Raw genomic sequence first — 144,179 nt, 5'->3', positions numbered from 1 at the left:
CAATTTCAATGAACTCATATCGCTGACGTAAATCACAGTTTTCAGATAAATTGTCTATCTTAAAGCGTCTATTCGGCATTTTAAGCAACAAAAGTCTCAAAACAACGATATGCAAAGCGAGGAGGGAAAGAAGTCTGAAATGAAATAGAAAATGCTTACGTTAAACTTTTTTACACAGTAATTGAATTTAAACGAATAAAAATAAGAAGTAAAAGTTCTCGCATATATTTTTGCCTTAAATTTTTACATTCACATCGCATTCACGTCTGATTTTTCAAATCAGGCTTTCTGGAAAACGAAACAATGATCACCAAAGAGAACAGGCCGGTTGATGATTCAAATTCCAGAACAATGTCGGCTCATCTCTAGATTGAAACTGAATCAGGCACAAAATCATAGTCATTCTGGCCCAAGACCGGATTTTTGATTGATTCACCGATTTGTAATATTCAGGGTAATAATAATTTCTGCTACAGAACAGGAGAGTTGACAGGACTTCATTCTACTGCATTACGGACTCCAGTGGTGGGACTTCTACAAAAGGGTGATTATCGAGCTATTTGCTGAACTCTTAACCTCAAAAATATGCCAAATAAAGTTTACTTATCCACAAAACTTTATAAACTACGATGTGAATATATCCGCGTCGGCTTTCTTACCTATAAATTAGTACATTTCGCTTGCGCTCTACATTATGCAAATTTTTTAAAGCGCTTGTTGTGCTAGAATTCTTTTTCATATTTTTCTAAGCAAAGTTTTCTTTTTTCACCCCTTCTTTGCTTCTTAGATAGCTCACGTGTAGATTTTTATATGCTTTTACTTTTCTTGCTATTTTTTTATAATGACAAAAATAAATAGAATGTGCTGTACGAGAAAGGATTGTTGCATGGGATGGTTAATTGAAAGTGATTAGAAAATGCTTTCAAAAAATTCTTGTGAAAACCATGAGATGATTTTCTTTATAAAGCACTTGGTATGCTGTTCATTTGGTTATTTTCAAAAGTCAGCGAAATTTACGAGTACCAAGATAGAAACTTAATCAAGAGGGTGTTAATTGAAGATAATGCATTTGGTAAGACGAAAAATACATTAATGCTTAATGCAAAAATCATTGGTATTAATTCTTGGTAATTTTGGTTTAAAACATTAGCTCAGTTCTATCGAGTTACTGGCTTATCGCTTGGTTTACTAAATGCTAAATGCTTATTGCATAAGTCTCTCTTACAACAACAATATTCTGGACATTTAAAGTTTTCAATTAAGTATGAATTTAAAGATGAGATAATAAAAAATATAATCTAGAAATTGCTATAAAATATGGATATAAAATCTATTTTTGATGCAATTTTATAGAAAATAATTCGTTTAGCAACAAACACCCACACCTTGCTTTTCGTAATAAAAATAAAGCTCAAACACCTTCGCACGAGAAAACACCATTCCTGCATTCTAATATTTATCATTTTGTGTGTACATACATATTAAAAATACAGAAAAATGAAAAAAAGCCTTAGAATATTATTTTACATAAGCAGCGAACCTACCTTTGTCTAAAAATATGCTCATGTACATGCATATGGCATCTTTATTTCATAAAAACCACTTATAGCTGTATAAAGAGACAAAAAAAAACTAAGAAAATTAAAATAATGAACTAGTGTATCGGGTAGAAACCCAATGCGGATATATTCACACCGTCCATAAAAAGTCTCGCGGGTAGGCCAAGCTTCGCTTGGCAAATAATTGAGGAATCAGGCTCCAGCAGGTAGGCCAAGCTTCGCTTGGCAAATGTTTGAGGAATCAGACTCCAGCGGGTAGGCCAAGCTTCGCTTGGCAAATGTTTGTGGGATCAGGCTCCAGCGGGTAGGCCAAGCTTCGCTTGGCAAATGTTTGAGGAATCAGGCTCCAGTGGGTAGGCCAAGCTTCGCTTGGCAAATGTTTGTGGGATCAGGCTCCAGCGGGTAGGCCAAGCTTCGCTTGGCAAATGTTTGTGGGATCAGGCTCCAGCGGGTAGGCCAAGCTTCGCTTGGCAAATGTTTGAGGAATCAGGCTCCAGCGGGTAGGCCAAGCTTCGCTTGGCAAATGTTTGAGGGATCAGGCTCCAGCGGGTAGGCCAAGCTTCGCTTGGCAAATGTTTGAGGAATCAGGCTCCAGCGGGTAGGCCAAGCTTCGCTTGGCAAATGTTTGAGGAATCAGGCTCCAGCGGGTAGGCCAAGCTTCGCTTGGCAAATGTTTGTGGGATCAGGCTCCAGCGGGTAGGCCAAGCTTCGCTTGGCAAATGTTTGTGGAATCAGGCTCCAGCGGGTAGGCCAAGCTTCGCTTGGCAAATGTTTGAGGAATCAGGCTCCAGCGGGTAGGCCAAGCTTCGCTTGGCAAATGTTTGAGGGATCAGGCTCCAGCGGGTAGGCCAAGCTTCGCTTGGCAAATGTTTGAGGAATCAGGCTCCAGCGGGTAGGCCAAGCTTCGCTTGGCAAATGTTTGAGGAATCAGGCTCCAGCAGGTAGGCCAAGCTTCGCTTGGCAAATGTTTGTGGGATCAGGCTCCAGCGGGTAGGCCAAGCTTCGCTTGGCAAATGTTTGTGGAATCAGGCTCCAGCGGGTAGGCCAAGCTTCGCTTGGCAAATGTTTGTGGAATCAGGCTCCAGCGGGTAGGCCAAGCTTCGCTTGGCAAATGTTTGAGGAATCAGGCTCCAGCGGGTAGGCCAAGCTTCGCTTGGCAAATGTTTGTGGAATCAGGCTCCAGCGGGTAGGCCAAGCTTCGCTTGGCAAATGTTTGTGGGATCAGGCTCCAGCGGGTAGGCCAAGCTTCGCTTGGCAAATGTTTGTGGAATCAGGCTCCAGCGGGTAGGCCAAGCTTCGCTTGGCAAATGTTTGTGGGATCAGGCTCCAGCGGGTAGGCCAAGCTTCGCTTGGCAAATGTTTGAGGAATCAGGCTCCAGTGGGTAGGCCAAGCTTCGCTTGGCAAATGTTTGTGGGATCAGGCTCCAGCGGGTAGGCCAAGCTTCGCTTGGCAAATGTTTGTGGGATCAGGCTCCAGCGGGTAGGCCAAGCTTCGCTTGGCAAATGTTTGAGGAATCAGGCTCCAGCGGGTAGGCCAAGCTTCGCTTGGCAAATGTTTGAGGGATCAGGCTCCAGCGGGTAGGCCAAGCTTCGCTTGGCAAATGTTTGAGGAATCAGGCACCAGCGGGTAGGCCAAGCTTCGCTTGGCAAATGTTTGAGGAATCAGGCTCCAGTGGGTAGGCCAAGCTTCGCTTGGCAAATGTTTGTGGGATCAGGCTCCAGCGGGTAGGCCAAGCTTCGCTTGGCAAATGTTTGTGGAATCAGGCTCCAGTGGGTAGGCCAAGCTTCGCTTGGCAAATGTTTGAGGGATCAGGCTCCAGCGGGTAGGCCAAGCTTCGCTTGGCAAATGTTTGAGGAATCAGGCTCCAGTGGGTAGGCCAAGCTTCGCTTGGCAAATATTTGAGGAATCAGGCTCCAGCGGGTAGGCCAAGCTTCGCTTGGCAAATGTTTGAGGGATCAGGCTCCAGCGAGAAGGCCAAAGTTCGCTTGGCAAATGTTTGATAATTTTCATACAACGTTCAAGGATTCAAAAAATCATAGAAAACATTGATTTTGAAATTTTGTATGAAAACGAAAGTTTTTTGCTATTTTAGAAGCAACGGCTGTTCCTGGCATGCCCAAAATCTAATCAGCTCTTCTATAGATCAGCATGGATCGATAGCAAAAAACTAGAAGTCTCTACGATGTCTCGTTATTGAGATTTCTTGCTGATTAACTTGTTTGCTTGTTTGCTTGTTTGCTTGTTTGCTTGTTTGCTTGTTTGCTTGCTTACAGAAAGCGAATTTTTCGATTTTCTCAGCAATGCCTCAACCAATTTCAAATCTGTTTTTTGATTATGATGTGAAATTCCAGGCACAAACTTTTTGCGATATACCAAAACTTGCAATTGTGCTTAGTTTTGCTGAAAAATCCAAAAAACTGATTTTTCAATCTGAACAAATTCAATACATTCACACGTGAAAACGGTGTGAATATAAAAAAGTTGTAACTGAGCGACTGTATGAGGTGTCATGAAAAGTTGTTGAATTTTAACAATGGCGTTATAGGGTGTGAAGCATATGGGAGGGAGAGGGTGGTTTTGATTTTTTTTTCGCATGGATCTCCAAAATTTAGTGAGAGTTTTGGGATATTTCTCCATTAAACAAATTGAAATTTTTTTTAAATAGGGGATTAACGGGGTTTGACCCGGGAGATCAAATCATCTTTTAATCCGCACATGCCCTTAGGTAGATACACATATTAATGTTATTAATTTTAGTGCGTCAAATTAGGTGTTTTCTTGAATAAATCCATTTCGATCATCAAATAGAGCACCAAATGACGTTGGTTTTCTTAAAATTATGCTAAATATTTGAATAAAGTTCCAAGAGGGGGGTTTTATATTTCTATATATCCTTAAATCTACCCTTCTTCCTTCCATTTCACTTTTCCATTTTTAATTTTCTGCCTTCGTCTATTCATTTTATGGAGCAATTAAATTGTGGCAAAACAAACACAGAATAAACTTTGAGTTTGAAGCTTAAAACAATGTTTTTATTTTCTCTCTTTTTTTCGTTCTTTTTATTTTAATTCTGATTTTTTTCTTTCTCTTATTTTTGTTTAAACTCCCCATATGCTTCACACCCTGAAAGATGTTTCAAGTGATTAAATACAATATAAATTTTTTAATGTACTTAAACATGTTTGTGGATGACTGTTTGTGTATCTTTTTTGCTGTTGTTGTTTGGTATGAAAAAAGTTTTCAGCTTCAACTTTTCTGTTAAAATGAAATCTTCTGGTTTTTTTTTTGAGGATGTGTCAAATTTAGTTTTTTTATGAAAATGTTAAAATGATTCAAAATTGACATTTTTCAAAAATTTCAATGAATGCTTAGATATAAAATATATTTCTAAAACTCAAATATTTTTGAAAAATATCAAAAAACAATATTTAAAATCCACATGTTATCGATAGAGAGACTTCAGCGCATTTTAGCTCAGCAATCATTATTTGGGTTGCAAAAAGGATCCAATCAGTAGAATCCATAACAAATATTATAAAAAATAACTGTCAATTTTTTTGAAAATTAAAGGTAAGAAAATTCAATTTGTTAAGGGGGAAGTTTGAAAGGGGTTTTGAAAATAAAGCAGAAAAATCTTTAACTTATTCCAAGCGCAGCTAAAATCCAAGCGATAAGCCAGTAACTCGATAGTAATGAGCTAATGCTTCAAGTCCAAGTTTTCAATGGTGTCTGGTTGATAAGATCTCACGCCTTACCCAGCTAGCTCGTCAGTTAGTCAATCAAAGTGAAATTATATCATTTTTTCAAAAGTGCGCTAAAAATATCACATGTAAAATGATCTGACATTTCATGAGAAAAAAACCTGCCAGAATCTTCTCAAGAGCTTTGCATATACGGCATATTACAAACACAAATGTGACAAAAGTCGTTTAAATCTTTCAATCAAGTGTCAGAAAAATTTGTTTTTTATTTTCTGGCTTTTTTTCGCGTAAATACAAAAAAATTACAAAAGTCCTCGTGTTATTGATCGAGGGACTTAAGCGCATTTTTGTCCCAGCGATCAGTAATTGATTAATAAGTCACTTCCAGACCTCAAAAACAAGATCCAGTAGGATCCAGGTCACTTCCAGAAGTAAAACACAAGATCCAGTAAGATCCAGGTCACTTCCAGAACTAAAACACAAGATCCAGTAAAATCCAGGTCACTTCCAGACCTAAACACCAAGATCCAGTAAGATCCAGGTCACTTCCAGGCCTAAAACCAAGATCCAGTAAGATCCAAGTCACTTCCAGATCTTAAAAACAAGATTTATATAAAACTTCCAAAAATTTAAGAACTTCATCATTTAACGGATTTTCATAATTCAAACCTCATAACGGTCAAAAAAATTCAAACATTGTTCAGTAAACACTGTAAAAACATCAACAAACATTGAAAAACACTGTAAAACAATGAAAAAACGTGTTGTTGTTTTTGTTGTTGTTGTAAATGAAAATGAAAAACTGTTAATTATAGTATTTATGCGTTGATTTGAAACTTCTAAATGACCGATAACCCAATAACTTGATAGAACGAAGCTATTAAAACAAACCAGAGCTCTCTACGATGTCTAGTTTTTGAGATCTCGCGTTCCAGCCGACCGAACGACCGAACAAAGTGTCTTATTAAGCTACCTTTTTGAAAAAAATTTCAAAAATGCGCTAAAAAGGAACATAACGAGCTTAAATTTATATGATGTTCATTGTGAGTATCTTGAAATTTTCCGTGTCAAATAGATTGAAAAGAACATGAATATGTTCATGTCAATTTTAAATTATGCATGTTTGTTTTGAATAAGAGGATGAAAACTTCAGGGAGATATTAATTATTGTGGGAATTTTGCAGGTGGAAGTAAGTTTATGTTGCAAAACTGTTAGTAAAAAGCTCATTTTAAGTTTTTAAACGTCCTCAATCATTTTCCTATCACTTATCATAGGTCTGGACTATTCCAGGATAACTTTTCAAAAATGTAAAAATTCTACTTACTTACTTACTGAAAACATTCTCGTATGTGATACTAAGGGTACAACAAAATGCATTCTATCTGTTGCTAGCTCTGTCACCTAGTTTGAACCAATTCTCTATACGCACGTTAAACTGATACTTTTTCATCACTGTTCTGCGCCATGTAGCTTTTGGGGTTGTAGGATGTCTTTTTTCTTTTGGATTCCAGCTAAGGCGCTGTAAAAAACGTGTGCTTCTGTCCCAACAATCGCATTCTCTTTAGCATTCTTTTTGCGAAATGTACGTCCAATCCAGTCATCCTTCCTCAATTGAATCTCCTTATCGATTTTTTGTTGTTCTGCTAATTATAAAAGCTTCTCGTTTGAAGATCAATCTTTTAGATTCCTCGTCCACGAGATTCTGAGAATTCGTCTAAAGCAGCTATTAACGTAAACCTAGAAATTCTGAACATTCTCCAATTAAATAATTAGAAATGAAACAAAGAAATCAGCTTGAAAAGATCCAATCAATTAACAACACAAAATATTTAATTTAATTGCTAGCAATTTAAAGACATGAAAAACTTCAAGTTTTTGACAAGAAATTAACTAAAGTTCATTTTATTACTCATACTCAATTGTGTGGTAAATAAATTTAAAACTCATTCAATCATGTATCAAGCATCATAAAACACTCTAAAATAAATGAAATTCATGACATCGGAAGAGAAATTTTTGAACTTTCTTGTCATAAAACTGAATAGAATTTTCTTGTTATTGAAATCTATTCAAACTAAAAGTATTCCTCTCAAGTTAATAAAAAGAATTTGCTGTAGAAACTACAGATTTGATAATTTCCAAAAATTTCAAAATATTTCTCCTAAATCTGATTTAGGCACCATAAATTCATAATTCACCACTTCCTTTACATTTTTAGCGCTTTGAATAGTTGTGTGACTGGCTAGGTGAGTCGTGAGATCTCAGCATCCAGTCATTGTTGAGAAATCAGATTTGAAGCATTTGTTCCTTATTTTAAGGTTCTCTTATCACTTGAGTTGGCTAGCTTTAAACTGTTATTAAGCTAAATACTATAATTAATGATTTTTCTAACAAAAAAAATGATCAACTTTGTAAAACTTATGTAGCCTAGCTTAGTTATCAAGATTGACAGAACACTGATATCTTCCTCTTCTAATAAACATCCTTTTACTCATAAATATATTAACAAAACATCCAGCACAGCACGTAAAAAATTAAACATGATTAAATTTTATGATTAACCCAATACAAAACTGCTTGAGAGTGTATGTAGGTATGTGTATGGGAACAACAATATCCAATATTGAGAGTCGTAAATGTAAATTTGTTTGCGTAATAAACTCATAACAATTTTCAGGATTTGTTTAAATTGCCATTACAAAACATGCCATAGATGCCATATATCCAATACAAATACATTGATTTAGATCTAAATAGCTCAATAACAGTTAAATGCATGAAGCTTAATATTTATTGGAAAATAATAATTCTTATCGTTTAATAAATGTTATAATGTTCTATTCTCAGTCCTCTATTATGTGCTTTTTGCCATCTACATCATGTAGAATTTTAGTCATTAATTTTGACATTATCACATGAGAATGAATCTCTATATCGTGTTCTGTATACGTTTGTCTATAACTTTTCTGCTAGTGTCTCTTTCTCATCTACTCCAGTTTTTCTGATAATTGTACTCATTCTATTGTGTCAGCACCTCATCTCACCAACCACCTCACATGTGTCTATTCACAAAACTGTAATAAACGCTTTTTATTCTCTTTCTCTTATATCTTTTATGTTGTCGACATTTTATCACTTTTATTATCTTTTTTCACTAGATTCTCACTAACTTTAGTCTTTCTTCTTTTGTTCTTCTTGCTTTTTGTGTGTGTGTGTGTGTTTATATGTCTTGTATGTTGTTAAAGTTTTTCTGCCTTTTTCTTCCATTTCAACATATTTTTGTTGTTATTTTCTTAATAATTTTTTTTTTCCTTTTATTTCGAGACAACAAAGTTTTCTTCTGGTAGCATCAGCAATTTTTATTTCATTATATTATCACATATACGTACGTCTTATTGTGGTTAACTGAATTTACTAGGAAACAGTTTAGTGAACATGAGAAGAATTGGGGTTGTTGCTTTATATTTATTTAAATGGAAGTTAACTTATACATGAGTTAATAGTACAAGAGTACTAAACCACACAAGCCGCCGAGCCACTTAGAAGTTTTTTTAAAAATTCTGTCAACGATTTATTTGAGTTTGAAAAAAGAGTTGAGTATTCAGCATGCATTATCCAGTTCTATTTATGTATAGCATTTGTTCCAATGCACTAAATAGTGCTTATCATTCATTTTGAAGCGTATAGTTTTATCAACATATAACCATGAAAGTAGAAACGAGAAAAGAACCACACTATGCATATGTAACTTAGGATATTAATTATATAACTACACCCACACGAGATTAAAAAGCACGACTTCCTAGGATCAACACACAATATAACTGATGCGATATCTACACACATATGAAAAGACGCTTATCTCTCGTTTTTTTCCTTTTATTTTTTTACTGTTAATTAGAGAATGATGGAGGAATGTTTATGGCTTGTTATCAGCAAATAAATGTCAGCAAATGAATATATGCTGAGGGAGTGAGTGAGTTGGAAAGAGAGAAAAATGTGAATTAACATGAATTGTGTTTTATTGTTTAATGCGCGCATATGTGGCAACTAACATATATCCACAGATGCCTATTTAGGAACTTACTATTGTTCATTTATTCCGTTTAGAAAAAAAAATTGGACTGAAAATGACGATGACAATATTACAGATAAGCTGTGTCATGCAGTCAAACATGACTGTATAATACATATTATCTCAGTGTGTGTTTGCTTTTGTTCTTACTTATTTTTCGATCTAGCACAGTGCTTTGGAAAAATTATTGTGATAAAATCTTAATGAGTCTATAAATATATGGCATGTAATATAAACAGAAAAAAATTGCGAACCTTATCCTCAAAATATGTTCATTTTTCTTTCATAAAAGAGCACAAAATTGCTCATGTTTATTAGATGACATAAAATAAATTGCCATTGCTTCTCTACAAGAAAAAATAAAAATTATTTTATCCAAATGCCAATTAAATGCGACAAAAGAAATAAATGAAAAATTCATAAACATTTTTATTTTGCTCTCTGTATGAGCTTGAGCTTGTTGTTGCTTAAAATAAAAATTGAAACTGCAATTTACAACACCAAAAAAGGACATTAATGTATTCATTGAATTCAATTCTCTTCGCTTTTTATTATTTTTGCTGATGTAATGTGACTGGATGGGCTTGATATTTGAAGCTTTAAAACAACAACAAAGCCATGATTCTTCAAATTTTAAAAGTTTAAAGCCGAAAGTGATCAAAATGCAACCTTTAGTGAAATGGAACTACAGAATATACGCGTAGGCTTTAATTGCCCTATTTATAGTTTAATCCCAGGTCATGTCTAATTTTTGAAGTTTGAGTAGTTTCACCGTTCTAGTTACGAAGCTTGGTTCGTGTGGTAGGTGCAGTTTTGAGATCTTTGGCTCATAATGCGGATCCATTGCTAGATATAAAAGGATATACCATCATAAATTGTCTCTTTTTGTCATAATTTTTTTAATTAAGTCTTTGAATGCACCTTTATGTATATGACCATCTAAAACAATTCCCATTGCCCTGCTCTCTACAAACCACTTTTCTTCTCTTTTGAATACCACAAAACCGCAAAAAGATTCCTTTTTTCAAAAAGAATAAATTATTCAATGACAAAAATTTCCCTTACTCATTCACGAAACAGGTAACATTCAATATAGCATATCGTTACATGGATGGCTGTGAAAAGAAATGCGGAAACTATTGAAATTCACGACACGAAAATAAAATGCAACTTTGTTGTTGGATGTTAAGGTAGTAAGTAGCGAAAAAAATGGCAATGGTTAGAGACATATTAAATATTTAAAATTTAAATATTGTATACATTTCGTGTGCCACAGAATAAACATTTCCTTCCTTTCATTAAATTCATTCATTTCTTCTACTTCACTATAATAAACATACATAGGATGGGTATGCACATATGTGCTCACAATGCTTCTTCGGATGCTGTTACCTCATATTATTTGAAATTGAAAATAAGGGCGGAAAAAAGAAGAAAATTCGCTTCAATATATTGAATTATTAATGGATTCTTTCTGTATGAAATTGTAGAAAATCACATACGTTAATCTCAAATATGTCTGGATGTGTTGTTAAAATACTTGAAGCAAACGGGAAGTTTTGCATCTTTTCATGACGATGAATATTTTTTCTGCAGTAATAAAATGATTTTATAAATGGATTATTAGTTTATTCTATTGAAAGATTTTCATTCAGTAAAAGGCGGATGTTGTTTTGTTATATTTTTATTGATATTGATTCATGACTTTTCTTCATTCGGGATCCAACATCCTTAGCAGTGACTCAGTGGCTAAGTGGTTTACTTTTTTGATTACTGATTACTACAACATGGACTCGAGACTCAGTAGGAGAAATTTGTCGCTTGTCCTTTTTTTGAATCATATGTAGACTACCTTAGAAGCTAAAGATAGTCATGTTATCAAACGAGTGGTTCTGATACCTTTTTAATATTAGGCTGACTTCGGACACAGGCGTGGCACCATCCTCAGTTCTGGATCTCAATAATCTAAATACCTAAAGGTTTTTTTAATATGTCAAAAATTACTCACCTGCGTAAATCCTTCGATTAAAATTAATTTTAAAAAATCTCATTTTCATCTCTTTTCGTGACATGCAATCAGTCTATTTGAAAGCACAATACCATCATCCGTTATTTTACTCACATATGTCTGTTCGTGGAAGCCTGAAAATGTCATGTGAATGATTATCGTAAAGGCAACAACAAAAGACTTCTTAACAGGTATTCCATATTATGCGCACATGCCTTTTCATAGAAAGCACAACAAAGCAACAAAAGATTGAAATCAATTTGTGTATATATACAGATGTATTTCTACGGATATTCATATCGATATGAAGAGGATGAAGAAGAAAAGTTGAGAGGAAAAGTGAATAGAAATTGGAAGATTTACATTAAAGGCATATTGAATGCCCTTAGCAGCACAACAAATACCTTTCGAATATTTATGCTTTTTTTGTTAAATGTGAGAAGGAATCTCCCTTTTTTCGTAAATGCATAGAGATGGTTATTTAAGGATTTGTTTTGTCTGTATTTCTAAAGTGTAAATCAAGATGCACGAATAATGTCTCATTGAATTTTAATTGATAGTATGATTTGGCATCTCCATATAAATGTAAATATCCTTACTGGTTAAAACAAGTGGTACGTATTGATCATGTAGTACGTCTGATTTGAAGTCGAATTCCATCAAATCTGATATGAGACCATGGTCACTCTGGTCTTGGATCTGATTTTCGGCCATTTTAAAGAAGTTTGATTATCGGGAGCCTAAACTGTATTTACAATTTACCAAGATGCGTTTTAAATTCCTTTAATTTACTATCCATCACTACCCCAACTCCATTCAAATATTACACATTCTCAATGAAAGGAGAGATGATATTGAAAAGTGCAATGAAATGTCAGAAAAATAAATTTTACGTATGTACAAATACAAGTACAAGAAATGATCATTTATCATCGTCACAAAAAGTAAAAATGTAGAATTTATACCAAAAAAAATATTGATGGTGGAAGTGGAAGAGAAGAAATTAATGGGAAAATTGAATCTTTCATTGACATTGATTCCTTCCTTTTGTATTTTTCTTGTTCCATACTAACACTTTACCCCAACAACAATCGAACGATGTCCATTTGACAATGGATTTATTTTTTTCTTCATCTTGTATTGTTGTTAGTCAAAGAAATCTGTTTTCCTCATTCAATACACATATATACAGTCAAGTACAAAGACAGCAAGAAAAAGAAAATATTGTCCATCATCATTGCTTTGATTCCATTTTTTTATCGTATTTTTTTTTTCTTGTTTGAAACTTCTTACAAGGGAATCTTTCATGTCATGTCTATGGCAGAGAAAATTTATCTTCTATCTTACACTACACATAGCATTAATTTTTACTTACATGTATGTGAAATGAATGGAAAAAAATATCCTCATCTCATAATCTTATGGTCCCCGATGACATGGAGATACCGCAATTTTTTTCACTTTTACTTCATGCTGCAGAAAAGTAGCTTTGTAAATCAGAATTTATAAAAGGAAGAAGAAAAAAAATTATTTTTTTTTTCGTTATTTTGCTTTTATCTCTGATTTTCAGATGATGACGACAAGCGTGGGGTATGTTTATGTGGTTTTTTTGGGGTGTAAAAGCGCATGAAACCTGGCATGAAGTCTTTGAAGTGGTATGAAGATTGTGATTTCCTAATTTTAATCTTTTATATGGTTTTAAAATGTCATTAAATAATTTTAGACTTTAAACGGCAGGAAGGTGGCAACCTGATGAGGGGACTATCCATAAAAGGTGGCAGCCTGCAGAAGGTACAATCGGTGGAAGAAGGCAAAATCCGGAAGATCCCAACGACGGAAGGTGGCATCTTGCGGAAGGGACTTGGTAAGCAGGAAGGAGGTGCTGACATAAACTGAATAGCATCCTTATTCAGCAAGACTAATTTTCATAACACGACTTGATTCTTTTACTTTAATCTCATCATATCAATTTCTCTAAAATGAATTAATCCTGGAATTAATCTTCAATTTAGGGACAAAACATCAACTAATATACTATTCAATTGTTTTACAACGCTAAACAGACAACGAGCTGATTGTATACATGTAACTGATATGCTTTTCCTAAAGATCCATTCTTTCCCCCCATTCGAATATATTCTTTTTATAAGTAAAATATATGTTATAAAAATAATGACGACACAATGATGAAATGATTAGACTAACGACAGTAATTTTGTAAATGATGTTATACTGCACTCCCTTTTCTGTGCCTTACAATAATATATACTCGTTGATATGACATTAGGTATATGAAGACTTCCCCTCTCATCATTATTAGAATATTTTTCCTTGTTCTTTTATATAATATATTACTTAAGTATGATGAAAAGAAACAGATTTTGCTTATTTTAATAAAAATCTTATAAAAATACGAGCATTGGGAATTAGGAAGTACGTTCGTAGGTAGGGGATGCCAAAAAAAATTATTTTGAGGTGTGCGGAATTTTATTTCTTGATTAAAATAATATAACTCTGTATAAATTAATGGATTAATCCATTCATGAGGAAAAATTCTTCTTCAAATTATGTATGAATATACATAAGATTCAGATCTTAATGGAACTGAATTACAATTGAAATCTTAATGTTAGAAGAATTTTGGGAAATATGTTGGAAGTATTAGATGGTAGAGCATTGGCCTTATGTAGCAAAAGTTCTGGGTTCAAAACCAGGCAATTTTGTGTAATTTTCGAAGCTTTTTTCCATTTCACCGTTGAAGTTACGAAGCTCGGCTTGTGAGTTAGATCGACTTTTGGGGTCTTAAACACATATTGTGTCTCCACTGCTAGGTATTCAAGGATATACCAGTATCTTTATGATTTTCTTTGCAAAATCTTATACACACGAATTATAACTGAGCACATTAAAGCGGACATCAGGTCTAATGACAAACTCGTTTTCTTGAAATGTGGAGAACCTGCAAGTGGTTTGGAGGATCTCATTATAAACTGTCTAAAGGATATATTTTAATTTCACATTAACTACGTAAAAATTTCTTCCAAAATTATTCTAAAGGATGCATCATCTTCAGAATTTATTCTCTTTTCTACCCTCCCTTTTTTTGCAAAATCTGTGCTATTAGATAATTCTAAGAAGTAACTACATTAGAATGTAATCTTCTGATTGAAATAATGATAGCGGAAGCGTAATTTTGTTGTACAGAAAAAAGTGAATCATTTAGATTGAAAATGGTTGTATTTGGATATTCGATTAATTTGATTTTTATGAATAGAATCATTTTGGAATAGCAATGAAGATAAAAGTTAGTCGGTTGGTATTTTGTTAGATTGGAGAAATTTGATTAAAAGTTAAATGGTTGTTTGAGATAAACTGCTTTGTTATAAATTGATAAATTGTTGTAGTCTTCAAAGAAATAATTGATTGGACTTAAATTATTGCTTGTTTCTGGTTTAATTTTAAACGTTTTTCAAACGATATTCAGACTTCTGAGATCCATAGCTGCACATTTTAAGGTTTTAGGCTATTGACAGTTAAATGAGTGAGAATTTGTCAGATTTAAACTTGCAATTTAAATGCAAAACGTAATAAATGAATGATCCCTTATGTATTCATTTTCTGTTAATTTTTATTTGATAGTAAACTACTAAGCACTAACTGCAAATTTTCTGGTCCAAAAAATTATTTCGACTAGTTTTCTCCTCCAAGGAAAATTTGATGAAATAATTTTTAGTTTTTCATTCTAAATATAATTTTTTTTAGTTATTTATCAAAGCATATATTTATCCAGATGAGTAAAAATAGTAAAATTTTACTTTATCTTCTTTTCCTTGTTACTAGGAAACGATACTGAGACCTTATAAATTAATTTGAAATTTATTTAGGTAAAAGAAAAAGTTGAAAAAATATTTCCAGTCCCGAATTTTCTGCCTGATTAAACACAATTTGCTCGATTATTTCTATAAGTTGTGGTTAACTCAAGACTCATCCACAATTTATGTACCGAAGTGTTATGAATTCCCCTAAAGCACTTAACCGCAAGAGGCTTAAAATTTTGTTTTGTAGATTGTAGGAATTTTATAGTAAGCATATAAAAATGTCTGTAATTCCTTCATTAAATTTTAAATTTTATGTGTCTATATTTCCCTATTTTGAACTCCCACATGGTGTATACGTTTGTTTATGAAAATTATTAAAAGCAATAAAACAATTTTATTTATTTATTAAAGAGCTTACATCCTTTATCCAAGCTACAGACTGATAACTTTTTTTTTTCTATGTTTTGATTATGTATTAATCACTTTAGGGGAACATAAACAGGGCATTGTCATGGCACACAAAAAAAAGATATAAGCGAAGTTGAAGGTGTCAAGGTTAAAATGCTGTTTTTATGTACGATTGGAGGCAAATTATACATAACAACTGACAGTGGAACTGGTGTGAAAAAGAGCAGAGAGAAATAAAAAGAAGAAAATTTCAATATACATAATAATATGTAACGCAGAGGCACTGTCTGGGAATTCAAAAAGTGCATCATGGAAATCGTCAAAATAATTCCAGTCGCGCATGACAATTGTAGTCCTTTTGTAGACTTTATTCAAAAAATCTCTCCATACACAATGTTCATTCATAAAAAATGTTGTGTGATTCTCAGTTGATATAATAAGCATTCCATCAGACTACATGGACCCAGTCGTTGACGAGATTCGGAACGGTGTAGATGCACACAAAATTTTACTAAAAAAATAATTTTTGTGACACAAAAAAAAGAATAAAAATTGTGCAATAACAAAAGAGGAAAGAAAATCAAGGTACAAAGGACAGAATACCGGACATAAATTCTTCATATGATATTATTCAGGAATGATGCATGAAAAGTGATTGAGAAGTGGAAAATTAAATTGTTATCATACATCAAAAAAAATATGCTCTCAAAACGACAAAAGAATGATGATGGTGATGATGATGATGCCACTTGAAACTACAACTCAATTTATTGATCTTATATAAGAGAAAGAAGATGAAAAAAGTCTTCTAAGTGAAATCAAGACGAGAACTGCTGTGGGAATGCACGGATGAAAATTTATATTTATGACAATGCCGTGTAGAAGAAATAAATAAATAAATAGTGCAGAAAATATAGTGTTGCTAGAAGAAAAATATTGTATAAATTTTCATTATTTTGTTTTGTTTTCCTAGCGGATAAGCAGGAAAATTTGTGTTGAATTTTTACAATCCACTAAATTTGTACCCCGAGAAAACAAAGGAGCATAATAAGATATACGGGGTGAAAAAGAAACAAATAAAAGTGTATAAAATATTTTGGTGTATATATCTTGTGCCGTGTGTTTTTGGAGTGCAGATAAAAGATAAATTTCACATAATTTATGTGCATAATGTGAATAAAGAGAAATAAAATAAAAAAAACCGGGAGGAGCAAAGCAAAGCACAGCACAAAATAAAAATAGTGAAACAATAAAAATTGCATGAACGAAGAAAAATTTGTGATTGCCATGATTTATAGCGGATTAATACTGTCACAATCATCAATTTATCTAAAATTGAATTAAGATATAGACACGACGACGACGCTTTGAAGGAAATCTCTGTTGAAGGTACATACTTTTTCTCATTCCTCATGTCATTTAAAATACACTCAGTTTTAGGGTATATCATTCGCCAGTTAGATCTAAAATTGAATTGATCCAGAGTTGTTATTTTAAAAGTGACTTTTGTGTCACTTTTAATCTCGACTAATTATATTATACTTTATTTGAACCAATAAAATTATTATGACATATTTCAAAATCTTAGTTGGGGGATTTGGTAAACAACATTAATGCTTCATATCAACAATAAAAATTGTATCTATAGTTAAAATATTAAATTAACATATCGATCATTGAAAATTTGAAAATTATTTGCTTGAAGCTTAAAACTAAAATATCACGGAGACAAGAAACTACACATGAATCAATATTATTTTTTACATTTGTCACACAACGACTCCACTGACGATGTCAAAACAAAAAGCTTCGAACTCATTCATAACATAACTACAACTCTGAAAAAGATGAGGAAACGAGCTGAAAACTTTTCACTTTTTTTTTTGACATCATCAATTCAATTTCAAAACAAATAAGAGATGAAAAGATATAGATCTACGACAAACGGTTGGATCAGTCTGTTGAGCAAAACTCATCGTTAGCAAACGATATAAAGATTGAAATCGAAAAAATCTATTTCCAGCTTATAGAGAGAAAGAATTTTTTATGCTTTTACAACGAGCTTTCGAATGAATAAATCGTAAAGATTCTGCTTTATTCTATTTTTCCTCCTATCCTATTTTTACGGTCACTTAACAATTTTAGAGCCTTCTTTTTACACATCCTACACAATATTTATTTATATTAAATAAAGAATGAGAAAACATTAACATTTTAATGCAGTCATGGACAACCTTTTTTCACGATACATCATTTTAGTAACCCTCGACAGAAATCGCCCATGGCATACGGTTTATGTTATTTATATTGATATACCGCGGCACAAAAGTTGCCTACCACTGTTGTGTTTTGAAATCAAGGTTGGACCACTTTTAAATGGAATAAATTTAGAAAAAAAAATGTTTTATAATTTTGTTTTTCTTAGAAGGAAGTTTTCTTTTGATTTTTCACACAGACGTATTGAAATGGAAAAAGTTATTTTAAAATTATTTATAAATTATTTTTACACTCGATTGATTCAATTAATGAAGAAAATCAAAAGTTGTCTTATGAATAATTTAAACTCATCTTTTTTTAAAACCTTTTGACGCTGTAACAGAAATAATTAAGCTAATTCATTAATTAGACGTTCGGAAATAAAGTAACCCTTGGAAGGGATAGGCTGTTTTATAAAACTCTGCCAGTAAGATTTTAAGGACTTCGTAAAAGCTCAATTTTACACCTACAGCTTTGTGGTAGAGCTTTCATAATTTGTGTCGCTCGGAATATGGATAAAATCTTCAAAAAATCACTCCACATTAGATAGTTTTGATTCAACTTCTATCAAAGTTATTCAATCATCTGTTTATTTTCTCTTCGATTAGATCATGCATAGAAAAATAGTCAGAATAATCTTCTGTCAAGCATGAGTGTATGAAAATATGTATGTATAGCTATGGAAATCGAATCATAAATTATTGAATTAAATAAGCATCAAGTCTTACTTCATTGAGCAAATATTCATGCATTCATTCGAACAAAACTGAGGAACTGATATACATAGTTTTCAATGTAGCAAAATAAATAGAAATGAGATATGAAATTCAATTCCCAACTTACAGAAAGAAAAGTCTTATTCATGGCTAGGAACAGCTTGAGTTGAAAATCCTTGCCTAATAAAAAAAAACTTGAAACTGTATAGAGGAAAAAAAAGTTATGGAAATTTTATGACATACAAAAAAGCGCAATAAATGAAAGCTTATCCAGTGCATAGTTTAGGCTATAGTCATATACGTATCTATCCCCCCATATAAGGAAGGAAACTATTCATATGTATAAAATATTCAAAATACGAGTGTTATGAATAAATTTCCATACCCTTTATTGTGTAACTTTTTACTATTCAAGCCCACCCGAAAAAAAAAATCAACCGGCAAGAATATTTGTTGCTTTTGTCTTCCTCATCATACCACATACATTATCCTTTTTTGTCATTTTAACAGCACCACTCATTCTCTATCCAAATAAGTGAGTGAATGAATGAATGAGTTAGTGCCTTGTGTGCCCAATGGAGAATGAATGAATAATAAATCCCAACTCATACATATATGTATATACAGTCTCTATATATACATATATTACATAGCGAAAACTATAAACAATCCATAAAAGGATTAATGGGCATGAACGATATAGCAGAAGCTGTATCAGTCGTCAGAGTCAAAAAGTTCATGATGATACATCTTCTCATTCCACAAAGTTTATCCTCATATTATCGAATGTGGATGTTGTTGCATGTTGTATAGAAAAACTATACACTCAATATATGTTAATGCTTTAGAGTTATAAAATGAACCCATGTTAAATACGATTACATGTCCAGTCAGCCAACTATCGAATAGTTACTGTAGTTGAAAAAATCATTCATTCATAAACATGGTAAGGCACATTGATGTATTTCTATTTTTACGCACTATCTTTTCCTTTCTTCACATTTGCTTCTTCTCGCCTTTTTATAGTGCTAGCTTTGAACTTTGAAATTCAGTGAAGTGGTCATTTTGGAATTTCAACTTGATAAATTGATAATCGATAAACTTTGTTTAATTTACTATAGAAAACTTTATAGTCTGGAATTTCGAAATATTAATAAGTAAATTTAATATGGATCAGTTTGTATTACATTTTTGGCCGGGTTTAACATATTAAGCAGAAAACTTTATATTTAAAAACAGTATTATTTGGAGTTTGTATTAAGAAGCATTGTTGGCTTGATCAAATTCTATAAATATATATTATTTTTGAAGAAATCAGCTTTGTGAACTACAATTAATAATCTATATCACACCCTTTAGACCTACAGCTTATAGTGCGATCCGAATTTTTCCAAGCTCTACACATTGTAAGGAAAATGAAAGAGCATGCTCACCCTAGCGTGCTCAGCGAAAATTTGAGCATGCTCTTAGCGTGCTCTTTGTACACTCGGGTTTGTTTAATTTACTATAGAGCACGTCGTAATACTTGCAATGTACACAGTTACAATTCATGTGCGCAAGATTACTAGTATATCCTAACTTATCTAGCAGTAGTATAGACACATTTTGTGCTAAATAACTCAAACTCCACGCAACACACGAATCCACATTTGTAACTAAAACGCTGAAATGGAAATAAAGCTTCGAAAATAAGACATGACTTGAGATTTAACCCAGAACTTTTGGCACGTAAGGCCAACACTTAACCATTTAGGGCACTGATGTCATTTCAACGCTATATAATATTCTATAGAAATTCTACAGAAAATTTAGTTTTAAAGTGCAAATGCGTCTACAAGCTTCGCTACTCGATAAACAAGAACGATTCATACTGGCGATTTTATACTGATCGTTAGATTGAATTAGAAGAATGTGAAATTAGTTGTGAAAAAAGGACAATAGAGAGGACGTTGAAGTATTTCTATTCTATTTTTATTTTATTTTTTTTCTTCCGTGATAAAATAAATATAAGACATAGAAAAGGGACATCTTGTCCCAAATGCAAAGTATACTTATTGAAACTATCTCTTGTTAGAATCTCTATCCGATGGGAAAAATTTTATGCTCCAATGAGCTGTATATTGCTCTCGCTTCTTCCTCATTCAATGATCTATAATATAAGATGAATGTATATATGGGAATGTATGTGTATAATAAAATAGTTTCCTTCATTCGTTCTCTACATGACTTGATTTTTTTTTCTTTCCTTTTTTGCTGTGCTTTCCTAAGATAGAAATATTTTTTTACATGAGTCGATAGTTTCACACGAATATTAACTTTTTATTCCACTTCACTCTCAAGCATGAGTTGCCACACATAAGATTTTGTTTACAAAGCAACATTTGAACATGAAAGAATTTTTTTTTTTCTGAAATGAGGAGGTTCCTTGTCAATCTGAAAAATTTCACACTAAGTGATGCTTATACTTTTCATGTGGAAAAATTTAATCGAGAGTTTTCAAAAGCTCATTTTTAGTTATGAGGAAATTGTTTTCGTGAAATCACTACAGTCTTTGAAATCACAGATTTTCTTATCTGTTTCTAACTGTTTTTAACTATTCTTGCATAAGAAACCGAGAGAGATGTAACTACGCCATACTTATTTTTGCTCTAACTTTAATTTATTTTGAATAATGACCGTTCCTAAATAAAGAGCAAATGTCAAAATTTTTTCGAGGGGCATGCAACTACGCAAATTTTATTTTAGCCCTATCTTTTATATAATATTTTGTCCAAATAAAGGAAAATTGGACACTGCTTGTTTCTAAATATTGAATCAACACCACGAACTATTTCGAAAGGCATACAACTATGTCTGGCTATATATTATATTGAATTGAAACTGAGTATGCATTTCGATGGCATCAATGCGCTAATATTCTGCATATATGCAAACATTTTTTTAACAGCTTTATATTTTTTGCTGTTTAAATAACTGGTAGTTATTATGCTCAGTTCAGAGTTTTCACAAAAACCAAAAAAACCTTCTTGCATGGTTACCTTTTTTTCCAAAATGTACTAAAACCATTTTTGAAGTAATATATTCTTAAAACTGACTTCTATAACTAAACCTCTTAATTCTTGATAAACAGTCACAAAAACACAACAAACTGCAACCAAATTTCCTACAAAAAATAAGTTGATCCAGTAACTTTATTCATTTTAATATTCATAAATTCATAAAAGTGAGACATATATGAAAATAACTTGAAGAAAAAAAAATCCTAGACAAAGCTTAGAGAGAAAAGGAAGGATTATGTCATAACCAATTTTTCTGTTTTCTATATGATGAACTGTATTATTAGATGAGATAAATTTTGGTTTCCTCAGCATGAGAAAACGAAGAAAAAATCATAAACTTTTTCATAGTCAGATGATAATCAGAATTTTTTCCCCTTCCTTTTTCTTTGCTGTTTGTTATGTTGCTAACCAAATGGGAGTTGTTCAGAAAATTAAGAACTTTTTCCTTAGTTGCGAATTTTTAAAATAATTAAAGACTATTTTAACGCTTTTTTGGTGCTTACAATTTCACTATGATTGGCTAACTTGTTATTGTTCATGATACAAACATAATTTTGTTATGGATTCTATTGATTGGATATTTTTTGTTAGCCAAATATAATAGCTGGATAAATATGCGCTTAATTCTCTCGGTAAATAACACGATCAAAGTCTAATGTATGGTTTCAAATTTTAAATTTTTACTTTGCTCTGGTCATATAAAGCTAAGAAATAACTTTAACAATAAAACCACTTTTACTGCGATACAGGAAAAACTTATCAACAATACCTTAGAAAACTATAAAGTCCATTCCAATAAATCTAAAATATTTTACTCATTTATATTGCAATCCATAAAACTCTAACAAAAAAAAAAGTCATAAAAAGTTTGGCAACAAGGGAACTCGGAAAATCTCATAAAGACATTTTGTTTGGTAAAAAAATTAGTTCCTTTTCATCATAAAAATCACAACAATTTAAGCAACACAATAAGCTTTGTAAAGTTCTCAACTACTTTATTTCATTACATTGACTATAAAACAGCTGTTATATGTTTCATATGAACTTTTTCTGGATTAACTAGTCATTAACTGCAAATGAGTAATGCCAAAATCCCCTGCAAAATTCATGATGTCCTATAACTATTTCTTCAAAGTCTCAATAATAAAAATTATATAAAATGTTGATCTCAATAAAATATTGCCCGTACCTCTTCTTCTCGTATGAATATGTATTTATATATGCTCTAAACTTATACATCTATAAAAGAGAGGGGTTTTATGACATTATGCTCCATTTCATAAAAATTATTATGTTAAAAACTAATACGGAACTGGGAGTGAAGAAGAAGAAAAAAGGCACAAAAATGAGCAGGGTTGTGAAACTTGGATGCAAATGTGATTTACCACTTCAATCTATTGTACCACGCCGATTAGACTTACATTTTATAATGAGATACAAAATATTTGCAAGTTCTGCACATTGCAAGAACACGAGTATAGCAAGTATGACCAACGAATAATGCTATTTAGGTTAAAACGATAGACCCTCTTTAAATGAAGGAAAATATAATATACTGTAGAAATACATAAACAAACAAACATTAAATTGATTATAAGACCATAAAAAATTCCAACTCTGCATAGCAAAGAAAAGAAGCAAAGGAAAAAAATTAAAAGTATTTCTGGCATTTTATGATGACATAAATTTTTTTCCGTCTAACTTTTTCATATTTTTATATTGTATACTCATAGAATTTATGAATATGACTTTCCTTAATATGCTTTTAGGATTAAAAGCAGAGATAGAGGAGAGAAAATTTTTTGATGTTGTTTGCCATCAAACCACTTTACCGAAAGTTGGGAAAAAAACGTATTAATGATCTCGATGTTGAAAGGGTCACTTTTTCTACCATTGAGGTTGGCTCCCATACCGAAAATAAAGCATTCATATATTTTTAAAAAATATCGGAAAAAAGAGGAAAAGAAAGCAAATGAAGGAATGGACAAGGAGAGGGAAAAAGGTCTATAAATTTAAATTAAATTCTCAAAATGTAGTCATCAGACACTTGGGAGAGTCTTTAATGCGACAGTAAATTTTCACTATATTTTCGAATTCAATGAGATTTACGTTAGAAATAAAAAAGATTTTCGAGTCATTTTTTATTTTTATGTTCTTTTTTATATTACTACAAAATTGTTTAATCGAATGGTGCTAATGATGTTTAATCATCATGAAATGTATTCTTGATTAAACATTTTTTGAGGACACTGCCATAAAATTTCAACAGATTTTTAAATTTTATTAACTCTTAAAAAATCAGAAATGTAGAAATTTAAGAACGTCCTAAATAAGAGCTAATCTCATGGGACAAGAACCATGGGATGATTTTGAATCTGATACATATTTTATATTTATAGCTAATGACCGTCATATATCAGATGATTTGTTTCCTCAAGTTGATAATTTATCAAATTTTGAGATTCATTATGTTTTATTGCTCATTCATTATATATAAGATTCATTACAAAGATGACTTACTTCTAATATTGTTAAACTAGTGAGGGATGCGTATTAGACTTCTGTACTCAGTAGACTTAATTTTTACAGTAGGATCAAAACCACTGTTTTGATGACATAACTGCCTTTAACCTTCAAATCAGAGCTGTAAGTCGCATTTCCAACACATTTCATTCGGAAATTTTTCCTGTCGAGACTCGAATCTTTGATCGCAGGTTGATCGCAGGGTCATTTTTACCAGCTCAAAACCATTTTGTCACCGAGTCACTTCGAATCCCAATGGGTAATTAATCATCTAATTCAAAAATCCTTTAAGATCAAAGTGAAAGATAGAGATGCTTATCTCATATCTCATGCAAAGTAATACTTTATTTTAAATGTTTCCATCTTCAACGCTATCGTCACTCGCTTCAGATTGAATTGCAAATTTTAACTGTGAATGTTGAAACTGATTTGAATTTTAAATTTTCAGTTCAAAATTAAGGTGAATTATTATGCATGCACGTGATATAATTTTGCAAAAATTGACATGTAGACATGGGTAAATCTACTCATGTTAATAGATGATTGATCCTTTTTTACATGAAGATTTTTTATGAAGTTATTAAATCATTGGGATTAGTTACAAGCTGATGTATTTTTAATCCGAAAGTGAAGACTTGAATTTAGCAGTATTTTTTATAAAATCAGCTCTTTAATCTTGAAAAGCTTTACTTTATAAATGTTTTCAAAAAATTTACACAAAAACACATACCAACGTCCATAAAATAAAAATTCTCATTTTCTTTTAAAAAAATAAATCTAACTTTGAAAAGGTCAAGAAGTACAAAATAAATCTTCATCGTTTATTAATGTTATGCTTAACATTTGACCTTTTTGATGAAACATTTATTATAATATTTTATTTGCAATTAAATTTTTTTTAGAAAAGTCTAGTGCTGTGGTGGGCAACTTGTGCAGCGGCACAAAAACTGTTGCCTACCACTATTCTAGTACATTTTATTTTATATTTAGAGATTAAATTACAGTATATTATTTTTGAGTATTGCACTGTTGTCATTCGTATTTTTTCTTAAGTAGGTATTTTCAATAGAATAGCAAAAATAGGACTGCATTGTGACAACAAAATTTCTAAGGAATGCTTTTAGATAAAGCTGCTCAGAGATGTTTGACATTTTAAAAATAACATATCTGTGAGTTCTATCAAAATATAAAAGCTGTTGAAAAATACTTTAAATTTCTTAAAGCTCTTCAAATATGTTGCTAAACGTGTTGGATTTTCAAAATTTTCTTGGTAAATATAAACGTTTCAGTAACACAATAAATATAATTGAATGCTGTGGAAGTTATATTCAATTTCCACCGATTTTTCCGTAATTATTTTTAACTGAATCTTAAACTCTTTGGAATTTTATTCCAAGGCCTGCTCCACTTCGTGTGCTTTTTAGATTATTTATTATTTATTTCAGCACCTTGACATATTAAATAAAACTTATATTATGAAAGTTGTAGTCCATGTAAAAGAAAATAAAGAAAAATATGAATAAATTACAATAAATGTGAAATGAATAATATTTAACTTCCTAAAACTAAGTTAAAAGTCAATAATTGACAATGCAATCATATGGTTCAATTGATACATTTTGAAATAGAAGGAAATATGTCCATTAATATTTTATTGAATGGCTTAATAAAACATTTTGAAACCAAAAATTGAAAATGTGCAAAGGGAACAATTTGAATGAATATAGGATGTACATGAAGTGGAAAATGCACAATTGAATCACTTGAATGAATAAAATATGAATAAGAAGGAAAATGTATGAGAGAGATACAAAAGCATTTGTTGTTCATATTCTGTTGTTAAAATACTCTTCAACAATGATGAATGTGCTTAAAATTTTCATAAATCACAATCAATTCGAGCAAACACAAAGTGACTGCTTATTTTTGCTTATTCAGAAAGAAGGCCCTTTTGAAAATTTTCAATTGAACAAGCAATGTGAAAAGGAAAAAAGAGATTAAATTTGCATTTACTTTTCACCATTCATCAGTGTATATAGTTCTTTTTCTTTCATATTTTAAGATACTTTCACAATTCCCTGGGTGCATTTTTTTCTTATTTTTTATATTCAGAATATATTTATCATCTCCTTACTTTACTATGCTCATCGTTTTTAGCTGCAATTTTTGAAAAATGGATTATTCTGTGATTGAATCTGAGTTAATAAATGCGCAGCAACAATGTCAGGTTTCTTGATGTCAAAGAAAAATTAAATCTGAAGTTTCAAAACTTTTAGATTTTTACGTAAAATGAAGTGACAGTTATCTGTTGATGTGAATTGGTTCATCTATCATTGAAATGTCCAGCCCTGATTGCGTTGACTCGTCTTAGATATCAGCCTCACTTTAGTGTCAATACAATTCTAAGTTGCTCCTAAATTAATACTGATCTCCTAAAATGCTTCATATAAAGGTATATTAAACAATTTTCTAACTTCGTTTGCTCAACAAAAGTATACAAAACACAGCAAAAAATACTAAGAAATCATCTTTGCGTAACAAAGCCAATTAAATTGTTCTCGTTCAAATCACGAGATGGTACAAGTGGAAATTTTTTGTTTTCTTTCACATCGACTATCTTCTTATACTTGCCTTTTATCTTTCAAACAAGCATCAGCAGTTAAATATATTAATATTCAGTTTCTCTTTCTTTTCGTTATTGTATATTTTTGCCATTTTACAATTTTTTATTATACTGCTCATTTTTTTTTTTTTTGCTTATCCACCCTCAAATTTCTCTCATCTCCCTCTTTTTACTTTTTTATGTAACTCGGCTTCCGACAAAATAATCTCTTATTCGCACTCATAATTTTGTTGTTGTTGGTGTTGATATTGTTAGCATGTAAAAAGAATGAAACGGAGAAGGCAAATTACGAATTATAAAAAAATTTCTTTCTCTTTACTTGTCTTCTTTATCATCCACATCGTCATCTGCTGAAGCTTTTACCGAAAATATAATTTGAATAATAGATCAAAGGAAGAGAGAATTAGAGATTTTGAGGGAGGAAGAGAAGAAAAATACATCAAATAGGAAATTCAGAAAATCATAATTATTTTATCGTTGCAAAAAGAAGTCTTTTTTGTGTTTTGAAAATTTTTTTAGCCGATTTTCATATTTTATTGATTGTATGCTGATTATTTTCGGAATGAACTTAATGAACTCTCGACAAATTTTGAAATTGCTGAGAAATTCTTTTAAAAATGTTTGAAATTTTCGTATTAGTGAGGTATTTGGATGCATTTTTGCACAGGATCCACAACAAAAAAATTCCTGAACTAAACGATATCTGGTTGCTGAGATTTCAAGCCTCATTCAGCCAATCAATGAACCAAACAGATTGAAATATCAAAAATCCGCTAAAAATGATGCTCATTTTAGTAAATTCTATGAATTCAAACTGAATAATTTAACACAAAATCCCTCATTCATCTAAAAAAAGCATTAAAAACTTTCTTTTGTTATTAAGAAATTTTATTTCCTCCTACCTACTTTTCAGCAAACATTTCATTGCTTCAAGACTTTTTGCTCTGATTTCAAATAATGATATCACTGATTTAACCATATTAATCGTTCATAATAAAGAAGTTTTATGACAGCCGTCGACATCAACTGCTGAGTTGTAATTTTTATCATCATAAACATTTTTCTCCCTCCTCAATTTCCTTCTCGTACACTTAATTCATTTCTTTTTCCATTTATGATTTTCACTATGCTACCCCGAGCGACATAAATGAAGAAGGTTCAATACGGACGCCACATTTAGGAGTTGATAAAAAAGCAGGGTTTAGAGTGAAAAGGTTTAGCGGAGCCTTTAAAGATTCTTTTTTTCATTTTTGTGCCTGAAAAGTCAGGCAGTTTATATTTCTTTGATATGATGTTATAACTATACGTTGAAAATGCGCTTTTCATAGTCACAACTGACCACATTTCTACTAGTTTATTATTATTTTTTTTATTTTCCTTTAATAGCTCACTATGACTTGACAGTGACATACAAATTATATGGTTAAAAACTCACATTAAAAAATATTGCAAAGTGGATTGTATGAAGATCTGTGCGATGAGAAAAATGATGATAATTTTTTTCATATTTATGACACTAAATGATGAAAAAATATAAAGCAATAAATTGTAATTAATTGGTCAAAAGTCGTGCACAGGGGCGTAGCCAGAAGTTTTTTGAGTTGAACAATGGGGACGTGGGCGTTGAGCTTGACATCCAACCAAGCCACCCCTCCCATTAATTCCCACTGGTTGTGCATTCGAAAGTTCAATTAGCTAGACAAATGCGATTAGCGTCCAAGTGCCGTGGATATCACACCGTTAGATCGTGCTAATGATTCTCAAGTTTCTCAAATCAAATAGCAGTAAAATCCCAATATTACATCCCATTTCACCAAATTCACCCATTTACAGCACAATTTGGTATATTATTCAACTCCCAATACTCTAAATACTATCCTTAATTATCTAACCTAAAAAATCATCCCTAAACTCCCATAACTCCAAGGACAAAATGCAGGCAATTAATTTCAATTTCATTTCAACTTGCGTCCATAAAAACATACAATAATTATATTTTCGTCGTCGCACGAAAAAAATTATCTCTCTCGCATTGGCGAGTTGTCGTCTCAAGAGCCAAGTTAGAGAAGAGTAGACTTCATTAAAACCTCATTATAGCAATTTTTATACAATAAAAAAAAAGTTTTAAATAAAAGAAGAAAGCAAAAGAAATATTTTTTTCATCCTCTCCATCCACAAGCACGGAAAGAAAATAAATTTTTCATGTTTTTTTTCCTCTGTCTTCCTCCACCACTTACAATATCACAACCATCATCATCATCATCATCGGAAGTATCTCCGTGTCTTAGAAAGTTCTCATCTCATCTTATTTTCATTACTTAGACGCGAATATATTTTATTCTGTTAGTATTTATAATACTTTAAGACTTTTTCACAGGTATCTTCGGGTGTCTTCTTGCCTAAAACTTTTGTTGTTGTTGTTTGCTTCTTTTGAAGGAATAAATCTTACATTTATGTGGTTTTTACTTTTCTAATTTGATGACTTTATTTCTTAGTTTTGTATTTTTGTTATGATCCTCTTTTAAAATTAACGCAGGAGCGTTCCTCGTGGTCAAATACTTTATGAAGGGGTTTAGATGTAAATAATTTACTTTTGAATACTTTTTCCAAAAATTGAGGATTAGTTGTAGTTATGACCTCCTAAACCGGGCAGTGGGTCTCAATATGCCCCTTAATTAACACAAAAGGACACATTCCATGAATAAATTGAAGAACTCTCTAGGACAGTGTCACCCTTTCAAGGCGTTGGACTTTGTTGAATCATACTTTAATTTAAAGCCACATCGGCCTAGGTCGTATCACTGTGATTTCTCATTATATAAATTCCCCCTATCACTCTCTTAGAGACCGTTCACTTATTTCGTTACAAAATTAACTTTTTTCGAAAATGAATAATAGTAACTCTCGGAATTTCTATATTATGAATCAAATTTAACCCACCTTACATCCACTCTTTAACGTAATAAGTGAACTTGTCGTTAGGGAATGTTTAGAAAATACGTAACGGTTCGTTAAAAATATCGATTTTAAAAACCCCCGTAACAAAGTTGCAACATCCATCCACCTCAACGTTACGTAATTTCCAAACGTTTCCTTAAAGTTTATCTTTGTAAGTTGCTACAATAACGTCAACAGAAATTGAACATCTTTTATTTTGTATCTACATCTGATGAAACCTAACAATGAAAAGTACTTGTAAATTTCCAAAAAGGACAATAGGATGCATTAATTTAATGAAATTTTTAAGAAAAACTTCAACATGATTACAGAAAACAAAATTGTTGAAGCTAAAGAAGCAATCCAATTTCCTTGTTTTTAAAGTTTTTTTTTTCAATTTGAATGAAAAGTTTCCTTAAAAATTACTTTTTTCCTGCTCTCATTTCCGCCTTCATGTTTTGTAATTTTTCTTCCCAATTTTATATTCGCTTGTATTCTTAAAGTTAACATTAATATAAATTCATGAAACTCTTAAGGTTTTTTCCGCTCGAATTTTTTTAAAAGAACCATAAACAATGAATCGAAGTTGTCTACTCAGAAATACATGAAGAGTTATTAATTGAGGCTCAATCTTGGGTTCAATAAATTATAGGAGTTGAAACGAGGTTTTTTTGATGTTATTAAAGTCAAGAATTTCCTTTGAGATGTATCATTTTTCAAAGCATTTTATACATATTAAATAATTTGTTTTTTGTGAGTCAAAGTGGCTCGATGACAGAATGGTTTAGTTATTTGGTACCTAATTATAGCAATACTTTCGATCTTGGGTTCGAGACCCGACATGGGGAGAAAACGCGACTCGCAGAATTCCTTCGTTTGCAACAGGTGTATGTGGTTTCCACCATAAACTATGGATCTACTGAGTGTAGAGGTTTGGAGCACCCTCACTCGTTAAGAATGATTTCAATCACACTTTGTAGGATAAAATTATTCCAAGAGACCTAAAAACATCATCACAAATCACAATAATTTATATTATTCATAGCAACTCATTACGCACAATGCATACATCTCAAGAAAGTGACAAAGAATCGTTAGAAAGAATTTTCTTTCCATGCGTGAATTTATATTCTTCAATGTATCATGTATGTCATTGTTTCATAATAAAAAAGTGAACACTCATATGGGCCTTATTAGATGTACGAAAAAATATAGCAAACATCATCATTTATAATGTTTTCTTTTCGTTGCACAGTCTGTACGATGAGAGTAAGGATCCATCAACAAACGGCTCAACATCAACTTCGTATGAATCCTTATAAATCATTTCCTCGCGTATTCTCAAAGGAAATGAAGGCATATTACTGAGCATTACACATTCTTTAACATTTATTTTGTGAGTTTGAGAATTGTATGTGTATAGATAGAATTTTTAATTCTGAGGACAGGGTGTGCTCAGAAGACAAGTGGGGAGTAGGATTGGCTTGTGAGTCAAATCCTTCCAAACCACTTTGTCTCCTGTTATGAATAAAAAATCATTATTTCGTTAGGATTTTTCGTGAATAAAAATTTCAAAAATTCATCTTCACAAAAAATTTCTAGCTACGCTCCTGTCTAAGAGGGTATGAAAAAATATGAAGGTAAACAGATTCCCATAAATATTTCATATTTTTTTCCTCATTTCTGTTATATTTCCCTTAATATTTTTGAGATTGTGAGCATATATAGATGTAAAAGAATGCAAATTGTCTAAAATGTCTGGTATTTTTTCTGTCATATTTGTTTGCTCATTTTTTTACCTTCATGTGCCATCGACAGCAACCAAAAGTTATCCATTCGTATATAAATGTTTATGTATATTCACGAGGATTAAAGTTACCCGAGGAGAGAGGGCTTTCCCTCTGAATGAAATGGAAAAAAAAGGAATTTATTGCGTATAAAAAGTGACTTTTTCATGTTTATTCATAAATATAGGACCATATAGTATGCATCCTATGCTTTTCTATACAACATATACATGCAAAATTGCCTCGAGATACGAAACAGCAAATATTTTCATTTTGGGATTTCTTGGTTTGAAGTAAAATATTATTTTTTTGTGGAATATAAAAATGCCTTTTTTCACTGGTCTATTTTTTAAATTTTACGGCATCTGGGTTTACTATTTCGGAATGTTGTATGTAGACAACATCATGTGAAAAACATACAAAAATTAGATCATTGAGATCCAGGACCTTCAATAGGGCGATTTGCGAATAATATTTGTTTAACCAGTTAGGTTGCGCGTCAGACCTCTGCACATACTACAATCTATAGTGAGGTCAGAAAAGGCATGGTTCGTAAAGACACAATGAAAAACTTTCTTGTGCCGATTCTAGATCTATGGTTGTAGTGTGATGGGTGTTGCATTAGTTAGATACAGAAGTACCTAATTTGCCAACTGAGCCACTTTGACAAATATAAAATGATCATCTATACATTTTCTTAAAGCATGTTCTCCTAACAAAAAAGAGCTCCAATTTTTTATGGTGAATCCTCTTGTAAAGCCTAACAAAATCTCTCTCACACTGTGTTCCACTTTTGATGAATGTCAGAAGTGAACGACTTCTTGTGGATTCTTTAATTTGAATGAAATAAATTTGTTTTCTTGAATTTCTGCACATTTACATGCTCGTGTGTGGGAAATTATTTTGAGTGGGATTTTGATTTTAATAAATGCTTAAGACGCATTATAATTGTTTGTTGAAGTAGAAATACTTATATCTAATGAATTGTAAGCATTTGAATAGGATTTATAATTAATTAGAAGATTTTAAGATTAACTTATTTTCTATGTTTAATGATTTCATGAAGTGTTGTTGTGTAGGTTTTATCAATATGGAACAGGGGCTAAAGGGCCGGGGAACATTGGGGCACGGGTCCTTCTTTAGAGTGAAGGAAAGTCGTTTATAATTGGTAATTAGCTGACTATGAATATATTCGCAGTTTTTTTAAATCTCATAAATCTTGTAACTTACTTATTGTTGACCGTGTAGATCAATTGTGATCTATGGACTCCCTAAGATAGCGCCGCTTTCTCAATCACTGCCTTCGATCTTCTATTTGCCATATTTCAACTTCCATAACTCTTGTAAGACGCATCTAAATGATTTTTCAAAACCTCATAAACCCTTTTTAAGCCAAGCAATTAGACACATTGACAAATCCACATCAAAACCACATTCAATCTCTTTTTATTCGAAACTCCTCAAAATTATGTGTGTACGTTCTACATTGTTGCAGCCTTAAACATTTCCTCGAGCAATAAATATCACGTTATTTATTCAAAATGATTCACATCATATTTGTATTTTATTTTATATTTCTTTTCTTCTTTTTTCGTGCTTTTTTTTGAGTGAGTGAATGGATAAGTTAGGCTTCTAACAAACAATTTTCATGTAAATAAGAAAATTTCTTTACGTCCCTTTTTAAAAGGCATCAGTAGCAGCTTTACAACAACAAAAAAATATAACACATAAAAATGAAAAATAAAAAGAATGTGAAAAAAATTAAAAAAGTATCCATACCTGCCAAGTGACTTCAGCGCATTTCTGTCACAGTAATCTTAAATTGATCGATCTTTAATTGAATATTTGCAACGTTTATTTGTAATTTAAATGTCCGAGTTAAATTTTTCATTCGCAGCTAACTTTAGGCATGTTGGCAAAATGTGAATAAAATGAGAATCATTGATCGAATTTGAAAATGACAATAAGACTTAATGCTATATGATGCGCCAAAAACCCAATTAAACTGATTTAATAAAATTTATTTTGGCTCTCTACGATGTCAGGTTAATGAGTTTTTAAAGGCATCCGACCGACCGTACAAAGTGTTTTATTACACTGCCTTTCTATCAAATATCTGCTAAAAAGAGAAGAAAACGTGGAAAATTGCAGAATAAAATTGTCTGGAAAAATATTTTTACTGCCTGAATAAATGTTTTTGTATGCACATCAAGAGTGCCTTTAACATGAAAGATTTATTTACTTTAAACCATGATATACATGGTGATTTTCTCCCTCACACTTTTTGCATATATATTTATCCCCTGTCCTATTGTTGTGTGCTGTTTGTTATTGTTATTGTTGTTTTCTTTTTGGGAGACAGACTCTCTCGAAAATGCAATCATAAATAAAGGCATTGACAATATTTATATCGAGTGGAAAAAAAATGTATAAATGAAAAATAAAATAAAAATACGGAATGGCTGATTGAATCAGAAAAGATGGAGTGCGAAGTGAGATGGAACGAAATAGGATATAGAAGAAGTAATAACAAAAGGGGATGAAATTCTTATCAGAAAGAAATCTTAAAGCTTTATACTTCAAAGAATAGTTTATTTTATGACAAAGTAATCCTATAAGCTGAAAATTTCTATGAAATTTCGAAATGGGGAGCTGAAAAAAATATATAAAAACAGGAACATTTTGATTCATGACTTTTCAAATGTAATAAATTTTCATGAGTATTATTTTTGTTGAATAATGTTAAAGATTTTGGAATTAATGTTCACCGTTGGAAATTATGATAATTTTTTGAAAGTGGGGAATTGATGTACTTTTGAGTCTCGAGTGGTTGTTGAAATTTTTTTTTCTGTTATGATTTATGGACAAACTGCGTTGTTGCTTTTTGTAAATGTGGAATTAATTTCATATTATTGTATACTAAATAAACTTTTTAAATCAAATCATACCTTGCTCTTCAGGCTATAAAATTTAATATTACTCATATTCTGTCAGAATGATTCTGACTTCATCAAAAAAAATCAAATTTGGATACACTTAATATGATTAAATTTTAAAATATGATGGAATAAAATTCCCTTCATTTTTTGACTTCTTGTTGAACAACTTTTGACTTTATAATCAAATATATTTCAACCTGGCCGTTTGTTCCACCCTCACAGTATGACATTAATGAAATAAAAAATTAATTAAGTGTGTTTTTCATCCTAAATTGGAAACGAATTAAATTTTTATCTGTACAGAGTTGATGCATGACTAAGTTGTATTTGGAATAATATACTTCATTAAAAATTCTTACAAGAAGTCGTCTCTGACTATGTATATAAAAACTGACTTTGAACTCTGGTTCTTACTTATGGATTCCAGTCAAGGACGGTGAAACAAGTTTTTTTTATCCTACTTACGACACTTCCTTAAGTGCTTTGTTTTCACATTAGGACATACCAATTAATCATTTCCTGACAAGCTCTTTTTAGAAAGACTTGATATGGTGATCAATCACCTAGATCACTAGCCCACAAGATTTTGAGGATCCGCCTAAAGCAGTTGCTGAAGTTTTTATAGAATTTCTATATTTTAAATTTAAATAAAAATTAGGTTTCGCAACCACAATGCATCACAGATTTGGCCTGATTTATGTTCATGAAAGATTTTCATTTTCAGTGACTTCTTTATGTTGGTGGATTTCCAGATGTTTTAGAGTCTCATGAATGCTCCACTCACTTTCTGTATTCTCTGGTTAATATCTATCTTTGTACCGACATCTGCAGAAATTTTGGTACTAAGATACGCAAAATGCTCATTGCCAAGATACGTGAAATGACCTGTCCGCTGATAAACAAAAGGCATTGTTTTTCGTATGACTCAAATCTCTTCTGTCTATTTTGACGATAATGAAAAGGCTTTTCTTGACTTTAATTCGAGATCTCTGAGTTTCTACTTTTGCATATCCTCTCCCCTCCTAAATAGTTACGTAATGAAAGAATAGCTCATATACACTTTTTCCACCAAGATTCATAGCAAAACACCACCAAATTTAGTTGTTATTTATCTTTACTTATTTCTTATTTCTCTCTTAATATCAATTGCTGCAATAAAAATTAATCTCAAACTTTTTAAGAATATCCTTCTATTAATTTACAAAACCATACTTAATCTACGCACCAAAAACTGCTTATTACAACAAATTTATCTTGATAGCACACAAAAATTCCATCCCTTGCTTGCAGTTCAACCCGCAAAATCAAATGAATAATATGAGATACTTAAAAATATGGGGGAGCCAGAAGCATTATGCGATTCTTCACATAGCAATAAAATAAAATAAAATGAATAGGAAACGGCAGGCAGCAAAAGTAGCAAAAAAACATAACAGCACGAGAAAAACAATTTTCATTGCATGAAATAAAGTGTGAACGTTATCGAGTGTGACCCTTTGAGAATTGAACAGCAATAAAAGTAGGGTGGAAAGGAGAAATTTTTTGGTCAGCAAATGCAAAATGAATAGAAAAGGTAGAAAAAAAAATAATATTGTGAGACTAGAAACAATCCACAACAATTTTCCGATAACCGGAACCATAAATATTTTTACTTCAATAAATTTTCTTATTTCTTATTCTTTACCTTCATATGGTCATGTGGATCTTTTCTTCTAGATTGTATGCCAGCGGTCATGCATGTTTATCATGTACACAACTTTTGCCTTTTTTCCTTTCTGTGTCCTTTTCAATCTACAGAGCTAACAACATTACAATATCTAAGAAACAATCGAGTTAATGTGCCTTTTACTATTTTTTTTTTCTTTTCCTTCCTGTTTATCTCTTTTTCATACGTAAATACTTTCGTAAATATTTTATTTGGAAGGAACAATTCACAAAAAAAAAATTGAAAAAGGTCTTAGAAGACGAAGAGAAAATAATTGTCTTGAGATTTATGTTCATTTCTACGCCTTTGTCTCATTCTATCACTTTGCCTACGTTGTTTCTCTATTCAAACATGAAAATACTCTTGACAATTACTAAATGTCAGAGTTGTTTTCATAGAATATTCGAACAGCAGAACGTGTTCAACAAAATTTAGTATTCTTTAGTATTCTCAATTTTGTGAATTAAACCATTAGCATGCTCCTTGCTTGTTCAGGTCTTCGTCACCATGTTAGCGAGAAGATGCGAGATAGGCATGACACAGTGAATTTCGACCACTCGGGATGGTTTATATTGGTACTCTGAATCAAGTTTTGATTTGAAACTGTTCCATCTGTAAAACGATTTGCGGCTGATAGTTGCTTAACAAATCAGGATCAAAACCATTCCTTCAATAACATTACTACCTGTACAAAGGAAGGATAAGAGCGTTTCCGCTACATATAATTTAGATTCCAACTCTGCAAAATTCAAAGAAATTTAAGTTTCTTATTTTTTCACAATAATTCCATGTCCTGCCAACCAGACAGAAACAAAGGATAAACCATTTAAATGAAGAGGCAGGATGTGTCACAAATAAGAATCAGCAAGAGAACAACAAGAAGTACGAAATTTTAAGCACTAATGGAGGATAGAAATGAATACGACAAAAAAAATATTCTGTTGGCATCAAATTATTCCTCATGTATTACATACATTCGTTCACGACCATTACATTTTCATACTGTCAGTCACGGTTGAGTGTCAGTCAAGTAAGAAGACATCGTACAGGATATGAATTCTAAAATATATGTGCGTTCCGTTATAAATAATATTACACAATTTTCATTCTGTAATCAGATTATAATGTTTGATGAAAGTGAACCGTGAACGAAACGTACAAAAAAGAAGGCAAGATTATTCTTGGAAATGTGAAGGCACAAAAGAAATGATGAGAAAGAGTGAGCATCTGGGTTTTGTTATGTGAAAGCCTTCAAGCACAGAAAAGCAGAAATTGGGGAAGAGAGAGAAAAACTTTGAAACGAGAAGGAAAAATAAAAAAAAATAAACGAGGAGTAGAGATTCTGCTTTCGTTTATTTCCATGATGTCCCAATAAATTCTCTAATGAAATAGGGCTTTGTGTTCCTTTTGAACAATAATTCTTCTTTATTGTCAATTCTGTTTACTTTCCGTTTCTGTTTTGATAAAAAAGAATTGTAAGTAGGGAAAGCAACAGAAATTGGGTGTAGCTAGGGAATATATTTAACAGATTTTCAGAGATACATGCGAAATAACAATTGTTAAGGTTTCTTGGACATTGATTTGAATTTATTTGGTCAATTAATGCATTTCCTGCATTTTAGTTGCGCACTATTTTGACGACTGAAGCCAAAGGTATTCAAGTTAAATGTTATTTTTATTAAGCATATTCAAGTTTTCGTTAACAGGTGCTTACGTACTCGAGTGACTATGAATTATATGTAATGACAGGAAAACAAGTTATTATACTTTAAAGAAGCATGAAACAGGATTTATTTTGGAACGTCAAAAGCTAAAGGAGTGTTGGCAGAAGAGAAATTACTTGGCGTAAAATCGTAGAGAAAAAGGCAGAACAACAAAAAAATAAACTAGCTGAAGTTTCCGTTTTGCCAATGAAAAGAAACCGTTTCAACCGCTTTATAAACTTGTTCAATCTATAACTTTAGATTGTGTTTTCTTTCTTAACTTTGTTTGTGGTAAATTTACTGAATGTTTATCAATAGTTCACTATTTCAATGAATAAAATGTGTTTCCAAAATCAATACTGGAACTAAATAACCAAAATTAAAACAATATTTACAAATAATTTAAAACAATCCTTATTTCTATCCCATCCCAAAATATGACAATATTTGAAGTAAATTTAATAATAATACCAAAATAAACCCTTTTAAATAGACAATAAGTAAAACATCAAGTACTGCCTTAAGTCTAATGCATAGACAAACAGTCACAATTTTCCAAAAATAAAATGACCCTTTTTAAATTTCTTAGCTAATCAGAAAAGAGTCGCAATTGGTCGCTATAAAGAATTTTCATGGGACAAAAAAAGCAACAAAAATGAGAAGGAAAAACTTTTCGGGGTTAAAGATTCAACTCTACTCAATAACTTGATGATACTGATGTTGATTGTATTTAAAAGGAAGGAAAAGAAATCAGGAAAAAGAAACTTTTTTTTGATCCTAACTAGAATTAAATTGAAAGAAAATTTATGATCTGCAAAAAAGGGGTTAACAAACTTGTTTGGAGACAGGCTTAAAGTATTTCAAAGCAACAAAAAAAAAGAGAGAGTAAATTTCCATCTTGTTCAGCTTCAAGGCAGTCAATTAAATAAATATAAATGTAAGCAGTCAATTAAAGTAATTTGATGTGACCATTGTATGAGTGTGAAAGGTTCGACAATGACTACAACAAAAAACACTTTTTGTCTCTTATGAGAAATTGTTGCTGGGGACAAGAATTAATGAACAAGGAATGAAATTGATGAATGGTTTTTAATGGGTCTAAGAATATGAATGAAGTGCCGTGGCAACAGTAAAAAGTGATATCCAACAAAAAAGGAGGGTTACATTCGGAAGTGGATCATTGTCATTAATGCTTACCCAAAAAATACATTTTTTTCCGACTTGACCATTACTGCCTCCTCTTTAAGTGATTTACTCCAACTTCCTTCCTTTTCACATTTTTTTATTATCATTCCCTTTTTATTAATTAAACTATTTATCATGAGAGAAAATAGAACTTCTGAACTTTAAGTGACCCATTATTTGATCAAACTTTTCTCTTGTTTACCCTTTTTTGGGATAACATAAAAATAGAGCATATGCTAATATCAGTAATTTGCCTCTTTGGGTTTATTTTAAGAGCTATTTATTCTAAGTATTTGAAAAATACCAATCCCAATTTCGGCTCATTTATGTGAATTCTTAAGGAAATTCAGGAAAACATTCAGACATATTAACGGTAATAATCAAGAGCATTTCAAGGATTTGAACTTTAAAGAGGATTTAAAGTAAAAAACTCTAGAGCAGTCATGAGCAAGATTTCATTTTTTGGCACACCTAGGTAATAAGCCTGAACCAAAACAGCACTTTACATTCTTTTCATAGAATTTCCAAAAAATTTGACATTAGTGTACCACGTAACTAAAATCAGCTAGTACTAAATTAAATATACAACAATATACAATTTCCATAAAGGCAGCGTAAATTTGGCTACAAGCACAAAAAGGTGCGAAATTGGTCTTGGATTGTGTAAAATTGCATAAACAAAATTTTTCACGCCATGATGTTTACAAAAAGCATAAATAACTGTTGATTTTCGAAATTATTGTTGATTCTGTTTGGATATAAAATCATGTAAATTAATTGTTTTAACGAAATTCATGTTTATAATGAAATTTTTGCTAAGAGGCAGAAAGCGATGAAATTCATTGAAAAAGTTGAGGATGTTTTTGTTAGGAAGTAAATAGTTTGAAGCAGCCTACATCCAACAAATTATAATTTTTGCTAACTTTTTGCTTCAAATGTGTTAATTTATTTCATCAGCATTAGCATGGTAACTTAAAGGTCGTCGGTTCGAATCCAACCATTTTCAAACATGTTATTTTTCTGAAATTTAGATACTTTAATTGCTTACTGTAAGAAATCGAGCAATGATTTTTAATTTGGGCAACACTGTATTAAGAATGGGTCAGGAATTTGAAGTGGAGCGAGAAACAAAGGATCGAGAGCTACTTGATTTCCTAATAATTGGAATATTTATAGAACGGACCTAAAAATATCACGTCACGCCCACAGAAGATTGAAACGATTGCTTCTGTTTATTTGAAACCTTGATTTGAAAGTTATGCTAAATATGCTTTATAATATATAAAGTTTCCTAAAAATCATGCCTACACACAATAAATCTATCAATTCCTCATCAAATCGTATGCCTGATAAATATATAGAAGTCTGACACGAAAAATGCGTCAATCTTAATTTGCTTAGATCAGAACTTTTTGAACTTCTTTTCACTTTTATTACTGTTTATTCAAATACATTTTCATAACCCCATGATGAACTTTAACTTTCATTTTCACATCCATGTTTAACATATTTTTATATCCAAACTTTTATTTTACCAAACAAACAGAAAAAAAAACTAATTTTTCCCCTTAATTTTCTTCTTTTTTCTCTGGCAGATATAAAAACACAGAAACAGCATAAAAGCATATAGAGAAGGCAGTAACGTATCAACATTTTGACATCAAAAGTAGGAGGAGGAGGACGAAAAAAAAGTTGAAAAAAGAAGAAAAAAAAATAACAATTGGAAAGAGATAATGGATTAGATAGGAGTACCATAAGCCAAATATCATCACATCCTAACATTTAAACCACACAAGTGTGATAAGAAGGGGGGAAAGCAAAGCCAAAGCAGCAGCCATTTTACCTGTCTCGTATTCCCAAATGATTGAAAAAACCATCAAAACGACAAAAATCATTCAAAAGCATGACATTGATAAATTCATGTTGGCCAAACTCATTTTCACACCTCATCATACTACTCTCAACCATAACAACAATATCCACGAATCATTTATATCAGGATGTACAGAGAGAGACCACCAACAGTCTCACAGCACCATTGGTGTCGAGAAAGACATTGACAGAAGCAGTGGGAGATCAACGTGCCACAACATTCATTGGTTATGATCATAGGAGAATTGACAATAAACGTTATGACAATTTGTTCGATTTTAAGACTGACGTTAATAATTTATTGTTTCATTCCCATGACATTATATTGTCGTCGACGCGTAAACGTCGTAGTGTCAACAATGATATGAATGAAACTGGAACTAAAAATTTAATACTAAATTTATCGAATGCAAACTTTACAAATCTCAATATTCTCAATGTGAATATCAGCACGAGTAATGTAATAGCATTAAATTTATCAAATAATTTATTATCGACATTAAATGTGAGCAAATTTTACAATCTAACATCGCTCGACTTGTCACATAATCGATTCAGTGAATTTAAAGTGAACGGACATGAGCACTTGAAGGCACTTGATTTAAGTTCAAATCTATTGAAAAATTTTAGTTGTATAAAATGTGAATGTCTTGAGACACTCAATCTCTCACGTAATTTTATCACAACGATCGATGGAGAGTCATTTGATAATTTAATAAATTTAAACTTTTTTGACTTATCATCGAATGAATTGAGTGTCATAGATCCAAATTTATTTCGAAATAAATCAAATTTAAGTGATGTAATATTGTCATGTAATCGAATCAGTGTCATCAAAAAAGAAGTATTTTTTCAATTGCCAAGTTTAAGACGATTGGATTTATCTAATAATGACATATCTGACGTCGAAAATGACGCATTTAGTGACTTGACAAGCTTACAAATACTCGATTTGTCATTTAATCGGATACATATTGCATCACTACAAACGATACAAAATATAGCACAACTAGCGCGTCTCTCTATTGCTGGTAATGTTATGCTTAAAAATGCCTTACGTGCATTTGCTGTTACATGGAGTATCATGGAATTGGATTACAGTCATGTGGGACTATGTCAAGTACCAGATTCACTGGCACAATCTGTTAGAATATTAAATTTATATGGAAATTTTCTCAATGTAAGTATATATCTTCTTTATTTCTTAACATCTTTATGTGTGTGTCTCTCTCTTTCAATATCTGCATGATCTCTCTATAGGTTTATTCACTTGTGAAAAAATTACAAAAGGATTTTTCTTTTTTGTTCTTGAACTTTAGAAAATATATTTCATGTACAATTTTAAATTGGATTTTGTTCTTACTTTTCTATCTTTCTGTGCTTGAGAAGAAGAAAATTAAAAAAGGACTCGTTCCTACCAAGTGACATCAGCGCATTTTTGTCCCAGCGATCAGATATTAATTAATAAATATAGAAATTAGCAAGAATTATTGTTTGGCTAACAAAGTTTCAACGGGAGCCAAACGGACAAAGTGTCTTATATGCTGCACACTTTCAAAAGTGCGCGTAAAAATCATTTTTGCTGGAAAAATTCATTGGAGCGAAAGAAAATTTTTGCTCATGGTACTCACTTCTCCTTTGTTTTGCTTCAATTAATTTTAAATTTAAAATTTTACAGATGAAAAAATTTATTAATAAAGATTAATTAAAAATATATCTTTATAGTCCCTTTTATAATTAGCCAATTGTCGTATGTTCAATTAGTAATTGATTTTCAAGTCCTTGACTTAAAGGTTATTCAAGTATAACAACATTAATAAACACCAATTATCTCTTAGTTTAATTAATATAAAACAGATAAAATAAAAGTGTCACATCCTTAACAGAATGTTGGCTAAATTACATGAACTAGCAATTTTCAAGCTGTGCTTTTATTTTAAATCTATAGAAAATTTAATATTTGTTCTTATTGATTCAATATGTTCATAGAAACTAGTACAATATGATTTTTTCAACTGACTTTTTCAAGCAATATTGGCAAATTCCTGTGAGACAGTGTGACTTTTTATTGGAATTTTTAAATTTTTTTTAAATAAGGTTCATATGGAAATGCTTGATCTATCAAGCTTTTATTTTTAACGGTACACATTGGTGGTAAGCCCCGACCTAAACCACATACAGTTCTTGGCATTTCTATAAAAACTTGGCGACTCACTAGGGTGCCAACCACTAATTTATTGTAGATTTATATAACATGAAAATGCCCACATGACCTTCTCATCATCTCTCAATAAGCCTACATTACAATCTATACAAACGTGCACATACATAGTTCCATTGCTTTACTTTTCATATGAACGAAACAAATAAAAAGCTTTAAAATTCAAAACTCGAATCAGCTGGCAATCAAACAATGACGTCGAGTACGAGCTTATTAAGAATATTTAAAACGTGCATGAATGCGAAAAGCAAAGCATGAAGCGACTGAAAAAATAGTCATAATTACGTATTCCAATGGATATAATTAAAATTAGGGGTAAAAGCAGCAAGCGATGTTGATGATGATGAGATGAGCAAGAAAAGCAATTTCCATAGTTTCCTTAGCTATGAAGACGAAGAATAGAATTTAAATTATATACATTCAACGCAAACACTGCAAAGAATTTTTGTGCTTGTTTGATGCTTAAGTATAATATTTAACATAACATAAATTTCATGAAATTTCATAAAAAAAATTCTTAATTAATTCAGTTTATCTTCTCCGTTCCTGCTGACTGTAAACATTTTTTCATATTTTCCATGAAAATTTTCAGCTGTAGGAAAGCAATAGACATAAAAAGAAATGGTTTTAAATTTTACAGCAATTTTCCATGAAACAAATCTCTTTTTTTATTCCTATTTTTATTCTTTTTGAACTTCACATCTTAGGAATTGTCACTAGTTACGTAACGCAAGAAATCGATCCCTTCACCGTAACAAAATCTTCATGTAAAATAATCTGAATTGTTTGAAGCCTGAAAAACAAATTCTCAACCCCATCTCCCCCTCTTCTCCCTTCTAATAGTGTTCCTTAACAAGTGAACGATTCCTTACCGGCTGAATTATTTTTCGAATAGGGCAATTTTTCATGGAGATTTATTCCGAAGACTAAAAACTTTTTTGTACAACTCCAAAAAAAAGGCTTAGAAATTCCTTCTTTATGAAGATTGCTATCAATTTTAATGTGGTGCAAGTGTTACTCAACATTAGAAACATTAGAATATAGAATGTAGCGAAAAATTCAGCTGAGATAGGAGTTTTCTGTTATACAATTAAAGAAAAAGTTGAAATATTTTTCACTGAATATTCATTTTGAATCGTTAGGTGCTGTTTGTGGGATTAGATTGTGATAAGTTTCATTTCGAATATAACTGTAATTTACTTAATTATATAGACCCTTAATGCTCTGTGAAATATGGATTTATTAAACAATTATTGTAATGCAAATATAGCCATTTTCAAAAACCTAAAGCAACCCTGAGTGAACAACTTGATATAATATCTAATTAAAAATTACACCTACGATTGACTGATGACATTTTCTCTAGAACGTTCGGTAAAATATGACATTAGTCGTCCGTTGACACTACAAATTGTTTAAAGTCTTGCTTAAATCTCAAAAAAAAAAATTAATTTTGTATCTAAGTTTTTAGGTAGATCATCTAAATCAGCTTCTTAAAATTCTAATTTGTTTCCTAAACCATCCTTAAAAGCGGTGCGGAATAGAAATCTTGCGGCTTCTACGGTTATCAAAATTATTATTCAGTTATACATAATTTTATTTGAATTATTCAAATTTTCTTTGCTCTTCGTTTTTTTTTATTCTTCATACTTTATGTGGTTGAAGAAGTTTATACACAATGAGAAAGTGTAGTGAAAAACTGAGACATTTTCATTTTCTGCGAGAATAAATGAATGTGTACAAAGGAGGAGATAGATAGCAAATGATAAAGCAAGAATGAAAAGAAAACCAGTAGGAATTAAAAAGATAATAAAAAGTTTTCGCTCTTTCTTCCTTCCCAATGTTTATCTTGTAGAAACAAAGGAAAAAGAATTGTTTGAAGTTAAAAAGTTTCAATTACATCCCATAATTTTGGAGCGCAGTTTTTGGCATATTTTATGAGTTTTATCAGTTAAGAATGTTTGAGAATAATTAACCCTTATTATATCTTACTGGAGTGTTTTCGCGGAACAACTTTGTCAATGACCATGGAATTTGCATAAACATTTGAAGAAAAATGGAGCTAGATATTTTTTGTGATTACAATAATTGAGTTTGAGTTCTATTTGAGTGTCTTAGAGCTGTAAAGCTAAGCATGGTTTTCGAAGTCGGCCTGGGCTTGATTTCTACGCCATGTGCTTTCGGGGTAAATTCTTCCACTTAAACTTTGCTTAAATCAAAATTTATTTTGAAGTCAAATCACTTCCGCAATCAAACATCATCTTAAAAATGTACGCTAAAGATATTTTTCATTCAAACGTCGAAAAATGTGAGGAGAAGTACATATAGGTAGATAGATAAACTCATTGAGAAATAAAAATGCGAAAATGAGAAGCTGCATACAAGCAAGCAAACAGAAACTTCTTACTATTCTCTTTTTTGCCCGGATAAGGAAAATAACTTATTCCAATTGTGAAAAGCAAACAAAAGTGGATGTTTTCACTACTCTAGAACTTTTCTGCTATATTTCAACATGTGCATTCAGAATTTAAGAATTTTCTCTTCCTCGAATATCTTCATAAATAATGGCATAAGATTCCTTCACACCATATTCACATACACTTATAGTGTCTGACTAGTCAGCATAAATTACGACAAAAGTGCGATAAAACGACCATTAAGTGACATGACTGTTGAAATTTTCCCGTTTGCATTCTCAAAACTCCACTTTTTATTTCATTTCCATCTTTTTTCGACTTCTAGTTGTATTTTACTAAATAAACCTCGCTTCTGCTAGCATAAGATGAATTTTAAAAATAATTTGTGTGGCACTGAATGTAGCAATTGTTTCTGTCGCTATCTTGAGACGTACAACTTTTTTTTCATTCATTCTAAATCACAATGCAGTGGAATGAAATGAAGAAAAAAAGCTCGTTGATTTTATCTACAATCACAATACGATATGCTGAAATTTGTTCTATTATTTGCTTCACTTCAGTGTTGTCCAAACTTTTTTGATTCATGGCATACCAATAAGGGGGGAGGGTTGGTTTGCGGATCAAAATCTCCGTTTTGGGAATACTTTAATTTGCTAAGGTTTTTCGTGGGTAAAATTCTCAAAAAAATTATAAATTATGGCCCAAATAATTTTTTACTACGACCCCAGCACACAGTTTGCACAACACTGCCATACTAGCTTGAATATGCGATTGACATGATCCATCAGTTATGTTAATTTTATTGTAAGCTGCAGTACACGATATTGAATATTCAAAATACGGTAGAAAATAATTCGAAATGTCTTCTGAATCTGTTTGATATAATCTTTGTCCTTATTAAACAAATTCATGCTGGGTGTCACCCCAAGAATAGAAATGAAATCTATTTGGGTTTCTTTTTCGGATTTCATTTGGAGCTTAATTTTTTTCACTGTATGGGAAAATCGAACAGTTTGTTGTCATTGTCAAATAAATCTAATATGATAGCAAATCAAGCAATAAGACAACGATGTGTGGTTGCTGAGATTTACGCCTTACTCAGCCATTCACCAAACCAGTCGATCAAAGAGAAATGATAAGCACCCTTTTTTCAAAAATGCGCTAAAAATTTCAAACTTGTGCATGTTTTTCGTCCCATTTTTGTTATCACTTTGCATCAATTGTTATTGTTGTTATTTTCTTTCAATTATTATTCCAATTTCCATCTTACATTTTCATGTATATTTTATCATTCTTCTTGTGTATCTATCTCATCTCTGTCTCTCTTTCCATTTCTCATTACAGATAATTGCAAGTGGCGACTTTGAGAGCTATCCATTTTTGCATAAATTAATTTTGTCTCAAAATAATTTGTCATCAATAGAGGAGGATGCATTAGGACGATTAGAGATGTTAACAATATTACATTTAGATCACAATAAATTGACACAAATACCATCGAGTCTTCCATCGAGCTTAATCAAATTATACATGCAAAATAATCGCATTATGGAGCTCAATTCCAATAACTTGATGAATTTGATAAATTTACAAGTGCTGGATTTATCTAATAACAAAATTATTTACATGCCCCAATTAACTCTACCCACTTTATTATTACTGAGTGTGAGATATTGTGGATTGGAGAATATTCATCGTTCATTTATGAAAACATCGCCGAATTTGAGGCATTTACTTATAGATGGAAATCTCATTAAATGCTCACAACTTATAGAGATTGAACAATGTTATGATGCTGTTGACGATGATGAGAATTATACATTAACTAATGAATATATCAACGATAATATTGATTACAATCAAAATGATGTTGAGCGTAAAGAAAGACACTTAAACTCAATATCGTATTTTCCTCACGACGGTGGTTATAGAAAATGTGGTCAATGGAAGGAGAGCTCAAATATTCATGATGAAACAGTGCCAAATTGTTGGAATGAACAGAAATTAATTACCTCATTTACTCGAACAAATGATTCAAGTGACGAACGAGCGACAGTGCCAAATAATAGCATGAGTATCATAAATAAAGCAAGTAAAAGTAAAACTTTTGAAAAAATATCAACCACTAACGCCACCAACATCACATCAAATGACAATAAATTTAGTAACATGACAAAGGAATCTTTGAAAGTTAAAAATGATGGAAATCTATCAAACGAGACAATGACGATAAATAAAACAAAAGCGAATGTAAGGAATGAGAACGATACGCATTTTTATGAGCAGCATGAACAACAGCCAAAAAATCAACAGAGCAAAACAGAATCGAGTGATAAAATGAAAAATTCAAAGGCAAGTGAGGAGGATGAAGATGAGCTAATGAAAAAGGCAAAATTAGCGCATCCAGTTAACGTAGTGAAAACAAAGATAAAGGCATTAAACAATAATGAAAGCATCAACACTAACAATGGCAATAAAAATTTATCTCTCGTAAGCGTAGATGCACACAAACAAAAGACAAACGGGGGATTAAATAATTTAATTCTAATGAAAACTAAACATTTTAAATTGTCGATGGAAAATGGTTCGTTGATCACAAATGGCATACAATTGAGTATGTCGAATGTTGATTACGTACACAATAATAATGGAACAACAATAATCAATCGAAATTTAATAGTTGATAATAATAACAAGAAAAAGGTAGGAAAAACAGCAACAACTATCAAGTCCGATGTTGTTGGAGTTCATTCGACAACAACAAATAAAGTAAATGCAATTAAGGATAATGGAATGGAGAATGTCCATTATGTAGCACCAACAAACAATAATAAAAGTAAATCAATTGATGAAGTAAATCGATTAAATGATAATAGCAGTGATGGTCATAGTAGTATTAGTGCCAATAGTAATAATGGCAAAAGTCGATATGGTCATTATAATGTCGATAGTGAAAATCGACCGTCATTAAATCGAGGAAAGGCATTCGAAGACGGTAATAATAACAGCGGAAATGAAAATATCGAAGCAACAGATCATCAGCAACAGCAGCACATTATGGCCATAAATCACACAATGAATGGCGAAAAATCGGAACATTGGAGCGATATTCGTGAAAATGAGAATATTTCAAGTCATCCAGGTCTACTGATAGTACTCGCTTCATCCGTAGGCGTTCTATTTACCTTCATTACGGTCTATGTGTATCGTTGTAATTTCATAAATTCTTCACGTCGTCGAGTATGTCGGAGAAATGGCAGTTGTGAGCACATTAACGAGGGTCGAGATGCATTAAATGATAATTTTAATGAAGAAATTAGCTCATTTACAATTGAAACACATAATCAATGTATGGGAAGTGTCAATAATGGTGAAATGACAACATCATCGACAGTAAATCATTGCGATTTATTGCCCATGGATGTTTTGAACTCAACATTGAACCAGTCACAAGTTGACAGGACCAATATATCAATGCACTTTTGGTGACATCGAAAACATTTTGCTACTGTTCGAAATTTTTTTACTAAACATTTTAATGGTGGTGGTGACGGTGTGATTCGAAATGATGGCATTGCCAGTCGAATACGAGCCAGCAACAGTGCGTATCGATTATTTGAGTGATTTGAATATATATTGCCTGTCGTTTGAATCCTCTGACGATGACACATATCATCATCATCATCACCACTCCACTCATTCTGCTACTCGCTTTTTATGTATTTTTGGATTTTCCATTCCTTATTTGATCTGCTTTTTTTCTTGTTTCCCTGAGAGATAAAAATGAAGAAATGCGTTAGACGCACGTGAATTCAATGAATAGTAAATAAAAAAAAATATTTTCGTTTTTTGCTTTATCGGATGAATGATGTAAAACTGTGGGAAGATGGATGGAGAGTGGGAGCTGTATAAGTGAGAATTACTCAATATTTATTTCTAAGTACTGTTCTGAATGAATGGAAAACAAAGTTTCTAAAAAATGTATTTGTCCGTGTGTCTTGAATGCTGTTTTAAAATATTTAAAAGATGAAGTTTGACAATACTTACTAACTTACTTATTTTGCTGGCCGTACAGATCAATAGTGATTTATGTCCTCAGTCAGGTGGCGACTAGTGCTCTTTCGCTAATTTCCGTCTATCCATTTCCAATACCAAGTGCAATCCTGTTTGCAATAGTTCTTTGGTCAGGTTTTCAATATAATATCCAGCCCATCGAAGCCTGTTTACTTTGACTCGTCTTTTAATATCAGCCTCACTATAGAGTGAATTCAATTCTTCGTTACTTCCCATTTACAGTGATCTCCTTGTCTTTGGTTCCAAGATGACAAAATTCAAGTGTCTTTAACAATAACTTCATTCTGTCATTCTCAACTTCCAAAACAAAAACGTCCACAAATCAGGAAAATGCGTCACATTTTTTGAGTCACGTGCAATCTTCCCACTTACCCTAACCCGCATCAAGCTTCAATACTGATTTTCTTCCTTTCCATTTTGATTTCTTTTTTCATTCTTTCAAAATAACGAGCTAAGGAAATATTTTCTAAAGTAAATGTGGAAGAGATGAAAATTTGAAACGACAGAAAAAATGAAAACTTTTCTTTTTTTGCAGCATCATTGATTTTAATACATTCTGGCATAGAATATTTTTTATGATTTTCGTGGGGGGAGGATAGGGCTTATAAGAAAAAGAAGAGAAAATCGTCTTCATAATTTGGTTTTATTATCAATGAGTAGCTGCATTAAATCAGATTAGAGTTTGATCATTTCTTTCATCAACAAAAAAGCCAATAAAAATGGAATTTGAAAAAAAGAGCAAAATTAAAAATGAGGACTTAAAATAAAGTGGTATTAAATTTAAGAGGCATAAAAGCCTTTGTGATTTTTAATTTAGAGAAAAAGAAAATGAAATTTTTTTCGAGATTTTATTTGCCTTAATTTATCAAGACACATAGAAAGAGATTTTGAATATCAGATTCGAAATTCTTTTCTTGCTGAAAAACGAAGACGAACTGAATAAAGAAGACAAATTTTCTTTAAACAGAAAAATTCAAGATTATGTTTCAAAGTGAAAATTTTTCTTAACAATCTTTAAATGCTTTAGACAACTCGACAAGAATTCCATTACCGAGCGACATGATATAAGAAGCCTTCTCTAAACCTTTTTCACTAACACCAAATGAAAGCCGTTAGTAAGTTTTACCATATACAGCTTTGAATCCTAGTCTTAGTTCGATCTAATTTAGCAGAGCAGTCTTCATTTGTGTCGCCCGGTATAAATTGAAAAGATTCAATTGCTAAAGCTTATTATCAGATTGCATTTCATAAATTGAATTAAATTGCTAACTTAATTTAATGATAAATTATTTTAAACTTCATTTTTTTGGTAATTCAATATGAAATTCATTTTTAAAGAGCAGTGATGCTCAACCTTTTATAATTTGCTGTTCACCTTACTGGTTAGCATTGACTAAAACCAAACATGTCATCAGGTTCATGACATTTCCAAACAAATTTGTACCACAGCACATATGTTGCCCACCACTGTATTAGAGCTTATGATTGATTGCTTAGATTAAATTTGAAACATAATGATTTGATCGTAGTGTTTAAGTTAATTAATATGAGAATTTATGAGAAGTATTTAATAATGTCAATAATTAACTCTCATGATACATTTGTTGACAAATTAATACTAATAATAGGGTTACATTTTGATTGGTTTGAATTCGATACGAAAGAAATGGTCATTTAAATTTTGTTATTTTGACTTAGTTTTTTGACGACACAAATGAAGAATCTCCACACCTTTAACGGCTCAGCTAAACCTCATTTATTATCATTAAATGGAATTAGCCTAAATTTGGCAGCCAAATTCATTTGCCTTTTCATTCATAAGTCAATCATTGAAAATTCCAAAACTCAGCACCAAATATCATAAAATCTTACCAAATAATCATCATAATCCTCACTTTAATTTCTCTAAAATAAACAAAAATTTTCATTAAAAATTTGACTCCACCTTTAATGTGTTAAAGGCAATAACGATAAAATAAGCTCTTCTTTACATTAAAGTACGTCAACCCTAATTGTGTCTGTATAAATTTAAAGGAAGTGGAAATGATATCGATTTTCCATTAAATAAAATTTTGAACTTTCTCAATTTTCCGAATTTTATCATTATTATTATGAAATGTAATTTCTAACAATTTATTACCAAACTCTTTTACTTTTATCATTATTTTCTGCTCATTTGTTGTGTTTATATTAATGAAAAAGAAAATTCCAGGAGAATTGAAAATAAAAAATTCATTGTGTGTGTATCTAAGTTACAAACATATAATAAACATGGAAATTGTCTCTGGGGAATTTACAAAAATATTTTGATTTTTGCTCATTTTAAAAAATTCATTTTCAATTTTCATACATATTTATCTTCTTTTTCGTACATTGATTGTTGAATATTTTACTCGAGTATGTACTTTTTTCCAAATAAAAAAAAACTTCAAACAAGAGAAAGGAATGCAAACGGAAACGCTGAAATCAAATCGTGTATGATTTGAATAATAAAATTTACAACAAAAATGAATTTTGATTACGTAAATATGAAAACACATATTTACTAAAAAGAGAGAAATTGTTGTAAGTGACATGAATTCCAAATCTATATGTAGACATGATTTTGAGATGAAGCATTTAGAATTGAAAACATTTTGTCTTTGAAAATTCTAAATTTAGGCAAAGTAATTATTTTAAAAATTAAAGTAAAGTTTCAAATTCATCTTTTTGTTCAATTTTGGCGTAGTTAATATATTTAGCAATTCAACCATTTGACAGTTTTATTATCGTTATAAAATCTCCAAGCTCAATACTTTATGACATTTACATTAGTAAGTGGTTAGGCGGTGAAATGACAACAGTGGTTTAAATGGTAGAGCAATGGCTTCACGTGTCAACTTGGGTAAATTGTAGGTTACATCAGGTCTTATGACGTCCACGTGCTCTTGCAATGAACAGAGCTTTCACGTTGGGACTGCCTCTAGTTCATAAAGTTTGGTACTTCAAAATACTAAATATAGTTAGGTTTAATGATAGTTGACAGAGGCAGCTTTCGTTATTCAGACTTGAAAAATTCGTCATCTCCATCGACAAAAAATCTAAGAAAATATTTTAACTTTATCATTTTTCATTTCCTCAGTCTTCATCTTAACAACCCACAATTCTATTCTCTTGCTCCATCTCCCATGTGTGTTTGTGTGTACATGTGCGTGCATGCTTGTGATGTAAAAGAAACAGCAGTAGCAAAAAAGAAAAAAAGATGAAATATTCAAAAAATGAGAAATAAAAGAACGTTTATGACATAATTTATATATTGAATTGGATTAAAAAACATCTTGATTGTTTGTTCTTTTTATTCCCCGTCGACATGAACATTGTGAATGAGTATAATGAATACAAATTTAATGAGATTGAAAAAGAAAAAAATAAAAATTTTGTAAGAGGAAATATTAAATTTTGTCACAAAGAAATTGACGAAAAATATTTTTCTAAATTATTAAATGAGAAGAAAATGAAATGAAAAAAGTTTTTAAAAAAAATTGTTTTGCTATTCTTTGTAAATCAATAATAACTTCTTCTTTGGAAGTTGAAAAAAAAATGAAAAATTTTGCTAGGAATGGCTTCTTAGTAGTACAAATGAATCTAAATTTAAAGATACACTTGACTATAAGCTTCCATATACTTTTTTCTTTTAATGAAAATCAATGAAAAATTTAGCTATATTTGTAACTGTGTAGAGTGATTTTAAAAAGGAAATTATGAGAATAGTACTATTGAGAAGCCTATCCATGTTTAGTACTTGTGTAAAGTTAGCTTTCATTTTTAAAGAAGAACTAGAATCTTGTGAGATTTTGCTTCGTATATACTTACTTTTTGTACTTATTGGAGCATTGGTAACAACAAAAGGCTTTCCATATGAATTTTTGGCTGACTGTTCTGCGCCATGTAGCTTTTGGAGCTCCAGGACGTCTTTACCCTTGTGAATTCTAACCAAAGGTGGTGCAACGAACTTGTTTTTCTGTCCCAGCATTGACATTTTCTCTGGAATTCTTTTTACAAAGTGAATGTACGATCCAAATGTCACAACCGTACTTCTTCATCTTGATCTCCTTGTTGATGTCTTGTTGACCTGCTTTTTACAGAAGCTTTTTACAGGACAACATGTTAATACATTGAATACTAAAAAGTTCATGTCTGGTAACAATTTTACAACTTTAATTAGGCTTCCACAACATTGTGAATGAAACTGAAATTTCCCGTCTGACCAGGTCACGCCGCACGTCGTGGGGCCGGAAAATCGTAAAAACCTAAATTTTAATACTTCAAAAACTAAAGCTAACTTTACACAATTACATTTTTCTTTAAAAAATGAAGAAAACGCATATAAGAAAAAAAGAACATTACCTAGATAAGATTTGTAGTGATTAAGTGAAAATAAAGAAAAATGTAGAAATTTAAGTAAAAAGGTGAAATCTACCTAGAATAAAAATTGCCAATAGACGATAGGATTTTATTTCCAATAACATTTTTTTCTGATACAATTTGTAAATATAGCTCAATATAAGAAAAGAAAAAAAAATAAAGAAAAAGACGAAAAAATCTTTTTTGAATGAAAAATAAAAAAGAAAGAAAAAAAAAAAGTAGAAAAGAAGAAAATCACGAAAGGCCAATTTTATTTCTCCACATCATGCTGTCCATCCCTCAACAAAAGAAAAGAGAAAACTTTTCACGTCTCACATGAAAATGGGATTTCAATTCTTAGCTTTCAATATCCGGCTTTCATTATCTGATTAAAAAAGTTTCTCTCTTTTCTTTCGTTTTGATGATTTCATTTTCAGGTATAACAATTTTATTTCAGATTGACCATTCGCATGAACAACCTGTTTATTCCTTGAAAGAATCTAAAATAAAGTTGGAAATTTTTTCGATTACAGAAGGACTAAGACGCATTTTTCTTACATTTAAAGTATCAAGACACATACTTACTAACTCCTCTGGCCTTACAAACCAATTGTAATTCATGGTCTCCCTCAGATGACGCCAAAAGCTAGCTCACAACGATACACTGTATGGGTAACACTACTTTAAAGTTTAAAACTGACACCTTAAAAGTAAAAGCCAAACGTCCAAAATGATTCATAAATCTTAACATCATACCCGACTTAACATGATAAATACATTTAAAAAACTTCTTACTGTTGATTACTTTTTCTTCATCCAAATCCAAATCTACAAATAAAATCAGCAAACATACAATCCAAAGATGAAGGAATCGTAAACATACGAAGCCGCAATTATTTGGGTCGTTAAGTTCGAAAGTGTCTGATTTTGAAGGTTTTTTGTGTGATAAAGTTTAATTGAAATCAACGTATACAGAAAAAGAATAAATTTTCTTCTAAGAAATTTCAAAACCATCCACAGCAGCCACTAAGCTATAGTAAAAAGAAATAAAGAGAGAGAGCTGCTTGAGGTCGTAATCGTACATAGAAATAGGAGGGAGCAAAAAAAATTGAATTGGAAAGATGAAGATACTTGTAAATTAATGAAGCCACATACTGTGCTCACTTGCTGTGAATATGACACCATTTTTCTCACCATTTTTTATGTGAAGATGTCTATGGATGTTGAGCATGTAGCATTATAAGTAATAGGGATGGAACCGAAAATATTATGAAATTTGAATGTAAAGTAAGCGCAGTTTTTGTCATTGTTCTTATCGACGTACGAGAAATGTATCTTCAATGTATCTTTCCCGAACAACATAAATGACGATTTTCCATACAATAACGAGCCGACTTTGAGCTATGATCAACATAAAATGGAACTCGCCTAAATTTTTCAGCCATGAACGCTTTCCATGACGGAGCCTTCTTCTTTTATGACACTCGGGTTCAAAATCAAAATCCCATAGAACAGCTCTCCATCTCAATTTATGTAATTTCACTTTTCCGATGAAATCATTGACATCAAATCCAACAGATATATGAGTTATCAATTCAACATCAAATCAATAAAGCTCATAAAAATAGATTCTATATTTTTTTATTCTCTATTGATTCAGCCATAAAAATAAACACCTTGTTCATTGAATAAATCTATTCATTGAGCAATAAAAAGAATCAATTCCATCGGACATCATGATCCACATTCCACCATCATTTTACGATAAAAATAAGCAAAAAAAAAAAAATATTTCAGTATCAGCTCTTTTTTATCGTACAAAGAAAAGTATCAACAATGGAGCGTATTCCGGGTGTGGATTCTGTTGAGGCTTACCACCAATGTGTATTGCGAAAAATAAAAGGTTGCCTATCACTGCCGTAGGACATGAATAACACAACTCGAGTAAAAAAATAGGAAAGACAAAGAAATCACAAATATATATGTACATACATAGAAGAGAGGCAAGAAGCAGTCATCTATTAAATTTAATTAGACTCAATTCTGTAATAATTACAATCATTGTACAAGAAAGATAGGAGGAGATGACTTTACAGCATAGCAAGATTGTCAGGTTGGTACTTACATATATATTGTGTTCTATGCATGCACACATGTTATACGATAAATTTTAACTGAACTAATCTTGCGCTCATTGTGACATTAACAGTAATATCATTATCATTTCATACCATAGACTAGTAAGACGATATAATTGAGATTATTTTTAAATTAGTCGATATAAATTTGTCGAGTTTTGCAGATTTATTACAAAATTGTAGAAACGTGATATTGTCGCAAAGCGTGATTCAATAAAAACTTTCTTTTATGCACAAATGCATTAACATCTTTAGATTGGATGGAAATACAGTAGCGGCCAAAAGTATCCGGACAAACACAAAAATGGCCATAACTTTTGAATGGATTGTCCAATTTTGCTCAAATTTTCACTAAAATATGTGTAATTAAGATAGAAACTTAAAAAATAACACTTTAAATTCAAAATCAGTTCAATTAAAAAATTATTTTGAAAAAATTGAAAAATGAATGGACAAAAGTATCCGGACAAAGATTATTTTCGGCGAAAAAAATTTTTTCAGCATATTTTATTATTGGATTCACACTTGATTACTTAGAAATCTGCTTGGTATTTATAATGATCATTTCAAGTCGAAAATATATGAATATTCTTGTTAAAAAATCGTAATTAAAGTTTTGCATCAATGACGAGTTTACAAAGAGATCGTCCATCAATTTAGCACAGTCAACAATAGCTGTTGTTGTTTGGCGATTTAGGGAGAAAAACAATCATCAAGTATTATTAAAGTCAGGAAGATCAAGAAAAACAACAGAAAGATAAGATAAGTTATTGATCAAAGGATCGATTGCTTGTCCACGTAAGAACACTGTAACATTGAATGCTGAGATTAAGGAATATTATTGTTTAAACGCTAGTTTACGGGCAGTGAAACATCGATTGAATGATGCTTAATTATTTAGACGTCGTCCCGTCAACAAACTGTTTGTTACATAAAAGAATCGGAGTGTATGAATGAAATTTTAAATGGATCATCTTAACTCGATAGTACAATAATGAGCAATGGTTTTATAAAGTGACAAATTTAAGTTCATTCTATTTGAATCTAATAGTATTTAGTATAAAATATGTTTAAAAGATCTTAGAAATGATCCAACATAGTAACTACCGATAGTAAAGCTTGTTGTAAGTAACGTAGTGATTTTAGAATTCTTCAGTCGTGGCGGTATTGGCCCGATTCATCATATTAGTGACATTATGAATACAAAAATGGATGAGAAAATAATCAACAAGGTAGTTATTCCTTATTCTAAGCGTATTATGCCTAGTGGCTGAATATTTCAGCAGAATAATGATCCTTTTACAAATCAAAGGTCGTCAAATAATTTTTTAATACCAAGAAAATATGAGGAATAGAATGGAAATCATAAAGTTCAGACCTCAATCCGATAAAACTTAATTAGAAGCAAGTTTAGAGACAAATTTCTGGTCATAAACCCTCAAATCAGGGTGTTCAAATGTAAGCAATTAAGCATTCTAGAGTACAACGTCCATATCATCTTTAATTAAACTTGTGCATTCCATATCGAGACGACGCCAAGCAATGATTGATGCGAAAGGTTTTCCTACGAAGAATTTAATATAAAAACTAAATATAAACCCACTTTAAGCCGTATTAGTAGTTAATATTTAAATTTAGTTTCATTTTTAGGTTTTGTCCGGATACTTTTGTCCATTCATTTTTCAATTTTTTCAAAATAATTTTTTAATTGAACTGATTTGGGATTAAAAGTGTTATTTTTTAAGTTTCTATCTTAATTACACGTATTTTAGTGAAAATTTGATCAAAATTGGACAATCCATTCAAAAGTTATGGCCATTTTTGTGTTTGTCCGGATACTTTTGGCCGCTACTGTAGATGGAGGAGTTATTCTGTTTCTTTTCCTTAATTGCTTTTTGTTCAAGTGAAGTTCTTCAACTGGAAATTTTTTTTGTTTCAAAACTTTCTTCTGTTTTTGTCTGATTTATTCGAAAGGAAATTTTTTTTTTCTCCTTTAGGAAATAGTTTGCTTTTAGTGTTTTTAAAGGGATTTTTATTAATTTTATAAATAATTAATCGCTTTTTATTAAATTTTACATCCCTCGCTGACCGTACATATCAATTGTGATCCATGACCTGCCATAGATGTCCCCTAAAACTAGTTCTATCGCTGGCTACCATTTAACAATTCCCAATTCCAAATGCAATTCTGTCTTGATCGACAGCTTCCTTCCATGATTTCTTTAGACGCCCACGTGATATCTGGTTATCCACAAAGTCAAACTTAAAGACTTTAGTTTAAGAATCTTCAATAGGTCCTGCCGATCGATGCATGAGATTTTTTTTACTGACGCAATATGGATTAATCGTAATGAAACGAATGCGTCAAAACTAAGAGAATTCTGAATCAATTTATCAATTTATAACTGGATTTCCGTATTAAATTAAAAGGGCAATTTACATAAGGAAACTAAACTTTATTTATGAATTTTTTATTAAAAGTTTTCCAAAGTGCCTACACTCGTAGTTTTAATTATTCAGATAATTGTTTATGATTTTGAACTGATTTTATTCTTTTCGAGAGAATCCCTGAAACCAGTTGGCTTATAAATGACAAAAAATGTTACTCCGGACCGATTTGATTTTGTCCTATGGCACACTGTCCTATGGATTTTTTCCAATTTCTTGCAATCATGCATATTATGGGTTCGAAAATTCTAGATCTGGTGAGTAACCTTTTATTTTTCAAGGCATATCTTGGTGGTAAGTCGTTACCAGAACCACACACGTCCTCATGAGGTTTCCAAAACAATCACCTAAGGATAATTGATTTCATTTGTCCACTATGGGGCAAAATGAAAAAAAAGGGACATTCACTGATTTTTGGACTTTTTGGATATTATTAACAGGACTCGAAAATTTCAGCTAGGTGCTCAGTGGTGAGGTAACCTTTTATTTTTCAAGGCATATCTTGGTATTGAAGTCGTTACCAGAACCACACACGTCATTAGGCTTTTAGTGGCAGGATTGAGGTTTCCAGGAAACAATCACCTAAGGATAATAATGATTTCAGATGTTTTTAACTTGTCCAAAATCGGTTGGTACGAACAAAAGTTATTGCAAGTGACGAATTTTTTTCTCAAAACTAATATTTCTGAGATGAATTTGGAAGATATCTTTGGAAAAAGTTTTTAATGTTTTTTAATGTTTTGGTCATTTTAACTTGAAGAAATTTTTTGGGAGTTATTTTTTGACGACTTGACCCTTTTTCTATCACTCAAACTGCTATAACTTTTACATGATTAAATATTTTACAGTTCTGTTTCTTGTTTAGTGTAGCTTGTTAAATATTTCCAACGATACATAATACTTAATAGTTGGAAGTAGTCTTGGTTGTTTGTGACTGTTTACAAAGAAATTTTCAAAAAAGTCATTTCTAAATCTACCACTTAGGTTTGTGTTTTTTAGGTCAAAATATGAGTTTTGAATCTCAAAACTCAAAAATCTCATTTTGTAAACTTGAAAACAAACAAGTATCTAACTTTAGGGACTCATTTAAATTATAGTCAACAAAGATATGAAACTTTTTTATTGACAGATATTCAATGTCTATTTTGACATTTTAAAAAGTTTGGGACAGTTTTTTCAATAAGGCACTCCAGTAGCCAATGATAAGTTCTATTTTTTATACAATTTATAAAGGTAATAGTAGTAACTAGTAATAACAGGAATGCAAAAATATTGGTTTAATTATAGTCATTTGAGTGGCCAAAAAGTTGGGGGCAACCAGCATAGGCAAAGACTTCAAAATTTTACGTTAATTTTGAAAAAAATGTTTTTGATGACAAATAATTTTTATTAAACAAACTTCAAGAATTTCATTAAAACTTTGAATTTTTTTGTTTTTGCCTATGCTGGTTGCCCTCCTGGACTTTTTTGGCCACTCAAATGACTATAACTTTTTTTAGCACCAATATTTTTGTTCTGTTTTCTGATTAAGATACTTTTACCTTTATTATTTCATGTAAAAATTTAGTCATATGGCTACTGGACCTTTGTGGCCTACTTAAGCCTCTTTTAAACAAAATGAAAAAATCATCGACCCAAAAAAATTGATATCACAAAATAAGTTAAATTTGTATCAATCAAAAAAGGTCAACATATCTGAGAATTGAGAGATTACCTGATTTACTATAAAGGCAAAGTTGTCGAAAGTAAAAATGAGATTTTTATGAGATTCGAACTATCATATTTTGACCTAAAAAAGACAAAACATAATTATTTCTAAGTGGTAGTTTTTGAAATGACTTTTTGAAAATATCTTTGAAAAGGGTCAAAAACAGGGTCCGTTTTCATAAAGACTACTTCCAACTATTAAGTATTATATATTGTTGGACAGGTTTACATTAAGCTAAAGAAACAGAAAACAAAACTAAAAATATTTAATCATTAAAAGTTACAGTTTGAGTGAATTCTCAAATAGTAGCTTTTGAGAATTTTGAACTAAATTTCTTCAATCTTCTTAAAAGACTAAATACATTCAAAAACATTAAAAAACTTTTTCCATAAATCTTCCAAATTCATCTCATATTAGTTTTGAGACGTCCAAACTAAAAATGCAATAACTTTTGTTCGTACATTATTATCAATATTTTTTCAGTTTATTATTTACGATTAGGCTAATCCAATTGCATAGCATATTTGCAACGGAAGTGACATATTTCAATCATCATAACATTTATCGCTGTAAATTAAAGCTCTTTATAGTAGAATTAGGAACCGAAAACCGTTTAATATCTTTTAATTAAATATGAAACTTTTCAAGTCAAACGAGAAGTGAAAAAAACCATTTTTTTACATTTTTCAAAAACAGCTCCAGACCGACCAAACTAGCAAATGAGCTAAATTTTGCATGCAAGTCTAATGCTATTTGTACTATAAGAAAAAATACCCTCAAGTCTTGATTCCAGCTCCAAAGAATGTCCCTTTTTTTTTCATTTTGCCCCATAGTGTTGTCATAAATATTCGAAAAATGCCATGAAATTTCGATAAGTAATATTTTTTGGTCATCAACTTTTTTGCATTTTGTTCTACCGGAAACGAAAACTTTTTTATAGTCAAATATTTAATAAAAGAAGACTCTTGTCGTTTCATTTGTAATCAAAGGTTTGAGAGTAACAAAACACAAGTTTGTATCCTCATTTAATATCAACAGAATACTTTTTGAATGAACCCATTTTAATCGTATATTTTCAATTTTTTGGATTTTCATTTTTAAGTTCTTACAAAAATCTTATCAAATTTTTTCAGTTTTTGGATTCTGGTTTTACATAGTATTAAGTTGGACATTTCTAAGAAAATTATTTAGACTCAAGTCAAAAAACTGTCTAAAGTAATGCTTACGAAAGTCAAGGTATTTTCGCATACCTGACATAAAATTAAGACTAAAAGCAATTTTGCTGAATGATTCTACTTAGGTTACCCAGTAAAGCACCAAAAAAATTCACGGCCAAAAGGATTATGGTAACGATTTCTTATAGCGACTTTTACATCAATGTAAGGATGCTTGAGATTTATTAAAAACTTTACAATTCATTTTATGTATCTTTGAAATTTAAATGACAAAATTCTAACATTGAATTAAAGGAATCCATAGGTAATTAAATCAGCATATTTATATTAAAAATACTTTTTTCAATTTTTTGATTTTGTTTGTCCAAGACTAATATCTTTGTGTCTAGCAGGCTAAATCAACTGAACCCATTGATCGTATAATAAATTTCTCATTTTTAGTTTTACACTTCTTCAAATTTTTTCAGCATGCTATTTTGGACAGAAAATTATAGACTCAAGTCAAAAAACTGCTAAAGTTGCTTACGAAATCTGGTATTCCATACCTGACATAAAATTAAGAAAAGCAATTTTGCTGATGATACTCAAAAGCACCAACAAATCACGGCCAAAGGAATAACGATTTCTTTAGCGACTTTTACTCACGTAAGTGCTTGAGATTTATTAAAAATTTACATTTTTTATATATCTTAAATTGGTAATTAAATCAGCATATTCATATATACCTTAATTAACATATAATAAAACTAATGAAAAATTTCGTCGATGTCTAAATAAAAAATATGTGTGTATTAGCCTTAAAGAATTGATGTCTAAATTATTATTAGCCTTAACAAAGAAGATTAATACTTTTTGTTAACGGAAAAACAGAATAATTCAATTTTAAGATATTTCCAACGTGTGGCAAAGTGCTCACCAAAGAAAGTAAGTAAATATGTAAATATAAAGTGTTAAAAACCAAGAACAGTTTTATTAAATGTAGTTAAAATAATAGGACTAGATTCAGTTTTAACACCTATTAAAAATGCATTAGTTGTTAATTTATTTTTGACCTATATAGGAATTATAAATGCATTTCGCATCGAAAGTGACTATTGAAAAGATATTAAATTTACTGTCAATTTTATTCGATACCCTAAATGTCAAAATACACATATTGAAATATGTCGATAAAAATAGGAAAATGAAGAAGCTAGGCGAAATAATTCAGCATCAAACGAAACTTTTTGATATAGGTGAAAAAGTTGAAAGCCGTATTTCGCAGTTATATTTCGTATTTTTCATCCAAAGTTCAATTGGCATGTGCCTTGCAGGTTTTGAAATAATGACGCTATCAGACATATCTAATGTCGTTCTTTATTCTTTTTATTCTTCTCATCGTTACCACTCAAACGTTCTCAATTTGCTATTTTGGGCCAAAAAGTCATTATTTCAAGTCAAAATACTACTCAAGCAGCATATGAATGTAATTGGTATGAAATAAGAGATATAAAGTTCAAGAAAGTTCTGCTCTTATTGATTTTAAGATCACAAAAGCAGCTACAACTGACGGAAAAAAAATTGTTCCACTTTCCTTGGAAACATTTACGCATGAAAGTACTTTCCCGATAGACACAAATAATGAAGGCTCCGCTATGAAGTTTTAAATACTAAACCTCTTTTGCTTACACCAAATGGAAGCCGCTTCCATTTGACGGCCATATTGCTGCATTAAAAAAGCAGCCTTCTTCATTTGGTTTGCTCGGATTTTTTCCATGAAATCTTGTTTATAAATAATTGATAAATTAATTGATTTTTTTGTATCATCTAAGGTTACAAGGCCAGCATACTCTTATTAGGCTTTGATGAGATATCTTTGCAAAAAATACAAGTTAAAAACAATGTTTTTGAGAATTTTTTTTATTGTTCATTAATTCTTATCTCCCTTTTATATTATTTGCAAAAAGTCTATTTCTATGGCCTCATAATTCAATAAACTCGATAACATTGCTGTGGATTAAATTTCTCCATTTTATATTTTCTCAATTTTCAAAAATACCCACCTATATATAATGAACAAAAATAAATTAGAAGAGTGAATTTCCTGTAAATAACAGCTCTACTAAACATCTGTAACAATGCCTTACTTCAAAAATCAATTATACCTTCCATAGAAATATTTTGCAGAAAAAAGACAATCCATATGGAATGAAGAATGAAGAATGGACTTACTATTGTGAAAATGTGAACAATAGAAAGCAATAATTCTTCATAGTGCCAACACATACACACTTTGAGGATACAGTCAGTAAAAAATAAAATAACACATTCATTTTACTTTCTCATCACGTCGCAGCATTTATCAAGTCGTTTTAGTCAAAAATTGTATAAAAATAATGGCCCATCGTTTCCTATACAATAATAATGGACCTTTCTATTATGTCGGTTACGTCTTTCTGCACATACTTTTTTTATATCCCCTCCAATAATTTCCCCATGTCGGTGCATAAACGTTCAATGAATCTTAAACAGATGAACATCAAATCTAAAGCCATTAACAAATTTTGTTGTTTCCATTTACTTTTATTTCATGTTTCAAGTAAGCCAGTAGTCAGTATGTGGTCATTTGATGGCTACAAGTTACAGATGGCGATGAAATTGAAAGATTATAGTGGATTGTAAAGGTTGATAGAATATCCCAATTATATGTAATTTTCCGACTAGTTTTGTTAGGGTGATCCAAGGGGTGATCAATTTTTTTACATATAAAATATGAATAAATATTTTTGGTGCTGATTTCGACGGTGATAACGCGGAACGGTACGACATAGATTCATCACTTGATATGGTACTACGCCGTACCACTGGTGCATCTAAAACCATACCATCGCACCATCATATCGTAGCATCGGTGTACCATTGGTACGGGTAAGATATACTACTTTTCCATACCATATCGGAGAAATCGGTCCCTTTATATCTATAAATCGATTAAATGAGTTTTTTTTTTACAAAAAAGATAAATAGCTTTTACTTTCATCACATTTCAACACTTTAACAACATTCAACAATTACGATAGAAAATTCAAATCCATAATCCCACAGGAAATCAATCCTATTCTATATAATGCCCAATTCAAATAATATGAACAATCATCATTTGATAGTCAAATTTCAAAATCAAATCATAATTCCTGTTCATTCATTCATTTTTTCCATGAGAATAACACAATAACATTTTTCCTTTTTTTCTATTCTTACAACTCTAATTCATACACAACTACATCCTATTCACGTAAAAATAGCAAAAAAGAAAGAAAAAGGAGAAAAACTTGTTGATCTCAATTGCTTTCGAATTATGAAATCATATGGTGGTGATGCTGATGAAAGTCATATGGTTTATTATTTCTTAGTAATATGAGAAGTAAAAAAGTAAATGGAATGAGATGAAAAATCTTTATTTCCTTCATCCAATCGGAAAAATAAAGAAAATTTAATGATTTGTATTATGATTGCAATAAAATGAATTGGAAGATGAAGCAGAAAGAAAAGAACATAGCAGCAAAAAAACTTCAAATCAAACATTAAATTCAGTCAATAACATTACGCTTGATTTGATATCGAACAATGTCGAGGTAAAAATGCTGATACTATGTATTTCTGATACTGACTCACTTGTATCCTCAACAAATCGTTTATCGATTTTATTAACATTTCACATCGAATTATCAGTATTGAAGGAGAGTTTTATGTACAACAATGACTAGATAAAGTTTAGAGGATATGTACAGCGCATTTTGTGTACAGTGCACAGTGAATAACACGTATTTTCAGTGTTTTTCAATATTTTCAAAGTTTTTCTTGAACAAAGTTTGAACTTGTCATGGCAGTTAAAAGATTTCAATTAAGAAAATCCCTTAAATGATGAAATTCATAGATTTATTGTGCTGTGACTTGGACCTCACTGGATCTAGTGATTAGGTCGAGTAAGTGACTTATTAATCAAATACTGATCGCTTGACAAAAATGCGCTTAAATGGCTAAATAAGAACGAGTAATTTTCTAATTTTTGGAGCAAATTGACAAAGACAAAACGCAGGCAATAAAGTACAATATTTGACTGAAGAATTTTTGAAATAAGTTAGAAGGAATCGAGTACATATGTGGCAAAGGAGAAATGAAATGTATGAAATGAACATAAAAAGTATAAAATGTTGCTGTTGTTTTACCTTAACGACATGGTGGAAGAGAATAAGAGACAATGGCTGCATGAGAGGCATGAGATATAATGGAACAACACCATCAATTTGCTATACTACCTATCTGACCTTTCCTTGTACTTGCTTATACTGCATGTATATTTTATACAATAAGCTGAATGTATGGTAGAGTATAAAAGGAGAAAAAAAAATCAAACATCATCCCTTTTGTGTACTCAATATTCCCAATAGCTGCTGATGTTCACTGATGCTCTTATGCTTGTGCCAACATAATCGAATTTAACTTACGAATTCCAATGTTGTTTCACAAATATAACTTTTTATGATTGTTATGTTCTTCTTATCCACAATATATAAATTTTTGTCTGTTACTTCCAATGCTCCTTCCTTGTTATCATCATCCGGTAAGAGCAAGTCATGAGAGAATGAGTAGAAGAAAAAAAAAATCTTACTTCTTCCTTTCACATATATAAAAATACACCATCCATTACATGGCAAATACAATAATTTGATAAATTTCTTTGAGGTGGAATTCAGAATTTAATTTTTTTGTTGCTTTCTTATTATTACAATTGTAGATCTGCTTACACATTTGCACATTCATCTTAAGGATTCCTTTGAGAGTCTACATTAGCCTACACAAAATGTATCATACACATAATAGATAAGAACATGGAAAATGGAAACAGAGCGAAAGCATGAATTATGAAAAATGGATTTATGTAGTAAGAATTATGTTACACACAAAGGAAGCTGTATTATAACTCAAAAAAATAATGACAGCATGAGTTAAAGTTTTCCTTTTATTTTTATCATTCTCATCTATGTCTGATCTTGTACCTTTATGAGCATGAATGAAAAGAATTTTTATGCTCATATTACAAATGATATTAAGGACAAATCGAAAATCTTTTCGAAAGGTGAAAACCTTTTTAGATCCAAAAGATATTCAGGACCAGACACGAGCTAGCACAGTTCAAATGCTTGATAGGTCCAATGTGTAGAATTTTTTTCCATCAATAACTACATCATATTGTGATTGAAGACCACCACTGCTTTAAAGCTAAATTATTTTTGCGAAACATTAATTTCAACTCTTTAGGGAATTCTTAAATCTTTAATTAAAATTAATTGGCTTTCCTGAAAGCTCTTTAAACATTTTTAATAACAGTCTGAAAGTTAAAAGCTCTCTGACCGCTAAAGCTGTAAATATCAGGTCAGACAAAAAAAAAATATATTTTTAATGGTTGTCTTGTGTTGAGAGAATTTCAAGCTCTTTAAATCGAACCTTTTAGAATATTAAAGAGGTGAAATATTACAGAGCTTTCTTCATCTGGTACAAGCTGTCAAAAGGTAAAATTTATTGCGGTCGAAGAATTTTCTTATTTTTTGATTTATGTTTGCAAATGATTTTGTGACAATTTGGAATTGAAAGTGATTGTTTGCAGAGACTTAAAATAACATTTTTGATGAAATTTTTTTAAAAATGATTAAAGTTTGAGAAACTTTAGATTCCAACTGAATATTTTGCATAACTTAAAATTTAAACTTTCTAAAGGTTTTTTTTTAAATTCCCTAACGGCTAATATCGAATGCAGATGTTTCAGAGTCTTTAATAAACAGCCGATCCAACGATTGAATGAAACTGAAACAGAATCAATTTAAATCATACTTGAAAACATCATAACCCAAAATTCCAATTTACTAAAAACACACAAGCTATTGCTCTTCAGAAAATCATATATAAGCATCAAAGCATTTTGAAAGCCCAATCTAATTTAATCTTTAAGTTTCTCATAAAACCACTTCCTCTTCTCTTCACACATCAGACATTCACATGAAGACTTACATCACACCCACAAATCTTCAAATTCATCACCCAGAATTTATATTTACAAACTTTATTCATTTTACATAAAATATTCACAATTTTCTACGAATGTAACTTTCACCAAGTCCATTTTGAACTTTTATCGTTGTGTCTCCCATCAAATATTTGAAGAAGATATTAAAGTGTCAATATTAATCAAACGACAACACATTTAAGCATTTGCCGGATCAATTTGCATGATATATTAGATATCATACAATGTTCATTGCTATATTTGCAATATTGGACACATTTCATTTCAATTTTATGTACGCTTCATGTCCTGATAGTCATCTGCATTGTACGACGTTAAAGTAAATTGATTTTTCACATTTTTTTTTATATATTCTACACATTTGCATATACACCTACACATAATACGAATATGTGAACTATCAGTCTCGATATGTTGTGCATTATTTAACATCCAATTACAATGGAAGGAAGTGAAGAAGAGAGATGAAAAAAAAAAGTTCAATATTTGAGATCAGTTCATATTGCATTGTGTGACAGCAAAAGGGGGATTCTGAAATGAGTAAAAAAAAACACGCTTTTAAAAAAGACTAAAAAAATATCTTAAAAAGTAGTAAATAAAAAAAAACGTTAAAAAAAACTTTTTAAAAACACGCTTTTAAAAAAGACTAAAAATCTTAAAAGAAAAATGTTCTAAAAAGTAGTAAATAAAAAAAAATCACGCTTCTTAAATAAAACATAAAAAATATTAAAAATTTTCTTATTTGAAATTAAGAAAAGAAGCTAAATGTTTGCATATTTTTCCAAAATATTCTCGTGTAGTACAAGAACACTATGACTTAAAAGCGTGGGGCGAAATTCCTATGCATTTAACACTAACTTCTTCTTTCGAACGCCCCACGCTTTTAAGTCATAGTGTTCTTGTACTACACGAGAATATTTTGGAAAAATATTTTAGCTTCTTTTCTTAATTTCAAATTTTTTTAATATTTTTTATGTTTTATTTAAGAAGCGTGATTTTTTTTTTATTTACTACTTTTTAGAACATTTTTCTTTTAAGATTTTTAGTCTTTTTTAAAAGCGTGTTTTTTAAAAAGTTTTTTTTAACGTTTTTTTTTATTTACTACTTTTTAAGATATTTTTTTAGTCTTTTTTAAAAGCGTGTTTTTTAAAAAGTTTTTTTAACGTTTTTTTTTTATTAACTACTTTTTAGTCTTGTTAATCTAAGGAAAATTTTTATTAAACTATTTTTCTACAATCAACAGAAATTTTCAGTTTTCAAGCGTGTTGAAAAATTTTCACGCCTTCACTCGCTTCGCTCCGTTCAGGTCGCAAAAATTTGTGAGCTTCGCTCAACCAAGTTCGAACTGCGTTCGAACTACTTATGTTCGAGCTTCGCTGGAACTATTTTTTTACTAACGATGATGCATGTAGTTTTCTTACGTTTTGGAAAATTTTCACGCCTTCACTAGCTTCGCTCCGTTCAGGACGCAAAAATTTGTGAGCTTCGCTCAACCAAGTCCGAACTGCGTTCGAACTACTTAACTTACTAACGATGATGCATGTAGTTTTCTTACGTTTTGGAAAATTTTCACGCCTTCACTCGCTTCGCTCCGTTCAGGTCGCAAAAATTTGTGAGCTTCGCTCAACCAAGTCCGAACTGCGTTCGAACTACTTATGTTCGAGCTTCGCTCGAACTATTTTGATGATGCATGTAGTTTTCTTACGTTTTGGAAAATTTTCACGCCTTCACTCGCTTCGCTCCGTTCTGGTCGCAAAAATTTGTGAGCTTCGCTCAACCAAGTCCGAACTGCGTTCGAACTACTTAACTTACTAACGATGATGCATGTAGTTTTCTTACGTTTTGGAAAATTTTCACGCCTTCACTCGCTTCGCTCCGTTCAGGACGCAAAAATTTGTGAGCTTCGCTCAACCAAGTCCGAACTGCGTTCGAACTACTTATGTTCGAGCTTCGCTCGAACTATTTTTTTACTAACGATGATGCATGTAGTTTTCTTACGTTTTGGAAAATTTTCACGCCTTCACTCGCTTCGCTCCGTTCAGGACGCAAAAATTTGTGAGCTTCGCTCAACCAAGTCCGAACTGCGTTCGAACTACTTATGTTCGAGCTTCGCTCGAACTATTTTTTTACTAACGATGATGCATGTAGTTTCTTACGTGTTGGAAAATTTTCACGCCTTCACTCGCTTCGCTGTTCAGGACGCAAAAATTTGTGAGCTTCGCTCAACCAAGTCCGAACTGCGTTCGAACTACTTATGTTCGAGCTTCGCTCGAACTATTTTTTTACTAACGATGATGCATAGAGTTTTCTTACGTGTTGGAAAATTTTCTCTTTCGTGTTGGACTCCACTTCGCTTCGCTTCGTTCGCCCGACTGTTATTAGGTCACAGTAGTGTCGGACTCCACTACGCTTCGCTTCGTTCGCCCGACTGTTATTAGGTCACAGTAGTGTCGGACTCCACTTCGCTTTTCGTTCGCCCGACTGTTATTAGGTCACAGTAGTGTCGGACTCCACTTCGCTTCGCTTCGTTCGCCCGACTGTTATTAGATCACAGTAGTGTCGGACTCCACTTCGCTTCGCTTCGTTCGCCCGACTGTTATTAGATCACAGTAGTGTCGGACTCCACTTTGCTTCGTTTCGTTCGCCCGACTGTTATTAGGTCACAGTAGTGTCGGACTCCACTTCGCTTCGCTTCGTTCGCCCGACTGTTATTAGGCCACAGTAGTATCGGACTCCACTTCGCTTCGCTTCGTTCGCCCGACTGTTATTAGGTCACAGTAGTGTCGGACTCCACTTCGCTTCGCTTCGTTCGCCCGACTGTTATTAGGCCACAGTAGTGTCGGACTCCACTTCGCTTCGCTTCGTTCGCCCGACTGTTATTAGGCCACAGTAGTATCGGACTCCACTTCGCTTCGCTTCGTTCGCCCGACTGTTATTAGGTCACAGTAGTGTCGGACTCCACTTCGCTTCGCTTCGTTCGCCCGACTGTTATTAGGCCACAGTAGTGTCGGACTCCACTTTGCTTCGATTCGTTCGCCCGACTGTTATTAGGTCACAGTAGTGTCGGACTCCACTACGCTTCGTTCGCCCGACTGTTATTAGGTCACAGTAGTGTCGGAATCCACTTCGCTTCGCTTCGTTCGTCCGACTGTTATTAGAACACAGTAGTATATTTTTACACTAACGACTACATATTTTTATATGTGCTCAGTTTACTCGTGATTTGCGTATATTTACGTATATAATGTTTGGACCGGGTTAGAATTTCGCTCGATATTATATTATATTGCTTATATATAAAACTCCAAAACGTACTGTTTTGTCTTGTGAATTATAATCAAATTTGTATTAAAACCGTACAACAGTATTATACTTATTTCCATACTTTCTTAAATTCCCTTCAAATTGCTAGTTTTCCCATTGAGTAGTCAACAATATTGATATTTATACAGTATAACAAGATCCAGTAACATCCAGTTCCATATTTATACAGTATATTAAGATCCAGTAACATCCAGGACCATATTTATACAGTAAATTAAGATCCAGTAACATTCAGGACCATATTTACATAGTATGTCAAGATCCAGTAACATCCAGTTCCATATTTATACAGTATATTAAGATCCAGTAACATCCAAGACCATATTTACATAGTATGTCAAGATCCAGTAACATCCAGTTCCATATTTATACAGTTTATCAAGATCCAGTAACATTAGGCATATTTATACAGTATATCAAGATCCAGTAACATCCAGGACCATATTTATACAGTATATCAAGATCCAGTAAGATCCAGGACCATATTTATACAGTATATTAAGATCCAGTAAATCCAGGACCATATTTATACAGTATATCAAGATCCAGTAAGATCCAGGACCATATTTAGACAGTATATCAAGATCCAGTAACATACAGGTTATTGAAATTCAATAAAATTAACGGATTTTTTAAGATTTGAATGTAACGGTTTTTTTGGATTCATTTAACCGCGATCACATAATTACAATATCCTGAACGGATTGTGAAGAAGAGAATTAATTTCTAGATGAAAAAAAGTTCAATATTTGAGATCAGCTCATATTGCATTATGTGACAGCAAAAGGGGGATTCTGAAATGAGTAAAAAAATAGGTAAAAATTGGTGTTGAATTATTATAGTGGCTGTTGAATGTTGTTGAAGTTCTCTTCAATGTTTGGTTTGTAAAGTGTTTTTATTTGACGAGAGCTTTATGAAAAGCAAAATGCCAAATTTATAATCTCACTGAATTGTTTTTTGGGACATAAAGTTAGTATAATTAGTATAATAGCATAATAAGGTTAAACTTTCCAATTAGTCAGTTTTCAGTATATCGCCTAAAATGTCAGCTAAATGATCAGTTAAAGCTAAAATTTGGGCTTTTTATAAAACACTTCAACTGTTAACACTCCAATTGACCAAAAAAACCTGTATTACTTTCTAACGGCATGTAGTATCTCTGTACGGAATGAAATGATTGAACTTTTAAGTGATCATCATTAAAAGTCCTAAAATTCATCCATCGCCGCTTTTCAAAAAATGTCAAAAGCTTCCATAATTGTTCCATCCCCCTTACAAACGATGATGTATTGTTATATATTTTATTGTAAAATTCTGTACGCGGTATGCGGTTTTAGAGCGTTTGCATTATAATCGTAATAAATATTTATAAATCACCTCAGCTGATGCATTTTTTCACTCCAAAAGCACTTATGACACTCTCCATTATTCAAAACGTTTGCATTGATTGAGCACTTTACTTGAATCTCATTTTTTGTGGTTTACTTCCTGTTTTAATTCAATGCACAATTTTTCATTCACTAATTGTTGTCAATTTTCAGCACAATTAAATGAATTTCCGTATGCATTTATGTACATACTCATTTTTCCTCTGTTGCATAAACTTAAAAAAAAGTTTTAATTATTCATCTGTACGCAATTTTATCATTTCACATCATTTCACATGATAACATTTTCCATGTTTCATTTACGATTCGATAAATTTTCATACATGGTACAATACATTATTATTAAAGAATGAATATCGAAGCAGTTGAAGTTCATATTACTACTGTTAATTAACGACAATGCGTAAATATGTTTTATGCATCTGTATATGTGTTATATGTGACTGTATGTGCATCCTGATGCCAATAACAAACAATGAAATATAATAAAGTGTAATTTATTTAATGGTCAGTGCATAATATGTTATTTAGCAGCATGTGCGAATTATTTCCGTAAATATTCGAACGGAATCACATGTATTTCACAAGTTTTCTCTCGGAATCTATATATTATGAATGAACATGCATGAAAGTGTGTAATGCAAAAGGACAAATTAATTAATTTTTATTCTTTGCCTTTTTTTCTCTCACTCACATACAGCAAAACATAACCATATATATATATACTTATGCTCATACATATATATGCTGCGTAATGTGTATCGATATTCATTTATTGAGAGCTCAGAAATTTATATCCGACACTTATGTACATGATATTTATTTTCCAGAAACTAATGAGTAAAGTACGGATCTGTAATAGTAATAATAATAAAAATAAAGCTACTATTGCATCAAGGGATGGTTTTATGGCTTTTTTTATGATAATTTCTGGTTCGATAAATTTTGTTGAATTTGCAGTTTTTATAGAAGGTTCAATGAACTTTTTAGTGGATTTTTGAATAAAATGCTTAATAATATACTTTGAACGGCTGACTTGCTTGCTATCTGGCTGGTAGATTGAAGCGCAAGATCTCGACACGCAGAACTAAACATCACAGAGAGCTTGAATTTGAAGCTTTAGCTCAGTGCCAAAGAGTTATTCGGGTATCGATTGATCTAGAGACATAACCCCCTCCTTAATATGTCTATGCTCTCGATCTTCTTCTTTCACTATTGAATTCAAAAGAGTTTTCCAAAATAATATTAGACTTTTAATATTCTTACCATGTTCCTGATGTTATGGTTATTTAAATACTTTTATGTAAATTTTAATTGCAATTGTTGTACATTTATGGTTTCTCATTATATTTCCCCCTTGAAAATATTTTCTTTCTCAAGTTTCCTCCCAAGAAACAATATGCTTATATTATACAATAGAAAAATTCCATCATGCATAGAAAATAACTAGTGAAATAAATAGAGGAAAATAAAGCAATCAATATTGTTTGAAAGGGAGCAAAAAGTATAGTGTGTGAAAAGAATGAATGCAATGGCAATGATGACTAAAACGACAATGAGGGGCAATTTTCACAATAATCCTAAATGAGTTGTTAGCATGAGTGTTTGAGTTTTCATGCTGCATGTGAAGGGATTGAGGATGGGGTGATTTTTGATATCCATTTATGGAAATTTTAGAGCTGAAGTTGTACTTTTGATTACTTCGGTACCAAACAATTACAATAAGAGAATTGAGAAACTCTAAGTCTGATTCCAAAGCCGACCAAATATCAAGTTCATAGCTTTTCGTGGTTTTCCTGTTACTAATAAATGCACCGCTGACGATCAAACTCTGTGACGGAATTTAAAATTGAAATAAAATATTAAAAGCCCATCCAAACAATCTTTATTGAAGGATGGAAGTCCGACAATAGAATCAGCAAAGTGTACAGTCGAATCCAACATGGGCAAAGACAGTAAAAGAACTGGACTAACAAATGTTGGACATTAAAATTGATTAAATGACGTTAAAATTAAGCTTAATTCCCAAAAAGTTAATTTAAGGGCAATAAAGTTGAGAATATTTTTTTTTAAAAACTAAATTTTGGAAGCACCCCACTACATGGATATGCGAACATAAAAAAGAAATAATTCATGAAGGGGTGAAAAAAGATCACAGAAATGACCACTGATTTTTTTTATCCAGCAGACTTACTCATCCAGTGGCACTGTCACTATGTTAACATATATGTTGTTTTGTAATTTTCATGGATACTCTGTGTACATATTTTAGTGGCAAATTGCTTTGCATAAATTATTTTCTCTCTTCTGTAAACACTGGGGGAGATGAAATTTCCATTATTGTCAAAAAAAATAGGGGAGAGAATAAAAATAAAAATATTCCATTCATTACAACAAACATCATCATTGTTTTCCTTTTTTCTGGTACTTTAATTGAATGTTTTTCATCATCATTTCACTTGCCAGAGACTAATGTCTTAATCTGCTCAAATCTTCACATTTGTATTCATGCATTGTTCATGATTACAGAGAATTCACATTAAGGAAATCAAAATTGGTTCTTAGAATTTTTTAAGTATTTCATACAAGAACGTAGTCAAGATTATTTAAAAATTAATCATTTAAGATCTGAGATTGAAATGGCTCTTGAATTTGGCATTTTTTGTACTTACCCGTAAAGCATGCGACATAGAAATGGCCGAAATTCCGGTCCATGAGTAGCATGAGTTCCTGACCATTTTTATACTCTGTTAGTTAGACTCATATAAATTATTAATATTCAGCAAACTGACTGTCCAAAAATAAAACAAAATTTATTTCTAAATTCATTGATTTAGAAAATATTATTTTAGAATTGAAAGTGGGCAGCTTTAAAAATTGTATGTGACAATCATGAAATAAAAGTCTTAAAACAACAACAATTAAATTTCAGCTGTTGACATTCAAAGCTTCACTAACAGACAAACATTTAAAAAAATGACCAAAGCATCATAGTGCAACATCGTTGTCAGTCCGTAATTATTCAAAATTTCATAAAATCCCATAAAACATTTTGAACGAGTTTTGCTCTGCATACATATGATTCACTCATTAATGGTTAATTAAATCAAATCTCAAGGGTACCATTTATTACGTAACGATCTTAGGAAGATGGGTTGAGATTTTGTTACGCCTTAAACCACTGGTGCGCAACCTATAATTTTTCACGGAATACTTTGGTGGTAAGCCTCGTCAGAAATTGCACACAGTATTTAGTTCATGGCAATTTTATAATATTTCGGGGTAACATTGGTATGTCGTGGTTCACAGGTTGTCCATCACTGATTTAGTTAATTAGATTCCTATTATATTCAAATTTCATCAGAAGTAGATTAATTTCTGATTTAAAAATATTTTTATCATATTTTTTCATCATATATTCCACTTGTATCGCTGATTCAAAAGTATGAAATATACTTTCTATGAATATATTCCATACTAGATTTATGTGCGATGAATTCATGCATTAAGCATCATTTTTAACTCAAAATCACTCCTTTTTTGTGCCTCATTGTGTTCGATTATTCATTTTGAATGAAACTATTCATCATAGAATTGAGTGAAACGTGTGCTTTTTTCACATATGTGGATGTATATCATGAAATGCTCTCTTTTTATTCACCAATATACTTTTTCCTCTTAATGCACAAAACATTCCAATTTTTTTCGGTTCTAGCATTGCTTTTATGGTTTGAGTTGCATTTCAACACACACACACACACACATACATTCTACTTATTCACATTTTTAGTCTGTCTATTGAATATAGTACATATAGTTGTAGTGCTAAAGTGCCATAATCGATAAAAATTAGAATTAGCATCCGATGCATTTCCATTTGACAAAAATTGCTTTTCAACATACAAAAAATTTTCAACTCTATTCGGAACTGAATAAAAAGGAGAATAAAGTATAGTTTTTATAACTTATGACAGAGGCACAATTGTGGATAGTTTGTTAAAAAATAATCTACAACTTTCAGCAAATTGGACCTGGTTAAACCAGATTGTACAGACACAACCTGTTTCCTACGGCATATTAGTGCAGGAACAACCTGTGTGCCGTAGCAGGCTACCGTGATGCCGAAAATGTGTTGGAATGCCATGAGTTGTATGTGATTTCACTCGAGGCTTACTACCAACGTGTGCCATGATAAATAAAAGGTTGTCCATCATTGTCATATATTAATGAAAAGGCGAAGCTTTAAAGCAGTTCATTTTCTAAAACCTCTATCACATATGGACGAAAACAAAGATGATGATATAGACAACAAAACATCATAATTCCACCTAAAAATTGCATACACAAAAAATAGATAAATTTTATGTGAACATGCAGGTTTTCTATACAACCCGAGATGATGTTCAGGTATACTCAATGCAACAACACAAAAACATATTCCATTTTGATCGCTTTTTTTGCTCCTTTTAACTATTCTATGTCATGTACTTTGTATAGTCTTTTCACATTGTACATTCATACACAAGAGGAAGGCGTCTATTTGTCTCGCTATTTTATGGAAAAAGAATCAGCATGATTCAAGAGTCTATTAATGAAGGTTTACAGGAAAAAATTCAAACATAAAATTCGTTTATAGTCGTGGATACGGCAGGTATATGAAATGCTATTCAATTGGATGAAAAGAAAAGAAGCTCTTATCTCTCTTACATGTGGATGTGTAGATATGTGCTGTTATTTAAAATTTGAAAATATGATTTTTTCCTTCACTCCCCTTTCGATGCTGCTATTTCTAGAGAAAATAAATCAATTTGTCTACCGTCTATCGATTGAGCTATTGTTATACATGTATGAAGGGATACAGAGCCAATTTATGTATTGAGTAATGATGATAGGAGATAAGTCAAAGGAAATTCATCCTTAGATATTTTTTTGAGTGATGGGATCAATTTGTGAAGAAAAATTTAGGGGAATTTTTTTGATGTAAATAATTTGAAATAAAATATTGAAAATTATAGTTTTATCGAGGGACTTGAGCGCATTTTTCTCCAGCGATCACGTTATTTTATCAACAAATAACTAACGGTTTTTTGCAATTCAATCTCCAAATGGAATAAAAATTCAAATTTATTGTTGGGAAAACAAGCTCTCTAGTATGCCTACTTGTTGAAATCTCGCTTCACACCGTGTAATCAAGCCAATCAAAGTGAAGTTATAAGTGTCATTTTTTTTTCAAAAATGCTCTAAAATTTTTAAGTCTTCAAAATTATCTGAAATTGATTTATAAAACTTGTCAAGGATTCATATGATTTGAAATGCATATACAATCCTTACAATCGAAGATTGTAAAGAATAATTCAAAAATTTTAATACTCCACAAAGGCCCAGAAACAAAATATTATGAATCCCTTTTGACGATCATTACTCAGACCAAAGCAAACATGAATTTTTTTCTTTCTAACATAAAATATTTATAATAAATTGACTTTTTCCTCACTTCTATACGAGCAACATCCAAAAAAGCATATCAGACACGCTACACACTTTATTTTCCAAAACATTTACCTTTTTGAATTTCTCCCCTGATGACAATATCCTTCTAAGAAATGTCCGAACATTATCATTAATGTTATCAGCATATGTGGAATGAAATGTTTATAAAGTACATAAAAAAAGGAAGTCTATTAAATGGCAGTTGCAGATACGAGACAATTTTATTGATAATAATTTTGAAACATGACCTGAATTTTATGATGCAAGAGATAGTTTCTTTGCAAGAACGTTTTCTTTAAAAGTTGATGTCTTGTTGTTGAACAGTTTCTTTTTGCAATGGATTACAGTTAAGTTTATTTTTTAAGTGAAAGGTCCAGCCTTATGAGCTGGATGTAGTACGATTAATAATATATTGTACCACACCCTTAAGATCTACAATTTGAAACCACTTGTAAGCTCAGCACATCGGGAGAACACGAATACGTAATATTGCCTTATGCACCCTTATATGTAATTACAATTTGTGACTAGAACATTATAAATGCCAAATATTTTAAAACTTCCTAAAAACACGAACCAAACATCGAAACTAGAATATTGAAATGGAAAAGGAGTTTCGAAAATTAGACTATTAATGTCTTGTCAAATTTGTATCATTTAGGCTACTTAAGCCATTTCAGTTCGCAAAACCAAAAATAATAACCATCAACCTCGCCATAAACAATAAATTCGCCATTTCCAATGTAAAACCCAAAAAGTCTCCTAACCGTGCACCTCAAATTTGTATAGCACATGCAGCAAAAAGCCAAACCAAAGAATAAACTTCTTTCGTGGTGAAAGTTCGATTTTATGTGGAAAATGTTAATTGAACAATTTTTCTATTCTTCTCTTTTGCTTTGCAGCTTTTTTCCTCAATTTGCTTAGCTTTACTACATAGTCAAGAAAGAAAAATGCAAAAAAATGTTATCATGGAATTATCAAGAGAATAGAAAAAAAAATTGCATTTTTAAAAAAAGAAGACGAAACGGATGGAAACTAGCAGATAAAAAGCTCAAATGCAAAAACCAATGAAAATAATTGCTAGACAGTAAAGTTTTAATGAAGCGTTCACATAAAATGTGGTTTCAATTAAATGAGAATGAAACATATTTTTCGAAATGCACAGAAAAAAAACGAAATATTTTATGTATATGTGGAGTATTGTCTCGGAATTTTATCGCACTTGAAACATGTGTGTTTGGTGAATGTGGCATATATGAATTAAATGTGATAGGTTTTTTTACAGAATTTTTCCTCTGAGGATGTTTTCAGAGTGGATATGAAGAATTCGCTTAAAATTTATTCACGATAAATGTTTTTAAAAAACATAAAGGAGGAAAAATTGACATTGTAGACAGTTTGGATTAGTAATTGTATTCAAACCTTTGTACATAACAGTTGATACAGCTTTTCAATTCATACGTCTAGATGTTCGTGTCAGCTGTATAATTGAGCAAAGTAAAAAATAAAATTTGGCCAGTTTAATTAAAAGGAATTTATTTTACATTTTTTACCTCAAAACGGCACATTAAGCATAAACGTATTTATGTTGCAGTTTTGAATTGTTTAGTTTTATGACTTTCATTTATTTCAAATTCAAATTTTATCGGTTAAATGTTTTTACGTTCAAAAGATCGTACAAATTGTTAAATGACAACAGCTTAAAGCTTTAATAATCAATATAAGACCACAAAGAATTTAAACCTACATATTTTAATTCAATTTAAAATCGAAAAGAACCAAATTCCCTCGGTGTGACTACATGCATGTATGTGAATAAAGCGATAATTTCCATTGAAATTGAAAAAAGAATTATGGAATCGCTTAAAGAATAAAAAAAATTTCCATCACGAGTGCGTGCACATCATACGATACGCATAATGCTGACAAACGATGAGCAAATTTCGTAATTCTAAAAAATAAATTATTTTACAGAGGCATGCGAAACTGTTTTTGATTCTGTTGCTGTCTTAATGTTACGCTTAAATTTAACTTCCATCGAAAGTCTGAGTATTATCACATAATGAATTTTCTTGACATTTTTCTCATTTTCTGAAGACGTATACGCATCATTTTAAATTTATTCACTTAAACTCTCGAGAGGATATACACATGCATAAGGATATATTATGAAACTGAAAGAAGAGTGTTTAGAAGGGAGATGTGTAAAATAAGAATTGAAAATATCGTCTCGCATATGAAATTAATCACGTTATATGTTTACATCACATACTGAAAATCAATTTCTCTCACAGAATAGAAGAACGAATGTTGATGTAAGCAACGAGAGGCATGGCAATTTTTCCATCAACAAAAATTAATTTTTTAGCGCTTCGTGGAAAAATATTTACATTCAAAACATTCATGCGAGTGGCAAACGGTTACGCTTAACACTTTATTATACGGAGGATGTGATGACTTTTTCTAAAATGAAAACTTCGGTTATTGAACTTATTCTATCTGAAAACTGTTGTGCTTTTGAATACAAAAGTATTGATTCCTTTAAAATTCATTTAAGTCACAAATAAGGAAATTAAGAAAATTTAGTTTTTCAAACTTTTAAAGAAGGAACTAAACATCTATACATCTATGTCAGTACAACTGTATGGCTGTGAGACGTAAATCGTGGCCAACGAAGTCTGGCGTAGATGAGGACTGAACAATGATGAAAGGATGTCAGCTTAACGTTCGGAATTTGTACAGACAAGGAGATAGAGCCAACAACAGAATCAGATGTGAGATATTATGGAGTGACCACATAGGAGTATGGTAAGTTCCACATAGGAGCATGGTTTCAGTAAGTAAGTGAGTATCAAGAAATTAGTTATGTTTTCAAACAAATTGCCTAAAGCTCAACTTTTCGTAACCGTTTCCTGCCTATCAGTTACACATCACTCAACTCAATGACATTTAGCACGATTTTGCATACATATTTTCATTTCAATAACTTTAAAGTATGAATTTAATTTAACATCATCATCAGCAGTAGCAATAACGCTAATATTACAGTTGACAATGTTGATATAGGGAGAAAAATTGTGTGGGGGTAAAAGGTGAAGAAAAAGATTTCATAGTCAATTTTCATGATCGAAATTTAAATTTCATTATCATTAATAAAGTAAGTCAATTGATGCCATATCTGTCAATATTATCTACATTCTATTTTCATATAATTTGATTTCAATTTTCCATCCATGCTTTTCAATAAGGTTGAACGAATGAGTGAGGGGTAAAAGTAAGACTAAAATATTCATTAAGCATTCATCACGAGATGTTTCGAAAATTGCTTCTTTTAATATCAACGACTTTCTACTTCCTCAGCAATTTTCATGCTTGGGTTGGAGACCCATTGAGATTTTGAAATAAGGAAAGGTTGTTATACGTATTTTAAACTGAATCAAGAAATTTATGTGGAATTTTAGTACGTAAACTGTTTCAAAATTTTTGTTCCAATCCAATCGTACTTCCTCATCTGAATCTTTTTATTGATGTCTTGTTGATCTTCTAATTGTAGTAACTTTTTGATTAAGGCCCAATCTTTCAGATTCCAATTCTACCAGATTCTAAGAATCCATTTATAATAAGACTGACTTGGCACACACATTGAATGATTGATACAGGACACCCGATCTTTAAAAAAATGGTAATTGTTCGAATCCTTTTGAAAAATGATCTCTCATTAGAAACACTCAAAACAGCAAACCAGAGAGGATTTCAAATCTCATCATGCAAATCTCTAACTAATCAAGAATGAAAACCAAACTTTCCCACCCTAGTAAAATTCCTTCTGTTAAACATTTTCTACACACATTTTTGTTTTCTTTTCATATTTTTTCAATAGAACATTAGCGAGAGTGTTGAGGTACGCACGATGTAATAAACGAGAAGCGTGAAAATTACAATTAATTGAATATTAATTTATTTCACCCTTTTAATTTTCAATGAATGTTTATGTTTATGACATGAATACTTAGCGTGAAATATTTTCATTGCGATGTCAGTAATGAAAAATTATGGAATCACGAGAATCCACTGAGAATGATAAATTTGCAATAATGAATGATTAATGTATTTTGGTGGCGAAGAAATGGAAGAGGAGAAGTTCAAGTGTTTTGTACTTAAAGGATTAAGGATTTATTTTCATACTACAATACTCTCTCCTTACATTGTGCCATTTCTATTTCGCAAACTTCCCATTCATATTTATTTATTCTTATAACTTTCATGAAAAGAGAAAATTTTTGCTCTCTAAGAAGTCAGGCAGAAATTGCTTTTAGGAAGAAAAATTGAATTAAAATTTTAAGAAATGAATTAAGTAAAGAGTTGGGGGAATTTTGGTGAAATTTAATTAAAGATCAAAATGTTCATAATAGAATTAATTTTATGGGTAAAATATTGATGTTCATATTTCATATATATATTTCCAGTAATTAACTTGGTAATTGAGTTATTTGAATATTCTAAATTCTATTGATGAATTTGATTTATATCACCTTAAAGGAATGAAAGGTTATTAAATAAAGTAAGAAGATTTAAAGTTTTCAATTTATTACTTTGAATATTAATGTATTACTGTATGTTAGAAATTTATGTTTGTCTTTTAAAAAGGCCTATTAAAGGACATAAACGGTCTGTTTCACTAAAGTGGATTATCCTCGATTTCGGATTATCCACTTCAGTTTTTTGTAAATATCTCAAGCAATTTAAGAGTTACATTAATTTTGTTTTTAGTTTATAATAATGTGGCCTAGCCGTGACAATTCAATATATTTTGAATTTCGTTGATCCTTAACATGTATTAATTATACAATTTTCCAGTCAAATCTAGTAGTATCACATAGTATATTTTTGAAAACTCTTAAAATGTCAGAGATATTCTAAAAAAACTGAAGTGGATAATCCGAAATTGAGGATAATCCACTTTAGTGAAACAGGCCGAAAGAGTTCTTTAGATCAAAATTTCTTCATCTTCTGGCATTTTTAACGCATTATTGTCTGACTGGGTGAGGATGACTGAGTGAGGCACGAGATCAAATTCGTCAAATATTTGAACTTTTTTTGATCATTAAATTTCAAATAAAATTAGACAGTTTATTTTCCAAAAAATTAGAATACTCATCGCTGGGTAAAAATGCGCTTAAGTCCCTCGATTTATAACACGAGGACTTTTACCATTTTTTACATAAATTATAAAAGTTTAAATTAAATTTTCATTTTCATAACGCAAAATTAGTTCACGGAAAAAAATTTTCATTAAAAAGTATAAAAAATTTTCCTTTGAAACAATTAAAAACAAATTCTGCTTCGTCGAAAAATGAAACCTCTGAGAAAGTCACTAGAAAATGTAAAATGTCTTGTCAACATTCTGTCGTTGTTTATAAAAGATTTTTTAATCTTTTGATCTTTAAATTAAATTTCACTTTTTTCTGGTTCCCAACAACCACGCTTTAAATTTTCAGCACCAATAAACTTCCAAAGCTATGTCAATGAGGGAAAAAAATTCTTCACGGAAGATATAAAATGCTTAAAAATTAAGCACCTGTAAAAAATCCCATTAAGTCAGATGATTTTAATAATAATAAAAAATTCTGATGAGCTAACTGTAGGAATGAGAAGCATTGAATGAATGAAAATTAAAATTTCACATGGATGCTAATAAAATGAGATAAAATCATAAATCCGTACAATTCACTTAGTAAGTTTGTTAGCTGTATAGCATTTTCACATACAGGATTTCATGAAAATTGGCGGAAAATTAATTTAATATTCTTTTGTCATACAAAAAGCCGCAACGGTAGCATCAAACATTATTCACTGCAAAATCATGACTTTCAGTGTTATAATTTTTCATACAATAATTTTTTAACGAACAACTTCCTTTTCTCATAAACTGCTACGTACACAGAGCAACAGCAAAACCGAGTAAAGACATTCCAACCTCAGGCTAAACCTGGTTGTTAGCGAATGAGAAGAAAAACAATTTATGTATATAGCAATACACATTTACATACATACAAAGAAAGATATAGACATACAAATAACACTGAAAACAATACGAGCAGATGAAAATAGAAAAAAAGGAAAAATAAATGTATCATGATAATGACTACAGACTAAAATTTCGGGCAAATAAGCAACAAAAGGCAAAATTTTCTCTTAATACAATAGAACTCTGAGGATGGAGTTTTGTTTTAGTATGAATTTAATTTAAACAAATAGCTACGAGGTTTAATGCATACATTTATTTCCGTCGTCTAATCTTCATTCTCTATTTCACATAACTAGTTGTGTAGCATTGAAGATACATGCTTCGTTCTTTGAGCTAGATTATAAATTTTCTTGTAAATTAGTGGTTGCAGTTCCTTACATTTCATAGAAATGTTTTACGAGGTTCATCATTGTTATTGAACTATTGCATATTGTGCTAGATAAATTGAATTTTCCAATCATATTATTAAGAAGATTACCTTTACAAGTAGCACGAATCGAATAAATAGCCCGAAGAGGGACCGGTATTTTAACCTAATTGAGTTTCATTGAGATACCTAGGATGGAATGAAATAGATTACCCTAAGGCATCTAGGATCGAGTAGGATAGAGTTACCTAGGGCAGCTAGGAAATCCTAGCGTATCCTTGGATTAGTAAGGGTTAATTTTGATTTGTTCTATGGACGCCATACAACAGTGGTGGGCATTCTTTGTTCCGATTTCGATCGAAGTTTACTTCGAGCCCACCACTGTCACATGGCCACCAATTGGCTACCACGAAAAATTTGCGCCGATCGGGTCGTGTATACAGAACTTTATGAAATTCTCTAACGTATCACCTGCATTTACTCAAATATTCATCCAAAGATCATAGCTTTACCTTAAACATTTCGGACACAAACCCCTATTTCATTCTCTCTCTATTTCCGTAGGAAAACAATAATTATGCAAACTTTTCTATTGAAATGACACTTGAAACGTTAGTAGTGTGCACTGCCGGGTGAGAAAAATTTCAAAGCCAAATGCGAATTCTCGTATCATGTCCTTTTGTTTTACCAAATTTCTATTCCATTGAGGAAATGATATCTTCTCCTTTATAATCACTACACTTATACACACACAAATATCTGCAAATACATTTGTATGACTATCGTAAAATAAACAATGAACTTCCTTATATCTCATTTTCCTTTAGTTTTGTTAATACCATTATAATGCTGATGCTCTTTTCATAAAGCTCCTGTTTTTTATGTGCTATTGTGCCAAAAAATCTAGAACAAGCAAATTGTTGAGATTTTGAACAACAAAAGTGCTTTCATCAATTTCAGTTCTGATAATAATAATTATTGGGTCAGAAAATGAACATGAAACAGCCGTCAAATGTTTATCCTGTCTTTTGTTTTATTTTCACATTGTGTACACATTTTGATATTTGAATGAATTTGCTTTCAGGTGCCAAAATAGTGCAATTGAATCGTAACGACAATAAGAAATACATTCATGCATGAATTTTCTTATCTTTTTTGCTTTCAGGGATGGGATGTGCCAGATTGTTATGATTTTTTAGTTTCATTGAATAAAGTTGTGGAAAATATAGTTTAATTAAAACTACTTCCAGATGTTTATTTATCCGAATTCAAAAACAGACTAAACTTTTGTATGAAAAAGGGTTTCCAACTATGTAAAATAAATATTATTCAAATCTCAAATGACCGTTATAATATCTAGGATTGTACACCCAACTTTGACTGAATTAAATCCATATAGAATCCAATAAAATATACTCGATGAGTTGAAATCTCTGAATTACCATCCTAAATGAAAATTTATTCATATCAGCAGTACCTGAATAATGAATCACAGAATATATGCATGAGGATTCTGTATAAAATACTATATAGAATGATACTAAAGGTAAAATGTATGACTAAAGTTCTTATTTTAATAGCATAAAGAGCCAAAAGGTATAATAATATTTATAAATGTTCGTATTTTATACTTACATGAGTGCCAGAATGTTTTAAGACTCCAGACGAATGCAATAATTTTAATGATTATTATGGATTTCCTTCCGACTACTTTAAATTGCTTCTAGTCTTTATTATATATCTATTTCTACAGCTTCATGTTGTCTTTCTACCGTTTTATGAAAATTGTCCCATTGAGGTGATTAAATAATAATTGGATTTTTGCCGAAGCACATTTTCATCAAAGATAACGACATCAGCATTCATTTATTGAAGACAATTTCACTTTTTGCATTCATTAGGATTTAAATGTAAAATACTATAGTCTTAAAACCGAAACAGTAAGCAGCATGATACATATTTTTCTCGATATCCTTGTTAAATTTAAGGTGCTCTATGACGCAATTGTCATATTTCATTTAAAAATGTCCAATGGTCATGTACAAAGGGCATTTATTAGAAAAGCACGCAGTGTGAGAAAGCAATTAAGATTCAATGAGGTAAAGAGATGAGGAGAAAGAAGTTTAATGTTTGGACAAGTTGAAACTGTAATGGATGCTAAAAGGTATTTATTGCTCACACAAATTTTATGGACTTCCGTTATTGAACATTAAAATTTATGTTTGCGGGAAAAATGTGCGTGAATTGACTGCTTATTGACTTTATTTGAGATAATAATGTTGAGTAATATTAAACATTTAGTGTTGTTTGATCATCGACTTCTGAGAAGTTTTATAAAGGAAGTATTCTTAATTTATTGTTATGAAATATTAATATTTTAATAAGTTTAATTAAAGACTCCTCTCGGATTTAAGTAATTTGATATCAATTGTTAGTATATTCAGATTTGATGATCTCAGACCTAGGGTTAGACTCAAGACAGCTTAGGTTTACACCGTGAAGTTTCCAGCAAACTTTTATATCAATGCAGAAGGCATTATTTTATAGAATCAACATAATTTTTGAAAGAGTATTCGTTTAAACATCTAGTAACACTATGACTTAACATAATCAGAAGTTTATAAGATAAAATCGTATAAAACCACGATATATTCAAAGTGTTCTGAATCATTCAAAAAAATTTATCAAAAACAGCAAACCAAAAATTATAATTTATTGCCATTCTCATGTTAACATCTTAAAACTTTTTTATTTACAAAGCTCAAACCACAGTAAAGAAAATGAAGAAAAGAAAAATCCGGAAAAGTCCTTGGAAGATGTTTGCATTCGACAGGACTCGATATAGAAAAAAAAAATACTCGAACAACAACAGAGGAAGTTTAGAATTTCCTGAAATATGCATTGAAATTCAATTTATGTGAGAAGCAAGTAAGGAGCTAAAGCTATGCAAATAATAAAGAAAAAGAAAAACTTCCCAAATGGAAAATTAAGCGTGTGAGATGGATGAAAGTATAATTTTAAATCAGCATTTTCAAGCTCAATATTAGCACAAGAAGAAATGGATATTAATGCACACAACCGCAACGATTATGTGTTCATAACCGACCTCGTTCCACTTTCATACTTTAATGTAAAAGCGTGCATAATTTTAGATTAAGACCTACTTACATCTGCATGCAAAATTTCTCTTTTCTTTATTTTATCCTTTTTTATTTCATTATTTCTTTCAACAATTTTTTTTTCAAGAGTGCTCGACAAAATATATGTATATTCATCATAAATTATGCATTTTGCACTAAGACGTAATCTTTCATTTCATTAATATTGCATGAGAAAGCAAAAAGCTTATTTTGCGCTATTGTGTGCTTAAAAAGAATATTATGCACATAAAAGTGCATTATGATGGTTAAAGGCATTCACCATCTTCGCTTGGAGATGATTAAAACCGATTTTAAAGCTTTCTTATGAATTTCATTTACAGTGAATGAAAACACACTTAAGTCTTACGCAAATAACAATTAAAAGGATGAGATATAGAAATGAAACACCACAGAAATACTTGCAAAATGTGGGAAAAATATAAATTTGGGTTTTTGACCACTTTGATATTTATAAAACTAGCTGTAACATTGGTCTAATAGAAAACTTTTTAAGGCCTAATAACACACGGAAGTCTAAAATATTGATCAAAATGAGACGAATTCTTCAATAATTAAACCAATATGAGCATGTTTAATTCTTTTATTAAAGGGGGAAAATCATGGTTTTATGTCTCTTCAGGGAAATTTTCTATTTTCTCCTCGTGTCTCTAATTATTTCTTTTAAAAATGATGCTTTTCGCTTCATTATAAAATAAAAAGTTCCCATGTATTAATTAAATTTCCATGATGAAAATGAAACGCAATGTTAGCGCTTATGAACAAGAAAAAAAAGGAAGGAACAAAATTGTTTGTACCAGATATTTAATTACACATTATTTTACTCTGTGCTGTTGCGTGTGCATTGTTATTTCATTTTTTATCGTACCGTTCTCCCTTTTATAAATTCTTTATTTTGGAGCTAAATGAATTTTTGTGCAACTTTTTTGAATAATTTGAGCACTTTGACTCGATATTTTCCTCTTTATTTTGAAGTTTTGGTAGGTTTTACATAGAGAAGAATTAATTTAAAGATTTCAGCATTATTAGTTGACTTAAATTTAAAGTTAAATCTGAACAGGATTCAGAATAAAAACAATTATATAAAGGAACATATGCGTCTTAGCGAGCAACATTCCAATAAAAATTACTCACAATAAACCACATAAAAAAGAAAATACATACTTTTTTAATAGCATAAGAAGTCGGTTGGGGTACTTGCTTAATAATAATTACACAAAAAGATGGAAAATTTTGAGTTTTTTTTTTTCATTCTTTGTTATCTAAAACCCTAACTAGAGCGTACAATCGGGGGAAAATGGAAATCCCCTAAAGGGATCGAAGCACATACAAAACGTTCGCTATATAAAAGTAACAGTAACAAAAGGGAAAATGAAAGAAAAATATGAAAAAACGTATGAAGGGCAATCATGAATAAGGAACGTGCTGGGGGAGTTAAAGACATCATGGAAAATGAGCAATTTGAATTAATTTTAAAATAATTATTTTTTTCCTACCAAAATTAAAACAATAAATAAAATTAAAAAATACGAAAAACATCTTGTCTAGTGGAGTAATGAAAATAATAGCAAGCGTTCTTAGGCGTACGAACTAATGACGAATGAAGCTACGTTCATAAATTAAGGGATCTCGTTCGCTCATGTTCGCTACATTATAGTAGCGTAATTTTTAATGCCGTTTCTGTGATAAAATATGTTGCTATTTGAATACTCAAACTAACAAGGAATGGCAAATAAGAATCATTGAAGGAATTTTATTAAAAGTTTGTGAGTCATCAGAATTAAAGCGCATTAATTTGTAAGCGTGCAAATCACCATACATCAAATGGATTTTTTAGTTACGTAAAATTTTATTATTCAAACCTTTTAGCAGTTACGATAAATTCAAACTTTGTTCAGTAAACACATTGAAAAACATTTTACAACATTTAAAAAACATTGAAAAACATTGTACAACATTTAAAAAATATTGAAAAACACTGAAACTACTTTGATTTTGTTTACAAAAATTAAAATTGCTAATTATAAATTTAGGTATGTGTTAATTTGTATTTTTTGAGCGTCCGGCGCTGCATCAACTCGCTAAAGCTAGTGCCCGAACGAACCAACAAAACAAGTTTTTTTTATTTTTTGAATTTCACTAAAATTGTCAAATCGAGGGGCAAATTACTAAAAAACATCGAAATAATGTCGAAAAATTCTTCAAGTAATGGTCGTTATAAATAAAACGGTTGATTTATTTATAAAATTAATGGAAACATGACTAATTTAACACTAGAGTTTACGATCAAGTAATACACATCCTCGTACTCAAAATGAACATAGCAATCCCATTTTCCACTTAAAAATGTTCCAAAAAATGTGAGAATGTTCATGTTCATTTGCAAAAAGAAGATAGAAATGCTCGTAAATTATAAAACGATTAAAATTTTTTAATGTCTTTCCCTTCTCCTTCTCATTTTTCTCCTTTTTTTTTTTTTGCTAATGAGAGTAATTATAACATTAAAATTATTTAAATTTCATTTGTAAGTAGGAGAAAAATTTGTGAAAGAAGATTGTTGAAAAGTTCAAGATGATTTAATTTGATATCTCATTCTTTGCTTTTAAGATATCTATATTGCTAAAGAAGCTAAACGTCTAATTGGTGAAATATTTGCGAAATTTTAGCTGTGAAACTTTTTAAAATATGCTACATCTTCTTTATTTCTTAACAGTTGTATGAATTACAAAATTTTTCTCGCAAATTTAATATTTTTAAACGAAATTTTTTCAATATTATATCACATTTCATTAATTTTGCTTGTTCCTCCATGTGATCATGATCACTTAAGTTCAACGGTTTTTTTAAATTTAAATGTGATCAGTTATTGGCGGGAAAAAAATTCCTACGCCTTGATCAACAAATTATTGATCATTTTTATAAAAATTAATTTTTGTGGAAATAACATAATTAACATGTCGATTTTACTCGCTGATATTGATGCCACTTGTGCAAGTCTTGGATATAACGATGGAAGTAAATATTACATTGAAGATGATGCTTTACAGTCATTAAAAGTAAGTGATCAAAATATATTGAAGAAAAAATAATAAATTTCCTCTTTTCTGATAATTATAGCATTTGATATGGATTTTAAGACGTGACAATTTGGATACTCACGAATATAGACGATATATTGGTCATAAGAAAGTTATCCAAACAGATCTTTTGCCAATGTTGATTCATCATTGTAATCATTCGGAATTAGCTGATGTACTTCTTCGATTATTGGTGAATTTAACAAATCCTGCAATGCTGTTCTTCAGAAGTGACTTACCAAAGGACAATGCTGGCCGTAGAACTTATTTAGATCTCGTCGAAATATCGCATACATATAAAGAGGCATTTGCTAATTCAGCAGCCGTTTGGAAAACTCTAGGAAAAAGACTTCAAAAAATCATTGAAATTGTAAGTAAATTAAATTATATTCTTAATAACATTTAACACATTCCATTTTATTATATCACTTAGGATGCGGGTGAAAGATCAGAAGAACAAGCTTTAGTACTTGAACGAATATTAGTATTGACACGTAACGTACTACAAGTTCCTGCAAATCCACAGAATGAAAAGCGCGTCGATAACGACATTAGTGTTCACGATCAAATATTGTTAGCACTTCATGACTCGGGAATGCTTGAATTGATTCTTTACATACTAAGCTCAAAATACGAAAATCAATACTATCTTCATGCACTCGAAATCACGTATCTTATATTCCGTGAACAAAAAGTTGAAACATTAGCAGATTCATCGGTACAACGTTCAGAAGCTGAGAAGCTTGCCGATGAACAAGCATTGATAACAGCAAGAAAAATGGAAAAAGCAAAAGTACAACTACATTTACCGCCAGCACGACATTCACGTTTTGGCGGCACCTATGTTTATAAAAACATGAAATCAGTTTCTGATCGAGATCTCATTTGTCATCAGCCACTCGAAAGAGTTATTGAACAAGATTTGAGTCGTGATAAGAAAAAGATTAAGCCAAATTTTCGTCTCGCAAAGGACGAAGATAAATATGAGCGTCAAAGTGCTTTCTGTGTTCGATTAGTTTTACGTGAATTTTGTCTTGAAATATTGACAAAAGCATTCAATAATTTGATTCGACAAGTGCGACGTGTTCTGGAGCGTAATCATGTAAATAATGAGGGAAGTGGTCACGATCAATCATATTTATTATGGTCGATACGTTTTTTTCTTGAATTCAATCGGTTAAACGGCTTCAAACCTGATCTGGTTAGTGAAGCACTAAGTGTTGGAACTATACATTGGATATGCAATCAAATTCAAAATGACTCTGAAATGATTCAAACTGATAAAAGAAGAAAAATCAATTGGAATCGTCGTTTACAGCTGGGAATTCAGGCATATCGTGAGTTTCTACAAAGCTTACAAGTAATGGAATTGAATGAGGATGAGGAAGTTAAAGCACTCGTTTCGAAACTAAAGACTAATATTTTCTATGTCGTTGAATATCGTGAATTAATACTTCATTTGCTGTTGGGCTATAACGAAAATCATTTTACGAGGTAAATTATGCTGAAAATTATTTGCACGTTCCTATAATAAATGCTGAAAGTTAACATGGATACATTTCGTATGAAGAAACAGAAGTGAGAAGAGGTGACAAGTTGAGTGTGAAAGCCATTTCCTTTTTAAAATAATATGAAAGTCAGAATGTTTTTTTTTTTACATTTTGTTACCTTTTTTCTCTCTGTTCATGGTAATATGAACGATTTTTTGTAGAGAAGCAATTTTTCTGTATATCATAGAAGCTATGACGCATTTACTTTTGAGAATTTTCGATAAATAACAAAATCTAGTCTATCTCATTATATAAATTTCAAAAAATGTCCACATAATTCTCCATCTCAGATGAAATTACGGTAAATGGGAAATTTCTCTAGTGACGCACAACACGCATGTGAAATTAAAATCCAATTTTTTGCTCATTTCCTTCGCATTACAATATTTTGATATCCTTCATTATTCATACATGTCCGTATTATTTTTTTCCTCAGAATGTATCTCCGTGACCTTATTGACACGACAAACGTGTATATGAAAATGATGGAGAAATTCTGTCAAGGCAGTGTTGTGGTGCAAGCAAAAGTTAAGAAGGATAAGAAGAAAAAGAAAATGTCTACCAAAAATACTACGGAAAAGGTCACAAAGTCGAAAAAGCCTTCAAAAGAGGAAGTAATGGTGAGAAGGTTTGATAAGCTGTTGATGTGGGTTATTATATTATTTTTTTTTCTTCTCCCTAATAAGGAACGACTCGAAAACGAATGGGATTCAAAAATATCATCAAATGTTGCAGTAGTTCTTGGAAATGAAATAAATTTACCTGAAGATGAGCATCCAGAAGCACCATTTAATGCTGAATCTGAAATATCGGAAAATGAGCAGCGGTGAGAAAATTGCTGAAAAACATTGTAATTCATTTGTGACATCCAAAATATTATTTTTAATTTATCTACAATAACAGTGAAAATTGTAAACAGAAAATTCTTCATTTCCTTCGTGATGAAGATTTTGAACGTGCAGTTTTACTATTAAGAGCAGGACGTAAGATTTGGCCAGATGTTGAAATATTCGGACGGGAGGATGCACAACCGGAAGAGGAGCTTATGCTATTAAAGGAAATTTACATGATGAATCAAGAAGGCGGTAAGTGCTTAATGAAAAAAAGATGAATATACAAAGGAATTTTTAATTAATTTCCTTTTAAAAGATCAAAGTGAACGTTGCTTGAAGATAATAAGAAAGTTTAAATGAAGCTCTATAAACTCTTTACTTAGTTTAAGCGCATTAAAAATTACAACACTAAGTTTATTAAGTTTGTTACAATTGCTGACCAATGACCCAGTTGAATTTCTAACAACTGGAATTGTTCACTTCTCTCAAGTAAAATTTATTTGATTAATTGCGGAATGACGAACAATAATTGATATGGCTGATTGAATAATTTACATATTGATATACCCAAAACATTGAACGTATTAATAGGAATTCTTTAACTGACGTAGAATTTATTCTCAAATCTCGAGAAGATAGTATGAGATATTAGGGCTGTATTCATTAAGATCTCAATTCCAATGTTTCAAGGTTGATTCAATCATTAATGTAGGATTATAAAGCATATTTTGTAAATTCCCATAGCAGATTAATTAAATGTTAAACCAGATAAATTGTAATTATATCACAAAATATCTTATTGTCTTAAGGAAATTCCCAAAGTGGTAAGCAATGGCAGAGCCTTAAAAAGTTTATTAAATTCATTTTGTTTAATCACAAAAAGCTTAATATAATACAAATTTTGTTCGCCGTCTAGAGTTGTAAGCCCATGATGATAAAAATAGCAGATTATAATCTGTAAAATACGCTAGAGGACCGAGAAATGAGGAGAGAATAAGCACATTCCGGTCGGAAATAATTTTAAACTCCCTTTCTCTGGTGCTCTTCTTTTTAATTAAGATATTATTAATCCAATTATAATGCATCAAAAAATGGCGCAAGATTATTAAAGCAAGATCCGCTTTTCGTCATCAGTTTTGAATGAGCTAAGGAATAATTTTTTTTAGAGAATATGTATTACGTGCCATAAGATTTTTTTTACTGATAATCAAACCCGAACAGAACAAGTCGGTCAATCGATCCAAAATTCGGCAACAGGCTGGCTTGTCTCAGACATGGTGTCGGACTTAGGCCGAATTTAGCACGACGTCAGAGTCACGTCGACCTGAGGTAGGATTTTGATGGAGCAATCGGTTTGTGCTGTTCGGGAAAAAGCTACAATCGCTAATAAGAAAAAGAATGAAAATATTTCGATAATGAAAATATAAAATGTAGGGAAAAATTTTCATCATTGACGAGTTTCAATCCTTAAAATAGCCAATTTTCATTATTCGTACAATCACATTCAATGTGGAAAAGGAAAAAAATAGGGATGGAAAAAAGTTTAAGGCATTATCCTCAATGTTTCATTATGTAGAGGAAGTTCTTTTCAATGACGGTGAAAATGCCTTTTTTCTGCTAATGCAGCATAACAGAGTTGTTGATTTGCTTAAGGATTAGTAAATGTGTAATAATTAGAATATTTAATAATTAGAAGATATACAATTAAAGGAAGAAATAGCTCTGCTAAAACAAGTGTCCGTGACAGGCACAGACAACAGATTTGTCACAGTTTTTGCTTGCGAACACGCATTGTTTTTGACAGACAGTGCCTTTTAACAGGCAACTGACAGATTGCAACTCTTAAATCACTTAAGTCGAATGAAGAATTTGCTGCTTAGCCTAACATTTAACTCGCACATATATTATGTCAAATCTCAGAAAGCAACACTGCACAACAGAAGCATTCGAAATGAATTTTCATTGAAGTACAAAAGTTTAATTTTTTTTCGTCCTCTATATACAACTTTCTCATTCAACTCGACTCTTATTTTCTCAATCATTTCCTGTGCAGCACAATAAATGTTGAGAGAATAATTTTTTTAAGCAGAGAAAGTTTCAGTTCTATACGATTTTGAAGAGCTTGCAGTTTTTTGCATTCTCTTCCTCATGTTGGACTTTAGAACTTAAAGAGAAATTAATTTTTTTTTGCCTTAACGGAAAGAAAAGATTTTCCGCTTATTTTCTAAAAATTTCATGTCATCTTATTATATCTCTTGACTCTCAACATTCGGTGGATATAAAAATGAAAAAATATAAAGTGGAGCGAGGAGAAAAGTCTCAGGCGAATCTAATTGAATCTAAGCCATGTGCAAAAGACATATAGAAAAGTGAATTAAGAAACTTTAAGACATGCAATGAATGCAAGACTTCAATGTGTATACTTTTATGAGAGTTCTTTCTATCTGTAGCAACAATTTTCTAATGCACGAGTCACACAAATTTTCGTTAATTATTTTAACTTTTTAATTGCTAAAAATTTTCCACTTTTATAATATAAGAGTACGATAAGAATTCAGTTGAATTGCTGCAAAATTGGATAGAAGACGCATTGGTTTGGGAAAACTTTATATTAAATTTTACTGCTCTTGGTTAAATTAAATTAAATTTATTGACTTGTGGTTAATGTATTCATCGACTATGATTCTTCATTAGTTTACAATTTATTGTTCTGTCAATTGTTATCTCGATGTTTTTCCAAATTTTAAATATATGTAATTTTCTTTCCTAATTACATATTAGCAGAGGCGTAGTCAGAAATTTTTCGGGATGGGGGCTCATAAATGTTAAAGTGATTTCTTTGATGGCTGTGAATGGCGTTTTCACTTCATAAGATTCGAAAAAGGACAACTGAAAAGTTTCTTCTGACTAGTCTCGATCTCCGTTGATCGTAGGATCGGTATTTAAATAATTAGGTTCCGATATTCTAAATCATTCTGCCGCCGAGCCACTTCGACTCACTGGAATAAAATATATTAAGATTTATTTATGACCGATCATTAGCAAGGCCACAAAATTGTTAACTGAAAAAAAATATGAGTCTTCTCCTGACTTCACCTCTGGTAGTAAGAATCAACCTGGTTACAACGTAGCCATAGAGATTTAATATTTTGTTTTTGTCAAAAATTTTATTTACTATAGATTACTAAGAATTTTTCATCAGCAATTATCTCTACTCCGATTCGTATAAACACTTGAAACTTTTTGTATTTTGCTTAATTAGATTCTTCATACTAAATTTACCTCTAAAATCCAAAACATCTTAAAAACTACAAATTCCATTGTCAGAAAATGTGCTAGAAAAATATGCCTTTGTCTGCTTCAATATATTTTATTATGTTGGTTTAAAGAAGTTTATTAATGGGGTAACATACTTATACTCATTTTGTAAAATGGTGTAATAAAATAATTGCTGGAAGGGATTTAAATGGTATAAAAAGGGTTGCAAAATTACTTTCAAGAACTTTAAACTATTTTACATGATTCTCGTCTATTCAAGATTTTAATGACAAGCACTTTCATGTTTGGATTTTCCTTTTCTATGACTTGAAAAGAAAATTTTCTAGTGTCACTTAAAAAGCATACATATGTGAGATTTTGTAGTATAAACCACAATGTTAGAAAGCCACAAAATTCATTCCCCTCGTCTCCTTTCCGTACATGCACACACATCTGTTTCATTTCCTTCAATTTAATCAGAGAATGAGGGAATATTTTTGCCTCTTATAAGCAAACTTTAAACTTTTTTTTGTATTTTTCTAAAATAAAAAATTTAGCTTTTAGTTTATTTTGATGAGAAAAGGAAGAATTTTTATGTCTGGGTTGGAATATTTGAAACAATTTAGTTTATTTTTATTTAATTAACAAATTGACAAATGTGTGCTGCAATGTCATTTCTTGTTTACTTACTGCGCTAGCCGTATAGATCAATTGTGATCTATAACCTCCCTCTGATGGCACCTAAAGCTGGCTCTATCGCTGGCTTCAATCTGTCAATTTTCAATAACAACGAGCTCTCTTACCCTCTACAAAGTCGGGTCATGCAATGTTATTGTGTGACATTTAACTTCAAGTATCGTTTATTTTTTAGGCATCAATCTTTAAAGACTAACTAAAATTTCAACCCTGATTTTATCCTACAAAAAATCATATCAAAATTTTTTTAATTTATCTTTCATGCACAACTCTCGATCTAACTATAAAAAAAATTCTTGGTGCTTGAGTGGAAAATTGCATTTAATGAAATTGGTTTCCATGACTTATACACATTTTATGCTTTCTGATGATGATGTTGCAAGCGGGAACATAAAAGAGAGATTCAATTTTTTTTAAAGGAACAAAATTGTTCCAGTTTTTAGTATATTTGTTGCTATGAATACAAAATATTTTATAATGTCTGAAACACCATACAGAAATGAAATTTGTGCTTGGTTGATGAAACCCATTTTCGTTATTAAAATGCCTTGTTTATTCAATTTTATTTACATTTTGTTGGCTTAACTCATCATCATCAACAGCATGAAACATCCTTGGAATGAGTTCGGAGAATTTCATGCTTTCAAATGCTTATGTAAATATAGGATAAAAAAATATTTTTAATATACATGATGGATGTGTAGGATGAGAAGACTAATTTTCATTAATTGTAAAATATTAAGATGTAACTGGACTAGAACAATATATATTTCGATATATTGAATCTATTGAGCAAAATTATTACAGCTTTGTAACCATCATTTCATGAAAAGTCAATAATCATTTGCTGCATACATCCCTGCCTTCTTATGTCCTGGAAATTTATGCCAGAAAAATTTCATATCTAATTCCGTTTTCCTTTTATCATCATAACAGTAGAAATGGTAATTAAATATATGTTCGTCCATTACGTGTAACTTTATGTCGTCTCTCGTTCCATCGTCTTTGTCCATATTTGACTTTCTGTTGGGTACTGATTTAATAACATGATGAAGCCAACTTAGAATATCACTATAACATGATTCGATAGACTGAACTCTACATAACAACAGAATTATTCATTTGCATACATTGGGTTTCGTTATAATATTTACTTAAATTTTGATTTACACATTGCATGGTGTACAATATTATGATCTGATTTAATTAAGGCTTCTATTTTACATTGTATATATGATGCTTTAAATATTTGCGATAATAGAGACAAATTGTGTCTGTGTACATTTAGTTTTAGCATGTAAATATTTTATTTACTTATTATTTTCAGTTAAATTTTAATGTCTACGACTTGTGATAAAAGTTTATGAAAATGTTATATCATATGTTGTTAGAGATTGCTTAATTTTAATTTGGGGGATAAAATGTTGACATTTGAGCAAGACTCAAAGATGAGTCGAATTTCGTATGAATAATCCGAATCGACTCGAAACAAAATTTAAGTCAATTTCGAGCTCGTATTGACTCGACTTCCGAAACAAAAATCTTCGTAAATTCTTTAAAATCACTTCAATCATTCAAAAATAATTCAGTTCTGAATTTTTATAACCTCTAATCTCAGTATTTATTTAGGGTTCGACCAAGAACTGCAAGCCAAACAAGAATCTTCTATGCAAAATAAGCTTTTGAATAGTTTGTACGGAAATAATTCATTTCATGTCATGCTTTAATTGTATCGAAAATGTGTTGCTTATTATAAATTACATAATTTTGTGTAATGAATCGAAATTATCAATCGTTGCTCTCTGAATAATAATAGGAACATTAATTATGAACTGCAATCAAAGTCTTTGTTGATAAATGTGTTCATACTTGGATGTGTCTAGCTTAAATCAAAATGTAAACTTATTAAAATAAGATATTTAGTAGAATGAGAAACTTTTGAGCATGTTAACAAGTTCATTTAAAAGATTTTGAATAAATTTTCTCGCGAATATTTATGCATGAAAAAAAGTTCGATTCATGAATATGAAAAAGCTATATTTCCCACGAATATTAAAGGATATTGAAGTGTTGTTTCAGCAAAACCTCAAAAAATTTGATTTTTTTTTTCAGTACAGACAAAAAGTTTATGTTTCATTAAAATATTCATAAGCCTATCCTTCATAAAAAAAATTCCATTTAAGCTTTTTTTTCTCTCATAAAACATAATCCCATAATTCTATTCATATTTTATATATAGATACATATTAAAGTAACTTAGTTTTAATACTCGTAAATTAGAATAAAACTCATAGTCATCGTAATCTATCTATATCCATACAGTTATTGTATACAGCTTTATCCTATTTTTTCACACGTTAATGCTTTTTTTAATTAATATAAAACAAAAGCGATATACACATTGGGTATTCATTCATATATGAATATGTATGTGTGTCTATACTCTGATAGGTGTTTGTTGATGTAATTTTAATAAAAAGCAAATAAGTGATGAGAAAAGAGAGTTCTATTCATAAAACCTTTAATCCTCTTTTAGGTCAGTGAAATAAAAAAAAGAGTACATAAACTCACTTTAGTGCTCTCCACATCCAAATACATGTACGAATGGAAAAAGCTGTTTTCCACCAAAACGAGCACAAAATAATCGTAAAGTTTAATTTTCTATAGCCCGAGTGACTCACAATTTTCCCGTTTATCAGCACTTTTATACTCTTTCCTCCTCCCAGATTCCTTTTCTATCTCTTCGTATCATGTATGCATGCACATTTCCAATTTCCGGAGCTCACTCTATGCATGCATACATACTTTAAAAAAGTTCTCCTCGGTGTAGTTTTTTTTTACCACAATTTAAAAGTTTTATTTTTTTCTCGTTTTGTGTTTAAGAAAAAAATTGAAAATTCTCTTCTTTTGGTCTGTGGAAAGTTTCTAAAATTATTAAAGCTTCTCGTATTTAGTATGCATTTTAATTTAGATTATATTTTGTGCTGTCTTTACGCTTTTATAGGGGTTTAAAAATTAGAAGAAAATTATTTAAAAACTTCCTCCTTTAAGGAGAGTTTACTTATTAAGTTCAAGAATTTATTTTTAAGGATTGGAAGGATTTCGTAAAAAAGTTCGTAATTCTGTAACGTAATACGTGATCGGTCCCTTAGCTAAATTAGTTGACCATGTAAATTATGTTGTATAAATATTTAAATTTATTATTCAATTCCTTTCTCTCTTTGAATATTTAACCTCTGATTATAAATAATTCTCACATTTATAATGTAAAAATTTAATCAATTGATAAAAAGTGTCTTATTTAACATTGTTGCATTTAAAATGTTGCTACAACGCTCAAATTGAGTAAACATAACAAGAATACCATTCTCATTTATTATTACAAATTTTAATAATCTGTTTTAAATTGATTCAAAAACGAGTTTCCATTTTTTATAAGACATCGGCATTGAGATAATTAGGAACATTTAAATAATTGAATATGAATATTTTTCATTTCCGTTATCAGCAAAAATTATCGATAAATTTATTAGATTTAAATTTACTAAAATATATTTCATTTATTTTACAGATAATGATAATGTCGATGATTTTTGGAAGGAATTTGATGGGTCAGAATCTGAAGGTAATTAGGCTGAAAGAAACAATTTTGCTTGATTTCACTAATAATGTAAATTATGAATATTTTATTTTTAACCCAAGATAATGATGCTGAAGGAGATGAGAATGAAGAAAATAACGATGAGACTGATGAAGAGGAAGAAGAGGAAACTGAACTGAAAGAAATCGTTATGAAATTTTCGGATATCGAAAAACGGTAAGAGCAATTAAATTGTTTAATATTATTTTAAGGAGAGCTCGAAGTTGACTCGAATTTTCTTTTGAATCGAGTCGATTTAAATCGACTTTTTCATACAAAATCCGAACCGACTTCGAGCTTTGTTCTAAAGTTTGGATAAATTTTGTCGAAAAATTGATCACGCAGGTGACAAATATTCACATTATTATCACATTAACTGAACTAGAACAAGTGACAATAATTGTTAATTATTATTTCACATACTTAAGAAAATTAGTAAATAGTCACAGTTATGCCTAATTTCTTAATTAAATTGATGCTATGAAAGTTGTTCCTTTTTTATGTCCTCATCATTAGATACATCAATAATTTTAGCTCATTAATAAAAAATGGCTAATGCTGAAAATGAAAAAAAAGCTTTTAGCGACAGATGTTTCTTGTCTCACTTTCAATTCTATTGAGACGTCTCATTCTTTTCAATTTTAACTGAAGACTTATTCACCTATTAAATCTTTAGAATCCTCCCTTTGCTGTTCATCCGTTATAATTGTAATCATGAGGGGGCTTAAAGTGCCGACGCTTGTTGCGCGATTATATAAATTTGCTATGCCGCATTATTGTGTGTTGTGTCTGGGTAGCGAAGCTCTTACCTTACGAATGGGAAAAAAGAGAAAAATGTATTTCGCACTCGGTGTAGTAGTAAGAAAATATTTGCAAACGAAAACACATTTAAAGCTAATAATCCTTAGGACCGACTTGAAAAATGTTTGTAAAGGCCACAGGTATTCAAAAGAGATTTTTGTGATCCACATAGAGAGCAAAGATAGCTAATTTTCTCTTTTTCGTCCAATCTACCTTTCGGTTTAGTAAATTTTATGAGATTTTTTCTGTCGAGATTATGGTTTTTCAGGAATTTTGTTCCATAATATTTAATCTTGTTCAGGATTTTTGTTATTTCTCTCTACATTTACTGGTCAAATACATTGGTTTATTTTTCAAAGGAAAAAATCTACAATCTCGGATATAATTATATTCTGTATCATAAATTTCAATATTTAAACAGACAAAAGTATGAGGAAATTTTATTCGCTTCTCTTTCCAATTGCCGTCTGTTGGAATGTAATTTTTGTCATTATAATGATGAATAATGTTTAATTAAATTGCTTTTGTTATGTAAACTTTACATAGTAAAGTTTAGATTTTTAAACATGCTTTAAAACTTCAAAGCACTTTTTAAAGTAAAGTTCATCCTGTTCACTAAACTCTAAATCACTTTCAGCATATGATTACATCGATTTTAATAGCCGAAACTGTAGTTAATAATTGAACGATCCTTCACGTATTATTAAATAATTTTGAAGTATTTCTCATCATATTCGGCGTCTAAATCCAAGTTCTAAATTAATAAAGAGAGTTTTTAGACAGAGATCATATGCTAGCAACCCTAGATACATACACTTCTTCTTAAAAAATTTATTGAAAAGCTTTCAAAATAGATAAGAGATTATCGAAAATCCTCATCCAATCTGAATCAATTTAATTCCAATAAAGCTTAAAGTAATCCTGTGTCATAATGACATCGAAATAAGCTCAAAATGTTACTTTAATACGCTCATCGTATAGAGCTTTTTTATAGTAAATATAGTAAAAAAAGATTCTTTACTTTGTATATCTCAATGCATTCCAATTTAAAATCCAATAAAAACAAGAAAGATTTCTTTTATTCTCAGAAGAGCAAAAATGAGAGTAGCGCCGCATTTAAAGAATGAAAAGAAGAAAAAGGGAAGCATACAAAATTAAATATTAACGAGAAATAATTAAAATAAATTTTCTTTTCCTTTTGTAAACGACGATGCCTTAAAACGTGAGTCAAGTGTAGAAACAGAATGAAGAAAATTCACTCAACTGTTAAGAAATTTTTCTTGCTTTATTCCATTTCTCTTCTTATATTCTACATTTTTCTTTGAGTCAGTGTAAACGACGTAACGAGGAAAGTGAAAAACAACAATTTGTGCTGTCGATTAGGAGCACCTTTTATTTAATGTTTTACGTCCCTCTACCTGTGGGGCTGTTTCGTCCACATTCCATTATTATTTTTCTTTTTCATTCCTTTCTTTTCTCAATTTTTAAGAAGGAGAAAATGATAGTATCATCATAATAATTTATTTAAACTGCTTGTTCGCCTGCATTATTATTTCTCTTGTTCCATTTTCTGTGACTTTTTTTTACCGTGACAAAAAAAATCATCCATTCTTACATGAATATTACTCCGCATTATTCTTAAAACGGCTTCTTTGAGCAACTTCCGTTGACTTTATTAGCGATTAAGATAGTATAGATACTGAGAAAAAAGCTCGACTATATTATATTATAGTGAATAACATCCGTCGTTTAAAAAGCATAAAAACCGCACTTCACTTTACTCTTTCCTTCATAAAGCCTTTATTTCCATCTCACTGTATTGGAACGAATAGCATAAAATGAATGGTAAAAAAGTAAGAGAGGAATTGCGTTTTATGATTACGATTATCGTTCAATGATATCAGGTGGTGGTTGAAGCGGTTGAAGAGTCAATAATGAAGAAAATATCGATTCCAAAAGAGAATATAAAATTCTTTTAAAGGTAATTTTCTACTCTTCTTTCCATTTCGCGATTTCGTTCATGATTTATGAAGCAATTCGATAAATTTTTACCGGATATTGTTGCTTTATTGTTTCAGGAGATGAGCTTTATTTAGTGGCAGTTTGTCGTTAATGACCAACGATTTGTAGCAACCGCGGCTCTGTAAGATAGCTTATGAAGTGGAATAAATCTCTGAATAAACTAGATATCTATGACATATTTACGCTACAAATTAATAAACACTCAGTTGTGGTTATGCCTAAATTATGAATTTAACCTAAAATCCTTGTTATATTACACCAGTCTGCCGCAGCGCACAGGTTGCACACCACTGTGCTACATCATCATCGTCTTAACTTTCATCATTCCACAAACATCACTTTACTTTTACTCCTTCATTCTTTACTTTTCACCATTATTTCTGCTACATCTTAGGGTTGTATATTATAACAATCAATGGAAGATGAAAATGAAATTCTTTAATGATAAGACAACATGAAAAATGGCTGTTATAAGGTAGATGAGATATTGACGATATGATGTAAAATATGAGTAATATTTAACCAACTTTCCTGGGGCATCATTAAGATTGTTGTTCAAAACAATTTATCAGTAGAACTGCATCCGTCCATGCATAAGTCCAAGAGAAAACGAGATAGAATGAAAATAAAATAAATTCTTTCCGCATTTAAGCGAAAGTGAGTCAGTTAAGCGAAGAGAAAGGAGATGATGATAAATCATCATTATGAGTCACGAGGAAAAATTAATTAAAAATGTTGTTTAGTTATGTGAAGCGTTAAATTAATTAATTTATGATATCGGATGCAGGCTGTGGCCATAAGACTGATGATTTATTGTGGCTTGATTATGGCGATATAACAAATTTTTATATGGTACAATTTTTTTTTTTCTGAATGACTCTGACAGAGTCATAAAGTCACTTCTGTTTATGCTTAAATATATTTTTTTTTTCATGGCAGTTTACCTTGTATGAGAAAAATTTATATCACATTTTTATTATATTCAAAGAAAAATATTCTTATCGATTTAAAGCTTTTCTTTCGACTTTATTGAATTTTATTTTTTTCTGAGTTTTCAATTTTACGTCATTTTGATGAACATTTGGAGGTATAATAAAACTTTATGACAAATCATCAGATGATGAAATAAACGAGCAAAAAGAGATGAAAATCGGATTGAATTTGAAATAGAAAATGAAGCAAAAAAAACTTTATTTTTTTCTTAAAAGTTTCTTATAATCCGATAAAAAATATTTTTACGAAATGATGCAGCAGTTTGCACGAAAAACTTCATCACTAAACTTTCTTTTTTTCAATTACTTAAACTTCTCCATCATAAATTTGTTCTTTCTTCTTTTTTTTCTTCACTGACACTCGACTCTTCATCTCTTTATTAGCTTATTAACTCAATGCTTTTTGCAGGTTAACTGAGCAAAGGGGAAAATGTGGAATGAAAGAATTCCTCATAAGTACGGTAATTCAATTTATTCCATTCACCCACATTTGTTTGATATTCATTCACTTACATATCATTTCATCTTTGATAAAATCATTTTATGAAAAAATGAAGTTTTGCGAAAGAGCTATGGAAAGTTTTGCATTAACGAATGCAGGGGTAAAGGATAATTAGCAATCTTAAAGAAAATGAGAGATTTTTTTTTTTCAACATTTAAGGCAGAGCTCGAAGTTGACTCGAATTGTGGATGGAAAAGTTGACTCGACTTCAATTTCTGATTTAAAGTAAAAGTCTAAAGCTATCTAAAGCATTTTATCTCACTCAGGTAAAAAAATTTAGTATTATCCAATTATAATTACAGTTAGCCTGCAATATTCGGCTGTACTTTATAATCAGTCCCTACAATTATCTGAAAAACAGTTACCACAACACTGTAATCATATCCACAAAAATTTTCATTTCTTGCAATATTTCAATATCTAAAGAAATTCATATTTGCGATGAAAAGAGAAAAAAATCATGAATGTCGAGGTATTGAAATTTATTTTTTAAGTAACATTTTTTCCTCCATTCATGCAGCTTTAGCTGCTAAAGCGAAATCTTTTTTATGTTTGTCAGTTTATTAAATGTATGCAGCAAATTTAAAAAGAAGCGTAAATCGCCTTAAGCCATTGTTAGAGCTTTAAGGAATTTATGGAAGTTTTTCTTATTCTGGCACTTGCAGCATGTTGCAAAGAATAATTCTATGTGATGCATGTATGCATAGAAAGCTTGAAAAAAAAATGAAAGTCTTGGGAGCTGTTAAGAACTCATAAATTTTCTTCCTTTCTTCTTTTGCTCCTTCGCTTAGTTTTCGTATTATTCTTTTATTCCTGCTTACTTCATAAACTTGTTGGTTGGTTTGGCTGAATGGCTAAAATAATGGTGGTCGGAGAGTTTATGGATAAAAATATTTCTTCTGCTTATTTCCATTTATTTTGCTTCCTTTGCTTTTTTGGTGTAGAAAACGCGAAGGATCAACGTGAAAATGCAATTTTTATCCATCCTCTCTTATTTTGCTGCTTCATTGTATTAAAAACAACTATAGAAAGAAGTAATGTGAAGAATAACTGGTTGAATTTTATTAAAGCAGTTTTTGACTCTTTTGGAAGCGCATTTCCTGAATAAGGATGTAGAGGGTTTTGATGATCTCTATTTAATTTTTTTTTATTGTTACTTTAAAAGCTTACTGAAGTTTTAGATTCCATTGCAATCTTTTTGTCTAGAGAACAAGTAAACTATTCGATGTAAACCACAATTTTGTAACTATAATTCATAAAAATATTAATATTCAATTAAAAATTATGAGCCATGACAACATCAGTTTTAAAGTGAGCTAGACATCTCAGTTTTTTTCATCATCAAATAGTTTAATGGAATAAAAATGACGTAATAAAATCTTAAATAAATCCAACCAGCATTTATTAGGCAAATGTTATTAAATAAATCCTATAGCAACCGACAGAATAAAACCATAAACCCAACACTTGTTTGACATTAAAATGCATTAATAAAGCAAGAAAAAAAGAGGAGAGAACGAAGTTGGTGGGTAAACATAAAGAACATTTTTAAAGCGAATATTTAATTTTCCTCGTCTTCTTTATTACTGACAACAAAAGGAGAGGAGAAAGGGAACAGAAGAAGTAGTAGCCGGGGATAAAGAAGAGAATAAAAGAAAGCGGACTCGGTAGAAATTTTTAATAATTTATGCAGAATAATAAATTTCCATTACATCATCATGCAATAATGTTCCCAAACGTTCCGTTGTCGTTTGTTACGTTTTATGAATAACCGAGAATCTTTATTAAACACAAATTTAAATGCAAAAAAAGATAGTGTTAAGAATTTTTTATCAAAATATTTTAATTTATACATAAATTATTCTTTTACAGATTATTAAATCCAAAAGTTGTTCGTGCATGTACATGGGCACTTCAAAGTTGGGAAAAGATGAGTTATCGTGAAATCAAAAGTTCCGTTACAATCCTTCATCGAATCGCTGTAAATTTAAAGATGCCAATTATGCTAATGCACGCACAATTATTTCGCATCTTTCAACAAGTCTTTAATGTACCGAAAGATAATCGTTATGAAGAGTTGCGACGAATTGGAATTTATATAATTCGGCAATTTGTAAAATTAGTTCCACGTAATCCGAAGATATTTGCTGAGCTGTTATTCTTTAGTTCTCATCGTGAATGTCATGAAATTGAACATGGATATGACGAACCTTTTGGAGAGCACGAGTAAGTACTTTGATTTTATTTTATTGCATTATTCTGACTGCTATCTTCGGATATCTTTAGCTTTGTTTGAATTTACTATGACAACAAAATTTACTGTCGTTCTAACTAGTTAAATGCTTTGTATTTACCCTATTAATTTGATGTTTATCTGATTAACAGAATCATTGGAAGACTGATTAGATCTCCTTAATTAATTTTCAATCTGTTTGTCCAACCATTTATTAAACTGATTTTATGCTTGGTCAATTGACCTCTAATAACGATAATAACGAGGGGAGTGACTTTTTACGTCGACAGAATTTCTGCAGAACTTCTGCAGAACTTTTGCAGAATTTCTGCAGAACTTCTGCAGAACTTTTGCAGAATTTCTGCAGAACTTCTGCAGAATTTCTGAAGAAATTCTGTAGAAATTCTGCAGAATATTTTTCATAATTATCACGTTTTATCAAAAAAAAAAAGTTCGCTCATGCCAAGACTTGAACCCATGACCTCATGTTTCAATAACCTTAACACTAACCGTTTCGCCACCAAGACATATTATTTCATATTTGCATGATGGCAATTTTTCATATATATAGATATATAAATATTTCTTTGGTATAATTATTTTAATTATAATAAATATCAAGAAATTTTAATTTTTTTTTCACATAATTAAGGAATAGATTTTACGTAGATTTTCATTATTATTTCAGGAATTTTGTATGAAATTATATACTTCACAAAAGGGTATCTTATCAAAAATTTTGTATGAAATTATGTACTTCACAAGAGGATATTATTTCGTAAATCTTGTATGAGATTATATACTTCACAAGAGGATATTATATCAAAAAATTTTGTAAGAAATTATATACTTCACAAGAGGATATTATTTCGTAAATCTTGTATGAGATTATATACTTCACAAGAGGATATTATATCAAAAAATTTTGTATGAAATTATATACTTCACAAGAGCAAATTTTTAAGGTTTTAACTGTAATTTTTCCTTCTACAAAAATTCTTCTAGTGAAGTATATAATTTCATACAAAATTTCTGAAATAATAATGAAAATTTACGTAAAATCTATTCTTTAATTATGTGAAAAAAAATTAAAATTTCTTGATATTTATTACAATTAAAATAATTATACCAAAGAAATATTTATATATCTATATATATGAAAAATTGCCATCATGCAAATATGAAATAATATGTCTTGGTGGCGAAACGGTTAGTGTTAAGGTTATTGAAACATGAGGTCATGGGTTCAAATCTTGGCATTAGCGAACTTTTTTTTTTTTTGATAAAGTGTGAAAATTATGAAAAATATTCTTCAGAATTTCTGCAGAATTTCTTCAGAACTTCTGCAGAAATTCTGCAAAAGTTCTGCAGGAGTTCTGCAGAAATTCTGCAAAAGTTCTGCAGAAGTTCTGCAGAAATTCTGTCGACGTAAAAAGTCACAATCAATAACGAGCTAACAATTTGTTATTTTGTGAAATTGACTAAAAATAAACGGTTAATCTAAAAATGCGCAGATGAACATCATACAATATAATTTTAGTTCTACTTCAACTTGCCGCTTAATCTTCAGATTTCGATATAAATGCGATCCTTGTAATTATCCCCATGCTCATGCATTAAACTTTAAACCGAAATCATAAAAATCAAATGAAAATTATGGCACAGTAATACGTTTTAAACTTAGTTTCTCCGAGTTGAAAAATATCCCTGCTTGAATTTCCTTCTGAACTCTTTTTCTTCAACTTGCAAAATCACAAAGTTAATTATTTAGAATCCCAAATAGAAGCAAAAAAATGGTAATGAACAAAATTAATTCAATTTTCTTTTTCTCTTTTCTTTTCCTTTCAATCAACAGAGGCAAAAACCGAGGATGGTCTGAGGAACAAGAAGAAGAACTTCGACATTTATTCATGAGAAATCAAGAATCACCCGAAACAGATCAAGATGTAATTGACTGGATTGTTGAAAATATAAAGGAAAGAAATCGAACACGTCGTGGTGTTATAAAGAAACTAAAGGAACTTGGATTAATATTTAAAGCGCCAACAAAAAAATCAAATGCTGCAGCTGCAAATAAGAATCTTTTTATGAAAGACGAAGACAATAAGCTTCAAGAACTCTACGATGAGCATCGTTTGGATAAGCATTGTTTGGCAAAAATAATGGAAGTATTTAAAGGAAAGCGGAGCAAGAAGGCAATTGTCAAGAGAATGATACAATTGCATCTTATAGCTGACGAAACAGAAATTTTGCCACCCAAGAAAAGTCGTAAGAAGAATCATGAAGACGGTGACTCTGAAAGAAATTCAGAAAGTGATGAACGAAGCGAAAACAGTGAGAGTGACGACGACGATAATAATTCTCGTATCGGAAGAAATTCCGCACAATCAATGTCAGTTTCAAGAAGCAATTATCAAATTAGTCAACGTGATGTGACTAACTACAGAATTGAATTAGAAGAATCGTTGAAGGAGGCAATTGAATGGATAATTGAATCATTGAAAGAGGCAGTAGAGGATTTTGAAGAAGCTTCAGATGAATTAAGCGATGCAATTCCAATCGTACCATTTTCTGAGTCTCAAAAATTGGCATTAGATAATCCACAATTTCAAGGTCTTCTTCGGAGTATAAATTTAATTGAGCCACATGATACAGAAACATATTGGAAAATTCCAGCAAATATGTTACCCGATGATTTGCAAAAACGAGTACAATTGCTTGCTGGAGAAATTCCAACAATATCTCAACATGATACAGCCAAAAATAGTGACAGTGAGAATGATAATGATGACGATTCAGATTTATTCTCACGCCTACGTGCGCAACATAATGCATTGGTATATAATCAGAGTGACAATGAGGATGATCGTCCAAAACCGTCTGTTACCAACAAAAAGACGAAGAAATCACAACAAAAAGGAGCAAAATTAAATACAAAATTAATTAAAAAATTACATCCACAACTTTCTGTCGAGCATGGATCAACAATGCAATGGTTAGTAGAATTACTTGATGAGAAAATCGCTAACAAAGCCACTAAGTCCTCCTTAATTGATGAAATGTTAATTGTACCATCAACAAACGACCAAAAGGAATCACTCGAGGATGAAAATTTCCAGAAACTCTTAACAGCTTTGAGCTTCATTTCACCAAGTGGCAATGAAAGCCATTGGCAAATACCAGAATCATTAACAGTAAAAGAATTAAAAAAGCGAATGGAATTACTGAAAGTGAAAAATACTCAAAATGATTCTACAGACGAGTCAGATAGCGAGCAAATGATAATTAAAAGAAAGAAACCAAAAGCTACCAAAGAATCACAAGATGACGATGATTTTGGCATTAATACACAACAATTAAAAGAACGTCTTGCTGAATTAGAAAGCTCTTCAGATGATGACGATGATATGACTGACATGAACCAATCAACGAAACAACAGAATAAAAAGATAATAAATCGTCATATTCTCGATTCATCCGATGATGATCATGGCGGTGCTGATGATGATGAAATGACTAAGCAAATCATTAAGCCTAATGAAATAAAGGAGAAGAGAAAATCAGAAAAGCGCGAACGTTCACAATCACCAGATGAGAATGAAATGAATGCCAGCAATAATAATAGTAATAATAATCCAGTGAAAAAAATCCGTAGAATTATCGACAGTGATGATGATGATGAGTGAAATGGAAGGAAAGCCTTATAGGGGTTTTGCGTACTCATTTTTTTCTTTTGATTAGTAATTTTATTGATGTTTGATATAAGAAAGAATAAAGCAAATAAATTTAAGAGAAAATCACAAGAAAATCATGTTTATACAGGTACGCGAATTTTCAATCAATAAAGTATTCTCTTATTGAGTAGAATAAGACAAATTTCAAATAATGACTTGTATTGAGAGCAATTTTCATTTAACCATTTGTTCACTTAAATGTACTTTGCATGATATGAAGGAATATAAATCAATTATCACTTATAAAACTTTCATATTCAATCAGTTTCCTGAGCGCAATTGAATCAGCTATTTTATCTATCAATATTATCGACAAAAGAAGAAGAAAAGAGAAAAAAATTATCGAATGGAAAATTAATTGCTTATTTTTATGTGATCGTAATATTTACACAAAAGGATATACCCACGTGTATGTTTTTTCTACCTGTAAGCAAACATGCTTGTAATTTTTTCATATTTAAACATATAAGAGTTCAAAGAGGAAGTAAAAAAATATATATATGAGAGAGCTAAAAGATGAACAAGAATTGAATGACGAAGCAGAAAAAAAAGCTTGATGAAAGGAATAAGCGGAAGTGAATTCATTAAAATAAAATGAACGTGGTAAAAGTAAGGCAAAAGGTAGAAAAGGTAAAATGCTCATTCAAAAGGAATGAATGAATGAATGAAAAAAAAAGTTCACTTCTATTTAATTAAATTGCGATTTCTTTGGGAGATCATCTCTTATTGACGTCCAATATTGGAGATTAGAAGCATTAACAGATCCTGGAAACATAGAAAACTATGTTCTATTACCTGCGATTGGGATCAAGTCTAACGCAGATTTAAATTTTATTCAGAGTTTAAGCTACATCTCCTGACATGTCCGAATGATCCGAATGGGAGAAAAGGTTAGGTTAAAAAAAATTCAATTGACGTCATTTAGAAACGCCCCTTATGTGTATAGAAAATTTCTTCCTTCTTTTTATACTCATCCACTCATTCTCATCTCCTTTTTTAAATGCATATTTATTTTCCCACATCTCATTAAATGAATGGAAAGAAGTAAAGAATAAAACCGGCAATGGCATCAGTAGTGATAAAAAAAGCAGCAAAAGCGGAAGACAGCAGCAAAAAAGCTTTTAAAATGAATGAAAAGAGCTTTTTTTTCATGAGAATAAAGAAGGTTCAATTTCTTTTAATTATTCTCCATCATGACGATGTCGATGATTTTTTAGTACGAGAAAAAAAAAAGAATTAAAACATGAAACTTTTCTTGATGTAGATGATGATGGCACATAAAAATTGGGGTGTATATAGCACCTGCATGAACATTTTCACTTCTCTTTCAATTTTTATTTTATTTTCACACAAGAGGGAAGCTGATAAATGAACTTTTCATGTGCATTTTCCATCAATTCACATGGGAAGTTCAAAAAGCACTTTGCATCATTCATCAATTTCAATTCTCATTCAATAATTTTCATTTTTATTCAAATTGCTTTCAATCAACATTGTCACATGATTGAATTGTTCGAGGGATGTTAAGCTCTTTACTGAATTTAATGTAAAATAACTAACAGAATAGCATAAAACAGTTAATCAATCCACAATTCAGTAAAAGGTCTGATTTTCGATTCATTAGCTGACTTTTGTTATTAATAAATTTTGTGATAAAACCAGCAATAGAGTCAGATAGAAGTCGTTTTGTAGAATCCAGTAAATTATGTGTGTTAGACAGCGAACATGTAGCAGTATCTGGTCACTTGAAATTGGTTGGTGTATGCGCTACATACAATTTTTGGCTAGTTACATTGATTTGCCCTAAGCCATACGAGCCATATGAGTAATTAGGGATTTCTCTTACATTTACCATGGGTTCGATTTTCACCAGAGACCAATCTATGAATAAGTATATTGAGTTTTTGTCGATATGTCAAGAATTCGCACAAAGTTAACGACATTACAAATGACAAGTTAGGCTTCATTTATAGATGTTCCGACTCCAATTTCTTGCGAACTCCAGCATTCCGATATTATGTTTTATTGATTCCAAAACAATTTCAACAAAATATGTTGAAAACTTTTGCATAAAAAAATAAATATTTTAGAAAACAAAACAAAAATTTCTGAAGAAATAAATTATGCAACAACTTCATTGCTACATCCAACAAACTCATGAAACTTTACTTTATTACCATTCCATTATTTATTTATTTTCATCATAAAATTTTTATCTCATCAGACACAAAAAAAAAATTGCATATTCGGTACGATGTCGTTGGCATCAAAAAAGTAATATTGCACCTGAATTTTCATAATTTTCTCAAATTTCTGTATAAAAAAAACTGTTTTTCGAAAACATTTTCCTTTTTTATTGAATTATAGAGAAATTCATCATCATGTCAATAAAGCGAGCTTTTATGCTCATATGTATGAGACAATGGAATAAGAAGCAAGCAATAAAGGATCAATTTCAAATATGCATTATTTTAATGCACTGACTGAGCGAGTGAAAATGTATGACAAGAGATGATGAATATATCCATCGCGAGTTACTGAAAGGGTTGATGACTTTGCTGATTAAAGCTTTCAGCAAATTACTTCCATTCTTCTACTTGTTTCAGTTAATTAATATAGACATAATTAATATGTATTCTTTTTTAATGTACTCATTAATTACATCGAGCAAGTGTGGTGTTTTATTAATAAATTTAGTAGATGATGATGTTTATGAACTACATCATGATAATTCATATAAACGTTTGGTATTGTAGATGAATATTAAATATTAATAGGGAAAATGGATTTTATTAAAACAATTATTTGATTTCAATCAATATGATGTAAGCATTCAATATTACCTATGTACTGTTGTACAGCGTTTGATGTTTTATTTCGTCAGAATCTAGGTTCTTAATATGTCTGTAACTGATTTTCTTTTAAATTTGTTTTATTTTAATTGAAAAACTACAATTAATAACCCGAGTATACAAAGAGCGTGCTCAGTTTTGTGAGCACGCTTCTGAGCATGCTCAAATTCATCGTTTTACGTGCTCACCTTAGCATGCTCTACTGAGCACGCTCATGAGCACACTCTGAATGTGCTCTCGAAAAATATAAATTTTTTTTGAGCGTGCTCAGGTGAGCACGTTCAACTGAGCATGCTCATGAGCATACTCAAAATCAAAATTTTGATGTACTCACCTGAGCACACTACTGAGCATGCTCTTGAGCACATCTTAAGCATGCTCATGCAAAATGGCATTTTAAATATTAGCATGCTCATCTGAGCATACTCTTGAGCATGCTCCTGAGCATATCTTGAGCATGCTCGTGTATTATGTCACATTTTATTTTAACATGCTCAGCTGAGCACATCGTTGAGCATGCTCAAGAGCACACTCTGAGCACAACAAGAATGTGGTTTATGAAATTTCAGCGTGCTCACCTGAGCACATCGTTGAGCATGCTCAAGAGCACATCCTGAGCACAACGTGGAAATGTGGTTTATGAAAATTTAACATGCTCACCTGAGCACATCGTTGAGCATGCTCAAGAGCACACTCTGAGCACAACGAGAAAATGTGGTTTATGAAATTTTACCATGCTCACCTGAGCACATCGTTGAGCATGCTCAAGAGCACATCCTGAGCACAACGTGGAAATGTGGTTTATGAAATTTCAGCGTGCTCACCTGAGCACATCGTTGAGCATGCTCAAGAGCACATCCTGAGCACAACGTGGAAATGTGGTTTATGAAAATTTAACATGCTCACCTGAGCACATCGTTGAGCATGCTCAAGAGCACACTCTGAGCACAACGAGAAAATGTGGTTTATGAAATTTTAACATGCTCACCTGAGCACATCGTTGAGCATGCTCAAGAGCACACTCTGAGCACAACGAGAAAATGTGGTTTATGAAATTTTAACATGCTCACCTGAGCACATCGTTGAGCATGCTCAAGAGCACACTCTGAGCACAACGAGAAAATGTGGTTTATGAAATTTTACCATGCTCACCTGAGCACATCGTTGAGCATGCTCAAGAGCACACTCTGAGCACAACGTGGAAATGTGGAAAATCTTGGAAAATTTTATGAAAATTATCCACCTGAAAATACAGTGAAACAACGAAAAAAATAACCAAAAAACTCTTAAAATTAATCAGTAAAATACAAAACATTTATATATGGTTTTTGCCATATATAAATTATTAGGTAAAATACAGCGGTGGCGTAATGGTTAAGGTGATGGTCTCATATAGCAACGAAGCGGTCTCAGGTTCGAATCCAGGTAAAAGCGAAATTTTCTAACTTTGGTTTTTTCAGATTATTAATTAAACAGAATTTATTACAAAAACATTTTCTAATACTACTAATATTATATGATTAAAAAAGTACAATCTCTCTCTCTCTCTCTTCCATAAGTGAAAATTAATTAATTTTTTTTAAATTTCGCATATTTATGCATGCTTAGTGAGCACGCTCTAGAGCATACTCAGTGAGTGTGCTCTTGAGTATGCTCATTGAGCATGCTCCTAAGTATGCTCTGAGCATGCTCAACTTTATGTCACATGACACTTTTCAAAAAATGTCTCATGTCACACCACATTCCAGAGCATGCTCGCAATGTGCTCTGAGCACGTTAAAAGAGCATGCTCTCTGAGCGTGCTCAGAGGCGTAAAGTAGTGGCATCAGGTTTTGTATGAAAGAGCATGCTCACATTAGCGTGCTCAGCGAAAATTTGAGCATGCTCTTAGCGTGCTCTTTGTACACTCGGGTAACTTTATTCAAATTAAGCAAAGGTAGGGCGGAATGTAAATATTAAAAGCGTAAATAATTGAATACGAATGCGCATTCCCGAGCGACACACATCATTTCATGTTAAGAAAAGAGCTTTAGCTGAACCCTATTTATGTGTCACTTCAGCGTCGCTCGGGTTTACTAATCAACAAATCACATTTAATGCCGTTCACTTGTTCCATAACGCTGGTAGAATGTAAGCGTAAAACTGCAGACCTCCTCTCTTAAAAACTCAAACGGAATATGTGAATGACTCCTTAGATTGTATCACATGAATTTGAAATATGTAGGTATTATTGAATGCTTTTATTTAGTATAGTAAGAGTTTCTACAGAATGAGCACTGAAAATATTTATTCTTGCTCATATCTACTACTATGCTTCCTCAAAATTCTTGGAATTTTTGTCCCTTCATTCAATCGTAATGGACAGTTCAAAATTGGAATTTTCGATAAGATGTATTTCATTTTCATAAATTTTTTGGTGCTTACATTACTTGGTTTTAGTTTAATCAAGCCACAAAATAAAATGAGTTCATCTCTATTGATTACAACTGCTTGGGAATTTTGTGCATGGTTTGGAAATATATTCAACGTGATTATGATGATTTATCAGTATCGTCATTCAAAAGATTGTATAGAAATTATAAGCATTTTAAATGACTTTGATGAGCAGGTAATTAAGAATCTTTTATTTTAAGAAGTATAGCACATTGTGTAGAAATATCCAAAAATCCAGATCCTGATTGACTTGAGGCAGGATTTCATCAAATATGCCCTGGGGACAGAATAATGATTACCTAGGATGGATTTTCAACAATTTCTACGCCGTGTGCTTTCCTGGGATATTAATAAGAGTTTACTGTCTTTTCAGGCCAAAAAATTTAGCATCAAAACCAATTACAAAGACCATAGAAGGAAATTGATTTTTTTCATAATTTTTACGGTTTCAATTCTCACAATTGCTGGAATTTGCACTCCATTATGCTTCTATTTGGACGGCAGATTACCTCCTGATATACTTTTATCCACTTCTTATTCAATCAATGATATTTATTGCTTTGGATTCATAATTCAATTCTCATCTGCTGCTATTGCTATTAGAGACAGATTTGCCATTTTACGGATAACTTTTTTGGATAAAAAAATATTAAATGAAAATGAAGTATATGGCTTCATTGAGCTTCATGAGAAGCTTTTCAACTGCATCAAAATGATCAATAACCACCTTACAGTTCAATTAATACCTACATTTGGTTATTTAGCATCTTCTATTACATTTTCTTCTTACAGCTTAGTCAGAAGTTATCTTAAAGATGTTACAATGAAATTTATCCTTACTGTTTCGAATGGAACTTGGTTAGTCCTTGAAGCATACGTGATGATTATTGGTATTTATTCAGGATCTAGTTCATCTAATGAAACAGAATCATTTTATGATTTAGGATATCAAATATTAAGGAATAGAAAAATTATGAGCTTTAAATGTAAAGAAGATTTTAAAGAATTTTTGGATTCAATAAGACGATCAAATTTTCATTTTGTGTCTGCATTTTTTGACATTGACTGGAGACTTTTTTTAACTGTAAGTATTATTGCATTTGTCACTACACAATTAAACGTGCTCTTCGAATTGTCATGTGAAAAAATTTCATGATGTTTTGCTGTTCATGCAAGTCACATGAGTACTGTAGACTAATTTTTTTGTTTGTGTTACCATTTTCAGTGTTTATCAACCGTGACAACGTTTATAATAATCACATGTCAGTTTGATACATCAATGCCTGAACTTTCGGTTAATAATTCAACAATATTTTAGATGTCACGAAAGTCAGTAAGGAACTAAAACTCTTATCTCCTATTATCAATTAATATTTACTATTTATAGTTAGTTCTCAAACATTTCAGCAGGTGACACACCAAAAAAAATGGCAGTGAAAAAGGAGCGGTGATGAGAGTGTCGAATAATCAAACCTAGCGAACCAGATTCGATCACAGTGATAGTCTTCTGGGATTTGGGTGCGATTACGCTGTTTCCAGTCACGCCAACTTTGAGTTTGAGTTTCTGGTAAATTCGTTCTGACTCCTCATCTGAAAAATCATTCACAAATATTCCAAAACAATCATCAAACAGTTTCGATATCCTAAGACTTATTACCATCAATTTGATTTAACTTTTCTAATTTACGATCAATGTTCTATAAAATTAAATAGATTCAAAACTTTATTAAATTAAATGAATCAAAAGCCCGGGAATGAAATTTGTTGAATGCTTCAATAAAATAAAATTGAAAGCAGTAAAAGAAATTGTGGAAGGAGGAAAAAGTTGTTTCGCTCAATTCCCATCGCATTTATGTTGTTATATATTTTCATTCTTCTTTTTTTCCAATATATTGAAATGAAATGAAGACAGAACAGAACTTAGAACGATAGGAACAGCTTTAAAACAAATTTCATTCATTCATTTCTTTTTTTGTGTGATTTCTCTTGGCACAGAACCAAATAGCAGCGGAATTTCTTTCTTCTCGTATTGTAATAAGAAAGATGTTATCATAGAACATGTTTTTAGAAATGAAAAATGACATAAGAGAAATGTGTCGAACATGAATTCCATAAGAAGTTTACTAGCTGACGTTCTTGTTGCCAAATTCCTTATCATATTCCTTCTTTGGAAAAGAAAACAGTTGGTTCCATTAATGTATTGGCGTCTTCATTCTATAACATGTACATTTATGAATGGAATGGATGTAATGAGAACGAAATGATGCTTTTTCTTCTACATTTACGGATGCATTTCGAAAGGTTCTTTACCCTTTTCTCATGTTACATACATCGTGAATTAAAATTATTGTTGTGTGTCTTCCTTTTATGGGGAAGTATATTATGATATCATAAAAAATATTTTATGTCAGGATCTGTTTTTAAATGATGGAAATTAAAAAAAACGATTCAAATGAGACTTAAACTTGTAGTCATTCAGAACTGAATATAATTTAGTGCAGATATACCTACAGATATTATGCATATAAATTGGAGGAACTTTAACCCCTAAGTTTTTCAATAAAGTTTCGTAATAAAGGAACCTTCGGAAATTATATAACGTGTGGGGGATGGGGTCAGATGCAGTTTTATTACGTAGTATACATTATGGATCATGATTTTACTACAAATCGTTTCAATGAGCAGGATTTATAAGCCACCTTATCAGCGTTGAGTAATTTTCGAGCATTCGCTAAATTTTTTTTTCAATCTAGACCGATGAGTGTATTAAGAATGGAGATTGAGGAAGCTGACAAAACTCCTACCTTTTTTGGAAAAATTGCTTCAATTTGCTAGTTTTTCGCGACAAAATCCAAAATTTTATGGATCAATGGCGGAAACTTCTTCAGGTGTGTCACTCGGGAAAGATTCTCAACTCTCTTATACTTTTTGCATTCCCAATTTCCAGAAAGTACATATTTATTTTCCTAAAAGGAAATATTTTTCATCTTCTCTACTTCTTATTTTCTCACAATGCTGATAAGAAGTGAATGTTACAAATGCATCAAAATTGGCATCATTTACTGTTGTTTTTCATCCTCCTTTCCTCATTGAAAAAATAAAGAGGAAAAAAAACTGTAACGAAATAAATTTGCTGCAGGGTAGGAAGAATTTTTTTGTACATCACATGTATGTATGTAACTTGCATTACTTCTCATTCATAATATGCATAAATAGATAGCAATATTATTTCATGGGATTCATTCATTTTGCATCTTTATGAAATAAATGTACGAATATCATATGATTATGAATATGAGATGTAATGTTTTATGTAAGGAATGTAATTTCAGCTACAAAATATGATATTCTGTGGTTGTTATTTACAATATGCTTGTTTTTATGGTAATGATGACTTTAAAATTGTTACATTTAATGCTTTAAATTTTATATAATGTAAAATTGTTTTCATACATTTTATTATTTCTGTTGACATTTATTACTTTTTGTTTTAACATATGTTCTGGAGGAGCTTTAACTCCTCTTGTAAGAGCTTTTCATGAGTTGAATAAAAACATGCTTTATTTTTGTTTCAAAAGATAAGATAAATTATGATGAAAATTTTCAAAATTATTACAGCTGCAAGAGATTTCAATTTAAATAAATTAAGGAGAAATTATTTTGAGCCTTAAAACATTTTTATTTTATGAAAAACTTTGTCATTGTGGCATTTCTCTGTAAAGTAATTTATAATGCTTTGTAGTAAATAAACACAGGAAAAGAAGTAGAAAGGATGTAATTTGTTGAATAAATGTTCAAACAAAAAATAGCTTTTGGTGCTTTATTTCTTCTTTGAATATTCGCTCAGAAAATATTTTCCTACTTTTTAATTTGTAAAATTATCATGCATGTTCTAGCTAAAATCTTACAATTGAATTCATCAGAATCAAAATCTGTGGTTATTAGAGAATGAAACATTTTTGATGAAAGTAATTGATTCCGAAAGTCATGTTGCAAAAAACAAACAGTGACGTTGTAGTTAGATTGTCGGCCAACCGACCTCAACGACCTGAGATCAATCCTAGTGAAAGTCTAATCGAATTCGGATGCTTTTTAGCTATTTATAGTCACATCAACTCGATTTGTGTATTTACAACATACAAATGGTGGCTATATGCATACTTTTCGTTAATGTATCCTGGGCCACGCAGTAGTGAACAGTTGTAAAACAGCACTATTTTCTACACCATATCGAGTCACCTAAATGAACATGTTCTCTGTCTATTCGGACTTGATAACTATAAAAAAGAGTTTACGAGCAACAACAAAACTGCAATCAACGCTAAAAATAATTTAATTAAAAAAGATTAAACTATAAGAAATAATTTAAAAATTTCCATAATCATTCTTTTATTATATTAGCATGAAATCATTAAAAATCTAATTAAAATTTTTAAGAGTGCTACAATATTTCTACTTATAATTCTAAAAAATACTAATAAGGAAGCTTAAGGTTATTAAGTTTAATTTTAATCATCAGCATTTTATCCAACAAAAATTTTCCTCCATGCTACTCATCGTATTAACATAACAGAATGAAATTCTCGGTGATGCTGTATACAAAAAAATATAGCATAGAGCAATTAACAGACTCGAACATTTTCAGTGAATGATAAAACTCATTTCATAGAAAATGTCATCATAAAATAAATTCCATATCATTACGACAATCATGATATTAATTTTTTCACTTTATTCTCTCCTCAAAAATAACAATAATCATCAAGTTTATTAAAAATCTAAATAAAAAGAGCACTTATTTGATAAAATTATGCTACAAACTAGCATTCTTCATTAACAAAATGGTTCATTAAATTATATTTTAACATTTCTGTGCTTTTTTCCTTCTTATATACCTTTTTCTAACCACCCACATTCATTTTTTTTTGCCATTTTCAGAATCTCTTGAGATCTTAATACTACAATTTTCAATTTCATCTCTTATTTCTTCGGCTTACATTTTCTATTTATGCTTACATTTACTTACTGTATGTATAAGTGTATGGGGTATGTTAGGTTTTTATGAAGTTAGCCTGAAAGTTGGCTTGTTTTCTATATTTTGCACAGTGATATGACTATTTACCAGTGATGTCTGAGCAGAGTAAAATCTCAAGAGTGGAAGTCTCCAACATCATAAATCAGTTAATTGATTAAAATTCTGGCCCAGGTTAGATGGTGTCGGACTTGTTATAAATCCGGCATCAAGACAGAGTCACGTCGACTTCATATCAGATTTTGGATCGATCAGCTAACTTGTGCTATTTGAGATCCGTCTCAGTAAGGCCAAACTCCTTGATGGTGCCAGTGTAACTCATGAGATAAAATCGCTAGCTTACTATTCAAATCCTCCAACAAACCCAAAATTTCAGACTAACTATCTATAAATACTCTGATCAAAACTCGTGAGTATATAAATGCTTAAACACACTTCTAATGGCATTTGTGATTAGTTTTTATAGCTGAATGAGATTAAATGATGATAAAACAGCTACCTCACGCTGATGATTTTATTGCTTTCCATCATATAATTGGACACAGACTATGCACGAGACCATTTCCTCTTTCCTTTTATTCTTCTTCTTTCATCTCTCCGATGATAATAAAAATAATAAAAGTAAAAAGGAAAAAAACAACAACATGATGAGAAAAACATAAAACGGTAAGCCGACATTTTGTGTTCAACTTAAGATTTAATTTAATTTAATGCTTTCTCTCATTTTCCTTTTTATTTTCATTTGGGTGATAGTCTGTCCGCATAGAATTTCGAAATGAGAATTTAATTAAATTCGATCTTTAAATTTATTTTTTTGTTTTTGTCCATCGTTCATGTTGATTTGTGAAAAGTTTGAAACTTACGGTTTTTAGAATGAATTAACGCATTTATGTAGAATTTTATTAATGTTGGAAGTGAAAATCCACAATGCTTTTGAATTTAATTTAATAACAACGATGTTTATTCTTCAGTGATCAGAAACAGAGTAAATGTTTATATGAAGGGTCCTAACAACTACAAAAGGGGAAAAATAACTAATTGTAATTGCATACTGTTTAAAAATAAAATAACCGTTGGTATATTCTCAACAATCAATCAAGATTTAAGCAAATCCAATTGCATGAAATTCTCAAAAATATCTAATTTTTATCCCAAAGTGAATGTTTAATTCAATAAACCTTTTAGCCTACATAGAATCAATCCATTGCTTTGATTGATGCCTTATGCGAAAATTCCCAAATGTGATTTTGAAATTCCAAGAAGGAACATCACAAAAACAAATGCAAATAAAGCTCATGAGGAAAAAAATTCAACCTTGTTTCTAAAAAGATATTTTCGTCATCTACATAAACACCATTGATGTCATTTGTTTCTCACTGGTGGAATAAACGCGAGTAGACAGACACATTTGAAATTCATAACATACCGTCCTTTTAAAAGCCAACATAAATCCTGAACGATAAAAAAGAAGGGAAAAGGGCAAGCAGAAATGATTTTATGAGTTGTTTTTACGACCTCGTCCTCATCTATGATCCAAATGTGAAATGTCCATGACAGAGTTAAGTATTCATCCTTATAAATATTCATTCAGTAATTAATTAATGAGATAGCTTATCAACTAACAATTTGCTTGAAAATATTTACACGAGGTCTGTAATTCTATTAAATTAATGAGACATTGACTTCTCATAGACCCTAAAAGTATAATGATATTAGATTGTTATGTTTATGTCCTTAAAAAGGTTTTCAGATTTCATTTCTAATTTACGTATTGTTGTTAAATGAATTGAACATTTTAGAGCTCTAATTTACACTTATGGGATAATTAGGATCTGTATTTTAAGTGTTTTTGAGATGGTTTCTTATTGTTTCTTTAGGATTTTGTTTTCGAAGAATTGAAAATTTAAATCATTTAATACCAAAATTGAAAAGAAAATGAAACAATTTAATCCTAATCCAAAAATCAGATAACAATTAATATAAAAACCATTTCCAAGCAAAAAAATCCAATATCAAAATCACCATTCATAAATAACATTTCTGACAATCTAAATCCATCATTCATTCACTTATCTATGTTAAACATAGTATGATATGTCTATAAATATTGAAGTTTGCTCCTATAATTTAATTAACTTAGCATTCACATGTCATGATCCTTAAGATCAAATCAATAACTTGAGAACATCATTGCGATGTCTATTTGGAAGCAGAAAAATGAATAGAATGCTCAAGTTTATGTGATTTTGGAAATTGTTAGGCGCTTTTATGAGATTAAAAACGAAGAGGGATCAACCTTCTTTAATGTGCTTTGATGCACAAAATCAAATCAAGCATTAGAGTTTTCATCACTGAAACTCAGTTAAAGCATTAAATAGTTGCAATTATTTCTCAAATTAATTATCATTCCATCTTGATTCAATCTAAATCAAATGTCATTTTTGCTATTAATTTTCAATTATTTAGCATTTCAATTATTTTTTGACACATCATCAATCACACCGTAAAACTTTTCTAAAAGTTCAATGTTCTATTTATTATCTATGCATTATTCCTAAATATTTACGACCAGCCAAAATAAATAATAAAGCACATTATTCTATTGAATAGAAGTTAGGCTATATATATCAAATATCTATTTACTCTCATACATAATTCTTGAAAAGTTGATCCCATCGATATGTTTGAAAAGGATTGTTGTTATCGATGGGTCGTTTTTCCATATTTTGCTGTATATGTTGTTGATAGGCTTGAAGAAAAGGCGTCGTTTGTTGATTTTGTTGCTGGAAATTTGATTGACGTTGTCCCACCACCACAGACACTGATGATGGAAATGACGATGATGCTTGATTACTGTCGTATTGTTGTTGATGATGATAAGATGAATGCTGCTGGCGCTTAACGAATGAATGAAGTTCATTATTTGCAATTTTGATGTTATTGTTGATGCTGTTGTAATTCTGTGTCCGCTGGTGTTGATTCACATAAAATGGAACGCTGTTTGATGTACTACTGCTACTGCCTAACATTTTTTTATTATCATATTCTGTGTTGTACGTTTTATACGTGTAATGAGCGGCTGAATTTTTCCGTTGGGTATTAATTGAATTTAATTCCAGGGTAACATACTCATTACCTGTATTTACAACAACTTCTTCACCATTTTGATGCTTACATAAGCCAGGATATTTTGATGAATCAGACATACCGTAATTACGACACTTTGGATATCCAATTTGATACGGTTTTGCACCCAATACATTTCCACTGATGATCCATTCAATTTATTGTATTTATTATTCAGATTTATTTTTATTTTGGACATTTATGTTGATTATTTGCATATGGAAAGAGAAAACAAAGAGTAATTAAAACATTTTATTAATAAAATATTAAAAATGATCAAATCCCGAGTGGAATAGACTGCGATTAACCGACCATAGCGCTGTTTGCGTATATCCTCAGCAAAAATGAAGTCCTTTTTAAAGTATTTAACCCCTGCATTGGTTTCATCAAGGACATAGACATTCTATAGGAAATTAGGATAGTACAATAGAACATCGATCGCGGTGCTGATTTGCTCTAAGTCAACCTAATATTATATGCTAACCGATCATGTTATAAACTTGACGTATCATGTTGCATGAGCAAGTTCCACAAATGTCAAGTTAATAACTAGACAATTGGTCGACTATCGCATCCTGTTCCACTCGGCAAATTTATTAGGAACTTAACGATATCTCAAATCAACTAAAACGCTAGTAGATTACTATGGAAAGAACAAAATTTTCATTAATTTCTGTGTCCATTTACTTAAATATATTTTTATATGACAAAGCATTTTAGTGCGCTTTAAATTTAATCGCACGATTGTATTCATGTGAACGATTATGTATTAAAAGCTTTTAAATAAAAAAAGGAAAATCAATGAACGTAAATCGCAACCATTCATTTTGGCTTATATTTATTTAAAAACCTTTTCAATTTCACGCTCATGACACATAATCATAATAGCCAGCTATAGCCATAATAACTATTATTATTAATCATTTCTGCGTTATTTGTATACACTAAAAGGTGTTCCAACGGTACTGTAATGTACCTCCTGATTGCATATACTGTGAGGTATCCCGATGGTACGATAAGATACCCACGGAAATCATATTGATCTTTAATAGGAAACCTTAAAAAAATAAAATTTAAAAGGTTACCATCCTGTCCTAACTGTTCTAAGTAACCATCATATCCTACGGTTGAAGTGGAGTAGGGTTTTCCAGGTAGGTTAAGAAAAACCGACCCCTGTTTCCCTGCATCTCCATTGAAACATTACTGTCATTTAATTTTAATAATTTTCAAGTAAGCACGATCTGTTGGCTTACTAACATTAATTTTTTAAAGATATATAAATCTCATCATTGATTCACATAAATTCTTATATTGAATGATTATGATGAAAATTATGAAATGAAAATCTGTTCTGATCCAAATTACCTACGATAATGAAAATGTGAATTATTCAAACATTTTCATGATAATGCGCGTGCATTAAAATATTTATTTTTTTTTCTCCTGAACGAGAGGGAATAAATAGTCATCAATCACTGTGATGACGTGGTCTGATTGTGTGCGATACGAAATTGGTTTTTATGGATACAGGAGAAAAGTGAAAATTAGATTAATTTAATTAAAATTAATATACATACCCTGGTCCATAATTGCAAACGTATATTTTGTTGAATAATCCATTATTTGTATCCTGATAGTATGTGAAACCGCATCCTACCAGATTAGTATCGCCCCATACGAGCTGCAAATGAGAAAAATAAATTTGAAAAACTTTTAAATAATCACAATGTGGAAATAAATAAAATGGTAAAAAGGCTGAAAATAGCTACGAAATCTAAATTGCAGCTATAATCAGCACTTGCTATGTAGATTTTTAATTAATTGGAATATATGTTCGTGTTATGCTGTTGAAAATTAACTAATTTTATGAAAATTAGATTTACTGTGTTGCAAATCGCTGGGATAATGTGTGAGAGGAACGTTGAAGATAATCTGAAATTTTTTGAATTGAAAGCCTTTAGAAATGAATTAAATACTTTAAATGAGTGGTGGGCAACCTTTTTCTTCAAGGCACACCTTGGTGGTAAGCCTCGATCGTAATCATACGTTTCATGATATTTTCAAAAATTTTACTATTAGTGAGTCACACTAATGTGATACGTCACAAAGGTTGTCCACCTCTGCTTTTCCCGTTACAATTAGTACATTCGGGTACATTCATAAACCATAAATCTTGTTACAAACCAAGCTTGAAGCCGGACAAAACTTTTTCTCATTTAATCATCCTTCTAAGACCCACAAAATTTTCATTAATTCCAAAACATTAAGCACATGACTTCAAGCGATTTTCATAATTACAAAATTTAAATGTTCAAAAAATATCTGACTTTGTAGCTAAAATCTTTACAGTCAAAAATTGTAAGCATAAAACAGCAGTTAATGAAATTAACAATTATGAAGGTAAACGTTTCGAATAGGAGCTTTCTATATTTAAAGGAATTCTGATTCAATTAAGTACAAAAAATTGTTAATTGTACCGCATTAAAAAAATGGAAAAAGGTAAGAAAGTGTGAAAAAGAAAAGAATAGAATATTAGGTAGTCAAAACATTTTGTAAGTGCAAATCTACGAAAAAATTACAAAAGTACTTGATCCTATCGGATGACTTCATCAACACTTTAAAAAACTCATTTTTTATGAATTAATTAACGTGTTTAGAGCTAAACTACAAACTAGAACTTTCTGAGATTTTTGTTTGTAAAGATCTCTCCTTTTCCCAATTAATCAGCCAATAAAAAGTGTGTTATTAGGCTGCTCATGACAGTTAAAGCGCGGGCACATGGCATCCAACTGGCAGTTTTTATGGTACTTGGATGCTATATGAATAATTTGTGCCGATCGGATAAGTGAGCCTAAGTAAATTTTCGACGATGTAAAGATATGTAACTGCTTTAAATAACTACTGCAAATCTACAGCACACACAATGGAGAACTTGGGAACCTTCTACACACAGCATGAAAAAGATGTGAAAACTCCAAAAAAAAATTATTGTTTTAATAAAGCAATTTTCCTCACTAAACGATGCTACTGCTTCCTTAATCTTAATTACGTTATGGCACTCTTTTCCTCTTCTGGAGTGTAATGACAATAAAACATTTTAATGACTTTTTTTCACGCGAACTTTTTTTTTCTCCAACTTCCTTTGCATTTTGTTATAATACAGTTAAATTTGAGGAGGATTAAAATTTCTCTTCACTCCTTTCTCCCTGTCCTGAAATCCGACATAATCCATTTTGTGAAACTTTGTCCTTTTGTGGATGTAATCCTTTCCTTCTTACTTAACAAATTCACTGCACAATTGTACATTTTGATAACTTTTTTTGCGCGTTATTTTTTTGTGAAATTCTCAATTTTATGCTTCAAATAGAAAGTCCTTGATCCACTTAAGCATTTCCATTTATTTCATTGTCTCTAGGTATAAAACGCACTCAACCCAAGCTTAATTTGCTGAGAATGAAAGAAAAATGGAAATGACACAAATTTGTGTTTCGTTTTCATTTCTCTCGTGGAGCCAATTATGTTAAAAAGGAGTACGTTTTGTTGTACAAATAGAAAAGAAAAGGACAGGCTTATTAAGCTATTTATAAAAGAAGACATTTCAATAATTTGTGTCATTTTGGTACTTAACTTTGTCTTACTTAACATTTTTAAAGGGAATTTTTAAGGAAATATGGGGTTTGGTACATTTAAGATCATTAATAATTGTTGAAAAGTTGTTTTTTAGCTGGGATGGTATTCATGATAAGATAATACTCATTAATTAGAGTAAGTAAATAAGAAATAAAAACAAATTTATTCGTAATTTATAATTCTTAATAAAAATACGTAGTAAGATGCATAAGCTTCTCAATTTACTAAGAAGCAACTAAGAACTAAGATCTCACGCCTCACCCAGCCAACCAATCACAGTAGAAACAGGCATTTAGCTGCCAAAAATAACAACTTCCATTTGGTGCTAATAAAAGAGGTTTAGGGAAGTCTTTGAAACTCTGTGCTGGAGCCATTTTTATTTGTGTCACTCGGCTATGTAACTTGAGTAAGTAATTTACAAAAAATCCCTCCCCTCATTAGCTCTTATAAAAGAATCTCTTCCAAAAAATAACTCAGCTTTTATGGTTTATAGAAAATTATTTTAAGCTTTCAATTTAAAATAATAGAAGTCATCGCAATGAAAATGAAGATGAAGATTCAGAGAGTTGAGCAAATAAATCCTAATTCTGCAATAATATGGATCTTCATTTTTTTTCTACGCGCTTTCAATTTTCATCTTCTGGCGTTTGGTTAGGGATGAAAAAAAATCCAAAACGAAAAATTCTATTACAATTTTTTATGGAAATTGGAGAAAATCTTTTTTATTATTTTATAGTCGCAATTTTAACATTTTTTTTCTGTCAGCGAAAACAGCCAAAATTTAGGGGAGAAAAAGATTGGAAATGTTGAAAGAGAAAAATAAAAAATAAATAAATAAATGAAAAATCCATTTAATCTCTTCGCTCTTCTGTCGGTTCCTCTTATGATTCTTTATCTTTGAGATTCCACTCCGAAAAAATAACAGCAGAAGAAAAAATCACATAAAATTATAAAGAAAAATTGAAATGAGAAAGAATTCTTAAAATGAATGAGATTATGTTCATGTAGTGATGCGATGGATTTTTCTGTTATTTCAACTAAGTATCAGCAGTAAGCATGCTATCCATGGATGAGTTTTGATTAATTTTACACTAAGTTGAAGAACATTTTGAAGGAAAAGCTGGAGGCACTGCGATTAATGATCTATCGTATTAAACCCTTTAGACCTACAGTTTATAGTGGAATTCTAGCCATTTGCATGCTATGGACATTACACAGACACGAATATGTCCTAATTCCTGATTTACCCTGCGATGTGCTCAGTTTTAATCCATGTTCGTAATGTTTCACAAATAAAATAATCCAGAAACTAGCATATCTCAGCGTACCTAGACACATTATGAGTCAAAACCTTAAAACTCGATCCCACCCAGGAACCTAACCCTTCGATAAATTAAGTTTAGCTAACTGATTGTCATATAATCAATCATTTGCTATATTGATAAGTTGGCTTTTAATTCCCTTACTTCATACATATTGAGCCTCGACAAATCTTTATGTCCACGGAAAAAGATAATTCGTACTAAATTCCCACAATCCTATCACTTGATGTGTAAGGATTAGTTAATTTTCAGAGGGATAAAATAATCAAAAATTCATTTAAATTTTTTGTTGATGTTTAGTGTCACTTTGAATGTCACTTCTTCTGATGTCAATTTAAATTTTGAATTAATTTGCATTCTCATTAATATCCTTAAAATTTTTTTTTAATTCTTTATACTCACTTGTGAATAATGTCCCGTCTTGACAGACCATTTCGCACCCCATGCGTACTTTTGAACTTCGTTGAACCAATTTCTGACTCGTGACGGAAAATCACCATCATCGTCAGCAAGAGGGATTGTACTCCATAGCAATCCAACATTCTGTCCCATGATGAAACGATCTAATGAATAATAAATGAATGACAATTAACATTTTTTTAATTTTAAATAATTTTTTTTTGATATTTTTTGCTGTCGAGGACCTAAAATTTTTTTTATAGCCACTCGAGTGGTTTTAATTTTCATTAAAATTGCTGTATGATTGTCATATTTTCATGTTAAAATTGTGTTGATTATTCTCGAAAAAAATTCAGGATTTCACATTTTTGAGAGGTTGCGGAAGGGAAAAAAGGGTTGAAAATTAATTTTTGATTGCTTCAATTTTTTATTCTTCATTTCCATTTCCATTTATTGATTCATTTATGAAATGAATAATTTTTATCCATTATATTTTTGATATTCGATTGAAATGCCGCTAATCTAAATCAATTGAACCGTAAAAAAATATAAAATTTTAACTCAATTTGATGCTTAAAAAATTAGTAACGAACACTTACTACCGAGTGGCTTCAGCGCATTTTTGTTAAAATAATATTTCTAACGATTATTCAAAATTCAAATTTCTGAGTAAAATTTTTCATTCGCAGCCTACTTCAGGTATGTTTATCTCTACGATGTCTCAACGATTTTTTAACAGGAGCCAACCGACCGATCGGACAAAGTGTTTTATTAAATTGAATTTTTTTCTAAAAATACGCTAAAAATTTGAATTGAATTTCATGTGACGAACTTTTTCCAACAAAATCAAATCAAACTCAATTAAATTTGTTTGGAAATGAAAAAAAAAAAGCTCAATATTTGCTTCATGCATCAACGAATTTTTCAATTAAATTCTCATTTAGTTGTTTTAGTGAAAGAAAGTTGATAGTAAAATATTTCTAATTGAATATTTATAACTATATGTGCTACTGCTCTTTGCAGCACATAATGAATTTCCTTGATTGGGTCAATGTTTTTCTCAAGCAACTTTAAAAAAAATGAATTAAAAATAGACAGAAGTTCAACATTCATTAAAGTCTCTTTCAACAACAATAATGTCAAGTTTATGAAAAATTCATAGAGTAAATTTAATCAGAATTTGCATCAATAACTGTACAAAATTTATTTCACCATAACAATGTTTAATTGATTATTCAAATTCAATAAAATTTCATAAGTCAACTTGAGCATAAATAATTTAATTCAAATGACATTTTATCATCAATTTTAAATAGATTTAAATATTTCGTCCAATTTCATCAAATTGTTGTCTAAATATAAACTGGTAATAAAATGTCCGCATAAACGCAGACAAACAAGCGCATTTTTTAATACTTGATTAATACATACCAAACCCAATTTCAACTCATAATGCCATTATATATTAAATTAGAGCTAAAATTTTGGCGAAGTTTCATGTCCCTCAAAATTCAGATTAGCGTCAGTTCCACATTTAGAAACTGCTCACATGAAATTGAGTATGTTTAATTAATGTACGCAAAAGTTATAAGTTATTAAGAAAAATGTATGAAAAGTATGATCAAAAGTCACTTTCTAACATAGCTCTGAAAGGAAGTAATTCAAAAATCCTTTCTTCCTTTCAAGCTGTCAAAGGTATTTTGAGTTTTTCATTGTTATAGTAAATTAGAATTTGGTTCAACAAATTACTAAAAGACTTCAAACAATGTTCACTTTTCAATTCCAAAAATGAACAAGTTATTGGATAACGTGAGAACCAGCAATGTTAAACAATCAAACCGCATTTTTTATGTGGGATTTGCAGACTGACAAAAAAAAATGCTCGAATCGAGCAGAAAAACAATTAATGATTATAATTATTTGCCTTTCATTATTAATACAATGTTTGCATTCAGGTTGCACAAAATGTTCAATTCATTTTAATTTGTCATGACTGAATGCTTAAAACTTTAATTTTTAAATTGAAGCTTTTAAAAAGCATTTTTTATATTTAAATTTAATAAATGCATAAATTTAAAATTCTCACCTAGATATCTACTTGGATCATGAGCAAATGTGCATACATTTGCCCACATTTGTGCTCTAACAGCAAGTTCATCGTCCCATCGCATCTCTTGCATGTTCTGGGCAGCTGGTTGACCTGGGAAATAACATTGAATATAAAAAGATAAAATTAAGGGTGGAAATTTTTATTTTCAAATCTTTTAAGCCAGCCACAAGCAATCTGTGCGCCAATCTCTGGTTTACGGAGATAAAGTTGAGGATTTTTCATCAGCTACAGACAATGAGCATACTCATTTGAAAGATCGCGCTCATGAGTATACTCAATCAATTTAATTAAGCATCCTCAATTTGGTAAGCATACCAATGAGCATTCTCCTTGTCTGTATAAATGCTTTCAAGTTTTAAACAAAAAACAAATCAAAACTTGCAATTTCTAAAGCAAAACATTGATCAAATATAATTAAAGCAATTCCTCCTTGAACAAAATGATATCTTTACATGTCATACCTTGTACGTGACCTGTTGCAACTGTTTGCCTCAAGAAATTGTGCTCCTCTAATATCAGTTTTCTCTCTTCATCCGTTATACCCTGTTCTGCATGAAGAAATATAATATTAATAGTGAGGTTATTCTCATTCAATCTTGTGTATACCATAGAAAAAATAATAACATATAATCATCAGATGCGATTCTTGTTTCTCACTTTTATATCTGAATGAAGAGATCAACGACACGACATTTTCATTAATGGAAAAGTTTTCGTCATGCTTTAATTCATTCAAGATTAGAAAATCAGTAGCGGTAGTCATAGAACTGAACACATGTGCTGCAAAATGTTATTTCTCTTGATATTTCACATTTTATTCGCATAAAAAATTATTATTTTTTTGTTGTTTTTCTAAATCAAAATAAGAACGAGAATGGAAATGAACAAACAAGTATAAATGATATATTTTCTTAATTTATTGTTATGGCGCATTTAAATTAATTTTAATTAATTAATTCACTCATTCATTTAATTTGTCACCATCTGTGCGGTGAATGAATCACCAAAGTAAGATTAGAATATTCAAATATATTCATTCAAGAAAAAATGTTCTTTGAAAATTTGGATGTATTCTGAAAAAGTATAAAACAACAATTGTAAGTTATGCATTTAGTTGATTTTTTTGGTTAAAAACTTGACAGTTGTCATGACAAGAAGTTAATTGCCTTGCCGTTCAGGCTCCACTTTTGTGTGGTAATCCGAAGATCGTGGACCCAAATTCAACCATATCAAAAGTTGTCCTTTTTCAGAAATTTTGATATTTTGACTACTTAATATAAGAGACCAAGGCATGATTCACTATGGGACAGAAATGAATTTTTTTTCCAAAAATTATTTTCTTCGCTTAAATTATAGTCCCTAATATCCCATTTATGGAACTGATTACGAAATTGGATAATTTGATACCGTTGCGGATATATGGCTCTTCAAAGTTTGGTTCAAGTGTCCTTTCTCATCAAACTCAAACGATCATCACCAGTCACTGGTTTGATAAAAACTCTTAAAACTTTTTTATTTGATAGCTATGTGTAGGAGCTTAATTATAAGATATAAAAAATTATCCTGCCTTGATTCCCTTAGGGAATTTTTGGATTTTCTATGAAAATCACAGGCATGTTGTGTTTCCGTTTGTCTGAGCCTCAATCAGTGCAACTATGGATTCTAAAAATATTTTTATATTATAGATATGGATATAATCTACAACTTTTATGAACATCTTATATAATTTTACTGCAGTTTTGGTGATGAAAAGAATTATTTTCTTCAAAAAAATCGCAATTTTTGGACATAAGTTGCTGTAGCTCTTCAGGAATACCCATAGTAGTGGAATTTTATTGCATATTTAAATAGCTCTTACTTTATGCTATTTGAAAGTGCAGTTAGTTGGAAGTCGGTATATCGGACACTTTCGAGTAATTTGGCTTTGAAGTGATAGTGAAATGGATCGACGAAAATGAAAAAATTGAATAACTTTTTTATAGTCTAACAAAATTTTTGTTTTTACTGTAGATCAATAGATCTTATCAAGACGCGTATTTTGAGTATAAATATGTTATGCTTTGGTCAAGTTTTCTGAGTGAAATGTTAAATTTTCAATTTTGACCAAAATTTTTCGAAAAAAATCACTTTTTTTCAAAAATTCAATGAAACTTGCTGGAATCTTTTTTAAATGTTCTATTTTTATATCGTAATCAACTTTTGTTCAGCAACTTGTCTCAAATTTACCTAATTAAGGTTGAAATTAGACAAAAACTGATTTTTAGTGCATTTTTTGAGGTTTTTTCTTACAAATGCTATTAAATCTTATCAAATATCAATTTTTAGCATCATATTATTGATTAACTTTATGTTTTTGAGAATGATCTTTCATTTTCCGAAGAGAAACTTATCAGATATCTTGTAAAAACGATCAAAAACTGACTTTAAGTAGTTCAAGCAAGGAGACAACAATTTTCAAATTCACTATTTTGCAACTAAACTGATTCAGATGACTTTTAAACTTTCAAAAATTATTAATTATGTGCAAAATTTACTAAATTACTGCTTGTTTGGCTTAGTTAAGGTATTAAAACGACTTATTCTATCCAATTTCATAGAAAGTGTCATGCATAGTTTTAATTCATTTTTCTTATCACATATCTTCATGTTTTGATAGTATTTAGCCGTATTTAGTAATTGCAAGAGTTTTTCCAATAAAAAATGTTCATCTAATAATGCAGAGTAGGATTAACATATCATATTTGATTAAATATTTATTTAAAATTTTTCACAAAATTTAGGATTAATATGAAGCAATTTTACTATTATTTGCTTGAAGAAAAATATTTATCATTATCAAAAATATCAAATTTAAAGTAAAAATAAAAATTTCATAGTATTTGTGAAAGCAATATCTATAGAAAAACTGTTTTAAAAAGTAGTTATTTCAATTTTTAAAATCAGATGAAAAAGGTCGTTTTAAAACCTTAACTACTCCAAACTAGCAGTAATTTAGTAAATTTTGCACATAATTAATAATTTTTGAAAGTTTAAAAGTCATCTGAATCAGTTTAGTTGCAAAATAGTGAATTTGAAAATTGTTGTCTCCTTGCTTGAACTACTTAAAGTCAGTTTTTGATCGTTTTTACAAGATATCTGATAAGTTTCTCTTCGGAAAATGAAAGATCATTCTCAAAAACATAAAGTTAATCAATAATATGATGCTAAAAATTGATATTTGATAAGATTTAATAGCATTTGTAAGAAAAAACCTCAAAAAATGCACTAAAAATCAGTTTTTGTCTAATTTCAACCTTAATTAGGTAAATTTGAGACAAGTTGCTGAACAAAAGTTGATTACGATATAAAAATAGAACATTTAAAAAAGATTCCAGCAAGTTTCATTGAATTTTTGAAAAAAAGTGATTTTTTTCGAAAAATTTTGGTCAAAATTGAAAATTTAACATTTCACTCAGAAAACTTGACCAAAGCATAACATATTTATACTCAAAATACGCGTCTTGATAAGATCTATTGATCTACAGTAAAAACAAAAATTTTTGTTAGACTATAAAAAAGTTATTCAATTTTTTCATTTTCGTCGATCCATTTCACTATCACTTCAAAGCCAAATTACTCGAAAGTGTCCGATATACCGACTTCCAACTAACTGCACTTTCAAATAGCATAAAGTAAGAGCTATTTAAATATGCAATAAAATTCCACTACTATGGGTATTCCTGAAGAGCTACAGCAACTTATGTCCAAAAATTGCGATTTTTTTGAAGAAAATAATTTTTTTCATCACCAAAACTGCAGTAAAATTATATAAGATGTTCATAAAAGTTGTAGATTATATCCATATCTATAATATAAAAATATTTTTAGAATCCATAGTTGCACTGATTGAGGCTCAGACAAACGGAAACACAACATGCCTGTGATTTTCATAGAAAATCCAAAAATTCCCCTAAGGGAATCAAGGCAGGATAATTTTTTATATCTTATAATTAAGCTCCTACACATAGCTATCAAATAAAAAAAGTTTTAAGAGTTTTTATCAAACCAGTGACTGGTGATGATCGTTTGAGTTTGATGAGAAAGGACACTTGAACCAAACATTGAAGAGCCATATATCCGCAACGGTATCGAATTATCCAATTTCGTAATCAGTTCCATAAATGGGATATTAGGGACTATAATTTAAGCGAAGAAAATAATTTTTGGAAAAAAAATTCATTTCTGTCCCATAGTGTGATTGGGCCTCTGAGCAACGATGAGTTAAGTAAAAAAATCGTTCAGGAATTTGAAGTGTAGCGGGAGAAATAAGGACGAGAGGTACAAGATTTCCTTAAGATTATGACTTGGAATAATGTCAGAACGGACCTGAAAGTAAATGAACGCAATTGAATTCAAATATAAGTAAATTATTGAATTATTAAGTACAAAAGGACTTTTTACATTTAAAATATTAATAATTGTCAGAATATGCAGTCTAATTCTAGGCATGTTTAGGGAAAGGCAAAATTTGCTGCCTTTCAAAGACAATGCCTGTGACAGATCTTTGACAGTTAATCAATAGGTGACAAATCGGCTTTCAACTAATTGTTACTTAATAGCAGATTTTGTTCCTAAATTGGTTTTTTTAGCTTTTGCAAATAATTTTTAAAATTCTTTCATAAAATCAGATCAAAACTTGTTTTTTGATGATGCAAGACTTTTTATAATCTAATGATGATATTCTTAATCCCAAAAATTCATTTTGAATAGTAACATTTCTGGTTGAAATAAAAATTTAGCAACAAAAACCCACACAAAATCTGATATTGTAATAAAATCATAAAAGTTTCTTCGCCTCAGCCGAAAAAATATCAGAAAAATAGAAAGTTGTTGCCAAGTCCATAACCTATCCACTACATTTTTAACAAAGTCATCAAAATCTCTTCATGTATGAAAATAAAACAATATCTTCAGAAAAAGAGTCAAATTTAAGTTTGGAGTCTCATCAGCCAATAAACTGTCGCTAATAATGTCTTGAGATTATTGGAATCAGGAGAAAACAAGCGGCCTGTTTCACTAAAGTGGATTATCCTCGATTTCGGATTATCCACTTCAGTTTTTTGGAAATATCGTCAACATTTTAAGAGTTGAATTATTTTTGATTTCAGTTTTTAATAATGTGACCCGGCCGTGATAATTCTATATATTTTAATTTTTGTTGGTCCTTAAGATGTATTAATTATTCAATTTCTCAGTCAAATCTACTAGATTTACAGCAATCATTGCTATAAATTTGTCAATAATTGAGATCCCAAAATTCCAAATATACGAAAACATTAGTTAAAGTACGCTCTACAAAAATTACAAAATATATCTTCGAAAACTCTCAAAATGTTTGAGATATTTCCAAAAAACTGAAGTGGATAATCCGAAATCGAGGATAATCCACTTTAGTGAAACAGGCCGAAGAATTTCTTTTAATATTCTTATTCTCATGTATGTGACAAGGAATCATCATATGAAGAAATATAAATTAGAAGATTAAGCTGGAATTATATTTAAGAAGCACACAAATTTCTTGCTTCACTGTAACTTTTCATTTTAATAATGATTGTTTTTTACTTTTTCTTCAGAAATTCTTAATGCAAAATAACAACATCTCGACACTTTATAATCTATGTGTGACTTCAAGAGGTGATTAAATGGATAATTAATAAAATTTTAAATCTTAAATTATTCATACATGATATATGAGCTGAAAACTTTGTTATTAAGTTGACAATAATTCTTGTGGTTAAGACTTGATCAGGATAGCAGTTCCGTCGACTTAACATATTGTTTTGTAGGGAGTCAACAAAATATTATTTATAGTTTAAAGACTTAAAGCATTTTAAATCACTTAATTAGAGCATCGTAAGCTATTCAAAGACTAAAATGACTAAACAAGGAAGACTACGACACTAAAGATCTGAGCGAAAAGAAAAAGAGTAAATTCAAGGAAGAAAAAACTGAAGAAAGCTGAAATTTAATGATTAAATTATTTTTAATAAGGTTGTCGTTGTGATCATTAAGTTTTTGGTTCTGATTCTAAGATTTAGAAGAAACTAAGGCTAAGAATTTGTAGGGAAGAAAATCAAGTTCAAATACCTAATCTACGACACTATCAAAAAATGACATCATTATCATCGTGATCAAATCAATAAATCTTTAAGATATTTAATTTCAATTGGCAATAAAAAATGAAAGAAAATTTCGAAAAAAATTGGGCAATAAAAGCTAAAACTTCAATCAAAAATCGTAGAAAACTTATATAAATAAATTGCTGCCATAGTATCACCTGTCTGTCATTAATTATCTCAGAATTATGAATTCATTATTTACAGAAATGATGAAAACTGAAACATGAGAATGATAACACCCCATCGACTTTTTAATTGACTTAATCGAGCAGCGTTAAAAGAATCTCCATCAGAATCAAAAGACAATAGCAAAATCGTAAATTTATTAAGCAAAACGATAAAATAAATATTTGATTAACACAATATGAAAATTTTGCGATTAAACAGTCAAGAATGATGTAAGATAAAGACTTCACAATCATTAGCCGTGCAGTCTCTGGATTTTTATTTGCCAAACTTATTTGACGATCAATTTAAATTATACAAATCAAATTTTTATTACGATCTTCATTTTATGGGAAATTTCTTTAAGACTCAAAACTGCAAGTTGTCGTCAGTTCTTCGGCATTTCTTGTTTTATTCTCTTTTAACCTGAAAAAAAAACGTTTTGTAAACATCACGAGAGGCATTTTCGATGTGTTCTTGACAAACCACAGGTGCATATAACGTGCGACGTTTTATTATTATTTCGAGCATTATCAAGATTCTGACGATTTTAAGAAGTTTTCTGATCTTAAATATTAAAGTTATACACGCTTGAGATCATTAAATATTTTTTTTTTTTTGGAAATTTTGAAAGCTTAATTAAATCTTTTTCCTTTCTCTTGTTGCTGTTTGTAAATTTATTTGTTTTTAATTTATACATGATAATTAGCGAACGGAAATTATATCACATTATTGGCTGCATTTATTTGTAAAACGTGGTGCAAAAAATTTTAATGATTCTTTCAGTACTGTAGTCTGTTATAGCATTTCCATTTAAGAACTTAAATTGGGAACGGAAAGCAACTGAAAATAGGGAAAAGTCCTTTTTTAAGACTACAGGTAGTAATGCAGAAAATATTTTATCTGATCGACTTTCTATTTAACTTTCCAAACTCTGCTTAATAATGGAATCAAACCCTAACCAAGCACTGTACATATATCTTGTTTTATGAAAATTTCCAAAATATCATTTGTCGAGCATAAGTCAAGATTAAAAGGCATGTCAACTGACAGGAACTAACTAGTGATAAACTGGATATAACCCGAATGACCACGTCGTGAATTTTTTCATGTCGTGTGCTTTTCTGGTCAACTATATAATCATTATCATTAAAGCACATTTCTGCAGGATGTCCAATAAGTTTTTGCCGAAAAATGAGAAAAAAATCCCAGACTAAAATTTCTGGTAAATGATATCATTTGTGTCAGCAGAAGTATTTCTCTCACTTAATAATTTTTGACAATTCCAAAGGCTTTAAACAAACTTGCCAAAATATTTAATCGGCTTAGACATAAAAAATTGATCCACGTACGTGATACATGATGAAGGTGTTGATTATTTTTTGATCTGATCAAAACAACCAAATTTATCAGTAAGTGTTGCTGATTGTGTTATTTTACATGCAAATAAGAAAACAAAATTTGTATTAAAATAGAACTTTTTTGCAACGAAATGAAAAAAAAAATAAATTAAGCCGATTAAGGAAATTACGAAAAACATCATCTGTAGAGAATCCAGTCAAAATGTTTTGTGGGAAAAAAATTCATTCAAGATTTTGTTCATTAAGAAAAGATTGTTATTTTTTGTCGAATTCTTTAAGTCACAAATAAAAATATTTTCATGAGAGGATCAACGTCCGACTAGTCACAACAATGCTCAAATTAAAAAAGCTATTTTAAGAAATTTCGTCAGTTTTTTTTGCCAAACTTTTTTAAGGTTAGTCAAAAATTGGATTTTAATGTATTTTACGTAATCCAATGCAAATTTTTTGACAAATTCATTATCATTCAGCCAAAGGAAAGGTTGTACGTGAGATTTAACACGAAATTTAAAACCAAAACGAATGTGAGAATTTTCAAAATAAATTAAGATACCTGGCTTACGACTGTCGAAAACGAAGAAATAAAAACAAGAAACGAATTTATTTGATGCAATTTGATGCTTATGGAATTTTATCATCAATTATGATTATATCGAAATCAGCTTAAAGTTGAAATTTTTAAAACTTTTCTGGAACAGGAATTTCATCATCAACACCAACAAAGCAAAAACTCTAGCAAAACTTAAGTGACAATAAATTAATTATTCAGCACATTTGTGTCTCAGCTACAGTTATTAAACTCCAAATCACTTCTTAATCTATTTATAAAAATTAAAGAACTTTATCAAATAACGATTTTAAAGAATTCAAATTTTTTAGCGGTTGCTAAAAATTTAAATTTACAAAAGGCAACGTTCACTTGATCTGTATGGTCAGCGAAGGAATTAGGTAAGAAAAGAATGTCGAGGACATCCATTGTCTTAATAAAACGATGGCAGAGACCTTATGCTTCAAACTAGAGTAATTAGAGCTTAAGTTGTAACCTTTAAAAAAACATATAACCCCTATTTTTACGAACCCTAGAATGGTATCAGGATTTTTGTTTAGCAATTAGAGGTCAATAACATTTATTGCAAATTTATATCATGTTTTTTTCTCAGCTACTATATCAGATCTTGTCGATATTTTCTTAGTAAAAAAGTTAAGGGGCCGTTCACTTATTACGTTACGCAAAAAAACGAATTTCTAGACCCCCCCTCCCCCCCTCGTTACAAAATGTCGTTACAAAAAAAATTTTTTGGTTGAGGCTGTTACAAAATCCTAGACCCCCCTCCCCCCTAAAAAGCGAACGTAATAAGTGAACGGCCCCTAATGACTTTTTGATAAAAAAAAATCTTTCCCATGGACACCCGTGGATATTTCATTTTAAAATGCATGCATATTTTCTGTTTTCTCTAACACGACTTTTTGAAATCTTCCGCATTTGCTTTATGCATCGATATCAAATATCTTTCTCAGACAAGAAAATTATTAATTTTTTTTGTTCCTTTGTGAATCCCCAGAGAGTGATAATGATCCATTTTATTCATGAAGCCATTAAATTTTGTAGATTTTTGCTTCTTCAGTAACGATTAACTGATTTATAAATTTTTATAAAAAATATAAAGTATGAAAATATTTTTTGTCTAGGTCAGGACTCAAAAATAGCGAATTAAAATTGAAATAATATTTGGTGAATAGTCTCTTAATCTTTGTAAAGCCGCTCAAAGTTTGCCAAACATTGATCTAAACTCTCTCAAACATTTTACCTTTAAATGCTTGATATATTTCTTATTGAAAATTCCAATCTTAAAGCAATTCTCACAAGAATATAAAACTCACAACGATGATCGACATTGAAACGAGGGAGTGAAAAAAGTCACAAGCACTTTGAACTTGTCAAGTCAACTGCAAATGAAAATATTTTTCAGAGGAAGCAGAGGAAATAAAAAAGTGCTTTAACATGATTTTTATGACACTTTTTACAGCATGAAATTGCATAAAACGAGATCCTTTATTTACTGTTATTTGCCGCCCATTCAATTGCTGTTTTTGTGCTGGATATATTTTGTGGTTAAATTTTTTGTCAATCATAATAATTGAATTTTTTACTAAAATTAATTAAAACTGATATCATAACCGAGCGAACAAAAAAAGGCGGTATGGATTTAATGAACAAAAAAAGATCCCAGCTTGCAGCCCAGTAGTGGGTAACCTTTTATTTTTCAAATGATTCATGACATTTTTGCAAAGCAAAGGATTTATGACATTTCCAAAAAATTTGGCTACAGACTAGTGTGCCGTGACACACAGGTTATCACCACTGCTGTAGTTCATATGATTTATGACTTAAAAAAGGCGCTTTACAACTTTTTTCGTCGTTATAAATATTTTTATGTCTTATGTCTCATGAGCTTTTGACATTGAAATGCTTTTTATGATATAAACATGAGAGAGAGCTTACGGTTGTCATCGGTTCACTTGACTTTTGCCATTGAAAAAAGGAACTAACTCAATACGAGAAATTTCTGTGCTTAGAGCATTGTTGATTTTACAAATTAAAGACTCTTTGAAAAGCTAAAGTCTTTTAGACTTTTTCACACACAAAGTTGAAGAAGTTTTTTTTAAGTCTTGAAGCCATTGTGCCTGACGTCTGAAAAGTTCACAGGAGTACGAGCTAATTATTTTTTGAGCCTTCTTTGTCAAAACTTTTATTCGAGAACAAAAACAATTTCTTTGTGCTGATTAAAAATTATTTAGACGTGTTGTAAATCTCTTTTTCATGGAATTTCCTTTGTTTATTATTGTGTGATAATTCGACAATTATGAGCTGTAATTAATTAAAAGCTTGTTGCTTTTTTTATTTTCTGCCTTATCATTAATAATCAAAAAATTGTAATTGCCTGTTGGTAAATTTTATTTATTTTATATTGTGCTAAATTATTTATTGAGAAGTAATTATTGGATAGCTGCTAAATAAAACCACAATTTTTGACAATTGTTAGTTTTATTGCATAAAATTTACCAATTTAGACATAATAAAAGCAAATTAAATATTATTATTGCAATTTTAAATGCTAGTTTTAAAACTATTTTATCTCTCTTTAATAGTCAACGCTTGTGTCAAAATTAACCGAGGGGAAATTGCGACTGTATAGGTATTTAACTTTAAAACTACAAATTATTGTTGATGAGAAAATTTCACAAAAATTTGTTTTCCCATTTTCTCAAGCACAAAGGACATGCATAAAGGTTATTAAAAATTTAAAGCACGCTTCAGTCAAGTATTAAAGAGTTTTGAGTCCAATCAATTAAATTATTTAAAAAAAATTATTTCCAAACAAAAATATTTCCATGAAAGTCTTTATTGGCAGACCAGTGCAGTCCGTTAACAATTGTCTTTTTTGAAACAGTGAATTCATAAAAATCATAAATTTCAGTATGATCTATAACAGTGGTGGTCGGCCTGTGTGTGCCCCTTAAAACTATTTGAAGTGACATAACCCGTATTCCCTGTGCGACTTCATCGAGGCTTACTACCTAGGCGTGCCATTGAAGTAATAGGTTCCCCACCACTGACCTAAGGTAGGAGGGGTAGGAGAGGGTGTAATAAAATCGATTCAATGCGTTCCATAATAAGAGAATGATCCTCGATGTATGTACATCTACGATACAATTCCATTCCATCCAATGAAGTGTCGTAAAAATGAGAAACAAGTGAAGTAAAAAAAAATATTTTAGCAATATTCTACTCACTCAAAATTCTTCCATTCCGACAAACACAATTCACCATAGACACGACGTGATGAATAATGAAAATTTTAAGGAGGAGATGCCTCCAACAATTATTATTCATCGATTTCATTTTTTATTTCTTTTTCTTAACTTTTTTAATTAAAATTTTTTTCTCAATTTTTCATTCGAGTCTGCACAAAAAAACAATTTATGTCCTTTTCTGTGCGTATTGATAGACTAGATAATAATTTAAAGGAAATCTTTAGAATTAAAAAAATGCCACTTGTATTAAAAATGTCAGTTTCAGTCTTTTTCTCTCACTCGAATTTTTTTGTCACAACACTTATCACACTTTTCGTTCCTAATTGAATCTTCTTATTGCTTTCTTTATGTCCTTCTCATTTCTCATATTTTGAACGAGACGCGCATTACTTAATGCCAAGATATCTATCAAATGTCACAATCAGACACCATTTCTAAGTCATTTAATTCATCCTCACTCACTTGCACACTTTTTTCCTTGCTTTTCTCCCTTTATTCTGTTTAAAGCACAACAATTCACAAATTTTTCATTTTCATCTTCCACTTGACTTTTTTCTCGTTGTTTTCAAGTCAGAGACACTTTTTATCAACTTTTATCTATCTTTTCCTACCCATAAAAATGCTCTTGTTATTTTATTACTTAGATCTCTTTCTTCTCTACTTCTACTATCAATTTCTTTATGAGCTTCTTTCTTTCCTTATCGGACTCCCTTTTCCTCTGTTTTTGATATACTTTTTTTATATTCTATTCTATTCTATTTCTTCCTTGTTATATATTCTTAGAAGAATAAAGTTTTGTATTATTATTATGAAAATATATTTCTTGCAAGCTTCTTGGTCAAGCACAAAAAAATATACACGAGTTTATTTTTTTCTGCTCTTTTAGCTTTACTCCGCTCTCAACGACTTCGCAAAGATCACTGATTAACAGCAGAAGAAGGAAAAAAACTTTTTCATAAAATTTAAAAGAATTGAGAACGTCTTCTTAGTTTTTTTTTTGAGCTTATGATTGTGATATTAATGTTTGATGAAACATGCAGATTGAGTGAGTGTCTTATCAGATCATACAAAATGTAAAGATGCCGTTTTCAACTGACAAAAATTTGAATTTTTGAAACGCAATGTTATTTTTTACATTTGCACACTGAATTTCGCATGATGAAATATGATCGAGTAGA

The 144,179-nt window shown here is 30.8% G+C and overlaps 3 protein-coding genes across 5 annotated transcripts; 2 read left to right on the top strand and 1 right to left on the bottom strand.

Moving 5' to 3' along the window:
* Nucleotides 1-16,051: 16,051 nt before the first annotated feature.
* Nucleotides 16,052-53,080, top strand: 2mit (leucine-rich repeat-containing protein 2mit). The gene is made up of 3 exons (XM_070647783.1): nucleotides 16,052-16,960; nucleotides 40,600-42,056; nucleotides 46,859-53,080. Exons 2-3 carry the CDS (start codon nucleotides 40,908-40,910, stop codon nucleotides 49,001-49,003), a joined length of 3,294 nt encoding a protein of 1,097 aa, XP_070503884.1. The 5' UTR covers nucleotides 16,052-16,960; nucleotides 40,600-40,907; the 3' UTR covers nucleotides 49,004-53,080.
* Nucleotides 53,081-90,106: 37,026 nt separating this feature from the next.
* Nucleotides 90,107-110,726, top strand: timeout (circadian regulator timeout). Of its 2 annotated transcripts, XM_070647818.1 has the most exons (10): nucleotides 90,109-90,315; nucleotides 90,377-90,706; nucleotides 90,770-91,830; nucleotides 92,323-92,506; nucleotides 92,573-92,712; nucleotides 92,790-92,971; nucleotides 100,245-100,298; nucleotides 100,376-100,490; nucleotides 106,503-106,856; nucleotides 108,719-110,725. In XM_070647818.1, the coding sequence occupies exons 1-10, from the start codon at nucleotides 90,214-90,216 to the stop codon at nucleotides 110,547-110,549; spliced, it is 4,353 nt and encodes a 1,450-aa protein (XP_070503919.1). In that variant the 5' UTR covers nucleotides 90,109-90,213; the 3' UTR covers nucleotides 110,550-110,725. The 2 variants fall into 2 exon arrangements, with proteins under 2 accessions (XP_070503917.1, XP_070503919.1); XM_070647816.1 differs by having other exon boundaries at nucleotides 90,107-90,315; nucleotides 92,323-92,712; nucleotides 108,719-110,726.
* A 12,179-nt stretch (nucleotides 110,727-122,905) lies between these two features.
* LOC139095961 (salivary antigen-5) lies at nucleotides 122,906-143,883 on the bottom strand. Of its 2 annotated transcripts, none has more exons than XM_070647533.1 (6): nucleotides 142,981-143,883; nucleotides 131,963-132,049; nucleotides 131,478-131,591; nucleotides 129,395-129,555; nucleotides 125,618-125,721; nucleotides 122,906-124,181 (listed from the first exon to the last, which is right to left on the bottom strand). In XM_070647533.1, exons 1-6 carry the CDS (start codon nucleotides 143,087-143,089, stop codon nucleotides 123,560-123,562), a joined length of 1,197 nt encoding a protein of 398 aa, XP_070503634.1. In that variant the 5' UTR covers nucleotides 143,090-143,883; the 3' UTR covers nucleotides 122,906-123,559. The 2 variants fall into 2 exon arrangements, with proteins under 2 accessions (XP_070503634.1, XP_070503635.1); XM_070647534.1 differs by lacking the exon at nucleotides 142,981-143,883 and adding an exon at nucleotides 132,108-132,210.
* Nucleotides 143,884-144,179: the final 296 nt, after the last annotated feature.

The sequence above is a fragment of the Chironomus tepperi genome, unplaced genomic scaffold (assembly GCF_022539635.2).
Source record: "Chironomus tepperi strain 1889 unplaced genomic scaffold, CSIRO-AGI_Ctep_v1 contig_376, whole genome shotgun sequence".
NCBI classification, from domain to species: domain Eukaryota; kingdom Metazoa; phylum Arthropoda; class Insecta; order Diptera; family Chironomidae; genus Chironomus; species Chironomus tepperi.
Note: the sequence above shows the minus strand (reverse complement) of the source record. Positions and strands in the feature narration are given on the sequence as shown.

Excerpts from the sequence above, each read along its gene's own strand:
- timeout (XM_070647816.1), top strand. The coding sequence starts at position 90,214 with ATGTCGATTTTACTCGCTGATATTGATGCCACTTGTGCAAGTCTTGGA. Across the intron at positions 92,713-92,789 it reads ATATCGGAAAATGAGCAGCG|TGAAAATTGTAAACAGAAAA; the intron begins GTGAGAAAATTG and ends CTACAATAACAG. Across the intron at positions 92,972-100,244 it reads CATGATGAATCAAGAAGGCG|ATAATGATAATGTCGATGAT; the intron begins GTAAGTGCTTAA and ends TTTATTTTACAG.
- 2mit (XM_070647783.1), top strand. The coding sequence starts at position 40,908 with ATGACATTGATAAATTCATGTTGGCCAAACTCATTTTCACACCTCATC. Across the intron at positions 42,057-46,858 it reads TATATGGAAATTTTCTCAAT|ATAATTGCAAGTGGCGACTT; the intron begins GTAAGTATATAT and ends TTCTCATTACAG.
- LOC139095961 (XM_070647533.1), bottom strand. The coding sequence starts at position 143,089 with ATGAAATCGATGAATAATAATTGTTGGAGGCATCTCCTCCTTAAAATT. Across the intron at positions 131,592-131,962 it reads TGCAACAGGTCACGTACAAG|GTCAACCAGCTGCCCAGAAC; the intron begins GTATGACATGTA and ends GTTATTTCCCAG. Across the intron at positions 124,182-125,617 it reads GTTTGCAATTATGGACCAGG|TGGAAATGTATTGGGTGCAA; the intron begins GTATGTATATTA and ends ATGGATCATCAG.